The sequence below is a fragment of the Falco rusticolus genome, chromosome 14 (genome assembly GCF_015220075.1).
Source record: "Falco rusticolus isolate bFalRus1 chromosome 14, bFalRus1.pri, whole genome shotgun sequence".
Taxonomy (NCBI): domain Eukaryota; kingdom Metazoa; phylum Chordata; class Aves; order Falconiformes; family Falconidae; genus Falco; species Falco rusticolus.
In genome coordinates this window covers 1,045,930-1,150,850 of record NC_051200.1, presented here as the reverse complement: position 1 = coordinate 1,150,850, position 104,921 = coordinate 1,045,930, and the positions used below count along the sequence as shown (strand labels likewise).

The window sequence follows — 104,921 nt, the reverse complement described above, 5'->3', positions numbered from 1 at the left end:
CAAGTGCCCACCGAGCCATGCCGGCAGGGATGCTGTGGATAGCACAGGGCTCATTTCCCACGATCACTTACCCTGTTGGGACATCCCTCGTCCCCAGATAGGCACACCAGGCTGGATTCAGGGTGTCCCTCCTTGCTGGGGGAGGAACAGCCCTCTCCCTGGCTGGATGTGGGGTGCAGGGGACCACTTCAAGCAGGATGGGTGCTCCTCCAGTGTGGCTCGGCCAGGGATGGAAAGTCCCAGCCCAGGGACACGTGTCCAGTACAGCTTGCCTGTGAGAGTGCAGCTGCAGGCAGCAAACGGAGTAATTTGGGATGTCGGGCATCAAACCTGGGGGGCAGATCTGAGCCTTCCCCATTTTTTGCCCCCGCTGAGTCCAGAGCACCGGAGAGGAGGAGGACAGGGAGAAGGAGTGATGGCAGGGCCAGGCGCGGGGCTGTGATGGCTGGGCAGGCAGATTGCACCTCTGGGGAAGCCGCCAGGGTCTCAGCTTGCTCAGTGGCTGTGCCCCAGAGAAAAGCTGGCAGCAGGGACTGCCGCACCACAGCAAGGAGGAAATCATCCCACCAGCCAGCCAGCACGGGACTGGGAGCCTGCATGTTGCTGCATCCCTGTGGCGGGGACCAGGATCAGGGACGTGGCAAACTCGGGGAGCTCCAACCATTAGCCAGAACGTAATGAATTTCCTACACCAAGCTACAAATGCTGTGAACCGGCTCTGAGAGCTCCAGGCCCCTGAGGTATGAGGCCAGAGCTGCATCCAGCCTGTCCCAGCTCACTTCAGGTTATCCGATCAAGGGGGAAGGGACAAAGAAAAGCACATGGAGACACAGCCCAGTAGACAGGGGCGAAGGGAGATGGTGCCAAAGACCAAAAATCTCCCATCACTGATTGATGGACCACCAGGAAACGACAGGCAGAGCTTCGGAGAGGACAAACCCAGAGTTTGCAACAGATAAGAGGGGGGATGCAGGAAGAAGATGAGGATATGGGATATTTGAGGGGAAGATGTGGTGCTGTAAAAAACTTACTAAGGAACAGTCGGGGAAAGGGGTCGAGAGGAAGAGGGTGAAGGGGGCTCGTTGTACATCTGACCAAGCCCTGATCACCGCAGCCTGCCTCAGTTTCTTATTAAATCCCTTCTTAACGACCTGTGTCATCTCACTCTCCAGCTCTGGCAGGATGTGCTGGCACTCAGTGCCAGTCGGCACCCATCACTGCTGTCAGCAACCACTGGGAGCAGCCATAAAGGTTACAACGGGAAAAACATTGACAGAAAATGGCTGCAAAAACGCTGCAGCAGCAAGTCTGCCAGCCTGGGGACCAGGAGCATCCCTGAGGAGCACAGCTGGCACCTGTGAAGTACACCTGGGTACCCGAGAACCTGAAACACCTGGAGGCACCCTTGATAATCACAAACCCAAGAAACAGGAACAGTACATTTTATCATCTGGAAAGAGAAAAATTAGTCCAAAAAGGTCAAAAACAGTCTGGGAAAGTAGAAATCAGCAAAAGATTTTGGTTGCTTCAGTGACAGGAAGAGAGAAACAGCCCGGAATAGCAAAAATTGGTCTGAGAAAAATAGAAAATAACATTACCTACAGGTTGTTCCAGGTGAAACAGAACTACCTCCTCCACACAGTGGTGTCCTACGCCCCCTCACGTTGTTATGGTATAAAAAATTACTCCCGTTCTACTCAAAACGGATCCTCTCCCTGCAAGAATTTCTCTGCATGAGACGGGACCCCGGCTGGGGGATGCCTGCCCCACTCCAGATTCCCTGACATGGATCATCCATGCAGGGAGATTTTGCCCATCATTGACTGGCCTCACTCCTGATGAGCACTATACTGGTAACATTTCAAATAGTACATATATATAGGTATTCATGTAAGAAATTAATCATAGATACACATACTTCTAATATCGAGAAGCAGATACATCAATACTTGCTGCTTTAGTAGTCATTTAGGTAGTATCTTGGAATAGATACATATACTTGCTTTTCTGAAAGTAATTTTCTAGTAACTTGAAATACGTATCTGCTTTACCAGTAGTAATTTGCTTGGCAAACTTAAGCACACCAAAATGTTTCTGCTGCTTGAGACAGGTGCTTGGTCAGACTTTGCCCACCTGCTATAGCAAAGTGATTGAATTTCACAGTCTTTTGCCGACAGCTTTGCTAATTAGGTGTACCGCGCTAAGCTGCCAAGGCTTCCAAGGGAGAGGGAAGAGACACACAAGGGAGGAAGGACATGAAGGCACAAGTGCAAGGATGCCGAGGAGATGGATGCTGGCAACATCTCTTCCACAGGTACATCCCAGCGCATCTGACATGCCCTGGTATAAAAACACAGGGACCTATTTACTCAGGCCACATTTAAACTCCGCACATGCTTCCTGTCTTTCCCAAAGGCTATTTTTCCTCTACCAGATTTAGCTGTTACAATGCACAAAGGTATTTATTTCCTACAGCCCTAGAGGAGGTTTTTCTCATTACAAACACAGCTACTATCCATAAACCTGCATACATACAAAAGCCACTAGATAAACCCTGAGGCTCAAATTGCCCCTGAAAAGCATCCACAGGGTGAACCCCAGAGTCATCTCCGACCTTGTCTCACTTGAGTGGCATCTCACAAGTCCAGCCGCCCCTGGGACTACAGGCCATGCCAGGACGGCTGCTTGCCAGGTCCCAGTGACTCAGGGAACTGATACAGGTTAAAAATACCCTCACCCAGCTTCAGAGCAAGGTTGTCAGGTTGGTTTTAATCCCAGCTCAGTCCCCCATGCTGCAAGCACCACAGGAGGAGCCGGGCTGCCCAGGCAAGGGAGGGGATGGGGATGCAGGAACTGCACAGAAGTAGCAAGTTACCTTCCTAGGTGCAGCAGCTCTTCCCAAGAGCTTCACATCAGGGGTAAATCCAGCATTCCAAGGTCTGCCCCCAGCTGCAACCCAGCACCAAAACACGAAGCTCGCGCAGGGTCCAGCAGCAGGGAGAACATCCCTCCACTAGCGCAGGCTTTAGATAACCCCGAGGGGTTATTTCCCACTCCTGAAGATCACAACAGCATCAACTGCGATAACACACACGCTTTTATTAGTAGCAACAGACATTAAAAAAAAACAAACCACAAACTCTCCAAAATGCTTTGCAGACAACTCTCCAAAAAGTTGAGAAAACTATTTTTTGCACAACATGTGGCTGCATTCATTCTACACCTGCAAGCACAACAGGGAGCTTGACAACCTGCACTGTACCTTAAAACTGAGGTTGAAATCTAGTTCACTCCACCCAAAATGCTCTGCTTCCTTTAATGCTTTAATTGCAACACGACATCCCAGGCTGAGAGATGGCCCTTTGCTGCCGGTGCCTTTATATCCCAGTTAGCTCCCCAGGACAGAGCCAGCAGCAAAGCAGGCAGTGTCTTGACATGACAGTCAAGCCAGAAGCTAGTTTGCTCTCCCACAATTTTCTTATTTGCCCTGGAAAGAGGCATAGGACAGCATAGCAACTGCTCATGCTGTGGGATATGATTTGAGCCTCTCCCAGGTACACTTCTACTCTCCAAAGAGAAGGGATGACTCCAAGCAGAGGGAAACCCACCACTCCTCTGGCCAGGAAAGCCCTTTGCTGCAGAAGCGGGTCTACAGGCAAGACCCAAGCAGCAGAAACGTCCATCCGTGCCGCTCTGTTTGCTGACTGTGGCTCGGAGCAAGGAGAGGTCACTGCTCTGGGAGAGAAGTGGCCATCCAGAAGCTAGAGCAGGGCACCTGAAATGCCTGCCCCCGCAGAGGTGCTGGGGACTGGCTCAGACAGGGTGATGGACCCGGGGTTGTCTCTGTCAGAATGAAAGCTGGGTGCAAACACCCTGGCCTGACGATGAGCGAGGCACTTGGTGAGGTCCAGCACTCCTGGGAGAGCATCCAGCTCTCTCCAGGGTGAGGCTGTGCCTCCAGGCTAAGGAACGGCAACTATAAGAACAACTAATGAGCCCTTCACAAGCAAAGCCCCAAAGAGCTTTGCACAAGCATAGGGAAGGCAGGCAGCAGGAGCTGGGGAGGAAGCCGGGCTGCCCTGGCCACGTCAGACCAGACCAAGTCTACCATCACCCCCAGGAGCAGCACCAGGGAAGGACAAGCTTGTGTCGGCACACGTACAATCCAGGTGGCTAGCGCTCAGAAGAAGAGGGGATGTCTCCAAATCCCACTGGAGCCCAGGGCTGGAGGACAGAGGAGATGGGCTCGGAAGCACCCTTCCGTCTCCCATTCCAGGCTGTGCCGCTGCTCTCACACAGCCAGGCTCAGGGATCGCTTTGGGGTTTGCTTCCTGAAACAAAGCTGCTTTGCCGCTCCTCCATCCTCTGATCCCTTCCACTGGCTCCACACCTGTCCTGGACTCCACAGTGCACACGACAGCAAAATCCTCCCCTTTTTCCTCCCTCCAAGGGCTAAACCGAGTAGAATGCCCATGGTCTCAGCCACCCTGGCAAGTCCCAGGCACAGTAGCACACCAGGAGGCCACGGTGAGGGGCTCATGCCCTGGAGAGGCAGGGGCTGGGGAGCTCCCCAGCAGCCCCAAGAGCGTGTGTTTGTCCAGCGGGGACAGTGGCTCTTTCCAGAGCTGTCAGAGCATCCGCAAACACTTACCCCACACAGCCTCTGGAGGAAGCCAGGAGAGGTAAGGAGGTCTGGAGCACAGCAGCAGCCAGGTCACCAGGCACAGCCATGCCCACCTTTCCCCCAGCGATGGGCAAGGGGCCCTGGGGAAGAGCAGGACAACACAGAAATAATCCAAGCCGCTGTTCTACAAAAAAATATTTGTGGGGTTTGGCAGCTGGAGCAATTCAGAGGTGAACCCCGAAGAGGCTGGGACAGCATCAGACGTCTGGCACTCCCCAGGCAGCATCCACCACCACCACCATCATCAGGGGAAGGCAGCAAGGGCGCAGCTGCCCAAGCTCTCTACCTGCAAGGAGAAGAGAGATCTCTGTCTAGGCCACCTCCTGGGTGTGGATCCTTCACCCACCCCTCAGACCTGCTCTGAATCCTCAGGCAGCTGCAGGGTGTCACAAGCTGGTGGTGACTGTGCTGGGAAGGTCTGGACTTGTGCTCTACTCCAAATTTCTGGAGCTACCTCGGCCAGCTTATCTCTGGGAGGAGTCGTCTGGGACCTGGCTGCACAACACAACCAAAAGCTTGTATTTTTGACTGGCTGCATCATGGGATGCAGTTTTCCATCCTTAGGGGATCACATCCTTGTCCTCACCCTCCAGGAACCTACAGCTAACAGCCCATTTTTTGTGGCTACATAGAGCAAGCAAGCTCCAAGAAGATTTTAAGAATCACTCACTTCCCAGAAACCTCTGGAGCCCTTTGGAGAATTGAAAAAAAAAACACTACCCATTAAGGAGCATGTTTCAGGGCAGGGCTGCACATCCTCTGCATCTGCTCCACCCTGGAGGCTGCTGCAGCTTGGTCTGTGCCAATCTGGAAAGCATTACTGGAAACCAGAGCTGGCTCCCTCTGAGCCACAGACGTGCTTTGAAGAAGCTGAGTGTTTCACCTCCGGGCAAGATTCTGCTCTCCCAAAAAACATAGCATGAGGTTTTGATCGTTTTTGCAACGGGAGAAATTGGGATAGGACCACCACTTATCACCCCAGTATACCTGGCTTCAGAAAATGTGTAGCAGTAATTAAAAAGCCAGCATTGAGGGAGAAGCAGTGATGGAGCAAAAGGATGATGGGCCAGGATGAACCCTGCTGCTGGTGAGCCTGCACTGTCCAGTGGTGCCCAGCACCTGGTTTGCCAGGGATAACCGGGAGTACCTGGCTCTGTGTGGGGGAAACAAGGATATTTCCAGAGCAAATCCCAGTGGGGACTAAACAGGGGAGGACAGCAAATCCTTTGAGCCTCTGGAGGGATGAGAGCAACCCCTTGGCTGCCTCTTACATCTGCAAAGAGAGGCTGGCAAAGGACCCCAAGCTCTCCCACTTGTCCAGCTTCCTCAGTTCTAGCCAACAATAAATTCTGGCTTGTAGCTGTGGCTGGAGAAGGGCCACCCCCAAGAGAAGGGCTCAGGGCATCTTACCTACAGCCATTGTAACACTGGCGGTCCCTTCTCCTGCACCAGACGAAGACACCTGGGGACAAACCAGTCATCATCTCCATCAAATGCCCTAGAAATGGCGCTCAGACAAAGTGTGGCAATGGCTGGGAAACCTCAAGCCTGGCAGCACCTGCTGCTGCTGGGTTGGTGTTTGGGGTCTGGAGGAAGCCACCCCTGCCCACCTCCCCGCTGCCCCCCAGGTAGGGATGGCCCCAGCCCAGCCGATGGCCGGGAAGGAGAGATGGCCACCAGCTCTGGCCGCAGGTGAGCCATACGAGGGGAGTGTCACGGGGGATGATGAGAGCAGGAGCTTCTCCAGCACCTACCCACCGCCTGGAGGCTCTACACAGGAAAAACCTGAAAACTTTGTGCAATAGCAAAACATAAATCACCCAGGGAGAACCTCCTACTTCTATTTTAAACGGCCAGATCCTCATCTCAGGTCCAGACTTTCGCATTTTGGTTTTTTTCGCCCTCCAAGTTTGCAGTTGACAATCTGAGAATTAAATAAAATCCCCACTTTGACAGGGACTGGGGATAGGCTGGAAAAAATGTTTCCAGCTCCAAAAAAGGAGGAAAAGCAAGACCACGGAGAAAGGAAGCATGTTTCCCTTCTGCAGGCAGAAAACCGAGCACACCGTGGGGGGAGGTTCAGTGCTCGCACCCTAGAAGGGATGTGCAACATCCCTCAGTGCCCATGGGACTTTTTGGGGGGTTGATCCAGATTAAAAAAAAGTAAAGTATAATGTCATGCCTGCTCTGGACACACAGGACACATTTTCAGGACAACCTTCCCTCCCACATCTGGGTGCAGGGAGGCAAGGGAAGGCAACAGAGGAACACATTACCTCCTTGGAATGGGGACACCCTGATTGAAATGATGGCAATGACAAAGCCCCAGCCCCTGCCCACGGGACTCCTGGGTGAGAAACCCAGGCGCAGCAAGGATGTGCCATGTCAGCTGGCACAGACCCTCTCAGCCCATCCCTTCCCACGTGTGGCGCTTGCTGCAGCACCCACCAGCGATGCAGCAGCTGGCCAAAAAGCCAGGGTGAAGACTCAGCCCCAGCACTCACCTGCAAGCAAGCCGATGAGAACGCACACCAGGATCACGGGCAACACCACATTCGCAGCATCTGCAAAGGAGGGATCCCTGCAGCCGGACAGAATTTAACCCCCTACCCACACCCTCCAAGCAAAAACCTGCCACCAGGCAGCTACTGAGGCTGAGCTCACAGAGGCACTGGGCAAGAAGATATGTTTTTGTGGGCCACTTCCCCTGTCTCTTATTCCAGGCATCAGGAAGAAATCCCCGCTTACTCTGGACGTGGAGCAGGAAGGAGGTTTCATTCTGGCTGACTTCATTGCGGACCACACAAGCGTAGTAGCCGCTGTCATTCATCGATGCTTTAACGATGCACAGGGTGCTGTTGTCAACAAACTGGATGTGGTCGCTTCCCAGCAGCAGCTCCCCATTTTTCTTCCACCAGTACAAGTCTGCCTTCCCTTCCAGGACGTTGCAAACCAGTTTGGTGTTGCCTCCTGCCTTCACTGATGAGTTGCCCACAATTTCTGGCTCAGACAGTGGTTCTGGGAGAGACGGAGCAACTGTCAGCGTTCAGACCCTGGCTCCCCAGGTGCCAGACCTGGAGCACCTTCCCTCCCCAGCAATTCAAGCTCTCCGGCTGCAGAGGAGGGTTTGCTATCTCAGCACTCACCGACAACACGCAGCTGGAACCAGCCCGTGGCCTCTGACTTGGATCTGAACCGGTACAGCCGGTCATCTCCCTGCTGCAGCACGATCTGCAGTGAGAAATCTGTTTCATTGAACCTCGTGCGATTCTTGTAGGGGCGAGACGTGTTGGCGGGTCCATCGAGGGCATAGCTGACGATGACTCCTTCCTGCAGGCCAGCTTTGTATTCCCAGAGGACACCTCTGCTGACCTGCAGCGGTGGTACCGTCAGAAGCACAGTGCAGCCCACGGCCGAGACCAGGCGCTGCGATGTCGGCCGGAGATCGGCCGAGTAGCACGGGGAGAGCGTGCGGGCTGGGGGAGAATCCAGATGTCACTCTGCGGCCACCGAGACCCAGCCTGGCCCGCCGGGGGGGTGGCAGAGAAAGCCCCCCCCCGGCTCAGCCGCTCTGGACGGCGGCACCGGGGGGTTATTTCTGGCTTTAAGCAGCGAGGTGGGAGAGTCGGGGCGCCCGGCCGGCTGCGAGCCGCTTTGCTACCGCTCGCCTGGTAAAAGCGGGTTTTGCCGTAACGGTGCGCACCGCTCCGGCACCTCGGACCCCAGAAGCGCCGGCCTGAGGGGCACGGCGCTGCGGGAGCCCCCCGCCCCGCGCACGGGCGCTTTCCCGTCGGACCGCTGCCAGGAAAAAGCGCCAAGAGACGGCAGCGCCGGCGAGGACCTTCCCCGCCCGCCCCGGAGAGCTTCTGTCCGGGGAAGCACGGGGCTCGGGAGCGCCCGAGCCCGGCCGCTCCCACTGCGCCCACGGAACGGAGCCGGGAGAACCCCAGCGCCCCGCAGCCGGGGCTCGGCGAGGGGCCGCCCCCGCCCGCCAGCCACCGGAGCACCCCAAAAGCGGGCGGCGCCTCCTCCGCGGGCACCCCGGCCCCAGCCCGCGGGACCCGGCCCCGGCAGCACCGAGCCCCCCGCGCCCCCCGGCAGAGACTCGCCTGTGATCCCCAGGCCGGCTGCCGCGCCGCCGCGCCGGGCGGGGAGGAGGAGGAGGAGGACGGGCAGGAGGACGGGCAACATCTGCGGGACCGGAGCGGCGGCAGCTCCGCCACGAGGCACCGGGACGGTCCCGCCGGCGGGGCGGGGCGGGGCCGAGGGGCGGGGCCGGGCGGGCGGGAAGCGGGGCTGGTTACCGGGAGCCGCTCCGCCTCCCCGCCCGCCTGCCGCCGGTGTCACGCCGCAGGGTGACCTCGGCGGCGGGGCACAGCGAGCCCTGGGGCTCTCCTCCTCCTGCTTCTCCCCTCCCCCCCCTCCTCCTCCCCCCCACCCCCCCGGGCACCAGCCGGAGCACAGGAGAACCCCCCGGCAATGCCCCCGGCTCCCCTCCCGCACCGGCCCCCCGCAGAGCCCCCCGGTGCCCGGTCAGGGGGTCGGGGGGAGCCGTGCCGCGCCCTGCCCCGTGGGTTCTTCGCCAGGCGTTGCTGTTTGTGGCGGTAGCACCCCCATGGGAAGCCGCTAACCAGCCGCAGCGGTGTTGCTGCATGCCAAGGGGAAAGTGACGCGAGAAAATAACAGTGAAAAACCTAAAACTCTGCAGGCAGGAGCCGCCCCGGGGCCAGCAGCCGTCGGCAGGCGGGCAGGAGCCTCCCCGCCTGGAGAGCAGGGCTGGGGCTCGGCCCGCTCAGCGCCTCGGGGGGCAGCCAGGGCAGGGGGAGCTGAGCCCCACCGGCGTGTGAATACGGAGCCTGCTGGCAGGGGCCTGCGAGCTGCTGGAAGAAAACGGGCTGCTGAAGGGGTAAGGCTCAAGGACACCAGGGTAGAATCACTGTGGTGGGGGGAGATCCCGACCTCCTACTCAAATGCCCCCCCCCCCCCCCCCCCGAAGACGGTGGATCCCCCGCTCGGGGAGCATGCCCAGTAAATTCAAAATGAACTGTCCCTTTAAACTGAAGCGAGAAAGCAACTAACCAATAATTAGTCAGTAGGTGTAGACTCTGGGCGGAACTAGCCAACTTCACTGTATAAATATGCGCTGTGAGTACAACTAAGTGTGCAAGTTAGGAGGAGCGATCCCCCTTGCACCCGGCGCCGCAATAAACGTATCTGCTTTGTAACTTATCCTGAGTTATGGAGTTTAATTCTGCACGTGAAAAGGGGTCGTCTAGAACTGTCACTGAGGGGCTGTGTGTAGGAAAGCAGTGGGAGAGCACGGAGGGCCCATGGGAGGGAAGCTCAGCTCAGGGTCGACTATTGTTTGAGACCCTCTAGAAGACTCTAAAATACATGTAAGGAGCATGTGTAAGGCTTAACTGACATAGTACCACCTGGTGAATGAATGCATACGATTTTTCCAAGAAATGTAATGCATGAACATATGTGTGGTCTATATAATTTTGCCTAAATGTAACACGAGGCACACGTTACGCGCACAATCCCCCCCCCGCACCCAACACTGTGATGAAGGCATGCCTGCTTCTTCATGCTCCACTGGTGTTAAGGAGTTTTCTTATTCCCAATTTCAGTGACAAGGGCAGGCGGAGGAGCCCACAACAGCAGCAAAAAATGGGACTTTTATAATTTGGTGGGGCAGCCTTCCAGCTCGAGGCAGGGCTGTGGGAGAGGGCAGGACCGTGGCTGGGAAACAGCTTTGCCTGCGCAGGGGACACCGTAGAGATTCCCGCTGCCCCCACATAAGGTTTATCACCTAAATTACAAGGTGGGTGGGGGTCCTCTTCCCCTTCTCCACATTGTATCTGTCACCTTAGCAGCCTAGGAGGGTGCTGAAGGCTGTTTGCATCAGTAGAGCAGCAAAACCTGACATGGTGCATTGTGTGGCCCAGTGGCCTCATATCTGGGGAAACCAGCCCTGGAGAGAGAGAGAGAGAGAGAGATAAAAAAACTAAGCTCAAGCCAAATGGGTTTGGGAACCACTGTGCAGGAGCATTTCCTCTTGAAGGCATGTTCAGACACCACCACGGCACCTATTTCTGGCCCCGAGCAACTTCAGAAACACAATAAACTCAACACTCACCATGGCTGGGTCCCCTCCTGATGCCTTCGGGAGTGATGGGGTGGTGCTGGTGTTCAGGGGACCTTCCAATGTTCCCCCAGGCACTACTCTAACTGGATAGTTACTCTAACTGGGTATGCATAAAGCTGCTGCACAAACCGAACGTGCCTGAATGTTCTGCACAAAAATGTTGCAAGAATTTGCTGTGCAAACTGAATATGCGCAATTGTGCTGCACAAACCTGCTGCTCCAGGATCTGAGTAGATTGTTCCCCTCCATCGTGAGGAAGTCTAAATCAGGGCACAGCGCTGGAGCGGTCCTCCCTTCTCCACCCCTTCTGACACCTTGGCTCTTGCATTTGCCGGGATTGCAGCGGGGCGAAAGGCGACTTGGAAGAGGCAGCAACAAAAGTGCTACTTTTCTGTTTAGTGAGTTTCTGTGCCTGCCAATTTCTGTCCATCCAGAGGTACACATACAGCACCCAGGAGAAATGGCCGGGTGGGAAACGGAGCCTCTGGTGTGGCATTGCTGGGTGGGGATGCTGCCGGGACACCGTTGGTGGCATACCTTCCACACCGATGTTCCTGTCCTGAGTGCTTTAAAAAGCTGTGACCTGCAAAATAGTGATCAAAGCGAGGTGCATCTCTGAGCCTGGGTCCTGTACGTGTGGTCTGCCCAGGCCCCGCGGAGGAGGACCCCACGGAGAATAGTGCCTGGGCCTCAGCAGCAGCGCTGCATTTCAGGGAGGCAGTGAGGTGGGCAACGTGTGCATGTGCGTGCACAAAACCTCCGGGAGAGCAGATCCGGGCCAGGGACTGAGCCCCCACCCTGTGAGCCAGCCTCTGGTAAACCCAAGACCTTCGGGTTGTCTCTTGGAGGCTGCTCTGCTCCCTCCAGGGGTGCCAGACTGCCCGCTGGGAACAGTGAGGGGAGCAGGGCTGCAGGGGGCAGAGGGGTGGCCAGACCAGGGACCAGACCCAGCGTGGCCCGAGGAAGATCTCCAAGAAGGCATCAAGATGCAAGAGGAGAAACGCGGGCACACGTGTGTGCCGAGGCAGGGAGCCCACAGAACCATCCCACTAGAGGGAGCGAGATGATCAGTTGTCAGATGGTGCAAGGGAAGAGTTGGGTCGAGGGAGCCCAACCCAGAGAAGGAGCTGTGGGCTGAAGCTGGCCCTTCCTCCCCCACCAGAGCCTAGGGATGCTCCTGGTCAGGGTGTGCGCGTCTCGGCAGTAGCAGTCCCACCTTGTGATGTTACACAGGGTGCTGCTGGGCCAGCAACGTTAGGGCTCTACATCCCTCCCGGGGAAGCTTGCTGGTCTGTGGCTTTATGGGGCTCCTCTGTCCAACCCTCTGCTGCCAAGTAAACAAAGTCCCACCAGCAAAGCAGGGAGCAACCCTGCTCCCGCGGTCCCCCAGAGCCTCCCTGCTCCTCCTTTCCCTCTATTACTACTCCTTGGCTCTCCATCCCAGCTACCTCCAGGTCCCACCACCCACCTGCAGGTCTGGAAGGGCTGCAAGGACGGCCAGCATGCTTTTAGCCAGAGGGATGCAGGTGAGGAACGGAGCCAGCAACAAGTGGGGCAGAGCCAACACAGGCGCACATCCCTGCTCAAAGCCCCAGCCCAAGCCTAAAGCCCCCCAGGGACCTGGCACTGCTGCCAGGCCATCTCCATGAGACACAGAAGGGGAGGCAGGTGCCATCCCAGTATCCCAGCACTTTGTGTAGGCTTTCCAGTTGGCTCTGACCCTTGCAAGGGTGATCTGGACAACCAGGAGCAGTTAGAAGGAGGTTAGGTTCTACACAGAGCAGGGCCAGGCACCAGCAGAGATACCATGGCCAGCAGGGCAAGGGCATCACCAGCCAGCACCTCGGGTCCTAGTCCTCCAAGCAGGGTGAGTGGGGCAGACCCCAAGACGCTAGCTACATCCAAGTTCATAGAAGTCATACATATACAAGTTCAGATCATCGGGCAAGTTGATGGTGAGAGGCAGGTCCGAGGTCAGGCCACGAGGTTATTCTGCAGCTCAAGATTTGGATCAGCAAGGGGCATGGCTGTGGTGGAGCTGAAGGCAGGCACACCTAGAACAGAGCTCAGGCAGGGTCCGAAGGCCCAGGGCTCAGCTTGAGCCGGCTCCTGGAGTCATGGGCAAGGTGTTGGTGGAGGCTCCAGGACAGACTGGCCAGGGCTTTGAGGGGAAAGGAGGAAGAAATGTCAAGGCAACTGAGACCCCTTGCCATGTTCCTGTCCCAGCCCTGGCACAGCTTCCCCTCTAGTTTGTCTCCCTGGGGCATCCCACCGCAGCGGCTGTCCAGGCACTGCTGCCTGCCCTGTACCCCTGGGGTACACCCCAGCACTACGTCCTTCACCCCAGTGCTTGAGCCAGGAGAAGACATCTCTAGCCATACCTGGGCAGCTAAGGACCATCAAGAAAATATCCGTGGTGCTTTCCAGGAGTCAATTCAGGGCCTGGGGTGTTTGTGTGTGTGTGGGTCACACGGGCGGCAGCAGTGGACCACATGCATCAGAGGCAAAGGCTGCCGCAGAAAGCAGCTCTGCCCTCTCCCCCAGCCCTCACCAAGCTGGCACCAGCCTGCCAGCACTGCCCTGATAAGCCTGAGCTCCGCAGGGAGGCTCCAGCCCAGGGAGGTGAGGGAAGAGGTGTGGAGCAGGATGCAGAGCAGGACAGAGCACTTGGAGGGCAGAGAAGTTGTCTGGGCAAAGCAGCACAAAGCTGGCTAAGATGCTGGCAGGCATTTCTTGGAGGGTCAAGCAACTCTACCCAGATGCTCCCAGCTTCTTCTACAAAACGTGTTTTCACCCCTTGGGGAGTCAATTCACCTCACAAACGCAGCAGCAGGGAGCGAAGGCAGGTGGGCAGGAGGGAAGGCAGCACCACAGAGCTGCCTTGTGCCCTACTCACCGCTGCGGCGGCATCCAGCGCTCAGGGCACCATGCATCTCCAGCCAGCCCGCAGCTCCAAAGGGGCAGAGAGGACAAAGCTGCTCAGTGCACAACTTCTGAGAGGTCTGGTTGTGGAGGTCTTGAAGTTTGGAAGCTAAAAACAAGCCAGCCTCTGAGAGAAAGGCTTGGGGTTTGGGGTAGCCTGGTCCAGCCCAGAGCCCCAGAGCAGCACACACACACACTCTAAAGCTTGACCCACTCCACAGCCCCACGCACCCCACAGGCCTGTGACAGTGGCCACATCCACAGCGTGCTCCACCACACGTCAGAGCATCACCCAGGGAATGTGGTATCACCCTGAGAGGGGCTGAGCTGGCCCTCGCATCTCCCATCGTTCTACATAATAAGGGCTCCGGGAGCTCTCCCGCTATTTAAGTCTCTTCACATAGCATCTCTCATCTCCTTTCAAGCCAGACTTTCCTCCCTCTGACCAAACACTCTGCTGGGGGACTTCGCTGCAGCAGAGCATTTGCAGCATTCTGTGGGATGAACAAACACCAGGGCATTGTCCAGGCTGGACATATTCCTGCCAGTGTTCTCAAGCACTTGGGAAGCCATGCAGGAAGCAAAGCCCTCGGAGAGCCTTTGCTGGACAGGGGAAAACTGAGGCACTGAGGTGCAGGGGGCCAGGGCACATCACCAGCAGCCTCCTGTTCTGTTTCCCTGGATCTTGCAACAGCTACAAGGTGAATGTTGTGCTGCTCCACGCATGGGGTGAACCACCCTGGCGTCGCCAGGCCATGGCATAGGGCTAGTCGAGGGACCTGCGATGGTCCCTGCCACCCCAGGAGAGGGTGCTCCCTGTGACAAGGGCAGAACCGAGCCCAGCACAGAGGTCCTAGTGGGTTCTCCACATGGTCAGGGCAGACCTAGTCAGGAAGGTGAGCTGATCCAGTGTCTCAGCTGGAAGCCCTAACTGCCCATTGAGCCTTGGAAGTATGGTGTGATGGGGAAGAGGTTTATTCCCCCCCCCCCCCAAAAAAAAAATCCCGGCACAGGAACTGATCAGTTCAAATCACAAGACGAATCTTTGAGAGCGCATACCAGGGAGGTTAGCAAAGGCCTGTCCGAGCTGCACGCAGTGATTTCACATCCTGGGGGGCTGCTGTTTCCCGACTGAAGATCATGTAGCCAACACATGTTAGAAATCATCAGCTGCTCGATTGAATGACGCCAGGCTGCGGTTTGCCTTAAAGGAACAGCCCCAGGGAGCGCAGAGCCAGCATTGCGGCTCCGCGCCAGGAGATGCAAACTGGGGGGATGCCCTGTCACGAACCCCGCTCGAGAGGGGTCCAGCCTGGTCCTGCACGTGCTATCGCTCCTGCAAAACACTGGAAAACAACATGACTAAATCACACATTCAACCATCCTGCCTGAAGCAAAGCTGAAGCAAATCCAAGGGACAGGCTGGAAAATCCCAGACACACACTTTTTTATGTGTTTTCCCATGAAGTTGTGGGAAAATCCCACACAACTCGCCTCTCCATGCAGGTACTATGCCTGCTGTCCCCCACCCCAGGGCCTTGCTGACAGCACTGGCAAGGCCCCAGCAAAACACCACCTCCTGCTCTCCTGCACTTGCTCGGCACCACTGAGTGCTGAGGAAACAAACTTCCAGGCTCAGCTGACCCTGCTCTCCTTGTGCACAGGCCAGGAAACATTAAAAGTGAAAAACAACTCCTCAGCCAGTATCAAGAGGCTTTTTTTTTTTTTTTAATCTGGCTCCCACTCAATTTTCTCTGCACAGTTCCAGTTCTGGTCCTGCCCTCACTCACAGGCTTGGCTCTGCAACCCTCCTGGCTCCAAGGCACGGCGAGCAGCCCCAAGCTACCAGGTTCTTGGAGCTCCAGGCTTCCCTCTGCTCATCAGCAGAGCCCATGTGTGCCCTTGCCCCATCTGACGGAGCAGCGCATGGCCCAGGACCACATTCATGCCCCAAATTGCAAATGTGGCTCTTCAAGCTCACCTCCACCAAAAGCAGGAGCTCGGCTACCTCTGCCCCCTCCCCACCCTGCCTGGCTGGCTGCTCGGACAGGCAAACCCTGCCCCTTGCACAGGGGTCCCTGTGAGCCCCCAGTGCATGCAGCCCTCCAACCCCAGGTGCAGGCAGCATTGCTGCCAGAGAGCAGATCACGGTTTTGCAACAGATGCACCTTTTCTAGCTCTTCCCCCTCCACCTGGCTCTGAAGGTCCTGAGCCTTTTTAATAAGAACAACAACCAGGAGGGTTCATTTCTAATTGGTTTTTTTTTCTGAAATGAATAGTCATCTCTCTCTGAGCTCAGTGCTCTTCCCCAGTTCCCGCAAAGGCACCTCCCCTGGGGCAAGAGCTACTTGCCAGGGCAGGGATGGTGCTGGCTGCAGCGCCGAGCAGAGCAGCACTTGTCTCTCACGGGCCCTGGGCACCAGGTCGTGCACTGATCTGGCAGAGCAGGGAAAAACCACTCACGGACTGGGCAGATGCTTTTGGCTGGAAGATCCCCTTGTCTCAAGAACTTCCTGACTGACACAGCACGGAGGGGGAAGGGGCAGCCTTTTCCCCACCCAGGTCCCTGCAAGACAAGTCACCAGGAGTTCAGCAGCCGCTTCCTGCAGAAGAAGCGGAGGATGGCAAAGGGTGGTAGAGTTGAGAGCAGGCACTGAAGTCGACAAGCAGTCCAAGCTGAAAGGCTTTGGCTGGTACTGCTGGTAATAAATCAGTCCTCAGCCCTTCAGCGTTCCCCTCCACGTCTCTTGTCCACATCACATCCCACCTCCTTTGCCCTGCTCCTGCAGCTTTGCTCTGAGCAGGCTTCAGTGCATGTCAATGGGAGATGGGGAACAGGGGGAGCCCCCAAATAGCATTAGTGCTGCTTTTCTGCTAAAAGAGTAACAGCAAAAACTTTTTTTTGATACTGAGAAGATACCAAGAAAACCTCCACACACCCTTCCCCCCTCCATCCTCTCCCCTTGCCCATTACAGTCCACTGGAGACACTTGCACAGCAAATGAGTGATTAGATCAGTGAGCCAAAGACATTTGTATGGAGCCTGCATTATTCAAGGCAGGCAGATAAGGCGACTAGTCACCCACTTCACCATGTTTGGGAGGTCACGGTAGCTGCTCACACAGCTCCTCTGCCGGCTGGGCACAGCAGCAGCTTGTAGAAGCCTGACACACCTGGCCAGTGCTGCAGGGACTACTGCATATTTGTGTATGCCTAAGGATAAAATTGGGCTTGGGGATATGAAAGTGCTGAGATTAAGTGTCCCCATGCTCAACTCATGGCAAAGAAAGCATGGGTGGAGGGAGCCTTATGGCGGGGACCCGCTCAGAACTGCTCCTGGGGTGCGTGCGATGCCAGCCCAGCCAGGCTGCAGTGATGGGTCCAGAGAGCAAGGGTCGGGAGGAAGGACAGATGCACAGATGTCAGCCTGCAGAGCAAGGAGGGAGCCAATACTGACCCTGCAGGGAGCCCTGCAGGAGAGACACAGGGCAGGGAGGGCAGGGCGAGTGGCTGGGCTGTGGGCTCCCCATCACTGCTGCAGCACTGCCAGCCCTTCCTGGGCAACTTTTCCTATGCAAAAGCCATTTTCAACCTCCAGCTCCCCTGTCTGGGTGGTCAGCGGCCCCGTGCCAGGGTGCAGGACCCACACTGTGGGTGTGAGACAACATCCACTGCTGGGAACGGCCACCAGCACAGGCCAGGGCCCCCACGGGCCACCAAGAGTGGCTGCTGCCACAGCCACATAGAGCCTGGGCTGAGCAGGAAAGGAGAAGGAAGGGGGACCAGGAGTCACTACCAGCACATGGGGACCCCCCTCTTTGCAGGCAGGATTGCTCCAAATCCTGAAGAAAAGGCAGGACCTGCCTGAGCCTTTGCCGTGCTCTGCCCCATGCACGACCTGCTCAGACAGGGCCACCCGCCCACCTCGCTCTCCGAAGGGGGCAAAGAGCCTGGCAGCGCTGCGTGGACAACGGCACCGTCTGTCCAGGACCCAGGAATGCGTAAGCAGGAAAGATGGAAAGATGCTTGAGAGGTTTTTCTTCAAGCTCCTGCCCTGGCAGCTGAAGGAAAGGACATTCCTGTCCCCTGACCTGAGCCCAAAGCAATTAGGGAGCTGAGAGGGAGTTGCTGCTTCCCCCCAGCCCCACAAAGAAATCAGCAAAAAGAGAAACTGGAATTGCTCTATCCCTTTTAATTAGGTGGTACCTGTGACTTGCTGCCTTCCCCAGCATCCCGTGTCCGCTGGGGCTCCCTGCAGGAAACTGGTCTGCACGGAACCAGGGAGAGACAAGAGGATTTGGTGGAAGAGACAGTACCACTCCCGGCAGGCAGGATGAGAACAGGGACAAGTTACTTCTTTAAAGAGCGGAAAAAAAATGCCCTTCATTGTGTGAGAGCACTGGAGAAGCGAGCGGCTGGTGAGCTGCCTCTTACCAGCTCTCCCTGCTGCCCAGGTGGGGGGTCCTAAGGTGACACACACTCTGCCAAGACCCAGCCCAGCAAGTCGAGGCTTAAGGGACAAATCCTGAACTGACGTTATTACTGAAGTATCACTGTTCTAAGCCCATCGAGGATCAAAGCTCAGCCTGGCAGGGCTTTGGGTCACAGCTCTCACCGAGGGAGAGCAGCCCTGGATGGGACCCCCGTGACGCTCAGGGAGGTAAACCCTGGACTCAGAGCAGCTCTGGCTTCGTGGCCACATCTCTGTGGCATGTCCCTGTGAGTAACGGCGGCTGCGGCACTGGCCGGCGTCCCAGCCCAGGGTGGCTGCAGGGCCTGAAGCCCTGGGAACGGGGTGGGCCACAGGGCAGCTGCCTCCACCGTGGGTCTCACCTGGGCCCAACCTCTCACGGTCACGGTCACAGTCACGGTCACGGTCACATCCCTATTTCGCCATCCATCCTAAGTTGCCCCCCGGCGCCGGGCTCTGGGCTGGGCCAACCCTGCTTCCTACACCCCATCCTTGGGAGGACAGAGGCGCTTCTGTGTTTTCTCGTGGCCACCGAGCGCCCAGTGCAGTGGCCACGCAACAGCCACGTCCCCAGCGCTCCTGCTCGCTGGCCGGGCCACACGGGTCCCCGCTCCAGCCTGCCCTGCCCCCAGCCCAGGGTGGCCCCCACCGGTGGGCACGGCCTCCCCGGGCAGGGCCTCCGGGGGGTGCTCAGCAGCAGTGACCCCCGTTTCGGCAAACCCTTACCTGCCCGAGCGCCTCGGGGCGGCCAGAGCGGCGGGGCCGGGCCCCCGGGAGCCCCCAGCCCTGCGCCCTCCTGCTCCCAGCCCAGCCAGCCGGGGGGGTCTCGCTGCCGGCCCCCACCCCCGGGGGGCCACCCCCCGGCACTGCCGCCGCCCTGTCCCGCGGTCCCACCGCCCGGCTCCCGCTGCCGACGGGACACCCCGTCCCCGAGGCCACCGTCGGTGCCCGTGTCCCCCCGCGACGGTCCCCGCGGCCCGGCCCCGCGGTGGGAGGGGGCTGGGGGGGCCCCGCCCCTCGGAGCGCGGCGGGCGCGGGGCAGCGCAGCGTCGCCGTGCCGAGCCGTGCCCTGTCGGGCCGTGCCGTGCCGAGCCGTGCCGGGCTGAGCCGTGCCGTGCCGAGCCGAGCCGAGCCGTGCCGAGCCGGGCGATGGCCCCGCACCAGCCCAGCGCCGGGCAGTACCTGCGCTCCGACAGCGGCGGCTCCGAGGTCCGTATGCTGCCGGATGGCCCCGGGGCCGGGGGGGCGCGGCGGCGGCGGCGGTGCGGGCCGCTGTGGGGCAGCGTGGCGGTCATGGCCATCCTGGCCCTGCAGATCGCCTCCACCACCGGCCTCTTCGTCTACTTCACCATGGCCATCTCCAAGGTGAGCCCGCCGGGGGCGGGGGGACTATGGCCTGCGCACCCCCCCACCGAGCTGTTCCGCTGCGGGCGGGGCGCCGGGACCGGCGGAGGTGCTGCCCCACCCCGAGACCCGACGGCTGGGGCGGGGGGGCTCTGCCCGCGCCCCGCTCCGCCCGCCCGGGACGGCGGCCACCGGCGCTGCCCCGCCGCGGATCCAAATGGGGGCGGGGGGCACGGCCCCGAGCTCCCCTGGAAGCCGTGGAACCAGATGTGGGATGGGAAGGGATGGGGGGGGGCACGGCCCCGAGCTCCCTTGGGAGCCATGGGTCCAGATGTGGGATGGGGGAGGGGGGCACTGCCCTGAGCTCCCCATGGAGCCATAGATCCAGATGTGGAGAAAAGGAGCCTTTGTCCTGGGAGCTGAGGGTCCATACTGGGAGGGGGGGCCCTGTCCTGGGGCCCCCTTCAGACTCTGCCTCTGCAGCTCCCGATGGGATGGGGGTGGGGGTGGGGGGCTGCCCTCGGCTTCGGGCCCCATATGCCTCTAGTTCCTACTTCATCCCCCCTCACCGCTGCCTCCATTCCCCTCCCACCCACGCTCCAGGACAGCAAATCCGCTTCACCCCGGTTGTGGGATGCTGGAGCCCTGCCCATGGATGCAGGAGGAGTCTGGTGCCCACTGGAGCATCCTTTGGGAGCACAGCCCTCTCTCTGGGCTTTGTTTCCATCCCTGTATCCCCATGGCCACATATGAGGGATTTAGACGAAAGGCATTGGAGGGAGGAGAGGAATGCTGGCAGACGGAGCCGCAGGGAAGGACTGAAGGGAGGAGAAAGCCACTTAAATTGAGCTCCTTGGGCTGATCTCAGAGGATAGACACTGCATTCCTGGGATCTGTCCTGGGATCTGGGAGTGACTCAGCTGATAAAGATAGGATGGTCAAGGTGCTGGCGTTCACTCCCAGCTCCTGGCACACTGATTTCAGGACACCTGTCCCACCTGTGCCTTGGTTTCCCCACGCCCTAGACAGCAGCACGGTGTGGTGAGACCCCTGGCCCACCTGGGACCAGCAGCTCCTGTGTGCAGCAGCCCGCATCACAAAAGGTGGGGGGGGCTTCCCAGCCCAGACTGTAGGCCAGCACAGGCTAGGAGGTGCCTGAGATGGGCCTGGGCTGACGCAGCACTGCAAGGGCCTGGGGTCCCGTCCCCCGCCTGCTCGGCTCAGCAGCTGGAAGGGCAGAGCTGCGTGAGAGCTGGTTTTGCAGCCCCTATTGCGCTCAGCAGTGGGAAAGCGCGAGGAGCGTGGCCCAGGCTGCCTGGGCACGTCAGCCTGCGGCTGCAGCTTGTACCTCTGTGCGCTGCACGGAGCCAAACCTTGCAGGGCAACCGCTTCCCCAGGAGCTGAGAAAGCTTGTTCAGAGCTGAGGCTGGGTTTTACTGCTTGACAAGCCCATTCTTCCAGGGCAGGAGGAGAAGAGGTGAAGGAGAACAGGAGATCTGGGTTTCTTTTCTTTACTTGGTGCTCTGCAGCTTGTGAGACTCCTCGAGTCTCACCTCCTCCTCATGCTCAGCGCTGGAACTCAATGAAAGGGGCTGTCACATTTCCCAAAGAGCTGGGATGAGCAAGGCTCGTTTCTGCCAGGGGTCATAGGAGGACAAGATGAGATTTAACCTGTCCAATTCACAAAAATAGATTTTTGAGAGAACTTGGGATCTACCCAACACCCTGCCACCTAACTCCATCCCAGCACAGAAGACACAGTCAGTGTCTGCGTCCTGGAGGTACCATCCTGTCCCACCACCGGCTCTGGGATCAGGGCAGCTCAGGGTTATTGTCAACCCCATGGTGTGGCTGTGAGAGCCCTGATGCTGGAGGAGCCAGGGTGAAGGCAGCTGCCCACCCCCCACCCGCCAGGCACCCCTGCTGTGCACCCCAGCCAAGCCACGCATGCTGCCCCTGCCTGCCCGGTGTCAGCGGGGGTGTCCGGCTGTTCCTGTTCCAGCTCAAAGCCCAGGCGCCGGGAAGCGCGGAGGAGCTGCGCTGTCTGCAGGCCATCAACCAGCAGCAGGAGGGCTCCAGCCTGGAGGAGCTGATCAGCAACCAGTCCTGCCTCAAGCTGGCCAACACCATCAAAGCCTATGTGGCCACGGTGAGCATGGTCCCACCAGCTTTGGTGACCGGGGAGGATGGGACAGCTGATGGGAGAGCTCCTGTCTGCCTATCTGCCTCAGTTTCCCCATCAGCCTCACTGGAATGGTGGCAGACGGCAATTGCAAGGATAGTTTAAGAGCTGGGGGGAGGAGCAGGGCTGGATGCCAGCCCCTCTGTGGCGAGGAGCTGGTGTAGCTCAGAGGCATAGCATGAAAGACAAAGTCATGAAGGCTTTGAGGAGGAGCTGGGTACAGGGAATGCCCGTTTCACCTTTGACTGTGGGACTGTTTCTCTTCTCTGGTGGTCCAGGTGACGGAGAACATTATCCGCAGGAGCGCGGTGAAGGGTGAGTCTCTCCTGGCCCGGCACTGGGGGGTAGCAGCTGTGGTGCCACTTGCCGGCGCTGCAAAGCACCGATGACCTCTTTGCTGGGGCTGGGTTGCAGCCAGACCCAGGGAGCCGCAGCCCACGTGCCCGTGGCTCGGCACACGGCCAGGGGTGCCAGCGGGTACTGGGGGCTTGGGCACTCCCAGGGCAAACTCCACTGGGCACGGCGCTGCGAGCTGGGGTGGGAGGGGGAGAGCAAGGACTGTCCCGCTGGGCGGATGAAGGGCATATGTCCCCAGGGAATGGGTTGGAGGGACAGCCACATGTGTGTGCTTGGGAGTCCGGGCACAGAAAGGTTAGCTAATGATTGACCAGGCATTTCCATCCCAATTAATGTTGCTCTTCAACGGGTCAGTGGGGTGTTTCCCTGCCCAGCTCACTCTGCTTGCACAGTAAGGACCCGCTCAGCCAGCACATGGCTGGGCATCCCCATGCTCTCTGGCCTCTACAGCCGTGTGTCCCTTTCCTCGCAGAGACACGGCAGAGATACTTCAACACCTCGGAGGGGCAGGTTCCCCCCAGAACAGCCGGCAAGCCCTCGGCGCATCTTACCCTCCGCCCACAGAGCCTGGCCCAGGACGGTGAGTCGGGGAGCCCCACTGGGCACTGGTGGGTTTCTGAGATGGAAACAGGGCAAAGATCTCACCCAAAGGGGTCTGGGGTGGGAGGATGTGTTTGGTGGAATAGAGGGAGATGTTTCTCTTGCCCAGTCCGAGACTACTTTCTCTGCCCCTCCAAGCTGGTTGACTGTGGGAGCGAGTTGAGCCACCCCCTTCCTTTCTCCTGACCCTGACGGGTGCTCCCCAGAACATCTTGCTCCCATTGGCAATGCTTCCTTCTCCCCAGGAAACTCCAAGGACTTTGGGAACCTCTCCCAGTCCTGCCGCAACGCCATCACCCACTGGGAAGACAACACCATCCACTCACACCTGCAGAACATCACCTACCGGGACGGCCGGCTGCGGGTCAACCAGGCGGGCAAGTACTACATCTACTCCCAGATCTACTTTCGCTACCCCAATGATGGGGCCAATGCCCGACTCTCCGGCTCCCAGCTTGTGCAGTGCATCAACTGGAAAACCTCCTACAGCCAGCCCATCCTTCTGCTCAAAGGGGTTGGCACCAAGTGCTGGGCACCCGAGGCAGATTACGGGCTCCACGCTCTCTACCAGGGGGGACTGTTTGAGCTGAAGGTTGGTGACGAGCTCTTTGTTTCCGTCTCCTCCTTGGCCATCAACTACAACGATGCAGCAGCCAGCTACTTTGGGGCCTTCCGGCTCGACCTGTGACAGCTGCCTTGCCTCCCACCTTCCTGCTGCTCCTGCCCATCAACTCTGCCGGGTGGTCCAGGGGCACAGCTATTCCAACAGGACAACAGCTGAACGGCGGGGCGGGGGGGGGGGGGGGGGGGGGGGGGGCTTCCCTGCGTGTGTTGTCCCCAGCAGTGAGGGATGGGCCAGAGGAGGGCACGGGAGGTGGCTGCCCGCAGGGACCCACTGTGCTCGGTGCCACCTGGGGCCACACTGTCCAGCTGGGAGGAAGCCCATGAGCCACAAAAGGTCTCCGAGGGCGCATGGGAAACATGCACAGTGTAGGGACATCCCAGTCCTGGTGGCACATCACCTCCCTGGCTCCCATCTGAGCAAATGGAGCAGGGAGCACTGAAGGGCTCCCTGCTGCAGGAGAGGCACTGGGTCACATCTGCAACCATGTCACCGTGGCAGGGTGACCCTCTGCCTGTCTGACCCCACATCTGGCAGGGGCAGACCCAGCCAGCCAGGCTGCGGGTGCTGGGGGACCCTGAGCTGGAGGCGCTGGGACAGAAGCCAGGGTTAGCGGTGAGTGTCCGCACGGCAAAGCCTGGCAGGTACGAGGCGGGGCCAGCGTCAGCTTCTGGGAAGGAATGAAGGAGTTTTGGTTTGGGCTAACTAGAAACCTGGAGCGATGCCAGCTATACGTTTCAGGGGAGGTCAAAGAGCAGGACCACGAAGCTGGAGTAGTCACCAGCCCAAGCAACCGCACCCAGGCACATGGCAGAGAGACACGTTTTGCCCGAGCCAAGCTGCACAGCACCATCCAGCCCAGGAGCTGGCCATCACACCTCCCCCTTTGGTTCTGACCAAGCATCTCTTGGGGTCTTCGGTCCTCCCAGCGCTGCTAGGCCAGCGCAGCCACCTGCTTGCTCACTTCTTTAGCCCCGGCAGTCGTTAACCTGCAGGATTTCAACTCATGGGTGAGCGCTGGACCCAGAAGGAACAAGACCAGCCCCTTGGTGTTAAGGGCTGTGTCAGATGCAAAAGGTGGGTTCAAGCAGGGCAAAGTGTGGTCGAGCTGGCTGGGCCCACAGACTCTGGGGTGGGTGCAGCACCCTTTGTAATTACCCGTATACTCTCTGTATCAATAAGACTCGGTGTGCATGGAGAGGACAGCACGTCTCCCATGCCTCCCACAAAGAGGCTCAAGACTTCCCACACTCCCACGAAGGCTGTGAGCACCCCCATGCTGGCTCAGCTGCAGAGGGGGTTCTCGGTGCTGGTTTAAATAAAGCCTGTACTCCAGCACCAGTCTCGCACCTCTTTGCGCTCTGTGCCCAGGGGCTCCATCTTGCCCAGCCACCCTGGGGGGTCCTCGCACTGCTCCTCCTCTCCCCACTTTGGAGTTGCCAAGTCCAGCCAAACACTGGGGTGCCAGTATGGGCTTGTTCATCACGCTGTGGCCAGGCTTGCCCCCATTATCCGTCCCACAGCTCTCCAGGCCTGAGCCCCCTCCTTCACATGGGGCTGGGAGCCAGTGCCAGACCGAGCCAGGTGACTCCCACATCCCGCCACATCCACAGACATTGCCATGCACCAGCCTCCGGCTCCAGCGATGCCAATACAAAAAGCCCCCCCGAGGGGCACGGTGTGGCCCCCTCAGCCTGTGCACAAGCACCTAGAGCAGCCCCAAAGGCACAGGCAGCTTTCCCAGCTCATCCAAAGCCTCCCAGCCAGAGAGCTGCAAGAGCAGCGTCCTGCCCTCTGCAACGGGGTTGCCACGGCTGCTCCCCACTCCAGGCAGGGCTGCAGGGTCCTGCCCCCCCCCGCTTCCTGGCCAGGGTCCCCGGCCCGCAGAGGGAGGCAAGGCGAGCCTTGGCTCTGCACTGTGCTTGGCCCTGACCGGCGTGTTGTGCTTTTGCCCAACACAAACAAAACCTGAGAGCGCACAGCGCAGCTGGGTCCCCCCTGGGATACCATTTAGCAAAGATTCTCAAACGTGCCAGCCACACAAACCCCTCCCTTGGAAAGCCACCTTCGAAACGGTCCCTTTTTCTTCCACTTCTCATTCCTCCTCCTTTCTCAACCACCTTGATGACCAACAACAGGAATTGGGCTCCCAGGGCTTGTAAAATCCTTACCAGCCTGAAACCTCCCTGCCTGGGAGCACCGAGCTCAGCTGGCTCCTGCATCCCCAGCCCCGAGGTGCCTTTGGCAGCAGCTGTGGGAGCTCAGGGTTGAATTGGACACCCCCGGGCTGCAGGAAACGGAGCAGATGGTTCAAAGTTTTTCTTTGAATTAGAGTTTAAAGCAGCCCCTGGGCTCAGGGGAGCGGGTTGCCGTTGGCCAGTTGGCCACGTAGCAAGCAGGAGCTGGGGGTGTCATAGGTTAAGCAGCCAGCTGCATGAGCTGGGAGAGCCCTGCTCAGCGCCAATGGAGCCGTGGGCTGCTCCGCTTTCCTGGAAGGGACAGGACTCATGGGTGGATGTTTTTGGAGAAGATGCATTCATGGGCATTGGGCCAAATGGCAGCCTCGCAAAGTCTGGCAAGAGCCAAGCAGCACTGGGCAGGGAGAGACAGGATAGACGGCAGTGAGGGGGAAAGAGGTGGCAGGATGGGCTGGCCTGGGAGGGTGTTCCCAAGGTCCCAGCTCTGTGGCTTTCCAGGTCTCCTGCTCCAGGCTCTTCACAGCAGCCAGCAGTGGAGAGAGGGACATGCAGGTGTCCCCCAGCAAGTCAGCCTCACCCATCCCAGCCCTGGCGTGAGCTTAGAAAGGAGGCTGAATGCAAAAGAACAGCCTAAAAAAGCAAAACAATCCCAGGGATTAGATGAACATTTGACATGCGCAGAACTAGAAGACAGTTTTCAGTTTTCCAAACCAGTTTGAAGCAAGCACCACTGGGCCAAAAGCGCATCACACCCAGGGAGATGGGCACTGGAGAAGCTCCTGCTCTGGCACATCCCACCCCAGCCCCACAGAGACTCTGCTTTCACTCCTGCAGTCACACTGACATTTCCAGCACCAGGCAAGGCTGCCTCGCTGGTCCCAGCTTTTCTGCATTTGACATTAATAGAAAGCCCTGCGTGCTGGACACTATCAACCCAACGGCCACACCTGCACCGTCCTCAGAAACCAAACATTTTCATTTCAGGCAGTGACTGGAAGAAGAACCCAGCTTGTGCTTCTCTCCAAGCTGAGAGCTTGCTGACACGACATTAAGCAAAGATATATTTTTTTTGAGAATACCTGTAGAACACCCTGGAGGCGTAAAGAGGATGGGGAAGTCTTTAATGAAGGGGGTTTCGAGTCACAATCATAACCTGCTAGCCCCCTCACCACCTTTTTTTTCTTACAGCTGCCAAGGACAGAGAAAGCAGATTGAGTTGGGCAGTAACTGAAAGAGCCGGCGGGCCCTGCTCGGTTTCTTCCCCAGAAGACCTGGTGACTCGTGAAGCCTCTGTGCCTCAGTTTCCCCACTTGTACAAGGTGCCTATGGATGCTGGTCTTTGTAAAAGGCTCCAGGACCAGCAGGTGAAGGCACCTTGTGGGAGCCTGTGGCAGCAGAATGCTTCCATCCACCACGCTACCAGCAGGCACGGCTCCCCGAAACACCTCAGGGCGCATTTCTGGCGGCACAGACACCACCAGGCAAAGACCTTGAGCCACTCGCCATCACGGATTTTACACCAAAAAGTGTGTGCATAGATATACATACACACAGAGCATTTGGCACCTAGCAACGTATAAAATAACAACCGCCAGCTGCATTCCTCACCGGGCTGCCCACAGCAGGGTTGCTTTGCCCTGCCGTGATTCCTCCCTGCAGCTGTGAGGGCAGAGCCGGGGCAATGCCAGGGAGGCGAGTGCCAGGCTGCTGCCTGCCCGCGCTGCCTGGAGGAACATGTGGTTTCAGGGACGAGGATCGGTGCCAAACCTCAGAGCCAACAGACCAGTTACAAAACGATGCTGGCAGTGCAAAAGCAGTTTGCCTTGCCCGTGCCAAAGGCAGCATGGATCAGCCCGCGTGCTTCAGGGGGGCCTTACCTGGCCTCTGCCACCATGGTGCCCATCAAGCTCAGAAACACACAGAAAAAAATAAAACAAAAAATCACCCAAAACTGAAAGCTGCTCCAGCTCCCCAGCCTGCTCAGATACTTCATCCCTGCCAGGTGACAGCTCAGAAACCAGCCCTGCCCTTTCCTCCTGCTTCAAAAGAGAAGGGAGGTGAAGAAGGGGGGGGGGGGGGCGCGGGGCGGCGACTGCAGCTCTAGTAACATTTTCACGTTGACCTTATTTCTCATGGCTTCAATCGTGTTGATTTGATCCGGACACATACCGCTTCCTTGTAGTCGCTGCCAAAGCACCATCTTATCTTCGCCACCGTGAAGCTCTGCTTTCAATTCAGCCCAGACAAACACACCAGCCAGCCAAGGGCGTTCACAGCTGAGCTGGCTGTGCTGCCTTTTGTCTCACAATAAATTCTGGGGCTGAAATCTATTCCCCCCCAACTTCCCTCCCCGCGCCCCCTTCTGTTATTAACCAGTTCATCACTACATCTATGTCTTCTGTTCCTTTCCCAACAAGATCTTGTTTTACTTTCAAATCCCAAGCCCAGAGCAAGTTCGCAGCAGGAAGGAGGAAATCCACACCAAAAAAATACGTCAACACCCCAGGAAATCATTTCTTGGGACATCATAAATAAAGTGCACAAAGAAAGCAAGCCCAGGGTTGTGACCTTGCTATCACATGCCACAGACACCCACCGCTCTGCCTTGATGTGCATCTGCCCAGGGGGCACCTCGGGACATCCCACCCCACCACAGCTCTCCCTCAAGCGTTAATTAAGAGGAAACCAAACCAGCAAATCTCTTCCCTTCAGCAAGAAGGATTCAAATAGCTGTAGCAGGCAGGATGCCCGTTAAACCGACAGGAAAACGTGAATGCTCCTGCAATGTGCATGAGCAGAGAGAACCCTGCGCTGCTGCAGGCAGGAGCACATTTTCATCCATCCCATCCATGCCCAGTTGCCTGGAGCCAAGCTGCTCACAGCGCCTTCCCCAAACGCTTGCAGCCACTCAGGGACTGGTGCCGAGGTCCCACTGGGTTTCCAGAGGAAAGATGCTGCTTTGGAAGAGGAGGGGAATCACCTTCAGAGTGAATTGCCTTTTACTGCTCAGACCCTGAATGACAGACCACAGGCTGCTGAAGTGGCGAAGCAGATGCCAGCAGCTCAGCCATTCCCCTGTTTTCACTCGCAGGCACATCACGGCTGCTCCCTGGCGTGGTCCCAGGCTCCTCCGCCAGCACCGACAACTCCCATCTCTGCCCTTGGGACGAGCGAGCTGTACGCAAGAGAACAGCTGAGCCAGCTTCATCCAGACTCCCAGATCTCACGCACCAAGGACACGCAGTTTGCCCCTTTATTTCCCCAAGCCCGATAAGCTGGAGGTACCAGGAAAAAAATAATTCCACTCACCAAGTGCCTGTAGCACAGGGCAGGCAGGAGCAGCCCAGCCCCTCGCTCGTTCCTGCCCATCCCTGGACATCCACACAAAGCCGGTAAAGCAAGTCCCGACCCACGCAGGAGCCCACCCCACACTGACACCCCTGGGAACCTGGCAGGGTGGAAAGGGATGGCGTTGGGCCCCCTTGCCCACTGCATTTCACAAAGGCAAAGTTCAGAGGATGGGAGCCTCGCCGTGGAGCGGCAGGGAAGATGAGGGGAGCAGCAGAGCACAGGTGAGAGCCCGCTGGCCCAGTACCTCCATAATAAAGCACCTCCTGCACTTTGCGTCCTGTTCGAACCCCAGCACTGGGTTGGGGGAAACGCCAAGTCAAGCACCCCAGGTCGCACCCTGCCCTGAAGAAGGGTGACAGCCAGAGCAGGCACCCAAACCTCTCCCCAGAAGGGTCCCCAATAACGTACTTCAAACTATGATATTGTAACACCCCCCCACCAGGTCCCTTCTTTTTCTGGCGAGGGTGAAGAGGAGGGTGCCCTACGGCCACTCGCACCGAGCATCGCCCCTGGGATTAGATTTTAGCAACAAATAAAAAGGGATTTCCAGGCGCCAGCGCCGGGATCGCAGGCTTGGGGCTCTTTATCAAGTGCATGGCTTGTCTCCAGCTCTGACTTGTACAACCAGCTGTTTGCTGAAGGGAAACCCCAGGGCTCCTCCTGGAGTCCCTCGGAAGGTAAAGCAATGGAAAAGCAAAAGCTGGACCAGGCAAAACCCTCCGAACTGCCCCGGGGAAGGGGAACCCCTTCCCAGCCAGCGCCCTTGGTTAGGGCCAACGGAGAAAAAGCTCCAGCTAAAAAACGAGTACAGTCTCTCTCCTGCACGGGACTTTTGATGAAAGAGTTGAACTTGTTTTTGTCAGAATTAAAGGAATTCAGTAAAAGCAGCCAGGGAGCAGTCAGGAGCTTCTGTCACCCCCATCCTGCTGGGGAGGGGAGGGCACTGGTCCCAGCATGGAGCTGCACTGCTGGACCCGCACAGCCCCCCCGTGCCCGGGCACAGCACAGCGCTGCTGTGGCCACTGCAGCGGGTAGTTCCACTGTGAATTTCCCTACACAGAGAACCACAGCTTAGAAACAAGGCTGGAGCTGAAATGAGCATTTCCTTACACAGACACCATCTATGTTGGTTCATGGGATCAGCAGGTTTTCACGTACAGGCAGCAAAGTCACACTCTGAGCTCCTATTTCCACTTTGACATGTACCTCCAGCTGTTAAAGCGTGCATCCCCATTTGCAGGAAAATTATCACTTTCCACATTAAAAAGCAGCAAGAGTGGAGAGATCAGCTCAGGCAAGAGGGAGAGGAAGGCCTTATACCATCGCACCGTTTCTCTTTTTCTTGCCCTTCGTGACCTTGTTTGGTTTGGCATCACGAGGACTATAAAACCCGGCTGCACCAAGGACCAAGCCTCTCTGAAGCCCAGCTCCACCAGGCTTTCCCGCAAAGCTAGGGGCCATTGTCCCATACTCTCAACCTTCCTTTGCAGGGTCTTCTCAGGCCAGCCTCCCAAGGACACCTCTCCCACGGCAAAAAAAAGGCACACGATAGGCACACCCGCACACCCGCGGCCGCTGCAAGCGGGGAGCTGCTGAGCAGGTGCTTGCTGCCCCGAGCTCCCGTTTCCAGCGCTCCGACACACAGGCAGGCAGAGCAGCTGCGGTCCCTCTCTGCCGGTGTGCTCCCTGCCCTGCCGCTTCCCCGAGCGCCTCTGGGATAACCGGCCAGCCAGCTGCCATGCTCCAGCCTGCTCACGGGGTTCTCTTTCAGTACCTTTTGTCCTTAGCTTTGCACGGGGCTACTGCAGCCTTCCCCCAAGGGGAGGACCAGGCCCTCATGCATTGCAGATCTAACTGAAGCACAGACCATGTTTTCCAAGGTAGTGTCCTCCTGGGTACCATAAGGTAAGCAGAAAAGTAGAAAAGAAAAGCTTTGTTTTTCTGGTGTCCCAAGCATGCTGCAGGGAGGAGGAGCCTGCCTGCACAGGGCAGGCATCCCCTGGAAGGAGTCCCCGGGGAGGTGGAAGGAGGCAGCTTCGCAGCTTCTTCCCTGGACTTGGACCCAGACACACAGAGCATTCAAGCAGCAAAAGGGGGACAACCCTCTCCACAGAGGACAAAAAAGCACTTAAAGGCAAAGCATCTGCCACCAGCCACAGCAGAACACAAAGCATTTCAAATTGTGAGCAATGCTGTGATCTTTGTTTCAATCTCCTGCTGTAGAAATCCACCACAGACAAAGTCAAGGCATTTATTTTCTAAGCAGAAGGTATCTGATCCATTGGCAACACCCTGGTTTGATTCAGGTTTCAGCTATACAAGAATCCAAGACATCAGCACCTCACTGCCACGTAAAAGCAGTGGCAGCAGGCACTTGCTTTTGGATGGCTTTAGAAAATAAGCAAGCTGGCTTCTGATCCAAGTAGAGATGAAGCATTTTTTTTAATATTTGAGAAGTTTAAAATTGACCAAATTTCCAAGCAACCCTGGCCAGGAGTCCCTGCTCCCCCCCAGAGCAGGTTTATCACAGGCAGCAGCAGCAGCCTTGCACAACCCACCGCCCCCTGCCACCAAGCCTCCACCAGGCTCTGTTGGTGCCTCTGGCAGGGACGAGGGGAGTTGTTACCGTGGCCCCTGCGGCTGGGGCTGTGCAAAGCGCACCACCTGCTCAACTGCCAGAGGTCTGTCCGTCGGGAAGCAGTCAGAGCCCCCACTCCTTAATCCTCAGCCGTTTCTCACCAGCTTGGCTCCCTTCTGCAGCCTCGGTGGTGAGCGGAGGTGAGAGGGAGCTCTCCTGCCACCGAGGAGCCTCAGCCACGCACCGCAAAATGACGTCTGCTACAGACCGAAGCCACGATGAACATCAACCTCCAGAAGCATTCATATACCTTCAAAATTCCAGTCAACAGTCACAATTTTATTAACAGGAAAATAATTTGGTAAGATCTGGACAGGGACTTGAGGAGCACAGACAGGGCATGCGTTAGGGGCTGACAGTGGTCAGGAAGGGCTTTATTGCATAGTTGTTGGCAAAAGGAGACACCGAGCGGTGCACGTACGTAAAGTGGCAGTGCTGCCAATCCTAGAGCCAGGGTCCGGGCCTGAGTTGGGTGCGGGGCTGAGGAGAGGAGAAGGGAACAGCACACACATCCATGTAAACGTCCCGGGCACATGGCTCTCCAGGAGGACATCCTCAGCCACCTAAGACACTGCTGATTAAGGAAGAGGTCAGTTGTGCAATATCTAACACGATCAGAGTCTACTGGGAAGCGCGGTAAAGGTGGGGCAATAACTTAGGACTCAGCCTTTGTGATTTTAATTACATGCTCAAGGGAAATCAAGAAGAAATCCTTAGGGATATATCTAAAATAGGGATCTCTATGAGAATAGAACTGTTAACTCCTTCTGCCTCCTCCTCGGGGTTCTCCTGGCAAGGCAGCATCAGAGTAATTAAATACATTCACAGAAGATTAATCAAAATAAGCTTCTTCCCTATCAGAAACTGGGCCCAGTTTAAGGAGATCTGGTCTTCTCGGGGGTTTGGGTTTGTGGGGCTTTTTCCTTCTTTGCAGCAAAACATACTCAGCTAGAACATTTTTTTTCTGCTCCTCTATTTTGACTTTACAAGGTTCTTATCTTCACCAAGTGGCTAATTGGGAATACATCACCCCTGAGTTACAGCCACATCTTTCTGCCACCACCTGAATGCTGTGTGCAAAAATCATCCTCCTTCAAAATTTCTGAAGGTATAGACCTTGTCTTTTCCTCCACATGTTAGTAACAAGAGTTCAAATAAAATAAGAAGAGGAGATATAATTCTATAGCATTTTGCTTTTACTCCTTCATGGAATCTTTCCAACGCAACTTCACAAAAGCAACGTAAATATAGTCTTTTTTTTTCTTCTAAAAAGAAGATTATGTTCCACAGATTATGTAGTGCAATTGGTTATCTGGTAGAAAAAAAATTATCTTCAGCTCCATGGAAGAAAACGCTGAAAACAGTTCCATGGTCTCAATAAAAATAGGAAAGTATATCCAGGATCATCTATAATAAAGTTTCTTTTGTGTTGAACACACAATACCTACTAGTCTGCCTTTAATTGAAGAGTATAGAGTCTGGGTCCTGGTTAGCCAGCTGTGCAATGTGCTTTAATACATCCTTTTTGGTGATGATTCCAAGTAGCTTCCTGAAAATATGAAAACATGTTTTTTAGTGCATCAGCACCCACAGAAACTATCCTGGCTTAGCTTCATATATTTTAATGCCTTGCAGTTGCTGAAGAGCCTTTTCAGATCACAGTGCTGACACTCCACACAAAGTATGGTACTCGCAAGCCCCAACAGAGACTCTAAAAAAGGTAAGGAGGTTATAACCAAAAGACAAATATTAATAATTATTAACACCCACCTTCTCTGAAAAGATCAACCTGAATGCCTAGTGCTGCATTTTCAGTCCTGGTACTCCCAATGAGCTTCAAAAAGGTGCCAAAAGGCACGCCAGGAACTAGGGCATTAAGCACGCCCCGTCTGCTGGGGAGTGATGCTGAGCAACGTGGCGCTCTCAGAAGCCAAAAAGATCAGCTGGTCCAACGCACCTCGGCAGGGAACAGGGAGAGAATTCCTGCTGGTGCCACGCTTCAGGGAACAGATCACTTGGTTTCTCTGTGCCCTCATTCCTCCCCACCTCACTTAACACACTCTTTCTGATCGACACCAAAGCAAGTTGTAGTTGTTACACAATAGACACGGCCAGATCTGGATCTGAGGAGACCACAAGCCCTTCCCATCAGTTTGAGAGACCCATCACCATATGGAGCTGTGACTTCACCTCACAGGCTTTATCTTACTGCTTCAACTGGAAGAGGCTCAGGGAGGTCACAACTGCTTTTTTCCAGATAACAATTGCTCCAGGTGATGCTCAGTGCTCTACACCTCAGAACTAGATGGAGAGGACGTTTTGACTCAGGTCTACAGGCAACTGTGGGACCCCAGGGCTCTGCCTCCAGCATTCTTACCCGTTGTGAGTAACCAGGCACTGGCGCAATCCCAGCTTGCGGAATATATCCACGACGATTTCCATAGGTGTTTGGTCCGTCACTGTGAAAGGACTGAGGTCCAGGATGCTCCTGAGTTTCAGCATAGAGGGGGAACTTGGAGGCAGTGGAGGAGAGTGGTCAGTGAAATAAATAATTGAAGTGCTCACAATCCCATCCTGCTTCTTCCGGGCATTTTCTGGAAGAAGAAATATTTGATTAAATATCATCCCTCCTTTCCTTTTCCAAACTGAAGAGCATACCCTTTTCTCTCTCTGCCCACACTGAGACGGCCTTCAAAGTCCTTTCCTTCCCTTCACCTGCGCTGTTTCTCAAGGCAACCAATGACCCGAGGAGGGTGTAATCTGTTTCCATCCCACCTTTAATAACCACAGTGCAACCTCTAAGGTCTCCAAAACTTCACCCCAGGGTGAGATCAGCATACGCCTTCCCCAATGTCGAGGCTGCCACGCATCTCAGCGTTTTGCTCTGGCTGTGTAAATGCAAGTTCTGGAGATCTTTAACCTCCCAGTTTTAAGAGGAGGTATTTAAAATGCTTCACACTTCTATCAATCACCGATTTGGGTTCTGTGCAGAGTAGCTAATGAAGTATTTTTAAGCACTTAATGTACTGGCACATGGTCCCTGACCCTAGAAAACAAGTACTTGCCATTACTCAGATATTTACACTAGTGCATCACCCAAACTGCCTGTCTAGCAGGAATGTATCAGCCACATTGCAGCTTCGATCTGTGATTCACATTCCGAGACTCACTGGGGAAGGGGCTAGGCCTGGCAGCCCAAACACCAGACTGGATATTCAGAGCTGGCCATCAAAAGCAAAATCCCATCCTGTGCATATCTTAGGGAAAAGATTACTCTTAATGAGTTCCTGGAGATTCAGAATTACACAAATGCAAGAATTTATGGTCATACCACAAAGCAGCCTTACAGAAGGAAGGCAATGCACACAATCTGACAGTACCCCTTTTTTTTGTTTCATTCCATATTGTCATAAGCATTTGGCCAGATACTTATCAGAAGGAGAGCAACGTCCACATGCTTCAAAAGATGCACTGCACATCCTAGAACTACACTGAAAACTTACCTTGAGAGGGAACTCATGGGGTTGATTCACTGCTGCAGGAAACAGTTATAAGAGCTACTCTAGCTCTGCCACGGGACAAAGCTAGCTCAGGACCAGGCCTTCACACCACCTCTACAGAAAGTCGTAAAGCTTGGGCTAAGACAGTGCATTCAGCCACGTGCTGGAGAACATGCCACAGAGCTCATGTGTCTTCAATCCTCCACGATGACGCTGGTCCCACAATTGCTTTCTGCTTTTGCCAAGGAAGCTGCCACCCCTGGCCCAGGCAGTGTGCTCTCTCCCACTCCCTCACACCAGCGCCTGCGTGCCCTCCCCGAGAGCCAGAAGGGGGGACTGACCTGCAAGAAGCTAACCAAGCAGGGAGGGAAGGTGTGTTTTCAGCTGCCTCAGTTCCCCATCCAGCTCACCACAGGGCTTGCAGGAACGTTGCTGGGTGCCAGCGTAAGGAAGTGCGTGAGCAGCTCCAGCTCACCCCGCTCAGCGTGGATGCTCGGAGCCTGGGCTGCGGCTGGACACAAACCACACTGACTCAACTTGCACCAGAGCGTGGGGCTTGGTACCCCACGGCCAATCTTCGCTCCAGCGCAGGCATAACTTTTAAGGACTTACATGCCCACGTACCCCTCAACCCTAACACAGATTTCTCCTGCTTTACCAAGAGAAGACATACTGTCTTGCTCAAGCCAGCAAGAGACCAGAATTTCTACTTGGGTCTCGTGCTGGGAAACAGCTCTTGCAGGTTTCTAAGGAATTTGAGAGCAAGAAGAACTTAAATGTGCCCTGAGCTGTAACGTGGAAAAGTATCTCCAAAGCAGCTCTGCTCACATCACAGATGGAAACTGCATCTGAGGGATGCCAGCACAGCGTTCACCGAGTCCTGCCGGTACTGCACACCGCCTGCCCCACAGCCACCAACACGGGAGCACAAGTGAAAGACCAGGCTGGCTTTGTGTGGCGAAGAGAGATGGAAGACTAACACCAGTATTGATATTTATAGGTTTGACAGCACCACATCAGTAGTGACCCAACATTCAGTACACAGACCAACCAGACTTTTTTCCTTAATGAAATAAAAGAAGGTTTGAGACATTAACAGTTAAGAAAGCTTTCCATGCCCAGTCATCCACAAAGTCAGGAAGGTTCAGTAAGCCTCACGCTTCACAGCCGTGCCTTAAGGTTAATGAATTCAGCAGAGCCACACTAATTGAACTGAGCAAACCATCCTGTCCTCCTCAGTCCATGCATGCAGACCCCATACTGTTCAGGGATGGAGATGCAGGCACCAGTAAGCATTGTCACCATCACTACTAGGGGTATTCCAACTCATGAAGTAAATTATAACTAGTGCCATTTAAAGCCTCTGATGGCATAGAATCATGGAATCGTTTAGGCTGCACAAGACCTTTAAGATCATCAAGTCCAACCATTAACCCAGCACTGCCAAGGCCACCACTAAACCATCTCCTTAAGTGCCACATCTAGAAGTCTTTTAAATCCCTGCAGGGGTGGCGAGTCCATCACTTCCCTGGGCAGCCTGTTCTTGTGCTCGACACCCTTCTGGTCAAGAAATTTTTCCTAATATCCAGTCTAAACCTTCCCTGGCGCAACTTGTGGCTGTTTTCTCTCAAGTAACAAGCAATAGGACAAGAGGAGAGACCTTCACTTATCTGTGCAGTATGTTGCCTCTTACCAATTGAAATGATGAGGTCTCTCCTGAGGACAAATCCAACAAGCCTTTGGGACTCCCGTGACACCACCACCGGATAGCCACTGTATGTGGTTTCATTGATGATGGTCTCGACGTCTTCTACGGTCATGCTGTCCTGAGTAATGACAGTCAGAGGAGGATCGTTCCTCCGTGGCCTCATTACATCCATTGCAAGTGTCTTGTGTGAGAACTCCTCCTTGGCTTCCAAGAATGGGTATCCATTGAGGCGAATGTGGGCATCATAAATCCCTTCCCGCCCAATGGCATCAGCCACCCACTTGCTGGTCATGGCTGCTGCCATCAGAGGAACAATGTATTCCAGTCCACCAGTGAGCTCAAACATAATGACCACTAGTGACACAGTCATTCGGGTAACGCCACCTGCAAACAGAACACAGGAAGACAGACAGCATCAACAGGCAGTTCTGAGGGTTTCCAGGCTGGAGAGCTCTTCTGAGGTTTGCTACAGCCGTCTCCTGCCAACGCATCTAGAGAAGGTCTTGTATCAGCACAAGGTTGTGCTGTTGACTCCCACATCACATTCAGCATCACAGTGGAAGCCAAGCACTTGTGGAGCAGAACACGGTACTGAAACTGTCTGCTCCTTCCACGGAATATCATGCCATGGGCTGGCTTACAATGGTTCGTCACATGGTTTTGATAGTTCTTTCCCTGAACTCAGAAGCAACCTTAAAAGACAGCTAACTTCCCTCTCGTGTTACTTAGCAAGCTGCAAAATAGCCTGGCCATGCCATAGAAGGCTCTTACACATACCTCCATAGGCAGATTTATGAAATGTGACCTCTGACAGGCTGTACACAAAAGGCAAGTGTCATCCTGACACCGCTGGTTACCAGGGCTAATTCCCCTAACAGCAAGCCCTTCAGACAACTTACCTTTCAGGTTTACTGGCTTTCAGCCAGACATTTTGACTACTGTTCATTACACTTTTGTAGGTTTTCAACACTAACATAGTTCAGGCATTTCAAGAGAAAATAGATGAGCCTTCCTAAATATTACTTACTTTTTTTTTTTTATAACAGCATTTTATCTCAGTGTATTTTAATTATGCTTTTGAGATTCAAGTCCCAAAGCTACTCCCAAATATTTCAGAGTAGTTTTTCTCCAATAACCATCTCCTAAAGGGGCACATACCCTTCAGCACTGTCCAGTGGTAAAGAGAGCAGTTAATGAAGTGGAACCATATTCATTTTTCATTAATTACATGCAAACAAGAAGGTGCATCCCCTTAAAAAAGGCCAAAGATGGGCTTTGGTAGCATGCTTTCATTGTTCCTGAAACGAGTTTCCTGATACAGTAAAGTCATCCCTTAAGAGTTAAGCATATTATTCCGTGGAGGAGAGGACAGGGAATTACAGTGAAAGTGAAGTTCAGTCACGTGCACTCAATTTCTCAAATTCAGCCAAGCAGAACAAGCGTTACCAGAAAGCAGCGTGCTTGAAAGAAGTGTTACTTCGTAAGATTTAAGGCCAGAACAGGAAGCAAAGTGAATTAAAACCCCACAGGAAAACCTGAAGTCCCTGGCCAGTCTCATTTGTTCTAGCTGCCGACTGAGGAGGCTCCCCACTGAAACCTGTCATGTCCAACGATAAGTTGGTGTTGGCAAAAGAACGCAAACAGGATGTGGAACACATTGTGCGTTCTACTACTGAGTTTCCTGCTCTTGAGACGAAGCCAGCTTCTACTGCTGCAAGACCAGCAGTGGCGTTTCACTACGACAGTCCTTTACGTGGCCAACCAAGACCCAAACCACAGCTTGGGCTTCAAAAGACATCTTGCTTACCTAGACACGCTGCAGCCCCAACCATCGCATAGAGGCCAGGAGTGATGCAATCAGCTCCTTGACTGCACCAGCCGCTGAAGATGGCCCAGTCGTGGTGGTAATAGGCCAGCTGCTCCACCGCTACCCCGAGCAACCTGCCTGCTATAGCACCCACCGCCATGCTGGGGATGAAGAGACCTGAAGGCACCTGTGAAAACATGCAGCAGTAAACACACCCTTTCTCAGATATTTCAAAAGACGAGTGACAACAGTTCAAAACTGGACTGAGTTAGAAGTTAAGCTGAAGTTAAAATTGGCAAGGATGCCTTGCTCTGTCACCTCTGTCGTTCCTGCACCCTCATGCTTCAACAGTTTGAATTTACTTCTTTCTGAGCAGGAGAAAGAGCCACACAAGAGGGTAGCATGGAACAGAACAACCTTTTTTTAAAAGCTTATATCCCAAGAGAATATAACACAAGAGGGTAGCGTGGAACAGAACCACCTTTTTTTAAAAGCTTACTTCCCAAGAGAATATAACAAAGCTTTGCCTGCACACCGCTAACACTCCCCTGGTGCCTTTCCAACCACAGCAGTACATGTTTATTGCAGGCATAGGATTTTCCCGCACTACTGGCTTCCCGTACTGGGAATGGAATCATCTTTCTTCCCTGGCAGAAATTCAGACTCCACCGTGAAAGTGCAGAATTAGCACACACAGCGCAAGTGACACCCAGCAGAGCCACTGCCAGCAAGTTTCACCTCTGCACTTCAGCTGTTCCAGGACTCCAAAAGTTCCTGTTCTTTGAAGTCAGAATCCTCCCCCCTTTCCTTTACACATTTGTCACACAGCTTTCCCACACGTGCATCTTTCACACAGACAGGATGATTGCCTTTGCATGTCAGCAACCACCTCATGGCAACAATGATGCCCAAACCTCTGTGGTGGGGTCACCTTTCTGGATGGACCACTGGAGGACTGGGGGGCAGGGGGAGATGCTCACCCCATGCTGAACACGAAGGCACTGACCCCACTGCAGGAAAGCTCAGGCCTAGGCACTATGTCTTCAGCTGGGAAGGCTGCCCCCAAACAAGTTCAAAACCATCTGACCAAGGAACAGCTATGATAAGGAACCATTTACAACTTAAGATACTTCGCAATTAGCTATTGCACATATATCAAAAAGGCTTAAGGCAGGACAATTCAGAAGCATTCTGTGTCTGGAAAACGGGACACAAATTCCTGAGACACCAGCTTCAGCAACTGCATCTGGTTCTCACACCCAAGCTAAAAGGTTTCTATTGCCCTCAGTTACAAGCAACAGAACAAATAATTGCAGTCTGTCACCTTACCTTGGCCCCTTCTTAACAGGGCTTGGGGAGGAAAACATGTTTGTTTATTGAGCAAATAAAATTCTAAGACCTGGGGTTCCTGCAACGGATGAGAAGAACATGAGCTCCTTTACAGGTAATTCTCACCTTCATGCCAAAGGTGAAGATCGTGATGAAGACTTTCATTATAAGGGCCAAAGCCAGCTGCCACATAGCAGTGTAAACTCCTGGGCCAGCAGCTCGGTCTGGCAGGTCATCCCCTTTGGTGCTGTTGAAATCATTCACATACTCGCAGAGCTTGGATGAGTCCAAAATCCCACAGTCATTGAAGAGCTCAGAAATTAGCTCGCTGGTGCTCATTCTGGTGTACTCATTGGGGAAGGCCAGAATGGCTGTGATCGCAGTCACCACAAAGACCTCCAGCACAGGGTATTTACCAAGCTTGGTCATCTTGCGTCGCCTGCACCAGGCAATGTTGCTGCGAATGAAGAAAGCTCCCCAAAGCCCACCAAATATTCCCAAAAGAATGAAGGGCACAAGCTCTAGGAGATGCCATGGCATGTGAAACTCCACATAGAAGAGAACCAGGCGACTGTTCCCAAAAGGGTTGATGGAGCGCAGCGTAAACGCAGCGACCAGAGCAGCAAAGAAGGAGCGCCACAGCGTCTTGAGAGGAAAGTAGTAACTGACCTAAAAAGGAAAAACAAAGCAGGTTGTCACTTCAATACTTGTCACCACACCAATCGCTGCGCAGTAACAAAATCACCACCGCAAAAAGTAGAAGCCAGGACTGAAACTGATGTGCGCCAGCTACACACCCTCCTCTCCAGCCAAGCACCCCAGGCTTTATTTTGAGCTCCCATCCACTGTGGACCGCAACAGCCAGGATGGGTTCCTGACCTGCACGCTTCCAATGCAGCAAGTGCCCTTTATGATACCTGAAGTGGAGACGACTTACTCTGATAATAAAAGCTGTTACAAATCAGCTGTGAGCTGAACCCAGAGAACTATTTGCCTTGCATGCTCTGCAAGGCCCAGAAGCACCAAACAACAATTCTTGCCATAGCTGCCACCATAACTATTACTCAGCTGAGCAAAACCATCCCATTCCTCCTCTGAGCTAAGCCCTGAAGCAAGCAGCAGTGATCCATTTCATGTCCGAATCAAAAGAACAAGGATTAGAAGTTCCTTGGGAAGAAAAGGGGTTTGATAAGCCAGATAGGTTTGTCCCCAGGTACCCTGGGACACAGCTGTCAGGACAAAGTGGGTGTACAGAAAACATGACAAGAGGCTGTGGCTGTGAGCAGTCAGTGTTGCCGAGCATGGACAGACCTGGGGAAACCAACAGGTTTATTGCAAAGGTACGGATAGACATTATCCAAAATAAACTCTCCAGTAGTCGTAAGGATTACCTGTAACCCAAATAAGCTTTTAGGATGCTTGGCCTTGTAAATACACCACCAATCAGTATTCAACAGGGTCTCCTTTCCACACCCAAGCAGTTATGAGTGGACTGTATTTTTAGACCAGCAGGATCAGTTCTTGCAATAAAACAGCTCGTCAAGAGCTAACAGAAAATGCTGATGTTACCTCTTCCAGGCTAAAGAGCACTCCTCCGATCGGTGCACCAAAAGCTACAGACACACCAGCAGCTGCAGCTGCTGATAAAACCTAAGGGAGGAACCAAAGACAGTCAGACATTTTCAGCCCCCCCGCAACCTTCCTCCTTTTATTGATTGTCTTTACCTAAATTTGTACAATTTTTATCTCCAGTGAGTGCACAGTAAGCCAGGGTCTGACCTGTTTTAAAGGCAGCAGGGAAAAGGTGGAGCAAGCCAGTTCCCTAGGGAGAAGGGCTGCAAGTAGCTACATAGTGTTTCAACAGTCTCAACCCCAAATTAGTAGAAGAGGCATCGCTGGCAATTACCTTCTTCTGTTTCAGCTGATTTCATGCTATATGCTTTCAGCTTATATAAAACATCAGTAAACCAGAAAAGCAGTAATTTCACCTCCCAGAACACACTGACTTTCCCACATTTGCCTGTCTCCTGTTCATACGATTTCTCAGAACAGAGTAACACAGGGCAACTAGAGGTGCTGTGGGGCCACCCCAAACCCTGCCAGCCCACTGCATGGATTCTGATTTGGTTTACCAGAAGGTAAACTGGCCAATGTGGTACTATACATCCCACACCGATCGTTATCCAGTGACTTGTCCAGAGAAAAGCTTTACGGCACTGTGACAAAACACTCATGGGCTTCATGTTAGACATTAGCTTGGTTCTTACACTACACCCATTGCTGCTTCCCTGAAGGCAAAGCCCTTCGTTCTACTCCTACGGTCCCTCAAACAGTCCCAACAAAACTCATGGAGGTGCGCAGCAAACAAACAAGTGTGGCAGAACTGGGTCTGCAGCAGGTTAGTGCCAGTGAACGCTCCCATCACAAATGAGATGATGACCTGCGCTGGGGTGTCACTTTCTAACTGAGATGGCTTTTACTCCAACAAGGTGTTACGCTGAGACACACCAAGAATATGCCAAACCAGAACAATTTCCACCCAGGGCAAAGCACCAGACCCACCGCTCTCCCCCAGACCTCAGTGGTTTGACAGCATCACTGTCTCTCCGTACCTCTCTGCGCTTCGCTTCATTCTTCCTGTATTTGGTGAAGAGATGACACAAGATGTTTCCACAGCAGCAGGCAACGTGCACCAAGGGCCCCTCTTTGCCCAGGCTCAGCCCAGAGGACACTGCCAACACTAAGGTGATGGTTTTGATGATCAGCGTCCACTTGCCCAGGTAGCCTCTAATGATGAAACCACTTAAGATAGTTTTGATCTGGAAGTCAAGCACACAAAGCTCTACAGGCCTTCATTCAAGCCCTGGTCAGAGCTCCTTTTTTACTACACGGTCCTAATCCTGCCCCCAACTTTCTCCTACAGCTTTCAGAATCCCTCTCCAGCTATCAAAAGTAACGTAGAGTCAGTAAAAACATCCCTCCATGCAAAGGCTGCCATTTGAGTCCCTCCTTCAGGGCCACTAACCCTGCTGAAGAAAAATCTGAGGCTAGCTTTTGTAGCCTTACACAGGCAGTGTGCTTTTGTTCATACCTCCTGCAGTAAATGCCAAAACATTGTGGTTTTTAAAGGGATTGCACAGAGACTTAAGTACTAGACATGTTTCAGGAATAGCTTGGGAAAAAACCCATATATTAAGCCACCATCTGAAGTGCAAGAAACTACTATTCCACAGCAGGCATGCATAGTCTTTGGATGGTGGATCTACCCCACCTTAAAAAACTCAGCCCACTTTCATTCTCACTCACCTCTGGGATCCCTGAGCCACAGGCATAAGGAGCAAACCCCTTCACAAGTAACACAGCAAGAAGGGAGAATAACAACGCCCAGATAACGTACATGAAGTAGTTGAGAATATATGCAAAAGCCCCCTGAAACGCAGAGAAAGTCACCCACTTTAGATAATTTCAACTGACATCACATCAGATCTGCACACTGAAGCAAGCCCACAGAAACAGCAGGTAATCTCACATACAGTTATCAGCCAAAAATGAAGAGAACTACAGTTAAGTCTGAGGTTTCAAGGACAAACTACATTTCCTGGGTTACAGGAACATAAACCAATCATCTCTCCAAAGCCCATTGTATAAAACAGCAAACAAGGTACACGAGTAGCTTGGTACTGGGACAAATTTTGTCCCAGTCAAGCTGGCTGCTCCACTGGACAGAGCTGCCAAAAACACAAGACTTGAGCTCATCTGGCATTCCTCTAAAACGCTCATGGGCAAAATATCCTCCAAGCAGCAAGTCTCAGACACGTGACTAAAACAGTGCACTTGAAAATGTGTCAGTTTTGCTTACCCCCTCCAAGGAAAACTCAAACAAGTAACTTAGGTGTTGATTTACACCCTTGGAAGCCCCCAATGATGAACGATAAACCACTGAACCACTTAGAGCCTGTACTTCTGGTACTAGCAAGGGATGATACAGGCTGGGTAAACAGGAGATTCAGCAGCAAAACCAGCTGTAGGGACACATCACCTCTCCATGGCCAAGGATCAGCTGGGACCAGCTCTTCCACTCAGGACACTTGTCTCTGTCTGTAAAGGTTGTGTTTGATTTCCAGCAGCAGTGCTCGTGGTTAAACCAGAAGCCTGCTAAACACACTCCTTCTTTCAAATCTGTCATCCAGTGGGCAGAAATGTCTATCAGACCCGCTAAGGAACCTAGTTTAAAGAAGGAAAAAAAAAAAGAAAAAGAAAATTTAATAATCGCTTTTATTCAGACTCAAACATCTGAAGGTTACAGTCTGCCCTACTAATTTTTGACTTGCCTACCAACAAATAGAGCAGTACTGATATTTTTGCCTACAGTTAACTTTTATTCTACAGAGAGCTAAATGGGAAGATTTGCTTAAATGTACACATATTGAAAAGAGCAGATCAGGAAACAAAGCATGCCTAGTAATATTCCGAAGGTTGACCATCACAAACTGTTCAAATCCACCCTATATCACTAGAAATTATCTGTTCTTAGTTACGCTGAAAGAGCACTTACTAAACAGCACAGCAAGCAGGTGGTGGAATCACCATCCTTGCAGGTGTTTAAAAAAAATGCGTAGATGCCGTGCTTAGGGACATGGTTTAGCAATGGACTTGGCAGTGCTGGGTTAACTGTTGGACCTGATGATCTCAAAGGTCTTTTCCAACCTAAATGATTTTATGATTTTAAGTAGCCTGAGAGGCAGAGAGGGGCATGCTGCATTTCTGGAGGACGCAGACAAAACATGTCACCAGTCTCCAGCACAAGAGCTGGAATCCAGGAGTTACATTAACAATGGTAAGACTGTGACACGAATAACTTTGAACTTGAAGAAAACATTTCCAATTCCAATTTAAAATAAATTCTAAAAAAAAAATAAATAAAAAAGGGGAAGTTACAACTGTGCCAAGTGAAACAACGCAAGCAGTGAGCCAGTACAGAAAGTAATTCAGATTTTAAAAGAGGAATGATCAAGCAGTTTCTTATTTTTCTGTTCAGAATAACTCCTACAATCCCCAAAGATAAATGCTGCAGTCGGCACTGTTCTTAACTGAAATGCCACATCAACACAGAGGCCAGGAACAGAGACCTCTGATCTGTAGAGACAAGAGCTAGCACGAGCTCCAGAGGTAACAATAATCAGTTAGCAAATCTTCCAAGTTAATGAAAAACTGGCTAGCAGCTTTCCTATGTAAATATTAACAGAAGATTTAATTTCATTCCTTGTGATGAACGTTCAGATGCTTTCTGTCGGGAAGTTCCGTATGCAACTGATTTACTTCTGCTGCACTGGGTCCAAAGTTTGCCTCTGAAGTAATTTAAAAGGTCTCAGCCAGCCAGCCTCTGAAAGAAGCCTGACTCCCCAAGAAACGTCTCTCACTTTTTCTAAGTACAGTAGGAAAAAGAAAAGAGGAGGAAGAAAATCTTGCTAGCAGTCCTCAGCATTAACTTCTCTAGTGCCAACAAAGAGCATTCAGCAAAGATGATGTACAGCATGACACACTCCTCTGACCCAGCATTTTGATCAGCTCTGCTTTGAATTTATTTTTTTTTTTTTTTTTTTTTTTGAGCTTTGTACCAGCAGCAGATCCAGAGCAGTGTCCAGGACAGCTCTAAGTCTCAGTTTTGTATCTGGGTATTTACACAAACACAGCCTCAAAGAATTTAAAAAATAATTCTCATAAATTTCAAAGCAGTGGCAGAGCCATCAACCTCAGTGCAGCCCCTCACACAGCCCTTGCTCCAGGGCCAAAATTTCCTGCTCCAGCGATCTGCCAGGGTTTGTGGGAGGAATTGATACTGATGCTGCAGTGCAGAACCAGGACTCAGTTTCAAATGGAGGTTTGCTCTTACCTGCCAACAACCCAATGAGAAGCATCAACAACCAGCCAGAAAAGGCATCGCTCACGCTGTGTATCAGTGCCCAGGTGGACTCTTTACTTCTACTGGTGATCTAGGGAAGTTTTTTCGGAAAAGAAAACAAACAAAACCAATCCCTTAAGATGTCAATCTATGTTGGTGTAAATGCTCTAAAAACTACATGGGGATGCTGTTAGCGGAAGATTAGCCCCTTATGTTTAAAGTAACAGCTATCGTGGCGTTCTGCTTTGAGGGGCAAGTGAAAAAAGTATCAGGCAGCGGCTGCTGTTACAGCTGGTAAAGTAAATGCAGCTCTGGTTAGATGTACAAGAACTGATCAAAGATACTTCCCTCTTTCCCAGTAAAAAAGAAAATATTCAAGTAATGCTTTCCTCCTAGCTGTCTTCTCCATCAAAACAACCCCAACAAACCAAAGACAAAACTCATCCCTTTATCTTTTAAAGCCATTACTTGTTAGCAATGCCAGGTTACCAATATCCTGATGCCACAAGCAAATCTGAACACTGAAGAAAGCGTGCAAGCACTTTGCCCCCAGCAGTTTATCAATACCGCCTGGTGGGTATTGACACCCACCAACCGTGACAGCAAACAGAAGCTGTCGCCAGCATTTCTTAGTCTCCAGTGACTGTCTCAACACCTGTAATACAAACCCGGCATGGCTTTGAGCAGAAGAGACTCTGCCAAGCGCTGCTCAGCCAGACATGAGGTGGGACACAGGTTTAATACCAACACAGAGGAACAGTCAGGCTGGGAACCAGGCTATACTGGTGGCACTGGAAGGCGGGACTGGGAGCCATCCGAGACGCCCCAGGAGGGTGAGCTTCTCAGGGGCGCTGGTCCCGTCTGCCTGCGCCTGGCAGGGACAGCTGAAGCCTGTCAGTCTCACTGCTCCTGACAGGCAGACAAAAGGGTGACAGAACAGCTACTGTGTGCCCTGATCACTCTGGCTGCCTCTCCCAAGGGAAACATTCCAGTACACCACTATTATTTCCCAGATAAAAAGGCACATTGATGCAAATAACTAATACTAAATGAGGAATAAATAAAGTAAGAACACTTTCTGCCTGAACAAGCATAATCTGTTTTTTTCTCTGGATTTTTGTCTTTCAAATGCCATACTAGAACTGCTACTGAATCAAGGCAGGGGTTGGGGTGGGTGCCAAAATTATTTCCTTTATATTTCTGTTTTTGGACCAACCCTACATCTCTTTGGCCAGCAGTAACTTCTGCCTTGACCCAATTTCAACTTCTTTCAATAAATACAGACATGGTCTTTTTATACAAGCATCTCTGCAGACAGGAAATAGATTGTCCTGTTCCACACTGATGGGCATCATCTTTGTATACATGCATGTGCGCATGGGGGCATATGTGTGAGATGGTTTTTGGGTTTGTACTCTTAATCCACAGACAGGAATAGTTTTTTGGGCAAGAGGTAGTGAAGGCACGCAGCCCTTAATTGGGTCTGTACTAGCCTAAGTTTAGGCATTTTTCTGTATTGTATGTACTCACAACACAGAGCAGGGACTGTGTTCAGTTTGTGCACCATTATTGAGACCCAAGTTGTTTTGTAAGGCTCAGGAAAAAAAGAAAAAAAATAATCGAAGAATATTTTGGCAAGCAAATAGACAAGTTGAGTTCAGTCATCACCCTACAAGACTTCTGCCGGCAAGGGTTTCTTGTAAATCAGGAGCATGCTGGGGACAGTGGTACTTTATTTAAAGCATCCCTTGCTTTCCAAGCAGATTCCTTTAATTGCAGAGTGCACTGAAGTCCTGGGAACAAATTCTGAATGAATTGCACGTAGTTTTCTCAAACACGCAGCACAAAAAAATTCCAGTAGAAAGAACATCATTCACAAGTGCAATTGCATGAGCAGAAAAAGAGCCTGTTTCTTTATCAATAAAGATCTTTAGTAAATCTTTAGCAATGTAATTCTTCCAGATAACGCATGCACCTTACATAAGTAGGACTGCAAGTTTTGCTATGCTTCAGTCTCCAGCAAATTTAACATGACCTAAGAAACTGTGCCATTAAGGCATTTAAGACATGCACCAGAAATCCACTGAAGCTTTTTTTAAATAAAAAAAAATAATTCAAAACCTTCAGAAGAGAAGCAGCAATTGATAAACTGCAACACGTTCAGTTTAGTGTTCCTTTTCCTCAAACTAAAGTTCCTGTGGAGAGGCTCTCTGTTCCTATCCCAAGGGCAATCCTTCCGTCCCAGCTGTGTCTCTAGTGTGCCTCCCTAGCCTAGCAATCAGAACTGAGATTAGCTCCAGCAGGTTAATTATTCTGTCTTCTATGCCAGCAAGGAGTAGTAGGAAATTTTACCTCTCTGTGCCTGTCCCGGTCCCTGGACTTCTCTCGCACCCAATCTATAGTGTTAAAATCTTCATAGGTGCCCACACCAGGAAGAGGTTCCTCCAGGAAATCCATCATTGTGCTTGTGCCATTCATCCCTCCTCCATTATATGAGGAAAATCCTGGTGGAGGAGGAAGGGGGAAAATTGAGCATTTCTTAGTTTTCCCCCTTTTTAGAAAAAAAACCCAACCAACAAACATACATCACCAAAACACTAACTTAGGGGGAAAACCACAGATTTCAGTGGAAGCTGAGAACTAATGAGCTCTTCCTTGAGCTAAATAGTGCAAGCAAGCCTCCTAGGGATGACCTGGGCAGCACAGGGATGTCCTTCCCCAGCTTCAGCAGTTCTCGTAGAGATGAGGTCATTCCTGGAACTGTTCAGGAACCAAAGTAAATCAACACCAGCATCTAGATATTAACTTCTCCCCTAAATCCAGGACTTGCCATGATATTTTGCCACTTGAGGAAAGCAGAGGGGAGAGGGAGAGAAGGTGAATATTGAGACCCGCAGCAGAGCTGATCGGAGTCCCAGGTGGATCTAGCAAAGGCAAAAGCAGGAAGGGCTATGGATGGGAGCAGCAGATGGGGCAAGCAAAGCATCTGACCCCCCATCACTGGTGGAGGGGCCAGGAGAGGAGGGCTAGAAAAGCAGAAAGAAAAGCAGTACCAAGTGGGGGCTTGGAAGGTATCAAATCGGGGCTCACAGCCTCAGGAGAAACAAACTCAGCCAAACCACTTGAACTTCTGTCTAACCTGCTCCAGCCCATGGAAAACAATGCTTAGTGTGGATGTACATTCCCAAAATTTTGGTCACATGACAGTCTCTTCAGTTAGAGGCACAGACTGAGGGTGTGAGGCAGGGTCATGCAGGAGCCTACAGAAAACTGTTAACCTACAGCACAACGAGGGCTGGCCAGGTCCATCTGAAGGCCACGCTCCCTAGCAAAGCCTCCAAAGCATCATTCCCCCTGCTTCCACCATCCTCCTCCAAGAAAATAAAATCCATTAATCACAGAATCATTGAATGATTTAGGTTGAAAGGTACCTTTAAAGATCATCTAGTCCAACCTCCTCTAGTCCTGAACCCCAGTGTAGAAAATGGGTCAGATCTACTGAATTAATGTTCTCTCCATGTCCCCAGGAGCCCAGTTTACAGCCAGTTCCCAGCCGAGCTGATGTTCAGCCCCTGCCTCCTTCCAGTCCATCTGTCTGCTGTGCTAGCTCCCCACTGCAGCACCCAGTTGCACTCCAGGACCCCAAAGGAGCAGGTGGCTGAGCAGCAGAGCTCAGCCTGCCCTTGTGGCGTCTGAAGCAGAAGCCTTGGACCCCAGTGGATGTTACCTGTCCTGCAAAATAGGCATTTAAAACTCCTCCACTTGGAAAACTTCCACAAATCTGTTCCTGTTTTCATGTAGTCCTAGAACAAAACATTGAGCATCTTTGATCTGAAAAGATGGTTTAAAACCCCCATTCATGTAACACTGATTCCTTGGGCTCCTTTAAAAACAGGTTTTCTAAAGCCCCTTACAAGCAGTTTGAGGAAGGTGTTGAAATGCATTGAGGGAAAAACATAACAAAAGGTCTTTTAAACCTTATCCAAGGAAATAAAGCCATTTTCTTGACAGATTAATTGACATGGAACAAGTTTTTTCTGTGCAATTCAGCCCCAGCTTCATTCCTTTGCTTGTGCAAGCACTGAGACTCCTGCTCCAAGTCAACACCACCAGAATCCTTCAGTAATTACTCCATGTATTTTTCTTTTAAGCCACTGAATACTCAAAGGGCAAAAATTATCCAGGTTACTCCAAGAAACAAATTTCAGTAGAGGTGAAAGGTGCCCTGCAGTCTATTACCCACTATGCAAAAGCATCCTCAGAACACATACGTCACACTACCTTACACGCTGAATACTAGTTCTGAAACTCCCTTAAGAAGCACTTCATGCTACTGTCACTCCCAGAGGTGCCCTCAACAGCCCTAGCACTTCCTAAACGGAGATTACACCTTCTACAGGCTATCTGGGTTTTGGGGTTTTTTTCCACTTCTCAAAGCACACTGAAGGGAAATCACCATTACAAAAGCTCATGAATCAGAGAGGGCTGCTGAGAGCTGCTAGCTGACAGTCTCCTCCTTTGCAGGACCTGAGCAGCTCTGCACATCAGCCTTCCCATGCTGACACAGCCAAGACCCAAACCAAGCTCAGGTGAAGACCTCCTTTTCTGTTATAAGCAAACTGGAGTCAGTTTTCTAAATTGAGCCCAGCTGATTACAAACGCCTATTCTGGAGTTGTCTGATACCCACCAAGCTACACAAACATCTTTAGCAGACTTGGTCGCCACTATTTGTACTTTGACAGCTCTACAAGAAGCCAGCAGTGACCTACCAGACTAGCTGCTGTGCACAATCCTTCCGTTTAAGAAATGGAGGAGGAAAGGATGTGACCAGTGTACGTGAAGGAGGGAAGGATGCAACTGATAACCCCTCTTTTTGCACCTGCAGCCTGCCTCTACTTTCAGCGTCTGGGAAGGTAACACAACAGTGAGACACAGTCGCTGTACTCCGCATTTGGAGGGGGCAGAGAATGGAGCTGTGCAACAAGCTGTAAAGCAGTAGGGTGTTGCACAGATGAACTCCCTGACATCCCAGCTCTGAAGACCATTTTAAAATAATAGTCTTGTACAACACATATTGCTGGTCGGAAAAAGGAGAAGAGTAAGGTGCTGCCAGCCAGCTCACATGCAAGTCGAGCAGTCTCAGTAAGCGGTTGCCAGCCAGCAACAAACCAAAGAGAAGTGGATACAGAAGATATACCAGAAGGCAGTAAGAGACCGAAGTCCTCTGTAGCCCATTTCTCACCTGAGTTGCAAACCCCAGCCTTACATAATCACCCATCAATGAGATCAGGGTCATTCCTTGCTCACTCTTCTGGAATAACTGCCCAGACCAGCAAGTTTTAGCTGTCCTGGGAACACACTCCCAGCTCAGAGCTGCCACAGAGCAACATGAACAAGACCTCAAGGGCACACACTGCCCCGCAATGCAAGAGGGGCTGCAGGTCTTGTCATCCTCAGCAATACCCTGATATACAGCACCAAAATCCCACAGGTACCAACCCGCATGATCCCATCTGTACCACAACCACGGGATCTCGTGATGAGGCCAAGCACAGAAGGAATGGTCTGACTTGACTTACACACTCAGGACCAGCCAGGTGCAGTTTGGAGACTGATCCTGCTCTCCAGACACCGACCCGTCCAGCCCAGCCTGCCGCCCCTGCAGCAGCAGGGTTTGTGTTAGGAAACCAGAACCCCAAGGTCTCCAGCCATGCACAGCACTTTCACAGCAGCAGATAAGCTGTCCATTTGGCAGAAGACAATAAAAAAAGCGTTCTTTTTTCCCAAATATAAGATGGCTGACAGCCATAAATATTTATCAAGATCCTATTTCCTGCCTCAGCTTGTTGCAAATCAAGGATTCTAGGATAACCAGATAGGAATAAAGGAAGAAAATGAGCTCAATAATGCCTTGCCAAAACACAATCAAGATGATTGTACAGATCTCTAAATCAGTATTTAACACCTACAGGCAGCAAGTTAAATGCAACTCTGTTAAGAGAAGCACAGTTCATTTTGAAAACACAGATTTGTTAGCATTTTGATCACCTCTTCTCCCCAAAATGGGTTAATGCTCCACTTCAGAGAGTCTGCCTGGCTTGGAGGAAAAAAAAAAAAAAAAAAAAAAAAAAAAAAGCCTTGCTCGTTAAAGCTACAGGCATCTGTCTGTCATTTGCAACACAGTACACCCCCAGGATTTGGTTAATTGTCCTGCCCGTACAGCAAGACAACAGCACCAGCACCTGGAAGAGGTCTGCCTGCACGCTGCTTCCCTTGCTCCAGCAAATCTGGAGCAAGAAGGGTTTTGCAGACAAAAGGAAGCCTGGCAGCGAACAACCAACCATGACACGGCACAAACCCCGCAGACCACCCCGGCTGTCGCCCTGCCCAGCCACCCCTCCACCCCAGCAGCTCCAGAGCCACCACCGTCGCAACACGCGCCCGCAGCCAGACACGGTCCCCCCCGCCCCCCCGGGGGGGGTGTCTCCTCACCCTGGCTCAGCCGCTCCTCCGCCCGCGGGGGCACCCCGGGGACCCGGCGGCCCCATGGCAGCGCACCGAGGGCCGGCAGCCGCTCCCCTCGCGGCGCCGCTGGCCGCAGCCCGTTCCTCCGCGCCGGGCGAAGCGGGGCCCGCAGCGCCGGGCCCTCCCCGCACCCCGCGTGTCGTCACCCGGCGTCACGCGCCGGCCGCTGCAGCAGCCGCGGCGCCCCGCTGGAGGGGCAGGCAGGCGAGGCCAGAGCGAGCTGGCTGCACCCAGCGACCGGGACTGCCGGCGCGCCCGGAACGGAGGCTGCGCCTCGGAGCTGCTCAGGCAGCACGTTTTATCTGGCAAAATATATTCCCCGGGAGTAAAATCTGCCCCTTTGCTGCGCAGCACGGCCTCGGTATTGCAGGCAGCCGAAGCTGACTGAGCAAGGGCTTTAGGATGGAGAACAACTCGGTGCCGATGCAGTTTGCCCTCATAAGCGCTACAAGTCGGGCAGGTTAAGGCTGTGCGCCCAGACCTCCAGATCCCCTTCACCCTGACACGCCAACCCCAAAGATACGGCAAACTCCACACTGGGCCACCTCCCCCACAGTCTGTCAGTGGAGGGACGCCCCAGACTCCAGCACCCAGGTAACCATGCCAGACCAGGGATGCTCTGGTACATGCTCTGCTCTGCAGCCGCATGTTTTCAAAGGTCTGGACCAAGTCAAGCATCGCCACAGGAAAACATGCATTTAGCAATGGAGTTTCCTGACGGTGGCGGGTCAGTTACAGATGTACCAAAATAAACCCTTTTTCCACCAAGCTGACATTTTGCTTGCTAAATAGCTGATAGCAATGCTCCTTACTCGCTGTCTTTCCAGGAGGCAGGCAGGCAGGCACTGGAATTTTCTTGTCCTCTCTGCACAGGCAATACTTCAGAGCACTCTCCCCAACCCCCCAGGGCCCCAGGAGCACTCTTTATCTTGCCGTTCAATATACATAAGAGCTCAAAGGGGTTGATGATTAAGTTCTTCTGGCTTCAATTTGCTAGCGATAGCTTGTCATTTAAACGTCGTCTGGCAAGTCTGAAACACTACACCCTAGCAAGCGTTGACTTTGGTCTCACCTGATATGCTGGCTGGAGGCTGCTGGGTTTCTGTCTGCAGGTCAAGGAGGAAGGCTGGTGAAGAACCAAACCAAGGGAGATATCTGCCAGCTCAGGGATTGATCTCAAGGGTTGGCCATTCAGCACTTTAACGGGTGGGTCAATTAGTCTAACCTGCCAGAGGTGCAGCAGTTTAGTGAAATCCCCTGGCTAGCAAACCAAGCAAAGGTATTTAATCCTTCAAGAGCAGCAGCCAGCTGGGCATCCCCAATATTGCAGCTAGCTACACTGCCTGCCTCCACTTCCCACTGCATGGAGCAAGTGTGTCTGGAGAGCATAGACAAGGACAAGGCTAGCGGATAAAAACAAAAACCCGTATGACACCCAAGCTTCAATAAACCCTGCTGCACCTTTGGGCGTTATTTGCTACCGTTGCAATTCTCAATTCTAGCCCTTAGAGATCAAAAAGAAAAAACCTTCTTAAATCCTACAGCAAAAAGGAGACTTTCCAGTCACGGAAACATTTTTATGTCTTCTTGTAAAAGAAGCGGGGAACACAGTCCTGCCTTTGCTCCCTGCAATTTAAAGCACATCCAGAGACTGCCATGATCCCAGGCATCACATTTTGTTCCTCCCGAGCCCAGTGTCTGCCTCACCGCTGCAAAAAGCGGAGAAAGGGTCACTAAAGAAAAGCACAAAATAAGTCAGCATCACTGCCTAACTTATACACCCAACCAGAACTACTTTGACCTGTTCAGAGAAAACCATTTTTATTTTAATAGTTGCAGAAAGGGATATCAAGGAATGAGAAATCAGTACAACTTACCTCATAACGAACTACTTGACACAAGCAACCCCTTGTCTAGGGGATCTTACAGCTGTTCCAATAGATTTTGCTAAAGGAATCAGGCCTTGTAAATTTTGTATTTCTCCCAAAAAATAAAAAAAAATCAACAGGACTGAGACATAATCTAACTGACCATGTATTTGTGTATCCATGAAATTTTGGGCAGAATTTTCTTTAGAAGGTCTTAAGCAAATTAAGCTCTTGGCGAGTAACAGGGAAAGTTTTCCCACAGAAAAGCAACTGGCTAAAGATGCAGGATTTTTAAGGGATAAATTCCTATGTTTTCAAAACAGGAGGAAGGTGACAGTGGAATCCCATTCATTTCTGCTTGTACTAACTATTCAACATATTTTTAAGTGATCTGGAGAAGTGGTGGCTACAGTTACAGTAACATGTGCTGTGTAACCAGCATCTCTTCGGCTGGCTTCGAAGGACTACAGCTGGGCTACAAGAGAGCAGAAGAAAGTCAATGCCAAAGCAAGGCATACAGGGAGGAGGAAAAGACAGCAGCTGCAAACAATGTCATGCTTAAAGTGTGTCCAACTTAAAAATTCAGGTGTCTATGGATAATGCTCTGCAAGCCACTGATCAATACTTGACAGCAGTCAACAAAGAAATTTGTTTTGTTTTTTAAACCCCTTAAACTAAGAAGCAGAAAAGACTTAGTGCTGTACAAATGCACTTTGAACATCACGCATAGTTCTGGTCACCTTTACTGTGGCACAGAAAGGAGGCAATGCCAATAAGACAAGACAACTTCTGGGAAGCATGACTGTATCCTTAAAAAGACTGCGCCACCCTATCAACCCTTCGGCAAAGATTAAAATCTACACTTTGACAACATTTTTGAGAAAGCGCTACTAAGATTCACTGGCTGCCTGCTGTAACACCGCTACCTTAGTACCAAGACTACAAGGAAAACTAGAAAAGTATCAGGGGATTTTATTAAAAAGTCAAGTCTGATTCCCAAGCACAACTTAACAGTGTATGTGTGTGTGTGGAAATAAATTAAATCGAGGAAAGTCTTATCTGTCACTTTTGTTGGCAAAATGCTTAAGTCCAAACCAGAGAAGATAAGAGAGAATGCACTACTCTCTGAATTTTCAGTAACACACAACAGCGGAGTAGCAACCCTGAAACATCACTGCACTCCATTTCAAACCATTTTGACTGAAACAAGCTTGAAGCATTCAGCACATCTACATTTTGGCTCAAGCTCTTGAAGAGCTCCAGCCTTTGGGAAGCAGGTGCATTCTTGCAAGTACCAATTAGGAACAAAGTTTCATAGTCAGTCTAGATCTTAGGGGAAGGTATTTTTCAACACAAGCACGCTGCGCTCCAGGCAGCAGGCAAGGCTGGCTCCCACTGGAGACCTGACACAGCACGAAAGTGCTGTCACTCATTAGTCAGGGATGCGTAAGGGAAGCACGGAGCAGCACTGGCTGCCAAACGCACTCCAGATTTACAAGTCTACCAAGCAGCAGGGTGATGTTTCCTCCTCTGGTCACTTGACAGGATCTATAAGCTCCAGTTGTGGCTGGTTTTTCAATCTGAGATGCTACCAGTCTTGTGGGAGAATTTGACAGTCTTGGAGAAGGCGGTAAGGGAGGGCCAGGTTCTGGTTGCAAAAGGATATCATTAATGCACTTCCGTCTGACAACACACCAGACAGCAAAAACAGCAAGTCCCAGCCAGAGGTTTGCAGCCGGCTCCACCACAGAAGAACCTCAGTTACCACCTTTCGAGCTCCAGTTAAGCCTGTACCACCACATCTTCAGGTTGCATGACTGGCACCCAAGCATTTGCCAGCAAACATTTCGTGAAGTCAACAGGGGAAATTTGTAGAGTGAACTGAAACCAGTATTTGGGCAAGCAACTCTTTCCCCTTTTAGATTTTTCTCTTTTATTTCTGTGTCAACCCCTCTGCTCCACACTTGAGCATCCTGCTGACAGAAGTGCCTCTTTCAGGGGAGCCGCTCCTCTGCCACCCGGTTCAGGGCAGCCCCCCCGATGCACCGCTGCCACCATTGCTCCACGCCGCACATGCCAGCAGGGCAGACCCCCACTTTTTTCATGTACATAGCCACAGGTCCTCAAACACCCTGAGCAGAGATGGGAAAAGCCTATTTAAGCAAGGAGGGAAACAACCAAGTGCTGTTGCAGGCCAGCAGCAAAACTAAACTCAGCTTGAGCTACCCACCGCTGCTTCTAAGCTCCACAGAATAATAATTTCCTTACAAGATGTTAAAGAATTCAGCTGCTTCTCTCTAAATATTAAACATGAGCACACATTTAACTTCAGACAGCTGATACCCTAACGGCTATAGAAAAAGCAGTTCTCACCAGCTGGTAAAACAACATGAATTTACAATTCCATTACCAACATGCACAATGTGTGTGCTTCTATGTACCTAATTCTGCAGACACTAGTAATTAATCAATCTTCAGAAGTAAATTGGGCCACAAGCCATTATTTCAAGCTCTGCATGAGGAGTTTTGAAGTGGACTCCCAGACGTGCCCAGTTCTAAAAGTCACTTCTACCGCCAGGTCAGGCTGGAGCGAGCACACTGCCCGATGTCAGCACCACAGCCCACCCTGACATAGCAGCCACTCTGTTTCACATTAGATGGAACCTAGCAAACACCACAGTCTGGGCATAAATCCTGTACACATCCTCTTTGTGCACAGACAGAGTTTTTTTAACCATAAACCAATGCCTATCACTCAGACTTAGTGCAACGACCACAAAAACAGCGATACTTCCTCCACTTCAGCCTGAAAGTGGTGAGAGGGCCCAAGCCAAGCAGAAAACAATCGCATGCTCCCTATAGGATCTCCCGCAGCATTAGAGCTGATGGTTTCAGCTACTGACAGGTGACATTTGAGGAAGTCTGACTTCATTTGCACTACCTAGAAGCAGACCACATAGCTGAGAAGCAAACCAGAAGGATTTCTTTTTATTTTTTGCCCTACAGTAAACTGGGGTAGGGGACAAGCAGCATAAGGTGACTTATAGGAAGTCATGGCAACTTGCAGTATGCTGCCCAAAATGACATATTTTTGCTTTTAAACTAACTTATGATAATTCCCAGAAGACAAAAATCAGACAGATCTTGCTTGTCCAGTGCCAAAGTCACTGCAGCAAATCGGCAAAACCGTGCACATACATCTCTCCCCCACTAATTTCAGAACTTTAGGCTCAGACTAGAGGAGGCAGCAACAGACTGTCCCTGGACAGACGACTGGTAGCAGGAGAGGCACCTCAGGCTGTGTGCGAGCTTAGCACCAAACCCTTTTGTGTTGTTCCATTTTGAGATTCTCTACACAACGGAAAATCTCTAAAATTATAGGTAAAGATGAAGGGAAGGGAAGGGAAGGAGAGAGTCTCTACTTTATCACAAACCCCTAGGAATTGCTTTGCACTGTCATCCTTGCCTGTTGCATTGATGATACCTCCCTCCCTCATGGCAAAGCCAGCTCTTCCCTATGGCAGCTATTTTGGAAAACTCCAGAAAGGACTATCCAGAAACCCTAAAAGTGAAGCAGTGGAAGCGGATATGCTACGTTTAACAGCAAAGTAACGACACAGACTGCGAAGAGAGCAGTCTTCCCCCCTGACAGGTTACTGGATGCACACAGCCTGAGATCAGGCAGCTCAGTTGCTAGAGACAGACAAGCAGTGCCTCTCCACCACAACAAAGCCACTCACATGCTTCTTGCTACTGCCATTTATTTTAAGGACATTTTCTACTTTGCACAGAACACACACCACCCACCAGCCTCCATTACAAAGCAACGCTGGAAGCCAAATGTGGCACATCAGCAAGCGTTCAGCTGTTCTGCTGAAGTCTATTCAGGGATGCAATGCTGTGCAGAATCCTGCAAGCTATTCACATTGGTGCTGTGAAATGCAAGACCCATCCTAGGCAGAGACCAGTGGGACCCACTCAGAAAATATTAACATGAAATCCTACCAAAAGCCATTACAAAAAACTGAAAGCAGAAAGATGCATGGGTATTACCTCCCATCTCCCTGTCGAGTGGTGGGTCATCGTCTGCCATGGAGAAGTCCAGAGAGGCTCCTGCTATTTCCAGCATATCTTCATCACTAGTGCTGCTCTGGAAACTCCCCCGTCGATAGCCTTTCTGATCCATGGCCAGAGCTTCCAAACCTGGGAGCGAAAGGAAATTTTTTAGAGCACAAGTATGAAGATGAAAACTCATTTTCTAAGCCAACTGGACTGATGCCTGCACTTGACACTTTGTCCTAAAGACCAGGAGGCCACACTGCTCTTCCCTTGCGAAGGAGAAATGCAGCAAAACCGCCTGAAGTTCAGGCCAAAACTGGATGCTTACAATTCCAAGTAAATCTCTTGCACTAGATTTCATATTGCCACATGCCAGAAACAAGCACTGGGTCCCAGTATGACATCTGAACTCAACAGGAAAGACAAACAGACACGACAGCAATAAGGTGCCCAAGTTCTTAAAAAAGAACAAGTGTTGAAAACTTTGTGTGGCCAAGCCAAGCCCCACAGAGGAAAATCCTTCTGTAATCAGGGATCCTACACACACGCACTCTCTACTCCTTAGTCCACTGCCTGCTGGAAAAGGACTCAAACTGGGTTTTGAATTATTGGCTGCCAGCCACAAGACGAGCTTGATCAAGGCTATGAGACACACAAACTACAAGCAACTACCCCAAAACCAAGGAACAGCCCCATCTCAGCTGCCCATAGCTCAGGTGCACTGTCCCAGTTCACCCACTACCACTGCCTGTGCTCCAGTGATCCAACTACGACCTCTAACACAAGAGCAGTCCAAATGCCTCAGATAATGTTTTTCTCTATAGAAAGCCAATTATATTTCTATGTTATTGGTCTAAAAAGCCTCTCAAAGCACTTCTATTTTCCCCTTTCTATTTCCCACGAGGACTGTGAATCAATTTCTATCTGCTGATCACTACCAGACAGAGCAATCGGAAATCCACTCTAACAGCAGGCAGAAAATGACTCGGGTCAACACCATGTTCGACAAGGCAGGTGCCATCCACTGATGTATTTTTAAAATAATCTCCATGTGTGCTTTCAACAGGTTTGCAATTACTTCTTTTTCTTCTTTTTTTGGTCCTTTCACCTCCCATGATATCCTTGCATTTGCTGCTAAAGCACTGTGCAAACCGATCATGGAGGAAGGATCCTCACAGCAGAGATGCAGCTATGATGCTCTCCAGATGTGCCAAGTTCACCTACCTGCCCTTCTCCAAAACACAGGCAACTACCAAAACAATCCAAGTGAATGATGATTCTTATCCACCCACACATGAAGCTGCAAAATGCAATCTGGAAGAGTGCTACTAAACTTCATAAATTATCTTAAGTACCCTTGACTTGCTGCCAGACCTAGCCATCTCAAGGAGCTGCCCATACCAGACCACAACATAAAACCCATCATCTCTCCTCCTCTTCTCCAGGATGGCAGGAACTACAAAAGCACAAGCTCTGAAAGCATAAAAATAAACTGAACTGAAAGAAAATATCGAGGTCTCAGCCTCGAAAATAGCTCTTACAACCTGAAAGCAGGGATCTTTTCATCTTAACAAGAAGATAGGCTGTGTTTGCTTTTCTCTTGCAAACATACGTATTTTTCAAGAGAATTAGAGGAACCAAATATGCAGCTCAGCCTTATTTCAGGAAGGGAAAAAGCCAGCCAGCACTTGCAAACAGTACGAATTACACACACTGCAGAAAACACTTCCTATTAAAAAAAAAAAAAAAAAAAAAAAAAAAAAAAAAAAGCCACACCACACAAAAAAACCCTCAACCTTGGCATTTTACAAAGTGATGCACTGGGCTCTTCCATGAGCCTTACTCTGTGGAGCAAATGTTTCTTAACTTTTAAGCTCTGTTTACTCATTAAACTAGTGCAGAACACACCAGTAAAGAAAGCGCTGAGCACTGGCCAAGGGGAACCGGGTGCTTCAGGAAGGCGCGTGAGCTGCTGCACGCCACCCTGCCAGCAGCGATGCTTTTAGCACGCTCTGAAAGCACAAAGACTGCGTGGGCTGCAGTCCTCCATCAGCATGCAGGGAGGACTGAAGGCAGGAGAAACTGAGGAGTACAAAGCAATTATTTGCCAACTAACCATAAAAATAACTAAATTTCATTAGTGCTGTAGTGCACTTCCACTAAGCTGTTTCCAGGGAGCACAGTGGATGCCAGCTCCCAGCCCTTGAGGCTGGGACAACCCCTTCACCCTGGCAAAGAACTGAAGAAACTCTGCTCGTGTCTCACAGGGCCTGTCTGCAGCATAATATGGTTTTATAGGTATTTTACAGTAAGACTCATGTGTGTGTATATGTGGGAGGGGAGGTTTAAAATACGTTTGCATTCACATTTTTGCTTTGCACAAAAAGTGTAAATTCATAGCCCTGCCAGTCTGTTCCTCAGCCAACATGACACTGCCAGCACAGGCAGCCACAAGTCCCTGTTTGAAGAGCAGAAACTGGAGCAATGTTACCTCCTGGCCCCCCAACCCATCCCTAAGTTTGTTCTCATTTACAGTTTTAAAAACCAAAACCAAAGCAACAAGCACAGTACCCTCCAGTCACAGAAGAGACCAGGTAACACCCAGCATGTACGCAGCACAAAAAGGACACTGATGATGGTAATTCTGCACTTGCTTCTCCCCCAAGTCCTACAGCAATCTCTGGAGACACGGGTTTAAGTCCCTTTTTCTAACAAGAACGCTCCCTCTATGGGCGAGCAATGCCTTTCCAGGTTAAACTATGAGCACAAAGAAAAAAAAAAAAAAAAAAAGACTGTTCCCATGCTTATCTATGTTGTTAATTTACCACAATACATCAGGCAACAGCTGCTCCTTTCCTACCAGGCCACAGGTGCCGCCCAGACCATCCCCGCAGCAGGCGTACGTACCAAAGGGCTCCTGATGCACCCAACGCTTTCCGGGGGGAGAAGCCATCATCCTCCAGTTGCTCCCATTCACCTCCTCTGCCTGTCTCTGTCCCTGCTCGTCTTTCCCATCGCAGCCAGGCAAAGGGAAGCAACGAAGCAAAACCCGACCCAGGGGTCGGCCCCGACGGCTGGGAGTGACTCAGATGACAGCACTCACAACCAGGAAGCCAGAGCACCCGGCTGCCAGCCTGCCCAGCAAACCCAGCCCAGCCTCTGCCGCGACGCCGGCTGCAGCCCTCAAAGCCCTTTTCAGTCAGCACCAGACGTTGCAGCTCCTCATGCTTCGACATCACCAGTACACCCAGCAAATCTGCTCCCCCAGCCGCAGCACCTGGCCTCGTGCCAGCATAGTCACCCCTTCCTTGCTGTAAGGAGTGGGACCAGCAAGCCATGGCACTGGTGAGCTCCGGCACTGCCACCACCACCCCGCACCGAGCCCTGGGCGAGCAAGGCATGGGCTCAGACCAGCCCTTCCAGCGTGCAGCTTCAACGCTTTCCAAGACAGAGCGCAGTAAAAGTTCCCACAGCATTTTTGTCCCCGCCGGCAGATGGGAGGCTTGGCTGCGGCTCCACCAGCACCACAAGGACATTGCACCAGAATGGGACTTCAAAACAGGCAAGGAGCATCCCTGACCTGCTGCCTTCACGAGTCCTGCCTGCTGCGGGGGAAGGAGCGAGCTTACCACCTAGCGACTGTTTCATGTGAAAACCCAAGGTCACAGGACTGCCTTCCCCCCACCCCGCAAGATCAGCAAATCTAAGCGGTACTTTGGTAGTTCAGGACACTTCTTCCTCCCTGTCCCCACAGCATCTCTTCACAGGAGCAGGCACATCCCCTCCCATGATTACCAGTGGTATTACCACGATTTCAGTGGCACAGAAATAAGAAAAAAAAAAAAATAGAGTAAGCCAATTGTAACTGAAAAACCAAAGGAAAGGAGAGAAAAATATATCATTTAGCTGTTATGTCAATGCTCCTGGCACCTAGCTGGGAGCTAGCAGAGCAGGGCTTTCCTGCAGCATCCTCATCCAGAGGCTCACAGTGCCATTAAAAAAACCAAACAAACATTTCCAGAGCAGAGGGGGTTACTCCACAACAGAGAAATTTCAGTCTACTGTAAACTAAGTGAGGTGGTTTGGATTTTGCTGTATTCCGGCCCACGACACATGTAATCCTACCAGGCCCAGGCTTGATGTGCAGAATTCAAGTGAACGGCACAAGGGCTGGACACTGACCTTAATCAAGGAGGAAAAAAAACCCCCAACCACCACACAACACCAAAAAAACCCAAACCACCCCCAAAAAAACCCCAACTGTCTGTAATTTCTTCTTTAACGGCTCAAAATCAAACCAACGTGCATTCAAAACTGGAGGCAGCAACCTCGGAGGAGCTCCATGTGTGCTGCTCGTGCTTCCCCCAGCTACACATACTGATGAAAAGGCAACGCCGGGCAGCAGCTCCCGATGAAGGCAGGGTACAGCGGAGGTGACTGTGAAGGCCTGCTGTAACACACAGCCTCCCAGCCGTACAGGATGACTGGAACCGAGAAGCCCTGTACACAGCTGCAGTGCCAAATCAAATACCCCAGGGAGAAGGGCAAGACCTGTCATTATACAGTGACTAAAAAGCCGAATGACTTGCAGCAGGAGGATTTGGGGCACCCGAGGTGCTGCCACACCAGGCTGCCCCGCCGAGCCCCTCGTCAGCACTCGGAGCACATGAGAGGGATTTTACCACCACTGTACAAAGTACAAACAGCACAAGGCAAGAGGAACTCTCCACTTTTAAGTATTTCCTGGCAAGAATAGCATCCTTTGAGGCCTAGAAGGTCTGCCCTCATGTGAAAACAAATCAGGGTTCAGATCCCAGCGGAACCCTTAAAAGTATAATTTCATAGCTGTAAAGAAGCGACTATGCTTTTCCAAGCCATTCCTTTCTCGTTCCCTGTGCCATCTGAAGTGACTACAAGCAATCTCGCCTTCTGCACAGATGAAGCTACAGAAGCAGGTGAGCTGAGAACAGAGGGTGTTGTGGTTTTTACACCATCCAAGTTCCCTTCAGGTGCAGTATGTGGCATACAAGTATCTTCAAAGGAAAATGAATGTCGCTGTTCCCAATGGCCTGGTTTCACAAACAGCACATAAATCACTTAAGGGTTTAGTGGCTCAATTAATTATCAACGTGCCTTTTGCATTTTAAGCATATGATCATGAAAGCATTTATTTACCTACTTGCCCTTCTTGCAGACAGCTGCTTCATTCTTGAGCATCAGTCCACTTCTCCCGCTCCCCTCCTCTCCCCATCGGAGAGGGCAGCTCCCTTCCTGGGGTGCCCGAGGAGTCAGCACTGGAGCAGGAGCCTGGAGAAGCCCTTTTGGCCTGCAGCAAGCAGCTTGGAGCGACGACAGGGAGTGGTCCCAGTGCAAGGCTGACTAGAGCAGCAGGGATCTGCCGCTCCACCCCACAGCTCCACAAAGCATCTCCTCCTCAGCAGCCACTTGATCAAAGGCAAACAAACACCAGGCGAGCTGTTTGCGTTAGGTAAGGGCTGTATGGCTGGACTGAAACAATAGATGGTTTTAGAGAAACTGGGAAACCTACCAACACAAGCTGAACACAAACACTTGAATTGTTTTAGTGCTTGTTTAGGGTTCTTTTGTTCTTCTTTGGCACATGCTCACACAGGCCCCAGGCAAATGATATTCCATGTTCCAGTCTGACATCCTTCCAGCAAGGTAACGCACACCATCATGTTTCACCAGGTAACACCACATCGCAGCGTACGAATCCTGCGATGTTTCCTTGGCACTTTTGTATGTCAGGCTGATACAGCATGTTAATGGACTCACCACCACAGGATGCTCATTCATTGACAGACACAGACACTTAGAGCTGAGGTCCTTAAGTCTGCATTAGTATCACCTCTTCATGAATAATTCGTCATTCCACATAGCTTAAGCCACTCAGCCCTGCAAAGTGGAAAACTCAAGTGGAGGCAAAACATCAATCACCGCTGATTTCATCTTCAGCTCATGAGTAACTGCACTTGGCTTCTGAATAAAACCTTGTTTCTGGAAGTGTTGCTAATAGAATCGCATATACTTGCCAGGAAAAGCGTATCTCCAGAAGCAAGATGTTCCAGTGTTTTATTTATTAGATTAGCAATGACCCACAATCATCCACCGCTGATTAAAGAAATGGTTTAGCTGCTGCAGATGCTTTACATAAAAGGGATTTCTAAAAATAATAAGAAAAAAAAGCAGCAGCCCATTTCTCCTGCTTTACCAGGAATTTCCACAGCTCACCTCAGGGAAGCAAAACATACTCATATGGCACACTGCAGGAAAGCTCCTTGGGTTTGTCACAAAGGCAGCTCAGGGCAGATTTTTTTGGGTTTGTTTTCCTGGAGGAGGAAGAGGAAAGAGGCCTTCAGCTGCATGCTCTCTTTCCTGGAATTTTCCACACAATACACATGAAAACACTTAACACCTACAATGCAAGAAGTCTTAATGGCTTTGAACTGTTCAGGTCACTGAAGAAATCACAATTTATTTCCAGCAGATCCAATGAGAACAGGGTGCTGTGTCTTGTGAAGATAAAGACCTCATTACTCAGATCATAATCAAGCGAGTGCTGAGCTGTTCCATCCCCACTTCTAATTTACAACTACATTTCCCCATCGGTACCTGGAAGGCATACACCTCAGTAAAGGCCTTGTACAACTTTCCAAAACTAATATTTTTGAGGCAAGTTTTGACAGCCGTCATAGGCACACACGCTGTGCATGCTGCTCCCAGTCCCTGGGTACATGCACAGTGAAACAAAAATCAAGTAGGAACGTGCTTTCCAAGTGCTTTGGGGAGAAAAAAGAACAGCAAGACACAGTGGCATGGGAACTCTGGAAACATCTGGCTTCCCGATGAGAGAACAAAGGCTGAGGATATCCAAAGTGCCTGCCTTGTTAGTGTTACTACAGAGCCTGAGCCAGCCCAGCCGCCACACATGGACCTCATGGGTTGCACAGGAGGCGAGATGGAAAAAAAGCAGAGAGAAGCCAAAGTCCTGGGGAAGATCTGCTCCTGAGAGCCACCCCATGAACAAAAGGCTTTAAGGAAACAGCTGATTCTCACTCCTGCACTGTTCTTTCCTTTCTGACAAAGCCCACTGTCGCATCCTGCGGTACTGACAAGCAGAAAGATATTATGAGCCAAGGTCATGCAGGCAGACCTTAGACCAGGAGCCAACAGCCGCAGGGCTGTATCCCCATCCTGCAAAGCATCTTGTGGTTTCAGCTAAGTAATATTATGTGCTGTGGTGTCTACATCCTTATAGCAGACCTTACAGCAGCCTTCCAATACCTAAAGGGGGCCAACAAGAAAGCTGCAGAGGGACTTTTTACAAAGGCATGTAGTGACAGGACAAGGGGCAATGGCTTTACACTAAACATGGGTTGATTTAGGTTAGGTACAAGGCAGAAGTTCTTCACCATGAGGGTGGTGAGACATTGGCCCAGGCTGCCCAGAGCAGCTGTGGGTGCCCCATCCCTGGCAGTGTCCAAGGCCAGGCTGGACAGGGTTTTGAGCAACCTGGTCCAGAGGAAGGTGTCCCTGCCCACGGCAGGGTTTGGAACTAGATGGTCTTTAATTTTCCTTCCAACCCAAACCGTTCTATCATCCATGAAACAGGAGAAAAGCTTATTTACTTCTTGCAGGAAGTTGTTGGTTTTGAACTACTTGCATGAAGAGTACCTTGGGTCCAGGCTAGCGGCACGGGTAATTCACACTGCACGCGTTCACTCAAAACAGCCCTCTTGGTGAAGAGAAAGAAATTCCAAAAGAACTGCTGTGTTCACGCTCCCCATCCTAAAACCGCACTGGGAGCTTTTCCACTGCCACAGCCATACCCCCAGGCATGACTTGAAGCAGGTACCAACAGAGACGAGCTGCTCTGGCAGCACGAAGTGGCAAGCGCACAACTGCGACCAAAAGCACTGCCAGCCCTGTACAAGACCGGTGCCAGTCCTCCAAAAGCTAAAAGAAGCGTTGTTTAGCACAAGTTCAGCTCAGCTGTCACTGGCAGCATCAGTAAATCACAGCTCACTATTAGAAACTTATTTTCTTTGGTTACTTCCTCTCAGTTATCTGCTGCATCAATTGGCTCCTCCAGGAAACATCATTCTCCCTCCCTCTTCACGGGCGTGCTCCAGTTCTTTGCAATATTAATCACATCAGGTATAGCTAAGGAATTGTGTTAAAACAAGCCAAGTCACATTGAAGAGTCAGCAAACAAGACTGTTTACAACATTACTGGACTTGCCAATTGTTAGGTTGCTAAATCACCTCTGGCAAACCAGGTCCTGTTTTGGATAGGGACAAATTCCCATTAAAAACTTCTTATATTGACATGGGACAGCAACAAGGAAAGCTCTTGCACAGAGAGGAGTTATCAGCAAGTTTCAGTGCCCCAAAGTGATGCACAGACCAGGGGAAGCAAATGCACCAATATCAGGCACCAACACGTACACAGGATTCACGTTTCCTACAAATTCAGCAGGGAAACAGGTTTCTAAGCAGTCACTGGCAAGGCAGTGTTAACTCCCCAGTCAACACAGATCCCTTCTTACCTTCAGGGCCTTTCCTGTTATTTGAAGGGGAATTCAGAAGCAGAAGCAGTCCTACAGCTGCTTGCAGGTTGAAAGCAGATTACATTTCCAACAGATAGCATCTTTTCAGTGTTCTACACCACTACTTCCTAACAGCCAAGAAGCAGTTATTCCTGGTAATTATCAACATGCAACCACAGCTCTCAAACCAACCCACCAACCCCTAAAGCAGTAAACTCCCGTTTAATCATCTTCGTTGATAATTGCCTTTGTTTTTGTTGATACTGCCTTTGTTTTTTCCTACAGTGGACTACAACTACAAGCTGGGTCATACAGGTTCTGGCTGTTGGAAGCAAACAGCTGCGTGGGAGACAGGAACAGACAGGAAAGCCGGTACACCAGCATACTGGAGATGCAGAGCCAGGCATGCCACCCCTGCCTGCAGACACCCAAGGATGACTGTCGGAAGATGCATGCAGCCAGGCTGACCCCGAAGTCCCTCTGAACAGCCATGCTGCTCTTCTCTGGTGGTTTGATTTTTTTTCCCGTTTCGCTTGAGCAGGTATCTGTGACGCTTCAGATAACTGGCTATTCAGAGAGACAGACTATACCTTGGACTTCCCAATACCCACTCCTGTTTCCACAGTTACGTGCTGCTTCTCTCTTCTTCCAGGCTAGACACCTCTGCCTCCGACCCCTGGAGGCATGCCCAACACGAGCCAGCTGGCGTTCAGGAGAGGACCAGCAGCAAGGCCAGCCTGGGTCCTGCACAATCGCCATCCACATTACCAAACAACATTTCGATATGCATCCCTCTTGTGATGCTGACCAAGGGCTGCAGACAGATCTCAGGACCAGGCTCATGTCCTAGTCACCCAGCTTTCTCCAGAGGGTTTGCTTTTTTAATCCCCTTGTACAGTATCACCCCTATTGTCGCTTTACTCAATTTTCCAATCAAAGCAGCCTGACTGATGTGTTTACTGGGATGACAGACATTTCAGTGCTTTTCTCCAGCAACCCCTGCCTTTTTTAAGATGCTTCAACATACAGAAACGCAGTAAGTGCCGAGATGCAAGTCAGACCATCTTGCTTTTGCTGGGTTGATTTTTTCTTCTCCTTCTAAACTTTTTGTAATTTCCATTTTAAATTCCAGTTAAAAATCCACAGTCTTAGCTCAGACACCTCTTCCCAAGAGCTTCTTCACAAATGCTTCTCGCTTCTTTTCAGGTTAATGTTTTGACAAAAAGCAGCCTAACTTGAAAATGCAAAACACCAAATTTACAGACTGTTTGTGATTGTGCCATGCAACAGACAGTTAAAGGGATTTTGCTACTGGCTTTTAAGCTTTCTGTATTTTCCAGACTAAATTCAGTTATTTACAGCAGTTTCCATGCTGAAACACAACCAACAGTTTCTCTGCCATTACCACCCTCTTTGGAAATTCACGATGGTGAAAATGGTTGACTAGCACAGTTCTGCATAGGAGTACCAGCTGAGCTAGGGCCTTGTTTTTAAAACATACCTGTGTAGCTGGTAAGCAATGACTCCAAAGTGTCTACAGGCCATTCTCAGTTTAGCAAATCTTCAACAACAGAGCCAGATGTCACTCCATTTATCCAGTCTTCCCAACTCAAGTGGGAAGAGCGTGAAGTGGGATTAACACATGACCCAGCATGAAACAGCCAGAATAGATGCAGGTGGTTTTCATTACGGAGACTGCTTCAGCATTCAGAATAGACCTGACACAGTTTTCATCCAGAAAACATCAAAAACTTGGATGAAGACTCTAAAGCCACCTCCTGCCAAAATCTTTAGTCTTAAAATGGATCACAAGCAAAGCTGTCCTCACAGCCAACTCCTTCCCTAGGGGAGCTCTGGGAAGCAGCATATCTCTGTGGGCCCCGTTTTCGTTAAGGAGGCAGGCTTCTTCTTGGATGGCAGTTTCCAAGGTGAGATGGCCACAGACTGTGCTCAAGGAGCTATGGCCAAAGTCCACACCCACAAGAAGTGGAGTTAGGGGCTCCCAAGACACACGGCAGCGAAGTCACTGAAGCGGCCAAAGGCTGTAGGACCTCCCTCCATCCTCTCCCCATGATGGGATCCACAGGGACCAGTCCCACGACCTGCAGCTTCGGTCCAGCATGGCACAACCTGCAGCAGTTCACAGCAGCGTACCAAGCACAGCACATCCACCCCAAAAGCCAGTGGAAAAATAACCTGGATGCAAGATGAGAAGATCTTAATACAGAACAGTCTTCAAGGCAGTATGAAAAACAGCAGTACTGGCCAAATATGGTTTTTACAAAAAGTGTTCTTTCCACTTTATAGTAGGGAAGCACACAGAGTACACATGCCAGCTTCATTTAAACCCAGACACCCTTCAAGGCTCAGTAGCATTTCCGCAATGAGATTCCTGATATTGTTGTGAGGAGATCCCAGGAACTCATCTAGCAAGAGGCTTGTATTCTCTCCCCCATTCCCAAAAATATATCATTACATGGTCACCCAAGCAGCATAGCTCCTCAAACCTCACGCAGCCAGTGCTCTACAGTCATATTCACCCACGGATGACAGCAGCACCCACAGACACCCAGCACACACACACGGGTCCCCCGCACCACACAACACTCCAGACAGTTTCACACCTCACGCAGAACCACTTGCCAGACAGCAAGTTTTTAAATACTGTTGGGGTAAACACAAAAGGACAAGGCAAATGAGAAAATAAGTCAATTTAATAAAGGTATAGATAATTTTCTACTTCCCAACTAAAACAAGTTACTGCAGCCACAGAACTAGTGTGTTGTAAACTCATTTCCACTTTTCAGGTTAAAAATGTAACTCCTCATAGCCACACACTATTCATACACCATAATCAGTAGCTGTGTGACACTAACACAGAGGATCTTTACTTTTGGATTACATGACTTACAATCATCCTACTCTTTCCACATGTGTTACATTTAGTTATTCTACTGAAATTCAAAAAAGGACAAGATTTTGCTGTTACAGAACTGAAGTCCTTCAGATCTAATGGAGAAAGCTTATGCCCAAAACTGTATCAGACAAAAAAAAAGCCAGATAACTACTGATGAAATATCATCTCTCCTCAAACACCACCACTTTTTTCTTCCCCTTTTCCTTTCATTTTTCTCCCCCTCACCCCCCACCCAATAGTAAGGACCATCATGGCTAAAATAGCAAGATTTCAACAAATATTTATAATTATATTTTACAGTCCAGCTTAGTTTCAAGCTTGCATAAAGCTTCAGCTAGAAACCTGTCATTTCATACTCTTCTTAAGTGCCAAGTACTGTATCTCTTCCAGCAGAGCAACTCATCTTTTTTGTTTGTTTTATGAGACACTTCACAGCACACCCCAAGATGCAAACATCACATAAATGTGATATTGGATTAAGACATATTTTGGGGAGACTGCAGTTTTGCTTCTTGCTTGACAAGGTAGAAAACACCCAAATTACTGAAATATAGGCTACAACGAACCTAACAGGGGATTTTCTGAGGCACAAAGAGAATGTAAAGCACTCAACTTGCACAAAATCTTCAGTGAGAAAAGCCTCCTTAAAGCCTCCCTGTCCCGATGGTAAAGGGGTTACGGGAGGAGAACCAAAGCCCTGGCAAGAACTACTGCCAAGTTTCCCCAGGGAGGTGGCATTAATAATCCAAAGAGATGCTGCCAAATTGCAGCAAGAATTACAGCTGGTACACACTGAATGCTATGAAGCAGCCAGGCCCCAAGCGTTGTGCACGCAAGTTACCTTTCCAGCATCTCCCTCTTCACAAAATCCACCTGAGCTGCTTGGCACACATGATGCAGCTGATTTTATGTATTTTTGTCAAAGCAATGGATTTCATCCTGCTCACAGAGTCCTCCTCAGACTGACTGTTTATTTGACCCAAAGTATACACACTCTTTCTGTATACAGTCTCTAGATATTTAAAAAACCAGACATTTCTGAAGAGGGGCACAATAAAAATGGCATTTTGGAAGTACTGAATTGCAGCCCAACAGGTCTGAAAGCCATTGCATGGAACCAGAACAAGCTAGCACACAAACAACAGGGCAAACTGGTTGACTGCAATATTGAAGCACCTCTTGGGACTCTCTGAATTTCTACAGATAGTTCAGCTTCCTACAAAACCAGGACACACATTCAATAGCTCACCTTCTACCCTCCAACAGCAGAAGCCACAACGTTTTGGTGTCAAAGTGTTCTGTAGCTACCCACAACAACAGCACTCTCAAAATACAATGAGGTTCTTCCTTTGGGAAAAGTGCAATTTGGCTAGAGAGCAAAGCACCTATGGCCACTGAAATAAGCAGTCTGGACCCTCTACTTAGTTTCCAGCCAGGTTTTCAAGTTTTCCTTTAGGAGTCGAGCCTCTGTGGTGGCACACCGACCTCATCCACAGCAGGCAGAGTCACCATGATGGCTTCAGACCCTCTGTGAATAGATACCTTCTATGCTCATCGTTGTAAAGTGTTCCGGAAAATGCAACTGCACATATATTTCATCAGGAACTGTTCTAACGTATTGTCCTGCAGCACCTAGGAGATCACAGACCCTGCATACCCACACACAAAGGATTTTCCCTTTATCAATAATGGTCCTTACAGTCACAAAGAACAACAGAAATGGACTGCCACTGACTGCAGCAGTATCTCTTTTATTTAAACTTTTTAAAAAAGTTATATTGTAGCAAGTGTCATTAAAAAAGAAAAAAAAATCCAAAGTAATTTTACATATCCTGTGTAGGTCTCACTACAGTACTTAAACTTCTTGAGAATTTTCTGCTTAAAACAAAAACCAATGAAAAGGCAAAAGGACTATAAAATGAAAATCAGGGGCATGATTAAGACCTCCCACCCCCCAAAAAGCCACCAGATGTCTCTATCTGACCAAAGCAGTCATCTGGATTGCCCAAGTGTGCCTGTAGGGTCCCTTTGTCCGAATAAAACACATATACATCCACTACAGATAAATCCAAAGTTCAGTCAGTTGGCTGCTGAAGTTTGACTGAAAGAGCCACACAGAGACAGAAGGAGCTTCCGCAGCAGCCTGCTCTGCCCGGGAGACAACCTGATTCTGCCCTACAGCACGACCACTTCTTTCTTCTCCAGATTGCAACAGCATGCTGCGACAGTCAGCCTCCCTGGAGACAGTCTCACCCATTCCTCAGCCCTGCGAAACAAATGGCTGCTGCGGAAATCCCTGAAGGTTCCACCCCGAGGATGCAGGGACACACAGTCAACATCCCACCTTCCACAACAGAGCCATGCAGAAAAGGAATGACTATAAAACACCCCCAGCGTCACCACAAGCCCCAAAATGCTAGTTTTGGTGTTTCCACAGCACTCTGGAGTATCTGAGTATTGGCCTCAAGCCAAAAGCACAACACAAACAGCTGCAGCGTGACAGTAACGGGTACGCAGCACCACACAAGTCCAAATTATCTGGCTTTGTAGCTTCTCCTATCAAGCAGGGATGCACCCAGGGTTACCTGGCTCTGCCTTCTGATGCTGCCCAAGCTACACCAAGGAGATGGGTGAGCTACCACACTTGAGAGACTCATCCAAGAAAGAGTCTTTCAAAACCAGAGCTTGCAGTCCTTCACAAACAACTGCACATGAAACTGTGCTGCATAGCCAAGAGTGACTTGTTATTCCAGAAGGAATAATTAAAAGCATGATGCAAGATGCACATAAATATTCAAACCCACGCTGTCAGTTCTGCACCCAGACTTGAATCTAAACTCCTGGATAAACCCGCTGGATGAGTCTAAGACCAGATGATTGTAATGTCAGCCACCACCAGCCCTTGCCTGGCTGCGCACGCAGTCTGGGATGCCAGCCACCTGGCTGGACTTCACCCGACCAAATGACCTGTGATAGTACATGAATGAGCACTACTTCTGTGTAAGCATGCTCAAGGTAAGGAATTTTGAGGGGCAGGTTTGCCTTCCTTCACTAGTGACCAGATCCAGCTGCAGACACAGCTGGTGCCACCTTCCACATCAAGGATGGAAGAAGAAAATGAGGAACCGTGACAGAGGGAAAGACATGTATGGGTGTTGGGGAAGGAGGAGGTAGATGAAGACAGATGCAGGGCAAAAGAGCAGAAGCAGCAGGCAAGGCTTCAGAACCTATGGAGCTGCAGCAAGCACCTCAGTCTGAGGAGGCGATGCCGCCATCACCACACAGGCACATCCTCGAAAATGCAATTCCCAGGTAAAAAAGGAAAATTTGTATACATTACCCAGCACTTAAAACCCTCATACCAAATCTAGGAGGCAGCCGCACAAACCTAGGTGCTGCAGGTTTCCAGGCATCTCAGCAGCAGGACACCCTCCACAAGCACTAAACCACCTACCACCACCCCATGCCAGAGCCACTTCCCCTCTGCACCGTCGGCTTTTCCTGATTTTTGCTGAACTTCACTGCCAACAGCTCGCATGACAGTAACAACTGCCAACCTAAGAGCTCACTCCATGATTCCTCGCATTAAACCAGTTGATCATGAAGCACAGCTCTTCATCCAGAACACAAGTGACTCCATGTTCTAATTGCACGCTGCAACATGACAACTGCACAATCAGCTTCTTGCCTTGCCAAGACATCTAAAGCCAAAAGAATAATGTATCATTAACTGATATTTCCTGAAAGAATGGTGTTACAGCCACATTTCTTACTCAATTACGAGCTTCAAGGCTTTTTTTTTTTTTTTTTTAAGAAAAACAACACCCAAACAAGAAACCGGATCAAACACAAATCAGACAATGACTGCAGGAAAGTATTTAGATGAAAGAAAATCTTGCCTCACAGTGTTACCCAGTCCCGAAGTGCAGTGGGGATGGCAAGAGCACATGGCAGCAGAAAGCAGCAGCACGGCTGTATGGCAAGGGACATGAGAGAAAAGTACATCTGTGTGGCACAAATTCCCAAGAACCTCCTACAAAACATGTCAGGAGAAGAGAAATAAGCTTCAGTGTTTTTGGGCCCATGGTGATTTTCTAACTTCTGCAGCTTTCTGGCAGCTGAAGATCATGACTTACTGAGTCCACAAGGAGACCAAAGGAAATTTGCCATTATGTTTTCAAGTGTGTGCAGTGCACAGGGTGGGTTAGAAGGTGCAGGTACAACACAGCTCTATTAAAAACCCACTTTTGGTTAGGCGCCCCTCCCAGGCCATTTTGGCTTCTACAGTTAAGGGAGAACAACTGTTAGTGACAAGGCCACAAAATCTTGGCAAACCAAAACCAAACCTCAAAAGATATTTTGGTACAACCAAGTTTAAGGTCATATACCAAAGACCTTCAGCTATCGCTAAGCAGACAGTGGGAGGCCATTTCAGAAAGGAGCAGCTCAGCAAGGCTCCAGCTTGGGCTGGGAAAATGACAATTTGGCCATTGCGTCCCAAAGCATTAAAAACAATTTGCTCTTTTATACAACCATAATTAATTTAAGCCATATTTTAAAAACAAAAAAATAATACTGGTTTTGAGTTCTTCTGGGAACAAAGGGAGTCAGAGGCATAGCAGTGTCTGCCAGTGTCCCGGCTGCCTCCCAGGTGCTAGCACTCACAGTCCTGCCCCACAGCCACCCAGGTGCTAGCACTCACAGTCCTGCCCCACAGCCACCCAGAACAGAACCACCAACACCTGGGAAACTACAAAGTGTGCATTTCACAAACACCTGCTCTGCAGAAGTGTAAAAAGTTAAATCATTCCTTTCGTTCTGGCTGCAAAACAAAACTGAGGTACAACCTTCAAGATTAACGAAGGCTTTAAAACTTGGGCAAATGAAAGCTCACAACATCCAGAAGCTGGTAACGCACACTGTATTAAGGATTCCCAGGCTCCGGCCACCCTAATTCTTGCACCACCTATTCCTAAAGGTGGACGGAAAGAAAAGTAGGTGGCATGCCCGCAGCAGCTCATTGCATTGCTGTATGCTGCCCAGTCCCAGTTCTCCGCATTTCGCACCAGCGCTCACCCACAGGAGAGGTCAATCGCGATTACGAGAGGATCATTTACCCATCCAACAAGCGGCATCGGTACCTTCGCCCAAGGCTCAGCTGTTCCTGCCTTCACTCCGAAGCTTCTTAGAGCTGCTGGAAGAGAAAGAGTGACTTGCTCGGGCGAGGAAGCTCAGGCAGGACACACAGCCTTCCCAGCACCACGCTGCAGGGGGAAGCCCCGGCCCCGTGCCCCAGGCGTGCCAGGCACCGCACTCCTGCCAAGCGCATGGGGAACAACCTGCCTGGCACAGGTGATGTAAGATGAAACACTGCACAGGTCAAGAAAACCATCAGAAGGTTACCTGTCAAAACAAGATAGGAATTGGTTACCTATGAAGAAGAACGTAAAAGACCAGGCCTGGAGGCAGGGCCTGAGTCTGCTGAACCTAGCGACAAACCATGACGTTTGGCAGGAACAGTAAAACCCTTCGAGCTTTAAGTGAACCACCCTCATTATATGCTAATTTTAATAGAAAAAACACAGCTCCTGGTCGAAGGCCACCCGCCTCTAGGAGCGCCCCCCCCCCCCGACCGGCGGTACCTTTGACCTACGGGAGGCGGGCGGTACCAAGAACATGGAAGGGGTGCGGAGGCACCTACACAAACCCCGTGGGCACTGCCCGCCCTGCGCACATTTGTAAAATAAACAAATACCCGGGCTCGGGTATGCCCGGACACTTCCTCCCCCGGGGCAGCCCCCACCGCGGCCCGGCCCGGGACGACACGGGGCCCCGGGAATTCTCCGGGATTCTCCTCAGCGTCCCATGCCGGCCCTGCCCAAAGCTCCCGGTTCCCAGCCGCGACGCCGCGTCCCTCCCCACCCTGAGACGGGCGCTGCGGCCCAGCCGCTCGGCCCTAGCCCCTGCCCCCGGCCCGCACCTCGGCCGCCTGGGCCGCTCCGCCGCCGCTGAGGCCGAGCCTGGCGCCGGCCGCCCCGCGCCGCTGCACTGCGCGCTGGGAGGCCCCGCCCACCGGCCGCGGGCCGGGCAGGGCTCGTGCGCAGGCGCACTGCCGCGCGGGTGAAGCCCAGACACCCTTTGCCGGCGCCATCTTGAGTGTGGGCGCCGGGCTCTTAAAGCGGTATGCTCCCTGTTCTGCAAGGGCGGGGGGAAGCGAGGGGAGAGGGTCCCTGCGTGAGGCCACAGCGCGTATCGCACCTCCCCCCTGCCCCTGTCCCCATTGCTGGCACGTCGCACCGCAGACACCCCCATTGTTGATCCCCCTATCGCTGAGCCCCCATCACTGACCCCCCCATCATGGACCCCCCCATCGCTGCTCTGCCCTCTGCCTCCACCTCGAGCCCCACTGGGACCCCCCATGCTGACATTCTTGGGGAAATGGTGGACCGAACCTAAACTCCTCTTGTTCTTCCCCAAGCTCAGCTCTCCCAACACCATGCAGGCCTGGGCTGGGACATCCCCGCTGCCAAACTGTGTCGGGGGGCGTTTTTCATCCAGCCTTAACAGTCAGCATCCCTCCCTCCCTTGCCTGCGGTCGGGGCACACAGAGTTTTTCTCCCTAAATGCTTCCAGCTGAAGGACAAATCCCTACATGCGGTGGGGCAGTTCCCAGCCCCCAAAGTGCCGCTGTGCTGGGATGCCAGTGGGAAAATGTTCAGGGGAAAGGCAAAATTCTCCAGCCCCAGGAATACTTTTTCCCTCTCAATTCACTAAATAGGTACAAAGGATGTCAGCGCTTGCTGTGACCCACGGGCAGCCCATCCCTCGGGACCGGCTCGCTCACCTCCGTGCCCCCGCCCTGCTGAAGGGCAGCCAGCCGGCACTCGGGGGGGTCCCTCGGGGCAGAAGATGTGTAAAATGAAATAAAGGTGGATGTAAAGCAAAGGCTCAATGTCAGCTTTTTACCTCCAGGTCTGCTTCTGGCTTGTGGTGTGGACTGTGGCCACTGACGACAACCTCTGTGCCCCTGGCCAGGGCAGAACTGGGGGCTGGGGGCTCTCCCTGCCCCCCCAGACGGGCTCCATCCCTCCTCTCCTCCAAAGCACACAAGTCTGGAGGTGAAAAGGCAGCCCTAAAAAACCCAGCATCCCTCCGCTTCCACCCACCCATGCCCCACTAGGTGGGTACCTCAGGGCTCAGGGAGCTAAACCCAGCTCCCCCCCAGCCCAGACCCCCCGGGCTCTCCCGGGACGCTCCCCGTGATCCCCCTTCCACCCTTGTACCAAACCGGGCGCACGGTCGGAGCGGAGCGCTGGGCTGCTGTGTGAGCCGGGGCAAGGAGAGCCGCCGTGCCTCAGTTTCCCTTCTCCCACCTGTCCCCATGGGCCAAGCACCTTGACGAGGACTCAAGGGCAGCGGATTCTCCGAGGACACACACACACACCCCGGCACACGAGCACCCTCAGCAGCACCGAGCTCCTGGGAGCAGCCGCCGCGGCGGTTATGGGTGGTGCCCCCAGCAGATGCCAGCCCCCCGCCCGCAGCCCTGCCACCGGCACCCACCTCCCAGTCGGGCACCAGTCCCGCCAGCGCGCTGGGGACAGGCAGGGGTGCTGGCAGCGCTAGAGGGCAGCAGCGGTGCGGGAGGAGCCCCGGCCAGGCAGAGTCCGCCACCAGTCGACAGCATCTTGCTGGAGCATCCCTGTTACCCCTCGGTGCCCTTGGACGTGTCTTCCCCTCCTCCCACGGAGGCTGGCTCAGAGCCTGGCTGGTTTCTTCTCTGAGCCTGGAAGCGTGGCCGGTCCCTGCCAGGAGCCAGGGCAGCAGAGCGCGGAGCGGTGCTGAGGGCACGGCTGGGTGGTGCTGCTGGAAGGGAAGCAGGACCCTGCCCCATTCCTGGCCAGAGGCCTGGGGGAGGCCGCCCTGCGGGCGCGGGGGACCCCAGCCTCTGGCTCATCCTTGTCCTGGGAGCAGAGGTTCACCTGGCTGGGAAGTCGCTGCAAGCTCCCAGCTCCTGCTCAGGACAGAGATGCACAGATGGGTTTGCCTCCCCAAGGAATGTCTCCTCCAAGGGCATGTGGGAAGATGGCTCTGCAGCTCATCATGGAAAGGCTTCACCTGGTGCCCAGCGCCCTGGCACCCCCGGACCACCCGCGTCCCACCAGGAGAGGCAGCAAAGAGGGTACATGTCATGGTGAGGCTGGCGACACTCCTGTTTTCAGAATGTGGGTGAAGAGGTACCTTATTTTTACCATAACAGCGATGCTAGAAGGTTACACCGCAATCATGCTACAGAAGCGAAACACCTTTAGAAGAGGAAGACCCTGCCACAAGTCCTGATGAGGTAAACCCCTGGCTTCACCTGCTCATCTCTGTCATCACCTGGCTCGGCTGGGCTCCCCCAGGGATTTGGGCCCAGAACTGAGAACCAGCTCCTCTGGCCTCAGCCCCAGGCAGCTCTGCTGGGCGCAGCCAGCCCCACCACATCCTGGTGCATGGTGCGGTGCTCCCACCCTTCAGCTATGCACCGAGCTGAGACGTGCTCCCAGTGCCCCCCCTGCCTCCCTGGGAGCAGGGGCTGCTGGATTTTGCCTTCCATCTTTCTCCCCACTGTGCTCAGGGCATGGGGGCTGATGGAGCGGGCAGGTGGGCAGCAGGTTCCTCCCCAGGCATGGCAAGTACCCATCCTCTGCCCAGAGGTGCGGCACACACAGCAGCAAAGGGGTCTCTCCTACCCTGCACGCTAGTTTGGCCCTTTCTGGTTCCCTTCTCCAGGTGTGGGAAATGCCATGCACCTCACAGAGGTCCTTGCCCCCAGCACTGCCATGTCCAGCTCCAGCAGGGCTGACAGCCCCACCATTTTCCCATTAAATGAATGTCTTCCACCCCCACCCCCGACCCCTGGAAAATCACCACTTATTTTCTCAGTTGCATAGCATGCAAAAGGCTTGAAAGAACCAGAAATAAACAGGATAGGGAAGTGCAACTGGGAAACCTCGGCAGAAAGCACTTTCTGTGAAGCAGTGGTCTTTGGAAGGGGGGAACAGGACTGTGGGGCTGGAGAGAGAGGGCTCTGCTCTGCTCCACGGCTGTCCTGCTCAGCCCAATAGTGACAACCACTGCTGCGGTGACTGGGCTGCTCCATGGGGAAGCTTTAGGAAGAGAAACCTGGACCTGGAGGTATTTGCAGACACTCCACGGGCAGAGCTGCCAGGACCGGGAAGGCAGACCCCATCCCCGATTTCCTGCCAATTGTTTTCTATGCTGCTTGCCCAGAAGCTTCATCAGAAGAAAGAAGAATATCGCCCTGGCTGAATGTGAAAGTCAGACACATCATGTGAAGGCAACAACAGCCCCGGGGCCGCCTGCCTTGTCCCCAGCCTGCCAGGAAGTCGCTGGGTTCAGGGAAACAGGAAGCCCCGAAATAGCAGAAGCTGGAAACATGTGGTGGGTGGGAGCAGAGCTGGGAGCATCCAGCATCCCACCACCTCATCTGCACAGCCCCTGGTTTGCCCCTTGGCATAATTTTGGGATGAGCCCACTGCCCTTTGCCTCTCCTGCCACTACAGTTTCCTCATCCACCCACCTCATCCCAGCAGACCCCAGTCCGGAAGACTGGGTGCTCCGGGACCTGTCCCTGCACCCAAAGAGAGGTCCCAGTAATGGGCGCAGCTTGCAGAAGGCATGGCCTTGTCCTGCTGCTAACAGAGAGCTCAGCCCCATACCCTCCCGGGGTGGCAAGAAAAACAGAGGTGATCCTCAGAAAGCAAGCAACCAGCTTCTTGTCCAACCCTACCTGTAACCAAGCAGGGAAGGAGCCGCTGCCCCTGTGTGCTGACCTGGAGGGAGCAGTAGGACCTAGAGCCAGGTCTGAGCCCACTGCTCAGAGAGCGAGCAGGAGGGAGGGGGTGCTCTGGTCCACAGGAGGCTGCAGGGAGGATGCTGCTCCCTCATCCACCTGCTATTTACACTCAGTGGCTACTGGCGATATCCACCCAGCATTGGCCTTCCAAGTACAGCCAGCACGGAGCTGGGAAACAACAGATAGCAAGGAACACCCCACCCCACCCCCACCCCCCCAAACACAAATAAATATCATAGCAAAATGGGAAAAGAGTTGAACTTTAAAATCTAAACATGCCCTACAGCAGTAGGATGGGCAGGACAGGACACCAAAACTCATGAGACACAGTGAGGAAAGGAGCGTGTGGCTGGGCATCATGTTAACGAAACCATAAAGAATTACAGGGAGGTGTGAGGGGGAAGATATTTCAAGTCCAAAGATCATTGCATGACTGGACTGCTAGCTAGAAAATCAGGGGTGATTATGTCGAAGAGGGTTATTTGCAGGCTTAGCTTCCCGCTTGAATGCAGGCTTGGTGCGGAGGAATGGTGACACAGGGCTGGACCCTCCTGGTACTAGTTTAATTCGTTTAATTATGAGGTTAATGCTGGCTAAGCCAGCAGGGAGCCCCAGCCCCGATCAGCTGTGTTCCTCTGCTCTCCCCTCAGCTCGCCCCAAGCTGGGCCAGTCTCAGCAACGTCAGCCCTTTGGAAATGGAGCTCCGACCCCGCAGCCCAGGGCTGCCCAGCGCTGCTGCTGGTGGGGGCTGCAGGAGGGCAGCTCCTAACAACCCGAGGGGAAGGCTGCAGGAGAAAGCCCAGAGAGGCAGGACAACCTTTCCCCGCTGCTATCCCGTGCCTCAGACGTGCTCTGCCGCTGAATGAAATACCACCGGCTGAGAGGCACGTGAGGCTCGTCCGTTCCCAGTCCCCGCGGACCGCCAGCAGCCAGCGCCTGTCCGAGCAGAGCAGAACAATCCCGGGAAGTGACCCGGGGAGGCGAGGGGACAGGATGCCGCGCTGGCCGCCACTGCCAGCATTGTCTATTTGGATACCTGGGGGATGAAGTCAGAGCCCAGCTCCCTGCGGAGGAGCAGGTGGTGGGGGTGGCGTGGGGAACAGCAGCCAGGGGAAAAAATCACTAAACCCCTCTGATCGCTGGCACCCGCCTTGGTCTCCACTTCGGTGAAACCTCAGCAAGGACCTGGAGGAACTTGTCTGCTCTCATCCAGGGGTGCTGGCATCCCTGGGGGGAAGCACCCACTCCCCACTGACCCACGCTGTGGAGCTCTCCTGTTCTCTGGACAATAGGGGGGTCACACAGACATTCCTTGGGGGCTTTTTCAGGAGTCAGAAAGAGTAGTTAGTTGCACCACTGCTAAGGAAATCTCACAGCCTTGTTCTGCAGCCCGATCTGAAGACACAAGCCTGCCAGCTACCCTGGACAAACCTGGCCCACTGCCGGTTCCGTAGCTCTTAAAGATAGTGTGCTGTCTCCATGGACTGCCAGTCTACTGCTGACCTTCCCAGGGGTTCCCCCACGGCACCCAGAGGTGGGGAGCATCCTTGGGGCACTGGTGGTGGAAATCAGCACGGAGGATGTAAAACAGGAGCAAGACCCCCAGCTCTCGTTGCCACCAAGTACTCCCTGCAGCCCGGAGGGACACAGTTTGCTGCAGGGATGGATTTGAGCACTGAAAGGGTTCACACTGAGGCAGTCCCTCAGGCACTGGTTGGAGCCAGGCTGCAGCTCACAGACCTTAACACATCCTGAATGATGGTCCAGCAGAGACTCGCTCCTCTTGGAGAAGACCCTGCTGAGGGCTGGTGAAGCTGGGGACTCCATGGGGGCTGTACAGGATGGAGAGGCATGCTCAACCTGGCTCTCTGAACAGCCAGTACAGGACAGAGACCTCCCTCCATCCCATCTCATTGCAACTTGGCTAACTTCATCCTTGCACCATTCTTCTGTGGGGGTAGCCTGAGCCCACCATGGCTCCTGAAGCCCCTAACCTCTTACCTGGCCTATAAGGGCCGTGTTGCCATGTTCCAGACACTCTCAGTCAGGATCTGGGGCTGCTCAGCTGAACTACAGCTCTCCCTGCAGCCCTGTGCCAGCCAGCCTCTCTCCATCCTGCTGTTCCCTCCAGCAGCCAGACTGGCCACCCTGGGGACTCCCCCAGCACAACCATGACCTGGAACAGCCCAAGTCTCCTTTGTTGTCATGGGATCCCACCATGGTTTCACATCCCTCCATGGCATCACGACTGAAGTCCGCTGTTTCTTTGCTGGAAGCTGTGGGCAAGGACAGTAGAGAGGTGGGGGATGGGACCAGTGACACGGGGCTGTGTCACCCCTTTCAGGTCTGGGAAGGAAGTTTGTTTCTGGGCAGTAGTTTCAACAGAGAGGAGCCGTGAAAGCCTGCGTGCGTTCCTGCCTTGCCTAAGTGCGGTCCTCCCTTGGAGGAGGCAAAGCCACCCCACGTAATGCAGCGCGTGTCTCCCGTCCGTGGTGGCTGAATGCAAGAACCCATGTTTCAAGAGCTGAGAGATGGCTGGGTTTGTTATGTCAGGGGGCAGGCAGGGTCACTGTGTCCATCCTTCCTTGGTCCCCAAAATCAAGATGCCCCCAGAGCCTGTGTCTAGCTGCACTGGCAAAGTGGTGAAAGGCAGCAGAGGGGAGCCAGTTGATGTTTGGGGCATCGGGGATCTGCACCCCCAAGGAAAACATCTTAAGCTCTCCTCTGTGGTCCTGCTGGTCCTCTGTCCCCTTGCAGGCATCACCAGGGCTGTTCTCGGGCAGGGATTCGGGTGGTGGAGACTTTGGTCTTCCCAGGTCCTGCACTGATACCTGCTTTGCTACCTCCCACAGGCAGGACCCCAGTCGGTCCAATCGCAGGTCAAAGCCCAGGCTGGGGACAGCAGCCCCCAGGCAGGCGGACAGGGCAGGGAGGGAAGGGCTCAAGAGCTGAGCTGCTCAGCACAGCTGGGGACTGTCTCACATAAACCCATCAGGAGGAGGACCAGCTGATGAGGACCCAGAGCCAGCATCATGGCCAGGTCCCAGAGACCATGCTCCTGCCTGCTCACCCCAGGATGGTACCTCCACAGGTGCTCCCCTTGCTGCTGCTGGCCGACCAGCCCCTGGGGGCCAGGCACCCTCAAAGCAGCACGGGATGAGCTGGCATCTGGGTGGGCAAGGGGTGATAAGCCAGGCTTTTGGAGGGGAAACGTGACCTATGATGAGAGCTGTGCCTGCCCCCATGCAGCTCTCCAGCTCAAGCTAAAAACCATGCTGGAAAATAGGCTTGTAAGTCAGGACCTGAAAGGGCTCCACTTCTCCCTTTCCCATAAATGTGGAAAGATCCCCCAAAAAACATGAGAGGGCTTGTTGAGAAAAAAAGGCAGCAGCAGACGGCATCCCCAGCATTAGTTTATCTCCCAAAATAGATACAGGCTGTTGCATTACCACGGCCAGACTGTCTGGGCAGCCAGGGACTTCCCTCCCGCAGAAGGATGTGGTCCCTCTCTGAAGCAGTGTGCCACAGATGCCCCGCGCACGCAGCCCCGGGCAGCACCACACCAGTGTCCTGGCTGCCGGAGGGGATCGCACCGGCTGGAGCTGCCGGCGCTCAGCAGTCCGGAGAGGACCAAAAAGCCACAGTCACATGGGGATGAAGGAGAACTTTTGGTGGGACGACTGAGGTTCTGATCTAAATCTTTCTGCAGTTAGAAATTGAGCCCTTCCTCCTACTGTGTTTTAAGCTCAGCGAGAGCAGCAGCTCCTTGTTGTGGTGTTTTGGTGGAGGAATACCTCGCCTTGTATGCCTTTCTCCAAGCTGACCTGGTCAGCAGGGTGTGATGAAGGAAATACAACCTAGAATTTTTTTAGGGGAACTTTGGTAACTCTTCTTACTCCCACAGAGATCCCTCCAGGTGGGAGCAACTTCATCAAGGAACATCAAGCCTGGGTAGGCTGAGGGAGCATGTCCAGCTCCCCCAGCCTCCAACACAGCCAGAAGCCCTGACATTCTCACGTTTGTCCTGCCTCCCCACAAGCCTGGGGGGATGCCTCCAGCCAGCCAAAGGCACCCCATCCCTTCTTCCTGCAGATTCTAGAAAGGGGAAAAGCAAGAGGGCCTGTGAATACAGCGGGACACAGACATCATCTACCCTCTGTAGGTGGTGGTCCCTACGGCAGTGGCCACCAAGGGAGGGTGCTGGCTGCCCTCCATGCAGCAAGGCAGGGGGATGGCTGGTGGCCAGCCAGCCCCATGTGGTTACAGGTCACCTCTGCTAGAGCTCTCACCTCCTGGCTGTTCAGGTCCCCGACACGCCAGGAGATGTGCTCCTCTGCAAGCTGGCATCGCAGCCGGAGCTGAATGCCACCAGCCTGGAGGAGGGGGCTTGCTGAAGACCCTGTGAAAAAAGTGTATGGGACCCACTGCTGGAGCAATAACCACCGTGATCTCCAGAAAACCTGGCTTTGCATCTGAACTTGAAGGAAAAGATGTAGGCAGGAGGCCTGTGCAGTTGCCTCGGTGCTGGTTAGCCACTTCCCGTCCCTCAGTAGCTCCACATGTGCTGCTCTTGCTTCTAAGAAAACAAGCAAGCCCTCAGCAGGCAGCAGCCTGCAGGGTGGTGAATGTGTGGCTGGAAGTGGTGGCAGCTTTGCAGGTGGCCCCGTGCAGGCACCGCGTGCCTCCTCCAGCCTGGCTAGGGCTGGGGTTCTCCGCTATGGCAGGCTGGGGGGCTGCAGTCTGCTTTTCCTGCCTGCACCCCAACCAGCCGGGACCAGCAGCTCCCAGATGATTCTGGGGGCTCCAGCATCCCCTGGGCAGCGCTGCTCAGGGGCTGACCATCGCCGGCTCCTCCAGCACCCTCAGCTCCTAGTGCCTCCAGAGGGTTGGTTCCCACTTTGGCAGATCCAAAGCACACTCAAGACTCTGCAGAGCACAACAGAGTCCAGCCCAGCCCTGCTGCTCCCAGGGCTCCTTGGCCCTGATCCAGCCTCCTCTGAGCTGCCGCAGGAAGAGGGGCCACAGGGAGGAACTGGTGTGTTGCTGGACGTGCCTGTTCACACTGATTATTTTTGCAGCACCTCCACTGCACGTGCATGCAACTCCCCACTGACTGTCTCCATCAGCCTCAGCCCTCCCTGCTCTTGGGTTTTCAGCCACCCCCGGAGCATGGCCAGGAGGCAGTGGTCCTCATGGGCTGCAAAATGGCTCTTGGACAACCGTCCCACCATGGGCCAGAGGATGCCGTAGCCCCCATCTCAGTACCACCCCGCCACCCAGGAGTGTTCCCAACCCCTGCCCAGGGTCTCCAGGAAAAAAAGTCCCACATCCTGTCCCAGCAGAGAACCTGCCAGAGCCCCTGTGCCCAAAAGAGTCTGCTTACAGCGATGTGCACGAGTCTGTCCTGGGGAGCTAGGCTGAGCATCACCATTGCTGCTGTTGTTGGTGCAGGCTGGGCAGGACAGTGCTGGTATTAGGTCCCATGTCACCTTGTCACCCACACATAGCACCAGCACTGTGGAGCACCCAGCACCAGCCAAAGCAGATGCTGACAGCTATATCACTGAGTGCAGGAGGTACCACGAGCCTTGGAGAGGATCCTGTGCAACATGGGACAGCTCGGCCTCGTGGTGCTGGCAGCACCCATGTAGCCTGCCTGATTCCAGGGGCTGGAGGAAACACATGCTGGAACCCAAACCCCTCTCCTGGCAACGCTCACAACAAACAACCTCTCTGAAGCTTCAAGTCTGTTACTTTGCTGCAGGGGCGTATCAGCCACAGCAGATTTGGGACTTGAAAGTATTTATATCTGCAGCTGCTTAGTAACGTTTGCAGACACTGCACGGTTGTAAACTGGCACGCGGTGCCCAGGGAAGGTGATGCCATGGGACTCCACAGCCCAACACCAAGCATCGTCATGACCCAGACAGAGACCGTGCTGTTGGGTGGGTTGGGGGTGGTCTGTTAAAAATCCCCATCCCACACAGGCTGGTAAGGGGCTTGTGACACCCAGAGGCAGAAAGGGACCATGGGTGGAACAAATACCAGAGTCAGAAGTAGACTGCGAGGGCAAAAAGCCTTCATGCAATGACTCAGAAGGGAAAAAACATCCCGAGTGGTTGGCGTGGCTGCCATTACCAATGTGCATAGCAGGGACAGTCCCCACAGCTCCTGCTGCCTCAGCCCCATTGATGTGGGCTGAGCCTCCCCACAGAGCAGGGTCCTCCAGCCCCCATATCACAGCCAAGCATCATGGGCAGAGCTCCGAGCATCACTGCCACCCCTGGCCACACCACACAGCTCTCGCCCCCATCTTCTGGCTGCCCCTTGACGGGGCCACCGGGTCTTTTTGGGAGCAGATCTACAGCCACGTCACACAGCACGGGGAGAGCAACAGCGGAAGTGTCCCCATGCATGATCTGCCCTGCACAGGGCTCTGCTGGGCTGCTCAGAAGCCCCCACCACTCTCCTGTCCTCCCTCCTGAGCACTTGAGTTTGCAGGATTAATGTGTGTTCAGCAGATTTCTGCAACAGCACTAAAACCCAGGCTGGCAGATTAGATGACCAACATCCTCCTGACCAGCACCCCATAGACCAAGGGGTGAGGGGAGAAGCTAAAACCCTCGTTTCCTGCTTAGACAGTTACAACAGAGCCGCACGCACGTGGCCCTGACCCACGTGGGCAGCACTGCCAGCCCAGAGACGTGCAGAGCCCCAGGTTCCTCCACTCTCCTGATCTCCCAGTCATCCCACTGCTCACGGGGCAGCTTCCAGGGAGGGCAAACCCCAGGGGTGAACTGAGCATCCATCCCAACTGCCAAACCTCACTCCAAGCTCAGCTGCCCCCAGCTTGATCTCGTATCTAGGCTGTTCCCCCATCAACAGCACCTTCTGCCTGCCCCACCAAGCCACCCACCTGGCAGGGACCCTGCAAGGCAGGGAGCCCCCCCAGCCCACCCGAGGCAGAGGGCTGCAAACCCACACCCCCTGTGGACTTGTTCCAGGGGGTTGCCTACCCCTCTTCAGGCAGACAAATGTTTAATTTGCTCCCCTGAGGCCTCTCCCCCCTCTCTGATGCCCAACCCTGGTGCCCGGCAGCTGCAGGGAAGAGAGGAGCCCACAGGAAAAGCCTGGACACACACACAGAGACAAGCGCAAAGCCTTAAAATCCTGTTCATAAAAACACACCCCCTCTGTACAGTGCACAGCATCCTTTTTACAGTATTTACCGTAGCAGCCGAGGCAGAGGCACTCCGGCGCAGGCAGGGCCTTATTTGCGGCTCCCCGTGCAAAGCAAAGGGCCAGCAGCGACAGTCACCACCTGCAACAGATGCTACTGTGGGAACAGTCTTTTCTGACACAGGAGGGGACACCAAGCTCTCACTGATGTACTGCAAGCTGATCTTCCCTAAACTCACCAAGGGTTTCTCCTCTGGCTTCAACAGCGGCATGGATACCCCCTCCAAAACCCCCCAAACCCACTCAGTCACAAGTGCTGCCAGCCCCCCTCAGAGGGCAGAGCCTGGTGCCCTCACTGAGAGCTCTTCTCATCTCAGCGCTGGCAGAGTCCGGCCCCGCATGCGGGAGCAGAGCAAGTCCCAGCCACCGTCACAGCCCAGCTGCCGGTCCCATCACCGGATCAGTCCCCACATGTGGCTGGCACTGCCCTTCCCCGGCACGGAGCAGCGTGGCACAGGAAAGCTGTCACCCACGCCGGCAGCGGGTGGAAGGGGCACGGAAGCAGAGGGTGCATCAGGGAGGCATGGAGCTCATCTGCTGCGGGTCCTCCTCCCCAAACTTGCTACCAAAACCACATCTCACATCTCTGCAGAACAATCAATGGGAAAAAAAAAAAAAAAAAAAGGAAAAAAAAATAATTGGTCAGATGACTGCTGGGGGGGAGGAGGGCTGTACAGTGCACTGGAACCCCCCCCGCCCCAGGCACCACCAGCAGCAGGGTTAGAGCAGAAATCTTCTGGGGGACTCTGGCCCCCTTCCTGCTCCGCTCCTGCCCAGCATGGCTTGGCATCAGCAGAAGCAACGTTCCCACCAGCCACCTCATTTTGGACACTCGAAAGGGAAGGGAACAGATACTGAGAACTGCCTGGGGGAAGTATTTAGTTTTTTTTTTTTTTAAATCAAGTTCTCTCTGCCTCCAGCCTGTCACCCAGGGACCCCTCTGAAGGGGAAGTCTGGCCTCTGCCTCAGTTTTCCCAGAAAAGAAGCTACTGGGGACCAGACAACCTCACAGGACTGCAGAGCTGCCTGGGTAAAGCTGCCAGAGATGCCCAGCATAGCAACACCACCTTCCCTAGGAGTACCCACAGCCAAGCCCTCCACCAGGAGAAAAACATCTGCAGGAGACCACAACCTGTCTGTGCTCCCCGAGGGCTGGAATTCCCTTCTCTGGCACTGCACAGGCAGTCTGAAGCAGTTCTCACTCCACAGATGCAGAAGTCTCACTCCGAGACCTGCCCGGTGCCAACACACCCCAAGGGGCACCTCCACGGGCACGCGTTCAGTGGTACTGATTGAGTCTGAACCCTCACTTTCCTCCCGCCAAATGGGACATTTCCACAGGGCTGATTTTTTCCACACTGGGGTACACCACAAGGAAAAATACTCTTTTCCTGCTGCTCACCTTCCCACCCTGCAAGAAAAGCTTTTGAGCAGCAGCTGGAGGAATGCTGTAGGCAGAGGGCCACAAGCATCCATACATCTTCCCAAAAACATCAATAGCTCTGCAGGTTGCGCTGTTTGGCCACCTTTCTTGCAGGCCTTTTGCAGGACCGACCTGGCCTCCACATCCCCCATCCCTTCCACCAGGACAGCACCACCAGCTCCACTTCACCAGCTTGGGGAAACTGAGGCACCAGAGAGGGAATTCACTCAAGCAATGGGATTTCTGCCCCAGCTGAAAGAGCTTCAAGAGGGATGGGGGTGTGATATCCAGATAAGCCCCTCGCCAAAAGAAAAGACAGAAGGATTCCACTCTTGCAGCCAAACCTGGGCTCTAAGCCCCTGCAGTGGGAGCCCCAGCTAGGAGGGGTGGTAGGCCAGGCTCTGCTGAGCCAGAGGCAATGGAAAAGCCCCAGGCCGGGTGTTCTGCCACACTGGATGCAGCCTGGGGCTCGGGAAGCACCAGGATCAGAGCTGTGTACTTACCCTCCAGCACTTTATCCAGATCTGCAATGAACTCCTCCAGCTCCTGTGTGTCACCGAGTTTAGCTGGCAGAAAGGCACACACTGTCAGGTCTCATTTGCAAGAAAAAAGATCCCTACCCCTTGCTTCTAACTTCTAACCACAATTGCTCCAGCTGCCTGCTGTTTCTGTCCCAGCCAGGTGCTGTCTGGGAGCAACAGAGGGTGGCTGGGGCTGAGCTGCATGTGCAACAGGGGCAGATCACTGCACAGCTCAGGAATAACCTCAGTCAAACACCCCCGAGCACAGTGTCCCCCAGGGTCGAAGCATCTCCATGGGATTACAGCCCACACTTGCACCCAGCTGCTGAAGGCGTCAAAAGAGCAGCACTGAAGCTTTCCAAGCAGTTGCCCAGCCCCCACCTGGATCTGGAGTCCCACACTCACATGGGGCTTAAGGGCAGCTGTAGCGTCACCCACCCCCACGTCCGCCAGGGCAGGGGGCTGGAAGTTACAGGGCAGAGGAGCAAGGGGTTTCACCAAGGATGCTGCTTGAGGGCAGCTTTGGCAAGAAAACAAGCCAATCCAACCTCATACTTTTTCCAGGATCCAGCCAGGACCCCAGGGCTCATTCCCACCTCCAAATCCTGGAGGGTCCCATTGGCACCCCCCAACCCCCGCCCGCAGGCGGCCCATCACTGCTGAGCCGAGCCAGGCATGCAGAAGGAAGCCCCGGGAAGCAGCCCTGGGGACAGCTCTCTCAGCCTCACCTTTGGAGGAGCAAGCATTGGCAGGGGTGTTGAGGTCCTCCTCGCTGGAGTTGAGACTGCTTCTCGGGGACGTGCTGGTACCTGCGCATGCAAAGCATTACTCACTGCCCACAGCCACAGGCACCTTATAAACAAGTTATAGAACCAGGGACCCATCATGTGGGTGGCATAGGGTCCCTGATCCACCCTGGCTCTTGGCCAGCCCATCTGTTCTTCCCCTGCTGCAAGGAATGCTTGGAAAAAGGGAACTAGAGCTTCTCTGCCAGGCCAAACAGCACCGGGGTTGCCTGGGCATGGCCATGGGGACTCCTCGGGGTTAGAGCGAAGTGGCTGCCTTTGAGCCCCCAGTTATCTCAAGCCTTGTGCAGCCCTGCAGCAGCCAACCCAGCAGGAGCCCCTGCACATGCTGGGCCAGGATCCAGGGGTCATCACCTCATGCTACTCATCCAGCCCGCAAGAGATGAGTCAGGTGGGCAACTGCAAGGCCGGATCAGCTAGAAACTCAGTGGTTTACCATGGAGGAATGCCAGAGCTCCCAAAGCAACTCCATCCGCACGGACACTGTCCTCCCAAAGGGCTCCTCATTCCCCAGCCCCAACTCACTCTCCAGCTCATCAATGCCGCTGTCGTACACACTGTGTCCCGCTTTCTTCTTCAGCTCCTCCAAGTGCTGCTCGTATTGACATGCAGTGCCTCTGTCAAAGTCCTCCATCACCTCGTCAAACTCCCGCAGCAGGTCACTGAGCTCATCAGCCATTGCTGGGGGCAAGAAGCCAGTGGAGGGAGGCGTTGGGGGCACACACCAGGCAGGCAGCCCCAGAAAAAGCCTCTCGGGAGCAGAACCAGGCTGGGGCCGGGGCAGCCCCCTTGCCACCTCCCTGCAGGCAGGCTGCCAGTGCCCACTCCGTGCGGGGCTGACATCGCCCCCGAGCCCCCCGCAGAGCTCTGAACCTCCTCCCCCGCCCCTCGGGCAGCTGGGCCATCCTTCCAGCGCATCCCACAGCCCAGCAGGGGCCCAGCCCAGTAAGAGCTGGTCCGAAGCAAGGCAAGGGTCTCGACCCAGCTTCTGCCCCTGCCTTCAGGCGAGGTGCGGTAGGGCTGCCCGGGGGTCCCGGCCCATCCCCGGCCCCGGGATGAGCCGCCTGCTCCGGCCCCGAGGGAGGTACCAGCAGGGTCGGCGGCGGGGAGAGGGCCAGGGCCGGCCCCGAGCACCCCCGAGCCCCCGGCTCCGCGGAGTGGGCCGGCCGATGCGAAGGCAGGGAACGAGCCCGGGAGCGGCGGGCAGCACATGGCGGGCGGGGGGGGTCACCCCGGCAGCCGCCACCTCCGTCCCGCGGGCGGCAAACCCCGTCCTGCTCCCGGGGACCTCCCGACGGGAGCCCCGCCGGCACGGCACGGCACTCACCGGCGAGCGGGGAGCTCCGGCACGGCGGGGGGCTCCGGGGAGGCACGGCACGGCTCCAGCACTCACCGGCGGGCGGGGGGCTCCGGGGAGGCACGGCTCGGCACTCAGCGGGGGGCTCCGGGGAGGCTCGGCACGGCTCGGCACTCAGCGGCGGGCGGGGGGCTCCGGCACGGCGGCGGGCTCCGGGGAGGCTCGGCACGGCACGGCACGGCACGGCTCGGTACTCAGCGGCGGGCGGGGGGCTCCGGGGAGGCTCGGCACGGTACGGCACGGCTCGGCACTCAGCGGCGGGCCCGGGCGCGGCGGTTTTAGCGCCGGTGCGGGCGGCGGGCGGGACGCTCTGTGGGCGCCACCCCTCGCGGCGGGACGCGCGTCCCTGCGGGGGTGCCAGGGGGGTGCCCCGTGGGACCCGTCCCCGCCGCCTCCGCGGGCCGCCCCCTGCCACTCCGGGCCGCCCCCCCGCCCCGTCCGAGGGCCGCCCTGGAGCCGCGGGGTGCGGGTGGCCGGGGCGTCCGCTGTCCCCCGCGGGACCGGGACCGGGACCGGCCCTCCGCCCCGCGCGGTGCAGCCCGTCCCCACGCTCCGGGGGGGCTGGGTGATGCGCGGGGCCTGGGGTCAGCGGGCGGGGACGTTCGGCCCGTGGAGCCAAACCCCTTCCACACATAGCAGCCGAGGGGAGCTCTCCCGAGAGGGAAAGCCTCCTGCACACCCCTCCAGCCCACCCCTCCCTCCCCCCCCGGCGCTGCTCTCTCTGTCCCCAGGCTGAGTATGTTCTCGAGATCTTCGGGTTTCCTCCCGGTGCCCTGTTTCCTCCCCTGCATCCATCCATCCACCCACCCAGCACCTGAAGCCCCCCGGATGAGGTTTCTGCTTGTGTTCACTTTCCTTCAGCTGAGCTTTGCCTCCTCTCGGAGTTCCCCTCTCCTTCACCTCCTTCATGCTTCCCACTGTCATGGGCTCTGCCATGGATTTTTTTCTCCCATGTTTTAGCCACTTGGATGTCGGCTCACCCAAGGTGGGCACAGCTGCACAGTATCACTCTGTCATCCAAAATCACTCCCACCTTTGTGTCTTCTGCTGAGGCCTCCCCTCCTCATCACAGAGCTTGAGACAAGAGGCCCCAGACAAGTTACTTCTCCACACTGACGAGCTGTACCTCTTCTGCCTGGCCATGAATAAAAAGCCAGCGGATCTGTGGCAGTGACTGTCCGGGTGGCAAGGAGGAGGGCGACGCAAGCAGATGCTCCTCACTCTCATCTCCTGGCTTGGAAAAGGCAGATTCCAGCTGCAGTTGCTTTTTATGGAGCCCCTAACTGCCAAAAATATCTTCAGACCATCTCAAGTATTTATTTGATTTTTTTGGTAGAGGGATGTGCCTATTAAAGATAGCTGTATGGAAAGCCTCAGGTGTTTTAAGCCCTGTTCAGATTTAAGGACCAATATGTAATGAGGGAGCTGACAGCTGGTTTGTGCTCTCCAGGTTTAGGATGGTGGGTGGTTTCTCTCGGCAGGCAGTTTCAATCCACACTGCCTTGGTGGATTCAGGAGCCCACCACGAGCTCTGCCTGCCTTTTGCCAGTGCTGCATCAGCCCAAGCAAGCATCCTCCGAGTGGGTGAGTGGGCAGGGGGAGACTACAGCGTCTGGAGGACACAGGGGCACTCATGTGCTTTCTAGCTGTGCTGGCCCAGGGTTTTCTTTAGCTCTTACTCTTCCTAGCACCTAACCACCAGTGAATGCTGACACCTTGGTAGCTCCAGGAGTGAGCTTCGTTCCTTCAGCTTTAGTAGCGAGTTCTCGAGTCAAGAGGTCTGTGTCTGGGCAACACTCTACAACATGCTCCCATGACTGACCGCTGCAGCGAGCACCACCGCTCAGCCCAGCACCAAGTGATTCCAGCACCAACAGCTGGTGAACAAAGGGGCCCTCCACTGATAAACACTCGTCTCACCTCAGCTGTCTTGGAGAACAAATACTGGAACGTCAGCCAGAGACCTTGGCCTGGCAATCCTGAGCTGTGCTGGGGACACTTCAATCTTTCCCCCAGAGTGGGGAAGGCATGCGCTGACCCTTGCCATTAGCTGCTGGCTTGTGCATGGGGACAGCATCCCCTCATGGGGTTTCAATTTCATAGAACAGAATCATAGAATTGTTTAGGTTGGAAAAGACCTTTAATATCACCGAGTCCAACCCTTAACCCAGCGCTGCCAAGCCCACCACTAAACCACATCCCTAAGTGGCACATCTACACATCTTTCAAATCCCTCCGGGGTGGTGACTCCACCACTTCCCTGGGCAGCCTGTTCCAGGGCTTGACAACCCTTTCAGTGAAGAAATTTTTCCTAATACCCAATTTTAACAAAACCTGGCTGCCTGCGTGTACTCCCATAGGTACAGGAGGCCAGGCATTACCAGGGAGAAAGGTCTAGTTATTATGTTATTGCAGATGGGAAGTACCTTTACTGTTCATCTCCATTTATTTCATGTTCTGGCTAACCATACCGATTGACCGATGCCAGCAGCATTTGGCAGCATCCCTTGGTTTTCCCAGGTCGGGGTGGTGCAGAACATGATCTCACCCCTTGCGATGCAGGACCTAGATTTAGCAGACATTGCATGTCTGATGGCAGCTGAGATGCCATCAGGAAGCAGTGGTATCAGAGCAAGCTGACCCACCATAGTGGGAGGGACCCAGCTCTGGTTTGTCATGCCTTGGTCTGGGGTTTTCCACCATGACTGGCACAGCCCAGCCCAGCAAGGGCTGGGAACCCCCAGTAACCCCCAGTATTATCTGTCAGGTGTGTCTGATACCTTTCTTCTCTGGATTTAACCCTTTGGGCAGTTTCTCTGGTCTCAAAAATGCAAATAAAGCAAAGCTTTGCTTAGAAGTGGAGTAACTTACTTTGAGTCATTTATGTTCTTTCAGTTTACCATGGGAACTTGAGTGGATAAAGTGTTACGTGATGCCATTCAATGTGTTTATGCATGTATATATCCTAATCAGCGGTCTAAGAGAGACACATGGGATAAAAAAAAAGAAAAAAGATCCTACTTTCTTTGCTGTTGACTGTAAAATCGCTCACTTGCTCATGAATCTGAGTAACTGGTCCTCCTGCTGCAAGATACTTCCTGTTGTATCCTTTACCCTCCTTAAGACCTCTAAGCTTGGCTCTAGCTGTAAAAACAGCTCCAGTGCTGAGTGGCCTGAGGTGGTTTCGGTGGTGGTGGTGCCAACAACCAGCCTTTAACCGCCCTGCACTGGCACTGGGGGTCTAGAAACATCGACAGGCACTTTCAGATTATTTCAAAAGGCGCAGTCATGGAGGCTTGCAGGTTCAGCTTGGGGAGAAGGGGAGAAGAGCCCAACAATAAATCTGAAGCATAACAAAAGCTAACCAGCTTTTTCACAGCAGCTCTGGAGTGATGTTAATGCTTCATAAATGATGGTGCTTTGCAACTGATTTGTAAAGCGGGGGTTATTTTGTGAGGCTGAAATAAAACAAGCTGTAAGCAAATACTCATGCGTGACAGGCAGTGACAGCCCATGTGCTTCTGAGAGAGAAAGAAGTCTGGTACTGCTCAGAGGAGGCTGCTGCGAGAGCGGCGGCGGCTGCTGCCGGGCTGCCCTCAAGTGGAGTTTTTTGCAATATCCCATTGGCAGTGACAGCCGCCCTTGAGCAGTTTTCAACTCTTGCGATGCAGTGGTAGAAAGACCCACAGTGGTTTTTGTATTCTCTATGGTAAATGGAGGAAAAGAGCATGCTTCCCAGCGAGCCCCCAGTGTCCCCAGTGCCCACCACCACGCCGCTGCGAAAGTAAACTTCAAAGGGACTTTTTTTTTGCAAAGCAAAGCAAATAGCTGCCTGGTATTTCAGCATCCTTGTCCCGTTCAGATTATTGCAAGCTGGTTGGTGATTCGATGTGTAGTGGTATTTCTGAACTTCTTCCCACCACCCAGCGGGAACGGTATAAAACAGAGTGTAATTGGGGAATGGATGGATAAGGCTCACCGGGTGCAGTGGGTGACAAGCCATCCTGGAGACACCTGTCCTACATGCGTGTTGTATGTTGGATCCCTTGGGGTGTAAAACACAGAGTCCAGTGAGAAACTGGAGGGCAGCCAGCCCGGCTGGCAGGAAGCCTTCATAGGGGTGACCTGATGCTCTTGTATGTGCCTGTTGTAACGTTCAATGGTGACCACAAACCTTTCAGTCACTTTTTAAATCCTTGTGTGGCTTCCAAGGGGGCAACACACACAGACAGCCCAACACTATAGTCCTGTGTAGACCTGTTGACCACTGCCCCCTCCCATCCCCAAATGTGGCATAGCTCTGCGGTGCGTATCGCCCAGTAGGTGCTATGGTTTGGTGTTCTGCTGGTATCAGAGTTCCTGTGGTATCCACTATAATCGCTCAGGGCTTAGTTCTTAAGGACAGGTATATGGCAAAAGCAGTGGGAGAACAAATTAAAGCTCAGAGGAATCAAGGGAGAGAAGCCAAAGTGACGTTGGTGGCATTAATCAATGCCGCAGTCGCTCTCAGAGTGACTTACTGTGGCAATGGGGAATGTGGAAATGTTCACTCGGCTTGGGATTTTCTTTTTTGATACTGAAAAATTTGATCAAAACCATGAGATGTGTGGACTTCTCACCATTGACCTCTGTGCCGGATCTGTTGCTCTTGGTAGAAACAAGTCAAAGCTACACCTAGAAGCAGGGGCATCAGGTAGAGCTCTGGCTGGGACAAGGCATGAAGCACTTCGCTGGGTTTGTGTTCTGCTTGAGATCTTAATGTCAGCCTTGATGCTTCTGGCTTCCTCCTGTATGAGCAGGCCAGTGGCTGCAGCTGCTGAAATGTTTGGGCAGCAAAGTGCTCGTCATGTTCTAACAATGCGCTAAAGATGAGGGATGAAGGTTTGTGCCATCTCTATCCTCTGCCTGTGGCCATCAGTTCTCTTCAGTCCCCAAGGAATCCAACATACAACACACTTGTAGGACAGGTGTCTCCTGGATGGCCTGTCACCCACTGCACCCAGTGAGCCTTATCCATCCATTCTCTGTGCACCGAGGACTCCAACACTTCATGTCCTCCCATGATGACAAAGAAGCTGATGTGCAGCCCAGGTTTCAGGTTGGCAAAATGATTTGAGTGCCCTTTTGTCCACGTGAAGACACAAAGATTACTTGCTTTTTCTTGGTTTAAAATTCTTGGTGAACATTTGTAGCAACTCCTCCCAGCCTGAGGATCTGCCCCCTTCCCAGTGCTCCCCCACAGTGGGGACACAGAAAGATCCACCATCAAGTTGTGACCAAGAGTTACCGGAACATCTTGTCCTCGTTCGCGCGTTACTGTTAACGGACTGAAGCCGTTACCACTAACAGGAGATAACTAGTGACATGGGAACAGTAAGATCAACACCAGCTGTTGACTGAGAGCGGGGTCATGCAGACATGCCAGAGGCTTCTAGGAAGAAATACGGAAGGTATCCCAGAGGGTCTGCTCTTGCAGATCCTGCAGCCTGTCCTGCACAGAGCAGCCGCTGCCTCCTTGGATATGGCGTTGGTTACACAGAGGGTGCTCGAGTATGCTGGTGACCTCAGAAACCTTCAGTGGTCTTATGGTATCCTGAGTTTATCCACTCCTGCAGACTCCAAAGCACTGTTCGTTTCTGGAGCTTATCAGTTCTTGGGAGGCTTTTACCAGCTATCTCTCAGCACACACTTCTCTCTTCATGCTGTTCTCCAGGAACTACCTCTCCACCCATCCCAACTGTACCCATCCACAGGGAAGGGACCTTTACAAAATAAGAGCTCAGCCCTGAGCAGCACAGTTGAGAAGGTGCAGTACCTCCAGGCAGGCACCATCCACCAGACAGATGCAGCTGAGCCTACGTTGGAACCCCTCCTCCCTCTCAGGCTGAGGGGCACAGCGAGGCTCAAGCATTTGTTAATAATCTTATTGATGCTACATGGCACAGGCCAAAGCTGTGACACTGTTAGGGTAGCGAGGCACACGAGCCAAGCCACGGCCACAGCCCTGCTCCAACTGCCCAGCCAACACATGCTGTCGGAGCCTGCATCTCAGGCCAGACTCTGACCTGCATCCCCCCTCCCCTGGACGGAGCTGGTACCCAGCCCCGAGCAGCACCCGCTGCTCCCCCACGCAGGAGCATCCTGCCAGCCCAAAGCTTCCCAGGGCGCCGGTCCCAGCTGCGATCCCCCATTCCACCTCTCATGGACTGACTCTGGATGTGAACGTAGGAAAACCCACATGGAGCGAACCACTGATGGAGCTTCCGTCCTCCTTTAAACACCCCAGTTCCTCCTTGTCCTCCCTGAGCCACAGTTCTGCCAAACGCTCCAGCTTGGTTTTGTTTTCAAGAATACTTTTTCATTTTTCAGCCACTCTGGGGAGGCAAAGGGCTGTCAAGTCCTTCAGCTTCTACTCAACATGCCAGTGTAAACAGAAACATTTTAAATCACAAGAAAAAAACCCAACTATGCCCACATGTCAGCGTATGGCAGCTGTGATGAGGAGCTCATAGCAACAGGCTGGGAACTTATGCAGACATGAATTTCAATCAGTCCTCTGCTAAGGTTGAGGTTGGGGGAGTTTCAGAGTCATACATGAAACAGGACAATTAAATCTATCGTGGAACAGACATTTCTATCACACGTGAGAAACCCTGCTGTCTAATACAACCCAAAGTGACAGACAGATGGAGACCTACAGAGCAACAAAAGGAAGCAACTACAAAGCCAAACCCTGCCTGCCCTGAATTATAAAGCCAGACATTTTTGCCACGATTCATGGAGAACAAACACTGTTGTAATCATCAGTGTGTATCTCATCGTTTCTCCAGAATAAAGTCATGGATTTACAGCCAATGTCAGGTAATCCAAAGAAGAGGAGCTGTGACACCAGATCCATCTGCCCCAAACACTAAAAAGTCCTGGTTTAGCTCATTCCTGTCTTCTTTCTGCCCAGCTGCTTGCCAGCATTAACCGCCTTCCTTTCTTACCTGTCTGCCCTGGTTTTCTACACCAGTACTGCTCTGGGCACCAGTTCTCCTCCCATCACATTCCTTACCAGCTTCCTACCCACCTGCCCTCTTCTCGGCTCTCCAACTGCATTTCCTTGGAAGTAAGATCTAAACTGTGAATGTGACCATTGACATGTCAAGACAAGAATATAAATTACATCATCTCAGAAGACAGATGAAAGGCAAAAAGACATTGCATGCAAAATTCACAGATGCCTCTTTTGCTGTCCCTTTGCCTTTGACTTCCCCCTCCACGAACGCTGTTGACCCTGCACCGTGCTGGCTGTGGCTCGCTGTGCCAGCCTAGCCCACCGGAGCTGCCTGTGGATGGCTGCCAGAGCATCCCTCCCTGTGCCGCTGCTTCACCCAGAGACAACCCAGCCCACAGGGGTTACCGAGTAAGGGGCAGCCAGGCCACGTCCGGCAGAGTAAAGGGAAAGAAAACAACAGAAAATATTTGCTGATAACTTTCATTCTGCCAGATCAGCTAAAAACATATATTTGCATGTAACCGGCAGTGAATTCCAGCGCCTGAGCAGCAGGAATACCCCAAACCGGACAGTTCTCAGCCAAAGATCATGAAAAGATGCTGTAATCTGTAAAATATATTAGGTCTACTTACTGAACATTAACTCGAGGAAAACAGAAGTTTATAATCTTCAGAGATTATTGTTCCCTCTTACTACACCAGCCATACGTTTTGGGTTCAATACAGTGTTTTCTGTCTATAAAATGAGTGGTTTGAAACCTGGGTTCAAGCAAAGCAGCAAGCAGTGAATCTGGAGGTGGCAGGCCAGGGTCTTTGCAACGATGGTGCTGTTGCTTTGGCTCCAAGAGAGCTTTCCCTCCGCACGAGCCTGGGATAAAACACCACGCAGTAACAGGGATCCCAAAGCACCAAGGGCACAAAGCTGAACTGCACTTTCCACCCTCACTGCCCTGCTAAGAGGCACCATCCCGTGCTGTCTCAGGCCAGGCTCCTCCCTGCCAGCACAGGGGGTCCCAGCCCCAGGCTGCTGCTGTCCCCTGCTGTCCCCGTAAGCAGCCAGCCCCACCAGCGCCCAGCGGACGCCTGGAGGGATGCCAGCTGGAGGTCATTTTAGAACTCCGAGTCCTGTCTGCTGAGCATGGCACGAGCCATTGGACACCTGCTTGCTGCTCCCCAGTCTGCACCAGTTCACTGTCCCAGTGCACGGGCTGGCGGTCATTCGGAGGGGAGAGGCTGTCCTCCCCAGGCTGGGGCAGAAACCTCAGGGCCCGAAGCGCAGTGAAGCAGAGGAGGGCACTGCGGCACCTCAGCCCTGCAGGCAGGCTGCGGCCCACGGCTGTCTGGTGCTCCCAGAGCACGCTTGCCTCGGCACACCGCTGCTCACACAGCCGGGCCTGCACAGCCACTGCACAAGCACACCGATTTATTGGTTGCCATCTAGCAACAAACCCACGTGTGGAAAGCTTTTCTGCTGGCAACCCACAAACGCCTCTCCAGTGGTGGGTCTGCCTGCACCAGAACCACTTGGCACATCTACTGGTAGCAAAAGATGCTCCCACAGACGTTCATACTCCTTTCACTTCTCCACTCCTCCAAAGCAAGATAGAGGGCTTCTTTTTTACTGGGGAGAGGTTGCCCGGATTTGTCTGCAGAAGGCAGTGTGAGGACCTGGCCCAGCCTTGCTAGATGCCGATGTCCAGGTTTAGGAATGAGATGCTGCTGTACAGCTCTGATGAGACCGAGCTGCTCTCCAGGGTGCGGGTCCAACCAGGCAGTGCAGATGGAGCATGCTCCTCTGTTGAATCCTCACTCTCTGTGCTCCTAAGAAAACAAAAAAAGAGAGATGCTGTTTGCAAACTGCTTCTGTTGCCAACTGCACACCTGAATGGCCTCTAGCAGCCAGCTCAAAGATTTGCCAACTCTTTGGACAGTCCAAAAGGAATGTAGAGACAGACAAGGAACAGTAGCATAGATGACTCGTAAAGTCTGTGATCCAGGAAACCATTTCACACCGGACAGCCCATGTTTGCAGAAGGAGTCAGCAGCTCTACAAGGAGATCGAAGGCTGCCAGACGTGTCGTGCTTCAGACCACAGGGGAACAAAATACCTCCAGTGTTATGTGCCATGGTCGTGGACCCAGATTATGGGACACATGGCCTTTTTACCCAACTTTCTTTAATCACAGGGAAAGGCATGAACACAGATTCTGAGCCTCTGTGGGTCGATCCCACCTTGCCACCAAAAGCAGATGCACAGACATAGCTGGCAGTCACACGCAGACACATGCGCACACAGGACAGGCAAAATCCCCACAGAAGCGCGGACAACACCAAGGGTGGTGAAAATTTGGAGAAAGCTGGTGATGGAGCTGAAAATGGAGCAGGCATCAGTGTGCAATCCTGAGAGGCTGGAGCAGCAGAGGAGTCTGGGGTAAGTACGCACACAGAAAGATGTGCACAGCGCCGGAGCCCTGATACAGGGCAGATTTGGGTAAAGGAGAGAGCGTGGCACAGGCTGGGGAGGAAAAAAGGAGAACAGGGAGCTCCAAGGGACGGAAAAGGTGGGGTGTTTCAGCTGTTAGGTGTTAGCACAGAAAGTGAAGGATTTTAGCCAGGGAGCTCATGACCGAAAGTGATAGCAGGAACAGGGAAGACGGGCAGAACGATCAGCAGGATCTGTCCATCGCTTGCCAGCAATGCGGTGAGCGTTGCTGCAGGTGGGCTTTGCCCCCGTGCTGCGAGATGCCCTCCAGCAGCACTGTGCCTCGCGGGGACTTACGGCACGGCGTTGAACTTCCTGCGCAGAAGGTAGTCAATGACATCGGGGTCAGTCTGAAACAGCCTCCTTAGGACGCCACATTGCATTTCTGGAGAGACCTGGGAGGGATACAGAGACATGCTCACTCGTGCCATCTCCTCCTCTCTGGAGGAAGATGAACAGAGGCAGCCAAGGACAGCAAAAGGACTCCAGGTCAATTGTGCTCACAGACCCTTCGTGCTGGTGCCGTGTCCCACACACCTGCCAGGAGGCTGAGCAGGATCTTAGCCCCTGCTTTTCCCACACTAACCCCGCTCCTTTGGCTGCCTGCAGACAATTGCTACAAGGCTTGTTGGGGACCTGAAATGTCACATTCCCATAGACCTGTAGGAAATGGACAATTCTCGGGAATTTTCCCAGGTCCTCTCCTAAAACCAGGGCCAGGAGGATTGCTCAGTGTATGCTGCTGCTGATCCAGGGGGGTTCTGCCAGGGTTTCAAACACAGCCTCCGCTGGGTTGTCCACAAGAAGAGCAGCCACTTGAGCTATATGACTGCCTGCCGCCCACCTACATCGCATCCCTGGGGGACTGCTTCAGAGTGCCCGAGCCCACATGAAGCATCAGTGGCCCTCGCGCCAGCACCTTGCTGTGCACCCTCAGCGGCTCTCCCACTCAACCACCATACCTGCCTCTGAGCAACCCTGCCTGCGCTCAGGTACCGCACTGCACAGCACTTGCCCTTTCCACGAGCATCTCCCAGAGCGGCAAAGGGAAGCGCAGAGCCTGGAGAGGCAACCCCAGTCTGCCATGCCTCCCTGGCACCCGTGCTGCAGCAGGGCAGAGTGCAGAGTGCAACAGCGAAGGCTTGAAGCCCAGCTGGACAACCATGCAGAGCAAGATTCTGCCAGGAGAAAACACAGGGGGTCTGTAGGAGGTTGGAGAGAGGATAAGGCCAGACCCTTCCCAGAGGTGCCTAAGCACAGACCGAGCTGCAGCAGGGATGAGCTGCAGCAGAAACACTTCTGACAAGGAGAAAATTCTTCCCCCGAGGCTGGTGCAGCCCTGGGGCAGGATGCAGAGAGGTCACAGTCTCCATCCCTGGAAATAAGCAAACCCCAGCTGGATGTAGCTCTGATCTAACTTTGAATTGAGCCCTGATCTGGTTGGCCTGGAGGTCCCAGAGCTCTCTGTCCATATGAACCTTTACCTGACCCTAAAAGATGCTTTTGGGAACCCCAGGTCGATGCATCCCCTAGGACAGGATAAGCCCTCCCTGCCTCGCACTGATGGTCTGAGTCACCCGCTGAAGAGTAGACCTGAAGCGATCCCATCCTTTGCTGCCCTCACTAGCTCTCCCCACTGTGCTCTCCCTCACTAGCTCTCCCCATATCTGCCTAAGGCTGTGGCATCTCCACCCCAACACCACTGCCTTCCAGCTCCTTCCCTTTTCCAGGATCTCCTGTTTTCTCCTGTTCTTCCCCCTCCCTCCCCTCACTGGGACTTTAGGGAAGAAACAGCACTGAGGTACCACTCCTGCAGTTGCTGTTGGCCAGCTGATTCCTGTCCCAAATGAGGCCAGTCAGGCATCACTGGGGTGAAAAGCGACAAGAGGGAACCTGTTCATGGCGTGACCCTCAGCTCTGCCTTTACGATGCCAGTAACAAGCCATCCCAAAGTAACAATTACACCTGCCATGAGGAATGAATCACATTTTCATAAGCTAACTTGATTAATCTGCTGCTAAGTGGGGCTGTGAATTCATCCTTCCTCCTGCTGCCATTAGGAGAGTTCAGAGAGGAAGGCAGGGTCTAGAGAAGCTGCCCTGAGAAAGCCTCACCTACCATGAACAAGGTCTGGTAGTGCTCAATCAGCTTCTGGAGTACCAGTATGATGGCAGCACTGTCTTCAAAGTTCACGGCACCAGCGTCTTTCTCTCCAGGCTTCTCCTTCTGCAGGATGTTGGGACCAAAGACTGTGGCCAAGTTTGAAACTGTCATTTTATTCCCAGGAATCTAGCAAGCAAACATAAAAGGAAATTGCAGATTATAGATGCACCGGCATCCCAGGATAGCCTCACCCACCCCAGGACAGGAACACAAGCTGCTGAGTGAGGCCAGGGTGTTGATCTGGGTCCCATTTGGTCCTCTCTGAGCTGGTGGCAAGGCCAGCGTGAAGGGTTGTGGTGCTGGAGCATACGCTCATCCCCTCCATGCATCAGGGTCTCCATTCCCATCTACCTTGCTTTCACAACCCCCACAAAAAGGTAACAATCAATATTTCTGTATCATCTTACAATATGGGACAAAGACAGTCTCTGAATCATGGAAAGACTTGGAGCTTGAATTGTCCAGAGAAGTCAAAATCAGCCCTGATGCACAATCCTAAGTCCTTCATGAAAGATGGATGTGGAAAACCAGAATTATTCCACCAAAAATGCCCCTTGTGCTGCCTACGGACACACAGCCAGGTCTCTCTGGGGTTACTGCAACTCAGAAAAATCACTCAGCTGGTCCAAGAGCAATGCAGATCTGGCAAGGACAAGGGGATTTATCAGCAAATTGGTTTTGCCAAAGGATTCACCCAGGCTTTCAAAAAGCCCTGCTTGGTTTAAACCAACGAAGTCTGAGCGATCCCTTCTTCATGCAGTCGACCAGTTTGGGCCAGCCTTACCTCCTGACCATCAGGGCCCCAGGAGCTCTCGGCGTGCCGGGCCACCTCGCTGAGGAACCGCAGGAGCCGGTGCAGCGTGTCGCTGTGGCAGGGGGGCAGCAGGAAGAGCAGCAGCTGGAGGGTGGCCAGCTGCGCCGGACCCTGCATGGCTAGGCAGAGAGCAGCCCGTTAATTAACGTGGTTCCCAGCCCACTAGGCACTTCCAGCTGGACAGCCCTCATTTACATCCACAGTAACGAGCTCTGAAGGGAGCCAGACTGGTGTCTTACCCCTTATCCCATCCATGCAGGGAGCATATAATTAATCCCACTGCTGTCAAGTGGTTTTGGCAAAGAAGGGTGGTGAGGAAGGATCTGGGAGCCAAATGTTTGAAAAATTTTACGTGGTGTGGTGTGAATTTTCATGGATTCACCCTAGAATCCACACGCGGTCCAGGGCCATTCAGCCTTTTTATTAACAGTATCAGCAAGGGGAAAAAGTCACCTCTCTGCAGTGACAGTGACACCGAGCTGGCAAGGGAGAAGGACAGGGGGACAGCAAACAGTCAGCCAGCCAAGGCTGGAGAAAGTACCTAAAAACATAACAAGGAGGGTATGACGCAAGGGGGACGTTCAAAGCTCTGTGTGATGGATGGCTGTGAGGAAGGAGCAGCGGATGGGGGGTGCATGGTCCCATATCCTGCTTGGTGCTGGCTGCGCGGGGGGCTCCTCAGGTCACTTCTATAAGGAGAACTGGCAAGATCTTCTGGTTCAGGATCACAAAGCCAGTGTGAGCTGAAGATCTGCTCAGATCACACACGCTGGCAGCAGCAAGAAAGCAGGTGATGGCACTTAGCCTGTAATGGAGCATGTAACTAAACCGCAGCCCTGCAACCTGCTGAAGGCCGTGCCCAGCACACAGCTGGGTGGGCTCAAACCACAGCTGGGCAAGCAGATGGAAGAGAAATCCACTCCAGGCTATAAAACATTAACAAGACTTCAGGCTCAGGTTACTTGAAGACCACCAGGAGGTGGAATATTGGAGAAAACAGCACTAAAGTTTTTACACAATCCTCTAAGAGATCCCGGCTGCTCCTGGAAATGGGATAGTGGTCCAGAACAACCTGGCTCTAGCCACAGGTGCTCGCCCTGATGTTAAGCCTGGAAGACACGGCTGTAGCCTGTATGCATCACTCCAAAAAAAGATGTATTTCAGTACTGTGAATATTCTGCAGTTCTGCTTGGCTTTGGGGGGCAAACAGCAATGATCTTTATTAACTTTCTCATCCCACATGAAGCCCATCTTTATCTAAAGTAACACCAGTTTCCACTGGGAAGGCATACAGAAGGTAATTCACTTGACAGTTCCCAGCCATTTGCTTTACCCTGTGCCCTAAAAGTCCTTGTATATGACAAAGGTGTATCATTTATTCTCCTGTATTTTAGGATGCAGACTTGTATGAGAGATACTGTCACTTCATATGCAGCAAGAGATGAAAATACAAACAGAAGTAACAGCTTAGCAGATCTGGACAAGGGTTAGAGGCTGCTGACCCATAGGGAGAACACGTGACATTGCTGGGGAAGGGTGAAAGGTGGGA

General features: G+C 52.9%; 5 protein-coding genes across 19 annotated transcripts in view; 1 reads left to right on the top strand and 4 right to left on the bottom strand.

The window, feature by feature from the left end:
• Positions 1 to 4,696: 4,696 nt before the first annotated feature.
• Positions 4,697 to 8,967, bottom strand: LOC119157242 (contactin-like). Of its 2 annotated transcripts, XM_037407953.1 has the most exons (6): positions 8,794 to 8,967; positions 7,831 to 8,160; positions 7,433 to 7,702; positions 7,189 to 7,248; positions 6,095 to 6,146; positions 4,697 to 4,970 (listed from the first exon to the last, which is right to left on the bottom strand). In XM_037407953.1, exons 1-6 carry the CDS (start codon positions 8,873 to 8,875, stop codon positions 4,967 to 4,969), a joined length of 798 nt encoding a protein of 265 aa, XP_037263850.1. In that variant the 5' UTR covers positions 8,876 to 8,967; the 3' UTR covers positions 4,697 to 4,966. The 2 variants fall into 2 exon arrangements, with proteins under 2 accessions (XP_037263850.1, XP_037263849.1); XM_037407952.1 differs by lacking the exon at positions 7,189 to 7,248 and having other exon boundaries at positions 8,794 to 8,953.
• Positions 8,968 to 19,279: 10,312 nt separating this feature from the next.
• Positions 19,280 to 24,674, top strand: LOC119157171 (tumor necrosis factor ligand superfamily member 10-like). The gene is made up of 5 exons (XM_037407752.1): positions 19,280 to 19,593; positions 21,575 to 21,721; positions 22,033 to 22,069; positions 22,584 to 22,691; positions 22,957 to 24,674. The coding sequence occupies exons 1-5, from the start codon at positions 19,378 to 19,380 to the stop codon at positions 23,397 to 23,399; spliced, it is 951 nt and encodes a 316-aa protein (XP_037263649.1). The 5' UTR covers positions 19,280 to 19,377; the 3' UTR covers positions 23,400 to 24,674.
• A 7,093-nt stretch (positions 24,675 to 31,767) lies between these two features.
• LOC119157169 (H(+)/Cl(-) exchange transporter 5) lies at positions 31,768 to 75,736 on the bottom strand. Of its 12 annotated transcripts, none has more exons than XM_037407747.1 (14): positions 75,687 to 75,736; positions 74,783 to 75,109; positions 58,214 to 58,363; positions 48,119 to 48,273; positions 45,758 to 45,857; positions 43,904 to 44,088; positions 43,171 to 43,293; positions 42,477 to 42,683; positions 41,434 to 41,514; positions 39,991 to 40,533; positions 38,536 to 38,722; positions 36,714 to 37,112; positions 33,898 to 34,114; positions 31,768 to 33,069 (listed from the first exon to the last, which is right to left on the bottom strand). In XM_037407747.1, the coding sequence occupies exons 3-14, from the start codon at positions 58,344 to 58,346 to the stop codon at positions 32,979 to 32,981; spliced, it is 2,421 nt and encodes an 806-aa protein (XP_037263644.1). In that variant the 5' UTR covers positions 58,347 to 58,363; positions 74,783 to 75,109; positions 75,687 to 75,736; the 3' UTR covers positions 31,768 to 32,978. The 12 variants fall into 12 exon arrangements, with proteins under 12 accessions (XP_037263644.1, XP_037263639.1, XP_037263643.1 ...); XM_037407742.1 differs by having other exon boundaries at positions 74,824 to 75,109; XM_037407746.1 differs by having other exon boundaries at positions 74,848 to 75,109.
• A 10,975-nt stretch (positions 75,737 to 86,711) lies between these two features.
• LOC119157399 (regulator of cell cycle RGCC-like) lies at positions 86,712 to 91,036 on the bottom strand. Of its 3 annotated transcripts, none has more exons than XM_037408304.1 (5): positions 90,994 to 91,036; positions 90,083 to 90,246; positions 89,480 to 89,560; positions 88,734 to 88,796; positions 86,712 to 87,393 (listed from the first exon to the last, which is right to left on the bottom strand). In XM_037408304.1, exons 2-5 carry the CDS (start codon positions 90,234 to 90,236, stop codon positions 87,386 to 87,388), a joined length of 306 nt encoding a protein of 101 aa, XP_037264201.1. In that variant the 5' UTR covers positions 90,237 to 90,246; positions 90,994 to 91,036; the 3' UTR covers positions 86,712 to 87,385. The 3 variants fall into 3 exon arrangements, with proteins under 3 accessions (XP_037264201.1, XP_037264200.1, XP_037264199.1); XM_037408303.1 differs by having other exon boundaries at positions 90,083 to 90,238; positions 90,951 to 91,001; XM_037408302.1 differs by lacking the exon at positions 90,994 to 91,036 and adding an exon at positions 90,885 to 90,974 and having other exon boundaries at positions 90,083 to 90,238.
• A 7,342-nt stretch (positions 91,037 to 98,378) lies between these two features.
• ARHGAP36 (Rho GTPase activating protein 36) overlaps positions 98,379 to 104,921 on the bottom strand; it is a 17,891-nt gene continuing 11,348 nt past the window's right edge. Inside the window, exons 8-11 of the mRNA XM_037408456.1 lie at positions 103,343 to 103,491; positions 102,514 to 102,684; positions 100,693 to 100,790; positions 98,379 to 99,734 (exon numbers count right to left, since the gene is read on the bottom strand). Of these exons, the coding sequence (XP_037264353.1) occupies positions 99,596 to 99,734; positions 100,693 to 100,790; positions 102,514 to 102,684; positions 103,343 to 103,491 (557 nt within the window). The 3' untranslated portion in view covers positions 98,379 to 99,595. The remainder of the gene's footprint in view (positions 99,735 to 100,692; positions 100,791 to 102,513; positions 102,685 to 103,342; positions 103,492 to 104,921) is intronic.

What these genes read in the sequence shown, in the direction of transcription:
- LOC119157242 (XM_037407953.1), bottom strand. Translation starts at nt 8,875, where the DNA reads ATGTTGCCCGTCCTCCTGCCCGTCCTCCTCCTCCTCCTCCCCGCCCGG. An exon ending in GTTCCAGCTGCGTGTTGTCG is followed by an intron (nt 7,703 to 7,830) that starts GTGAGTGCTGAG and finishes CGTCTCTCCCAG; the next exon opens with AACCACTGTCTGAGCCAGAA. An exon ending in CTTCCTGCTCCACGTCCAGA is followed by an intron (nt 7,249 to 7,432) that starts GTAAGCGGGGAT and finishes CCTCCTTTGCAG; the next exon opens with ATGCTGCGAATGTGGTGTTG.
- LOC119157171 (XM_037407752.1), top strand. Translation starts at nt 19,378, where the DNA reads ATGGCCCCGCACCAGCCCAGCGCCGGGCAGTACCTGCGCTCCGACAGC. An exon ending in TCACCATGGCCATCTCCAAG is followed by an intron (nt 19,594 to 21,574) that starts GTGAGCCCGCCG and finishes TTCCTGTTCCAG; the next exon opens with CTCAAAGCCCAGGCGCCGGG. An exon ending in CCGCAGGAGCGCGGTGAAGG is followed by an intron (nt 22,070 to 22,583) that starts GTGAGTCTCTCC and finishes CTTTCCTCGCAG; the next exon opens with AGACACGGCAGAGATACTTC.
- LOC119157169 (XM_037407739.1), bottom strand. Translation starts at nt 61,175, where the DNA reads ATGATGGCTTCTCCCCCCGGAAAGCGTTGGGTGCATCAGGAGCCCTTT. An exon ending in GTGGCTCAGGGATCCCAGAG is followed by an intron (nt 42,684 to 43,170) that starts GTGAGTGAGAAT and finishes CTTGACTTCCAG; the next exon opens with ATCAAAACTATCTTAAGTGG. An exon ending in TGGGGCTGCAGCGTGTCTAG is followed by an intron (nt 37,113 to 38,535) that starts GTAAGCAAGATG and finishes TTCTGTTTGCAG; the next exon opens with GTGGCGTTACCCGAATGACT.
- LOC119157399 (XM_037408304.1), bottom strand. Translation starts at nt 90,236, where the DNA reads ATGGCTGATGAGCTCAGTGACCTGCTGCGGGAGTTTGACGAGGTGATG. An exon ending in CGGCATTGATGAGCTGGAGA is followed by an intron (nt 89,561 to 90,082) that starts GTGAGTTGGGGC and finishes TTGCATGCGCAG; the next exon opens with GTACCAGCACGTCCCCGAGA. An exon ending in CAATGCTTGCTCCTCCAAAG is followed by an intron (nt 88,797 to 89,479) that starts GTGAGGCTGAGA and finishes CCTTTCTGCCAG; the next exon opens with CTAAACTCGGTGACACACAG.